We start from the raw sequence: 144179 nt of genomic DNA, 5'->3' as shown, positions 1-144179 counted from the left end.
TCGGGAGTTTTGGAATTTTGCGTTGTTTGCGTCGAGAGAAGATGGACATCTTCGCGCCACTTGGCTAGCTATGGTTGCTAATTCGACAGGAAAAGAGGACATTCTAAAACCAAACAACGATTTATTCTAGACCAAGGACTCCTTGTACAAGATTCTGATGGAAGCTCAGCAAAAGTAGGAACCATTTATGATGTTATTTCGTATTTCTGTGGAAAATGTTTAGTCCTATTTTCCACCCTTATTGCGGGCGCTGTCTCGCTATAACGTAAGCTGTTTGTTATGGTAAAGTTATTTTAAAAAATCTAACACGGCGATTGCATTAAGAACTAGTGTATCTTTCATTTGCAGTCCAACATGTATTTTTTAGTAAAGTTTATGATGAGTTCTTTGGTCAGATTAGGTGACTGTCCAAAATATCTCCGGATAATTTGGTGAATCGATGCTACATATTCACAATGTATAACCACGGTTTGCAGCTCAAAATATGCACATTTTCGAACAAAACATAAGTGTATTGTGTAACATGATGTTATAAGACTGTCATCTGATGAAGTTGGTCAAGGTTAGTGATTAATTTTATATCTTTTGCGAATGCTATCTATGCGGTGAATAAATGCGGTTGTGTGTTTGACTATTGTGGTAAGCTAATATAATGCTATATTGTGTTTTCGCTGTAAAACACTTAAAAAATCTGAAATATTGGCTGGATTCACAAGATGTTTATCTTTCATTTGCTGTACACCATGTATTTTTCATAAATGTTTTATTTTGAGTATTTAGGTATTTCACGTTGCTCTCTAATTATTCTGGCTGCTTCGGTGCTATTTGTGATTGTAGCTGCAATGTAAAACTATGATTTATACCTCAAATATGCACATTTTCGAACAAAACATAGATTTATTGTATAACATGTTATAAGACTGTCATCTGGTGAAGTTGTTTCTTGGTTAGTGACTAATTATATCTCTATTTGGTCGGTTTTGTGATAGCTACCTATGCGGTAAAAAAATTGTGAAAATATGCGGTTGAGTCTTTTGCTATTGTGGTTAGCTAATAGAAATACATAGTGTTTTCGCTGTAAAACATTTTAAAAATAGGAAATGATGGCTGGATTCACAAGATGTGTATCTTTCATTTGCTGTATTGGACTTGTGACTTCATGATATTTATATGCTAGTATTTACTTGTGGCGCTATGCTAGGCTATGCTAGTCAGCTTTTTACTGATGAGGATGCTCCCGGATCAGGGATGGTGATGAAGTAGAGGTTGACTGACTTGCCTGGTTAAATTAAGAAAATTAAAAGTTCTTATATACACAATGACCTACCTCGGCCTAACCCGGATGACGCTGGGCCAAATTGTGCACCGCCCTATGGGACTCCCAATCACAGCCGGATGTGATACAGCCTGGATTTGACTGTAGATGTCTCTGAGATGCAGTGCCTTAGACCGCTGCGTGTGTGTTCTAACTATTTAACTGTACTAGAATGCTTAAAATGACGCAACATTTTTAAATATTGGTTATCGGTAACAACACATCAGAGTACCACTCTATATATTTTCAAGCATGGTGGTGGCTGCATCATGTTATAGGTATGCTATGCATAGGCAAGGACAAGGGAGTTATTTAGGATAAAAAGAAAAGGAATAGAGCTAAGCACAGGCAAAATCCTAGACGAAAACCTGGTTCAGTCTGCTTCCCAATAGACACAGGGAGACAAATTCACACAAGACCAAATATACACTGGAGTTTTCTTACCAACACTACATTGAATGTTCCTGAGTGGCCTAGTCACAGATTTGACTTGAGGATCTATGGCAAGACTTGAAAATGCCTGTCTAGCAAAGATCAGCAACCAATTTGACAGAGTTTGAAGAATTTTAAACAGAATAATGTGCAAATATTGTACAATCCAAAAGCTCTTAAAAGACTGCCAGCTGTAAGCGCTGCCAAAAGGTGGTTATAACATGTATTGACTCAGGGATATGAAATGTTTATTTAATTTAATACATTTGCAAAAAAAAATTTAAACATGTTTTCACTTTGTCATTATGGGGTATTGTATGTAGTAGATGGGTGAGGAAAAAACAATATTTAATACATTGTTAATTCAGGCTGGAACACAACAAAACGTAGAATAAGTCAAAGGATATGAATACTTTCGGGAAGGCACTGTATTACACAGAAAAGGGTTGAGGAGAGAAAGATGTTGCCACTTACTGCAATTCAACTCTGAGTGCAAACTTTATCCCTAATTGCAGTATTCTAGAGTATTCCATTTTTGTAACACTTCGTTATTGCAGCAATTATGCCTTTGGCAAGCAGCCTTGCTTGCGGAAGCGTGATTGCATGATGATTACCCGACCACTATTTCTCTGAAGATTAGCAACTGCCAAAAAAGCTCATCAAGCTTGGGGAATGTGGAAAAATCTATTAAGTCTTTGAGGACAATATTAGGTGTTCCTTGCAGCGTTTCATCTCTCATATGGAAACTGTCCACTTACAAAAAAGAATGGGGGGAAAAGCAAGGTTTTAGATTTGATTTTGTAAAGCCTAAAGGTTCTCTGTCATACATCAAGGCCTCTGTAGACATGAACATCTTCTGACTATTCTAATTATTCCCTAAGTAAGCCAGAGTGAGTCTGGCAATTACACTTATCAGTAACCACGTTTCCATCCACAGTTTTTATGCGAGTAAAGGCATACCATGTACACTGCTCAAAAAAATAAAGGGAACACTTAAACAACACAATGTAACTCCAAGTCAATCACACTTCTGTGAAATCAAACTGTCCACTTAGGAAGCAACACTGATTGACAATAAATTTCACATGCTGTTGTGCAAATGGAATAGACAAAAGGTGGAAATTATAGGCAATTAGCAAGACACCCCCAATATAGGAGTGGTTCTGCAGGTGGTGACCACAGACCACTTCTCAGTTCCTATGCTTCCTGGCTGATGTTTTGGTCACTTTTGAATGCTGGCGGTGCTTTCACTCTAGTGGTAGCATGAGACGGAGTCTACAACCCACACAAGTAGCTCAGGTAGTGCAGCTCATCCAGGATGGCACATCAATGCGAGCTGTGGCAAGGAGGTTTGCTGTGTCTGTCAGCGTAGTGTCCAGAGCATGGAGGCGCTACCAGGAGACAGGCCAGTACATCAGGAGACGTGGAGGAGGCCGTAGGAGGGCAACAACCCAGCAGCAGGACCGCTACCTCCGCCTTTGTGCAAGAAGGAGCACTGCCAGAGCCCTGCAAATTGACCTCCAGCAGGCCACAAATGACTCCGTCTCATGCTACCACTAGAGTGAAAGCACCGCCAGCATTCAAAGTGACCAAAACATCACCCAGGAAGCATAGGAACTGAGAAGTGGTCTGTGGTCACCACCTGCAGAACCACTCCTTTATTGGGGGTGTCTTGCTAATTGCCTATAATTTCCACCTTTTGTCTATTCCATTTGCACAACAGCATGTGAAATTTATTGTCAATCAGTGTTGCTTCCAAAGTGGACAGTTTGATTTCACAGAAGTGTGATTGACTTGGAGTTACATTGTGTTGTTTAAGTGTTCCCTTTATTTTTTTGAGCAGTGTATATTTACAAAAAAAAAATCACGACAGCTGTGATGGAAACTGGAAGTTTCGATACAAGTTAATAAATGCCTACAAATCATGTGTTTGTTTGACAAGTGGGATCTTTGTGTCTGTAAAATTAACTATGCAAGAAAAGGCGGTGGCCTTTATGCGCAAATATTGATATAATAACCATCGTATCGAAGTAAACTTGGTGTCACGCGATGATATGTGGTCCTCCCACTACGACTTGTGAAACCATGCAGTTTATTAGGCTACAGATGAAATAAGTTCTGATGAACTTCACAGCGTGGTGAAACCCCAGTGATGAGTTTGATGCTCCTTTCCAATAAATATCAAGGGTCTTATTCTGGTGACATGATGATCAATGCTTGACAAAAAAAAAATTCTAGCTCTTAATCATCTCATGTGGACTAGCCTACCCTACTACCCTACTAAGCCTACCCGCATTGTAGACTATCTGCGAGACCAGAGTAGGCACATGTACTATTTAACCTGTCTGGCTCTGGCGTTCCGCTAGCGGAACTCCTCCCACATTCCACTGAAAAGGCAGAGCGCGAAATTCAAAAAATATTTTTGAGAAATATTTAACTTTCACACATTAACAAGTCCAATACAGCAAATGAAAGATACACATCTTGTGAATCCAGTCAACATGTCCGATTTTTAAAATGTTTTACAGCGAAAACACCACATATATTTATGTTAGCTCACCACCAAATACAAAAAAGGACAGACATTTTTCACAGCACAGGTAGCATGCACAAAGCCAACCTAACTAACCAAGAACCAACCAAACTAACCAAGAAACAACTTCATCAGATGACAGTCTTATAACATGTTATACAATAAATCTATGTTTTGTTCGAAAAATGTGCATATTTGAGGTATAAATCAGTTTTACATTGCAGCTACCATCACAGCTACCGTCAGAAATAGAACCGAAGCAGCCAGAGTAATTACAGACACCAACGTCAAATACCTAAATACTCATCATAAAACATTTCTGAAAAATCGATGGTGTACAGCAAATTAAAGACAAACATCTTGTGAATCCAGCCAATATTTCAGATTTTTTTAAAGTGTTTTACAGCGAAAACACAATATAGCAATATATTAGCTTACTACAATAGCCTACCGCATTCATTCATCAAGGCACGTTAGCGATAGCAATAGGCACGTTAGCGATAGCGAATAAACCAGCAAAATATATTAATTTTCACTAACCTTCATAAACCTTCATCAGATGACAGTCCTATAACATCAGGTTATACATACACTTATGTTTTGTTCGAAAATGTGCATATTTAGAGCTGAAATCAGTGGTTATACATTGTGCTAACGTAGCATCTTTTTCCCAGAATGTGCGGATATTTTTATGACACTCCAACTATTCTGACCAAATAACTATTCATAAACGTTACTAGAAAATACATGTTGTATAGGAAATGATAGATACACTAGTTCTTAATGCAATCGCCGTGTTAGAATTCTAAAAATAACTTCATTACGACATCCAGCTTAGTTATAGCGAGAGCGTGCCCAAAATCTGGGCGCAAATGACTAGTACAACATGTTCGACAGATATATGAAATAGCATCATAAAATGGGTCCTACTTTTGATGATCTTTCATCAGAATGTTGTACAAGGGGTCCTTTGTCGGGAACAATCGTTGTTTGGATTTAGAATGTCCTCTTCTCCAGTCAATTAGCACAGAAACCTAGCAAAGTAGCGCGAAGCTCTCCTTCCTGAACAAAGGCACACAACGCAACACGCCTAACGTCCCGAATAAATTTCAATAATCTAATAAAACTATATTGAAAAAACATACTTTACGATGATATTGTCACATGTATCAAATAAAATCAAAGCCGGAGATATTAGTCGTCCATAACGACAGCTTATCAGAAGGCAAATCCAGGTCCCTTCACGCGCTCTCCAGAAAACAGGAAACTGGTGACACGTCATGCCGAGAGCTTTTATTCGACCCCAGATCAAGTTATACACTCCATTTCTTCTCTCACTGCCTGTCGACATCTAGTGGAAGACGTATGAAGTGCATCTATACTAATAAATATCAAGGACATTAATAGGCAGGCCCTAGAACAGAGCATCGATTTCAGATTTTCCACTTCCTATCAGGAAGTTCGCTGCAAAATGAGTTCTGTTTTACTCACAGATATAATTCAAACGGTTTTAGAAACTAGAGAGTGTTTTCTATCCAATAGTAATAATAATATGCATATTGTACGAGCAAGAATTGAGTACGAGGCCGTTTAAATTGGGCACGATTTCCCCCCAAAGTGAAAACAGCGCCCTCTGTCCTCAACAGGTTAACGCACCAGTTTGTGACAAAACGATCGCTAGAATCTAAAATGCACTGGAAACACAATGAACTTTAGATTTTTATTTGGTACATCTGCAACGAGTATGTTTGGTGGAAACACACCACTGGTGGGAAAATACGCGTATTTTCATCGAGATTTTTGAACATTTGCATGAAATATTCCAATTGGATGGAAACCTAGCTAGCACACAGCAAATGAGTGGGGCTTTTATGACATCGCTGTAATAGGATCTTGGTAGACATGTTAATGTCTGAAAAACAGGAGAAAGGGAGGTTCTAAAAAGAAGCAGCGCGGCTTGGCAGGGTCATGTTTCGGGGGATGCATGGCTCTTGACCTTCGCCTCTCCCGAGTCCGTAGGAGAGTTGCAGCGATGGGACAAGCGATGGGACAATTGAATATCCCGAAAATTGGAGGGAAAAGGGGGTTAAAAAAAATATACAAAAAAAATATGATTTGGAGATATTAAAAGGTGACACAGAGTATGGCCTTTACAGCAGATCACAACTACAGAAGTTCAACGTTTAGATTTCTGATTCTGAAATTGTGCAAATAAATGAATACATCAGTGGGTAAATGCACAGTTATTCTGACTTATATAAATTCCAACTTTTGAACATCCACCTTAATTATTGAAAATAAAAAGCTTGCTGAATTTTTGGTCTGGACAAACCTTTCCATTGCATTACAAATGACACCACAATACAGATATGAGAAATAGGCTACAACATTGTCGTCCTTGGAACAACACAGTGCTGCTTCTCTAAAAGAAAACAGATCAAGATTTCCATTTGATAGAGATGGGAAGTGCTCCAGTGGAGTCTGATTTGAATTACAGTCTGTTCAGCAGAGGAGAAGAGAGATGACAGCATCTGGAAATGATGAGGTGGAGTGGAGATGAGCCTGCTGGGATCTGAGAGCTTCACACAAACACATGTCACATGACCGGACGGACACACCTTGGCCTTGTTTTCCCTTTTGTTACATGTGAGCTCTGCTGCAGGCATGGGGAGGGGGAGGATCCTGAGGATGTGAGACTGGAACGTGACTAACATATTCTCCACACGTATACGCACACACACACACAGACAGACAAAGAGAGGAGACTGATATCCAATAACAACGTTTAAAACCACAGCTTCATGGTGGCTGGGCTTTTACAATGAACTCCAGACTACCAATCCCACAACAACACACTGGCACACACCCACACACCACAGATGAACGCAAAAGCAAATTGGATGCGGGAAGCGTTTCGCTGGTAACTATCGTAATTGTCCCTGTGTGCACAAGAACTTTGTCGTTCAAAGACATAATTGCTGGACTTACCGAAGATTTCTCCAGTGTAAATGTGGGAGGGGTCGTAGGGCGCCTCCACTCCTGACACCTCTACCGTGAGGTCTGGAGAGAACAGGCTGGTGTCCCTCTTCATCCTCAGATTGAAATGTCTGCAAGAGAGGAACATAAAAATGCATTACTACACTACCCAGACCCCGTTTAGTACCTCAAACATTCCCGCTCATGGTTCAGTAAACATCTATGCAGCCAGAATGACAGGAGAAGGATTAGGGCAAGTAACAATGCCAAACCATTGTCTCCCAACAAAGACAGAATACTACAGACTAGGCTGTAAGACACTTAATTTCACATAGGCCTACAGCAAATGAAAATAAAGACCGACTTAGGGCCTTCATCAACTTCACTCAGGGGAGACAATAGAAAGTGGTTGTTATTTGAGAAACATCTTAAATGGATGGGCAAATGCTTTAGATCGTTCAGCAGCACATCTATTGTTCAGGAATAATATTTCCTATAAATTCCTGATGACTTAGATGCCTGGGCTGGGAGCTCAAGAGAATCACACCAGTCTTATCAGAACACAGGTCAAGTAAATCATTACTCCATATTTTTTTAACTAGGTAAGTCAGTTAAGGACAAATTCTTATTTACAATGACGGCCTACACCGGCCAAACCCGGACGACGCAGGGCCAATTGTATGCCGCCCTATGGCGCACTTTTTGCCAGTCCTGTCTGGTTCAGCGACGGTGGGTATGTGCCCATAGGCGACATTGTTGCCGGTGATGTCTGGTGAAGACCTGGCTTACAACAGGCCTACAAGCCCTCAGTCCAGCCTCTCTCAGCCTATTGCGGACAGTCTGAGCACTGATGGAGGGATTGTGCATTCCTGGTGTAACTCAGGCAGTTGTTGCCATCCTGTACCTGTCCCGCAGGTGTGATGTTCGGATGTACCGATCCTGTGCAGGTGTTGTTGCACGTGGTCTACCACTGCGAGGACGATCAGCTGTCCATCCTGTAGCGCTGTCTTAGGCGTCTCACAGTACAGACATTGCAATTTATTGCCCTGGCCACATCTGCAGTCCTCATGCCTCCTTGCAGCATGCCTAAGGCACGTTCACGCAGATGAGCAGGGACCCTGGGCATCTTTCTTTTGGTGTTTTTCAGAGTCAGTAGAAAGGCCTCTTTAGTGTCCTAAGTTTTCATAACTTCTTAAATGCCTACAATCTGTAAGCTGTTAGTGTCTTAATGACCCCTCCACAGGTGCATGTTCATTAATTATGGTTCATTGAACAAGCATGCAAAACAGTGTTTAAACCCTTTACAATGAAGATCTGTGAAGTTATTTGGATTTTTACAAATTATCTTTGAAAGACAGGGTCCTGAAAAAGGGACGTTTATGTCATATAAAATATATTCACCCCACCCAGTATTATAATCAAAACTTACCAGAAAGCATGTAATCCTTGGCTCAGTGTAGTAGTGTGGGCTCAATAGCATCTCATAAGTGTGCAAGATCTTGAGAATCAGCTGTACATGTGATGGAAGAGTGCACTGTGCATGCAGAGGGTTGCAATTCCATTGAATTGGGGATAGTTTAACTAAAATATGCCACAAGACCTAGAATTGCCTTGTGTATACCCACAAAAAAAGCTTCACTGTTATAAGCTAACTTTTCTGAGCAATTTAAGGAAAATTCCAGGGCTTAACTTCCCATGGAAAATTTACGGAAATTTAACGGAAAGTTTCAGACTCTTTGCAACCCTAATCACAACCGGCCGTGATTGAGGAGTCCCATAGGGCAGCGCACAATTGGCCCAGCGTTGTCCTTAACTGACTTGCCTAGTTAAATAAAAGGTAACACATTATATTTCCCAATAATAACATGGGGAACAACAGAGAAAATGTCACAATCACACATTTTGACAACATGTATCTTTAGTCAATAAAAGTAACCCATTGAGAGTGCAACTATTGGACATTGAAAATGTATCTTGTCATATTTCTCTTTGTAAACACTGAGAACAAGACACTTTTTTTTTTAAATACTGACCATTTCCCCTCAGTACATCCAAAACTAAGAAGGAACAGAGGGCCATCCCAGGTTAATCACAGCTACAGCACTTCACAACAACAGCCCTCCTAATTTGCTTTGTTGATAACAGCGGGAGGCCCAGGCCCTCTCACTGGGTAACAAATGACAGCTGTAATTGACACGGGCATCCCTGCCCAGAGCAGCTCTCTGATTAAGACTCCCCTCCAGGCTGCTGGGGTGTTAGTGGACACATGGTTGGTTACACAACACTAACCCAGTCAGGAGAGGACGACGTGACTCACACACACACACACACACACACACACACAACGCTCGAAACAATAGAAGTGTAAGGGAAGAAAGATTGCACATGTATATAAAACAGCTTATCTTGTGACTACTGACTAGGCCGGTCAAAGAAAATGTATAGACTAATCTGTTGACATTCACAGTCAGTGAGTCACACAATATTGCCAACAATCAAATTTCAGGAATGTTTGTTTTTGTCATAGAAACTCACTCGACTCATAACCACTTCCTCATAACCACACCCTAAGACAGTCTTAGTTACTGCTTAGTAGGGCTGTACCCACCCCCAAAAAATCTGTTGACCGAGTTTGTTCTTTCAACCAAATTTTTCTAAAAATTAAAAACGTGTATTTTTCTATATATAGACACATCCTACGTATTTTAATCAAATCAACTATACGCAGTGAGCTTGTCTCATTCTTTAAGCCCACTGTTTGATGAAATAATGAAGACACACAAATGACTAGAGGGAGTCTGACTGCAATTGATTTGATTGTGCAGACTTGCTGCACTGTCATTTTTGTTTTTACAGCAAGTGACTAGCACCCGTTGTCTCTCTCCTCGCTGCTGCAGCGACCACCACAGAACATTGTTTATCGTGCTGTCCGTGTTGAAGTTGCAACGTAATTACATCCATTTCTGACTGTAAAGTTAAGGAAATCCCTAATTTATTTAGGAAAAACATTCTGTTCTCTCAACCCTTGCTCTCTTTACGTGACACATGTATGCATCGCATGGACATGACCAATAGGGCCTGACCTGTAGCAGATCACAATCACATCAATAAATTGGTTATAACAAACTCCCAACACATGTAACAGCAAAATGGATGCAGAAGATGTGACAAACTTGAAATGGGGCCATGTTTACTGGTTGCTCAGGAGGTAAAGGAGAAGTCGGATGTGTGGAATAAATTTGACTAGTTGTGGAAAATACTGGAAATAAAGAAACAGAACGTAAGGAGCAAGCGCTGCATGCATATTATATGTTCAAAACAGCAGCTGTTAGATGACTACAGCTTTCTGACTGTTTGGAACAATATAAACACTAATTAAATGATAAGCGTACCAGAGAATATGCTAATGTTATTTTATTTTTTTGTAAAGCCTTTATTACAGCAGAGTCTAAAAACAGTCACATGCATTTGTGAATGCAATTACTAGAAATGGAGCGGTTTGTTTACGCTAACTATTGATTTGTTTAATTTTAAAACTAAAATGCTTGATTGCATTTCAAATCATGAATGACTCGTATGCTGTGTGATGACATGAATGAATGATTGATTGATACAGTCACCTATATAAAAGTATTGAAATATAGGCCTAAGTAAGTTGCGGTATTAAGATTAAAAAGGGTGCGCTTTGAGGCCTACAGCTCGATGGTGGTTCTACAAGTCTGCTATACTATGCCTACTAATGATAATGACATGACTTATTATTATAATGATCCTAATAATAATAAGAAGAAGAAGAAGAATAATAAGAAGGAGATCAAGAAGAAGGTGGTCATTATTATAAATACAATTCCTGACAATTTGGAACAGTGTTAGCACTGAATTAATAAGTAATACCAGAGGCTTTTCTAATGAGAAAATAAAAGTGTAAAGCCTTTAGAGCATAGCAAAGATTCAAAACAGTCAAATTTGTGAAAAAAATGTAACCGACATATTGTGGTTGGCGCTCATGGAGGCTTGGTGCTCACGGAATCAGTAGGCTATTAAACAAACACTCAAACAGGGATAGAAGCAGGATCTGTCTTATTTCTGTAGATATACAGTACCAGTCAAAAGTTGACACCTACTCATTCAAGGGTTCTTTATTTTTGCTATTTTCTACATTGTAGAATAGTGAAGACATCAAAACAATTTAACACATGGAATCCTAGTAACCAAAACATTTTTAGTTTCTTGAAAGTAGCCACCCTTTGCCTTGTTGACCGCTTTGCACACTTGGCATTCTCTCAACCAGCTTCACCTGGAATGCTTTCCCAACAGTCTTGAAGGAGTTCCCACTTATGCTGAGCACTTGTCGGCTGCTTTTTCTTCACTCTGCGGTCCAACTCATCCCAAACCATCTCAGGTCGGTTAATTGTGGAGGACAGGTCATCTGATGCAGCATTCAATCACTCTCTTTCTTGGTCAAATAGCCCTTACACAGCACGGAGGTGAGTTGGGTCCTTTCCCTGTAGAAAAACAAATTATAGTCCCAATAAGCGCAAACCAGATGGGATGGAGTATCGCTACAGAATGCTGTGGTAGCCATGCTGGTTAAGTGTGCCTTGAATTCTAAACAAATCACAGACAGTGTCACGAGCAAAGCACCCCCACACATCACACCTCCTCCATGCTTCGGGAACCACACATGCGGAGATCATCCGTTCACCTACTCTCACAAAGACACACCGGTTGGAACCAAAAATTTGGACTCATCAGACCAAAGGACAGTTTTCCACCGGTCTAATGTCCATTGCTCGTGTTTCTTGGCCCAAGCAAGCCACTTCTTCTTATTGGTGTCCTTTAGTAGTGGTTTCTTTGCAGAAATTCAACCATGAAGCCTGATTCACGCATTCTCCTCTGAACAGTTGATGTTGAGATGTTTGTTACTTGAACACTGTGAAGCATTTATTTGGACTGCAATTTCTGAGGCTGGTAACTAATGGACTTATCCTCTGCAGCAGAGGTAACTCTGGGTCTTCCTTTCCTGTGGCGGTCCTCATGAGTGCCAGTTTCATCAATAGCGCTTGATGGTTTTTTCCAGATTGACTGACCATTTCTTAAAGTAATAGACTGTCGTTTCTCTTTGCTTATTTGAGCTTTCTTGCCATAATATGAACTTGGTCTTTTACCAAATAGGGCTATCTTCTGTATACCACCCGTACCTTTTCACAACACAACTGATTGGCTCAAACGCATTGAGGAAAGAAATTCCAAAAATTAACTTTTAAGAAGGCACACCTGTTAATTGAAATGAATTCCAGGTGAATTCCTCATGAAGCTGGTTGAAAAAATGCCAAGAGTCTGCAAAGCTGTCATCAAGGCAAAGGGTGGCTACTTTGATGAATCTAAAATATACTTTGATTTAACACTTTTTTGGTTAGTACATGATTCCATGTGTTATTTCATAGAATAATAGTGAAGACATAAACTACAATGTAGAAAATAGTAAAAATAAAGAAAAACCCTTGAGTGAGTAGGTGTGTCCAAACCTTTGACTGGTACTGTATATGGATGATTTATAAGTCAGGCACATTTAACAGTTAGACTGTTGATTATAGACCTAATTAAAAACTGGGGTTCTCTCGCTCCTCACTTTTCTTAGTCAATTAAGGCAAGGGCTGTTGTCGCATCTCCTAACTCCGCTGCTGCCTCCGCCGCATTGTTCTCAACACCAATATAAGGTTAACTTTGCTTTTATAAACATAGCAACATGGTCTAGGAAAAGGCATCAATTCAACAGCGTACTGATACGACCGGTGTCAAATGCGGGAGAAAGCGCATGTTATAAAATAATCTTATTTTTATTAGTATTGCACTATTGTCCTTAACCATATACAATTTCAGTAGCACGTCTTAGAGTGAAGGACTGTTCCATCCCCACGGCCTCCACAATGGATTAGTAAACTCAGACAGGCGCAAATCAGACAGGCGTCTTGTACAGCATGAAAAAATAAATACGTTTTTGCAACTGTTCGACTAAAGAAATCTTGGTCGACCAACAGCCTAACGATCAAACAATTGAGCAGTCAACTAAGTGGGGTCAGCCTTACTGCTTAGTGCAAGAAGATGCAGCCTGCCTTATGATAGTGGTACTTGAGACCACCATAACAACAGAATGTATGGGGGAAGAGAGTTAAACACACGTCCATAAAGTGCTGTCAGATGGAGCAGCCTGAGGTTGCTTTCATTTCCTTTCAGTCCAGCACTTAGAACACTACTTGACTAGACCAATAACTACCACCAACAGAGTTTAGCCTAACTGACATTGTGCCAAAAACGCTCTCTCAAACACACACACGGACAGACAATACACAGTCCAAAATAAGACGGCGATGTTAGACAGGTGAAGCGGTTGGCTCTCTCTGAGACCCTTCAGAGAGCAAAGCATTATGCTAATGTCTGTTAGTGAGTGACTCAACCAGCCATTATACAGACAGCCACCTCCACCAGACCCCACTGGGAGAACACACTCAATTACCACACAACACTTAACCTTGGCACACCAACCGGAGACACACTCCACAGTGCAATCAAACAAGCAGTGGCACGGGGACAGGTGTATTTAATTCCCGTCAGGAAGATTTCACTTTACAGGCCTTCCTTATTATGCCCTTTTTCTAATCTAGTCAGGAGAGAATGCACTGGTGGGTTGACTGCAGAATGTCAACTATGTGACACTTACGCAACATGTACCACTGTAGATACGATGTCGTATATTCTATAGGATGCCTTTCTTCAGCACTGTGCACCACTGTTAGAACATGCCCTACAGTACAGCCAGGTATTGGTCTCCAGATTCCCTACTCAGCACGCACCCAAGCAGACAGCAGATGGACGGCCACCAGAGCATGGCTGCACAAAATTAGCCAGATTTATGGACTTTCATTTTCTAAAATGTGGAGCAGTATTTTTAGAGTGGTAATGGCGGCAAAGAGGACAGCTGTGTGTGTAGTGAGCCTTTACTGCCAGCCTCAGCAACCAGACAGAGCACACAGGCATACTGAATACAGGGAGAGAAGGGGTGGGGGCTGCAGAGCGGTGGGGCACCAGGAGGGGGTGAGAGATGAGTCAACCCTCTACTTCCAGGAAAGATTTTACTCCCATGGGTTAGGGCTGTTCCCCTCTCAAAACCGTGCATAGGCCTTGGATCTGCATCTATGGCCACAGCATGCTGTAGCAGGTCTATGCATGAACTGACAATGACTGTTACAACATCTCAAATAAAGGGCCAGGGAAAACAGCTAGGCTATATCTACAGCTATACTGAAGCATTCTGCTGATAAAAGAGACTATCAGTGTTACATTGTGGAGCAGGAAAATTGATCCGTTTCTTTTTGACAGACAGGCAGGGGAGATACTGATAGAGATGTGATGAAGTGCAGTAACTGTGAATGACTGAAATTTCTATATTTAAGTTGTTTGGTTTCCCGAGGACTACATTATCAACACAGTAATACACCTTCTTGAGCGCAGTCTGGCTCTCAGCAGCATCCCCAGCAGCATCCCCATTGTGTCAGTCATTCAGTGCCACTGCTCAGTAGAGCCACAGGGTATAGACTACCCTCCCTCCATCATCATCATCACACACACACTGTACAGCAGGATCCCAGTCAGTTACTGGAACCCAAAACAATATAATTATGATGTACTCAGGACATTCAACTCTAATAATCCCACTAAATGAATGCATCCTCATGCCTTCTGTCTCTATGAAATAGGAGAAATTCTTATACAATGTAATTATGCCCGTAGGAGTATTATCATGCATCTTGCCAGCCAGATTTTTTTTCCAAATCAACCCTTTTTAAATAAAACCTGAAAAGCCACAAATGTATTACAATAAGAAAAACTATTTCCAGCAACATGACTTCATAGTCATATGACTGGAGTTAATGCAGCAAATCTCTGCACTAGGAGGGGGGAGTAAGGGGGGCCGTGGTGATGGTGAGGGGGGAAGGGAGTGTGTGTTAGGGAATGAAAAGAGGAGAGAGCAAGATGATCCCAGTAACGTCCCTATAATGTCAGGCGAAGTAAACCACCACACTGGAGGAACGCTATCAGGGACTGAACAGATCCACATATTACACAACTCCTCCTCACCTGAGCAGTATCACTGGCTGGCTGGCGTACGCGTGTGCCAGGCAGGCGAGGGGGGATGGTCTACCCTGAGGCAGCCAGGGACAGGTGGTCACTCCGCCTCCACTGACACCCAGCAGGTTTGGCGCCCAAGCAAGTCACACTGCATGTAACTTTCCAGCACAGCAGCTTGTGATGAGTGTGTGTGTTGTGAGCAAGTATTTGTGTTATTATCTCTCCTGGCTTAACTTCTGGGCTGGCAGGATACACTCTGGTTAAATTCTGCTCTGATCCTCCCTGCTGTTGATAGGGAATGGCTCTAATGGAACCTGTTGCCATGGAAAAACATTGTCAAGGTCCTCTGAGTTTATCAAAGTCCCACCAACCAGCCTCCCTGTTTCTCCCACCTAACCGGTCTGTGGACGTGTAGATCAGCATGTCTCTCTGACACCTAGCAGCCTCTTTCTCATTAAACCCTCTTAAGGAGGTTAGCCAAACACAAGGCCTTTCTCTCCACAAGCATATCACCAGCAACCTGACCAAACGCAATATTATTAACATCTTTCCTTTCATGTTCGCTCTACCTACACTTCCTCTCTGCGTGTCAGTAAGTCACAGTACATCCCCTCCTTTCTCCAGTCTCAGTCAGACTTGTTAGAAGTGTGGGTGGAGATGGGTGCCGGTAAATACTATAGTCCTGGTACACCAACAAAAACAACAGCTCTATCTAGGCTGCTTCCTTTCTGAAACTCAGGTGCCGGGGGAGGCTGGTGTGAAATGATCCGTCAGACTATTTAAAAAGTGGATGCGCTCTATTTCTTTCAGCTTCAGTGAGCCACAGCAATCAGATGCTGCCTGAAACAGGGCTGGAGATTGTAACTTTCATAGCAGTTATTTCATTACAGATGAGTAGGGCTGGCACAACTGTGTAACCGACTGTTATGGATGAATATCGGCATGAAAATAAAATAACAGCCGTATCCGTAGAATTGTATTTGTTATTTTTTGGGGAATGAACAGCTGACTGAAAACGGGATGGCCGCGCATTCGTGCGGTTTAGTCTGTTTCTGCGGTAACATGGACTCCCTGTGGAACGCTTGACACCTTATAGTCCATGCACAGGCGAATTGAGGCTGTTCTAAGTGCAAAGGGGGGTTCAACTCAATATTAGGAAGGTGTTCCTAATGTTTTGTACACTCAGGCTATTCATGGATTTCATATCAGATCAGACAGACGTTGTAAAGCAGAGGTGAGAGAGAATTCTACAAAGAATTTGAGCATAAAGCAGTGTTGTGTATTCACACATCTGTGTGGCTAAATGAAACACTGTTCAACTCCAGAATCATTTGAACCACTCCAATCCTGCTGCAGGTCCAAGTAGAGAGATGTTTATCCCAGTCTCTATGTGGATGTGGCAGACAGAATATGATCTTTAAATCGCGCAGCAGGCTCTGAGCTAGAGTTCAGCAGTTAGAATAACTCCTGAAGCTCACCATATCGAGCATAGTCAGTACCAGTCCCTTTCAGCTCCACTTCCCTGAGATGACAGACAGATGGGACAAACATGGAGTCTTTGTGCTTAACCATCGCCTTTGAGAGAAACGCTAACCAAAGACATTATCGTGACATGCTACACATCAGTGGGTGAAAAAATGAATCGGGCAGAGGGAATGTGAGTGAGGGAGAGGGGGATATGGAGAGAGAAAGTGAGAGAGACCTTGCTGCAGAGACACCCTTAACCAGCAGAAATGTCATTTTGAACTTCACAAACACAACAACAGAAGAGATTGGAGGGAGGAATCAGTCCACAGCTGATACAATCTGTGTCTGGAACAGTGATGGGAACATAAATACAAATTACCGATGGATTTGTTTCAAGCCTGATGTTCATGATGTTGTGAGTTCAAGTGCGGCAAGATGATAAACCTCTATTAAAAACTCATTAACAGTGGAGTCTGCAGGGTGGCTGCGAAGGATCTGACTTCTGACAGGAAATTATCTTCTCTCATTTCAAGATGGCATTTATTCCTCTAATATACTACCAACGTCCCAAACGCACCTCAATGAAACATCAAACACCCACATGTCTGTGGGCTGATCATATTATTTAGAGCTCAGAGCTCCATAGCCACTCAGCTCACGCTTTAAACATCCTGATTAATTGCAACCCGAACACTGGAGATGGCTTACTGCTTCCCAGAGTGCAGTGTGCTCCCATAATCAAATATAGCCATTCTTCCCTCTACTTGTCACTGAATGGAATACATCTCTGTATTATTCATAGACAGAGTTTGTGTAATCCTGAGCTCTGGAGAACAATCTGTATATCTCAGTCAGAAGGGAACAGAAAGTGCTTAAAGTTTCATTATGTAGAATCTGATCAGATAAGGCATTTGAATATAAAATAAAAACAAGCGACCCGTCATCTCCTCCATAAAACTGTCTGGCGCTAGCACCACATCTCAAAGTAAATTCTAACACCTCAGCTTTTGTCAGCACTCCAGGAGTAGAGGTGATGTGACAGGCAGGTCTTTATATAATGGAAATAGTGCTCAAAATAATGCTAAAATAATGCTGACACCATCTGCCTGTCTTACAGAAAGTGAAAAGTGAAAACTAGGTGTATTAGACTTCCAAATAGTCCCTAATGAGTTTATACATTATTAAAATACATTCCTACTACTCCAGGGGAAACAAGTAGACCTAAAAACTGACGGTTCATTCACTGCTCAGGTAAACAAAAAACGATATTTATGACAATTTCCAGTACCAGACTCCAGAGATTGAGAGGGTTGATCATATAGTTGCACCATGTAAACACCTGTGCTTCTCTCAACACGACAGGCTAACAGCCCCATTCTTTCAAAACCCCAACAAAAACCTTCTCGCTCCAACTATGATACATGTCTCTACTTGCCCAGTGGAGTCTTATCAGCACATTAACTAAAATGGGACTAAGAAGGACAGTCAAGTCTGATTATGGGACTAAGAAGGACAGTCAAGCCTTAATCCATGGGACAGATCTGGGTAACTGCAGTTCATCAACATTGCATCTCTCACATGGTGTCTGATGGCTATCCAAGGCTGTGTTCAGGATATAGGCTACTGGTGATAAATCAAGCTGATAAATCAGATTAGGATCTACTTGTTCTAATATTTCAGGCTGACCTTTATTATAACGTGACACACATGCGGCCAATGGCAAAATACTAGGCCATTGGAAGGAATTAAACAATTTATTTACTTACATAATCCTCAAATCAGATTGATCAGGGAAGCGAGAATGATTAGAATTGTTTAATACAGTAAACTGAGCCTAAAGGCATGCTTGTCTTAACACAGTAGGAGGACAGCAGATCAACTCTACAGATCAAACCACTGCTGACTACTGTCACCTTGTCAGAGTGGGTGTGCTTTACTAGCCTACTGCAAGAGAGGAACATTAAACACTATGAACAACGAAGTGGGATTACATCTAAAAAACATTTCCCTCAAATATTTCTCTCTTTGCATCGATCCACTGCCAGCCAACTACATCAGGTTGATCATGGCTGATTTAAAACCAACAGGCTGGAAATAAAATATGCAGCGGTACAGGCAGTGTGTCATTTCAAACCACACATTATACAGGGCGGAGGAAGGTAAAGTACTGAGGTAGAGGGCTGCATGTCCCAACAGGTCCCGACCACTGTGACACAGTCAACATTTTTCATGCTGCAAGCGGGAGCGGGCTTTGGGATGAACATTTTGTTTGGGGTCCCGCAGATTATTTGGAAACGGTCGTCTTTCTGCTTTGTATGCGTTAGCCTACCTATTGTATTAAAAGCACCTCTGTGTCGCATTATTCACCCACAATCTCAGAATTCGCTGATTCAAGTTCAATAGCCTACCTCTTCTCTCCTAGATGGGCGTGCAAGATCAAGAGCCTACAATATATGACTCAATGAAATAGAGTAGACTGCCTATAAATGGGCGGAGAATCAAGGGGCAGTTATCTTTCCAAGGAAGTTGACTAAAATTGGATTAGGCTATAGTTGACTAGTGTCTGTAAATAAATATTGATAATGGTAATAAGTGGAGGGAGCTCAACCAATGTGAGATGAAAAGCAATAAAAAAAACATGATTTGAAAAGGAAAAGGGCGCAACGAGCGAATACCATGGGGAGTGAGCGTTGCACCTATTCATTTTCAATAAGTATTGATTACCCATTTGTCTCTGCCTGCAAATCGTCACACTCCTATAAAAAGATAGGCTATTTCCTATATGCAAAACGTAGCTCAAGAGAAAGTGCAAGTGTCAGCTGTCATCATTCTTGCTGCTTCAAGTTCAGTAGCCATATGAGTGAGAACAGGTGCGCATTTGGTCTCAATTTAATATAGTAGGCTGTAGGCTATCCATGGGCAGAGAAGCACTGGGCAGTTCTCTCTCTCTGACCCATATTGGTCTATGTCAGAAAATCCTCCCGCTCCTAAAAAGGTAGGCAATTTGAACAAATTCCACTTTTGAGTTGTCTAAAATAATAGTTAACCTCTTTCTCCATGAAATTAAATGACTTTTCCTCATTTAGGGTCATGAACCTAAATTTAAAATGTGGACACGTTGATGTGTTCTGGAATGTCTGTGTAGATTTTGTATACAAACATGATTTTGTGGGTCAATTTGACCCGGAAGCTTTCATCTGTATAGATATTTGCACAGTTCCAAAATAAACAAGTGTCTGAGTGGCGCAGCGGTCTAAGGCACTGCATCTCAGTGCTAGAAGAGTCACTACAGACCCTGGTTCGATTCCAGGCACAACCGGCCAGTATTGGGAGTCCCATAGGGCGGAGCACAATTGGCCCAGCGTCGGCCCTCATTGTAAATAAGAATGTTCCTAACTGACTTGCCTAGTTAAATAAAAAGGTTAAATAAAAAAAGTACAATATTTTTTGTTTTGACTGGTTCTGGTTGCACTTTTATAACAAGATCTCTGCTTGTTTGTGAGAAATGAATATGTTTAACAACTAGTTCTTAAATATAGTTTTTGAAATCAAGTGTTATTTTATTTCTTCATTATGAAAGGTCTGATAAGACAAAATAAAGTTGGGCTGTTTTTACTTGATTCTTTGTCTTGAGTGTGTTTAAACAGTGCGGGTCAATCTGACCCATACCACAATGGATGCCATTTTTCCCCCAGCAAAGTACAAGGGTAAACGTACCTCAGTAGAAAGTGCAAGTGTCCGCTCTCTGTCCAACTCTGCTCGCTTCAAACTACGTCTAACCTATTGGCTGATATAACCCAGTAATACTGATAGCCTAACATAAAATGGAGAATGTGAGAATCTCTGGAAATGTTACTTATTTCGTAGGTTATTTTTGTGCATTTTGATATTGCCTACAGCGCGCAAAATTGCTGGGACCATGGCGTGCAAGCGATCTGCATCAAATAGCCTACGCCTAAAATAATATTGCAGGACTGCAGCTGGGTGGGAGTCGGACAGGCTACAGGTATGAAAAGCTGCGGGTGCGGGCGGGATGAAGAAATCAGTCCCACCCAGACCTCTATACTGAGGGCCCTACCCTGTGATAAGAGTGGACTCCAAACTCACTTCACTGAACAGGCTAATCACTACACTGAAGGATTGCCATAGGGATAATAATAACGCCTGCCTCTCAAACGTAGTATAAGTAAAGGCTGTATGAGTATACAGCGGGTTTGTTGCATTCCCTCCTCATGCGCCTGCTCTCCAAGCATGCTCTCAAACCACATGAGCTGCATATGACCCAGTCACCTCCCAGAAGACTGAGTTGTTCTGTTCACTATAGGCTCCTTCCCAACAATCCTAGAGACATTCCATCCGTCAGACATGACTCTCACATGGGCCACTGCCCTCCAGCCCACAAAAAATGAGTCACTTACTGATTACATCACTGAAGTGGCTGTCTATATATCTATCTACAGAGAGGAACACACATTGCTGTATATCTTTTGATTCACTACAACCAATTTGTAATCCGCACTGTACTCAAACAGTTGATAAGCAAGGTACAGCATAATTTCCTTACAAATACAGACGTGTTTGATTTCATTGGCCATGACGTGCTTACAGACCACTGTCTCCTTTCCATAATGCCCCTGCAATGCAGCCTCACTAATCCTCCATTATCTGTTCGTCACACCCCCTCCTTGAGTCTGCCCTGAGGCCTGAGGAGCACTGACATTTGGGGACACAGCCACTGACGCAACACACACCTTGTTATTCCTGTTACGAACACTGACCAAACTGTCACCCTACTTCCCGCTGTGTGTGCCCGTCTGTCCTACACAATCTCCCTGGCTGGCAGTTCTCTTTTAAAGCTGAAGTGACGGGCCGTCCACCCCCTCAACATCTAGCCTGAGCCTCTCCTCTCACCTAATTGTGTGATGATTAGGCTACATGTGGACTGAAATGCCTCAAAACTAGCTTCTCATTGTCTGCCAATGGAATCCCTTAGCATCTACCATATACATCTTCTCCCACCTGCCCCTGGTCTTCAGTCAGTCAGCCAGCCCTGTGGTGGGCCTCTCCAACCTGCCCTGTCTGTCACAGCCGACCAGGTGAAATATGTGAGGGGAGCCTGGATAGGAGAGGTAATTCTTCCTAAGCTTCTCAGGGACTCAGCACACTATTAATATCACCCGCAGCCCGGGATGTTATGTGAGAGTGTGTGTAGAGAGAGAGTCAGGGTGGGAAGAGCTGAGAGAGGGAGAGTGAGTGAGGAATGAGAGAGAGGAATTAGAGAGAGAATCCAGAGAGGGGGGAATGAGAGAGAGGGAGAGAGAGAATCCAGAGAGAGTGAGTGAGAAAGGAGAGCACCCATGTACCCACCCAGCAGCAGCAGCCCTCCAGAGATAAACTGAGGTTAGATTTACTGCTTGTTATTCCCCCTGGCACACCCAGACACTTTCATCCAGAACAATTTACAGAAGCAATTAGGGTTACGTGCCTTGCTCAATGGCACATTGGCAGATGTTTTCATCTATTCAGCCTGGGGATTTGAAACAGCGACCTTTCGGTTACTGGCCCAACGTTCTAAGACACAAGGTCTTGATATGGGGCTGAAACATTAGGCCTAGATCCTGTACTACATAAATCTTTCTGCTGGCATATCATTGTCATCAATGCTAACAGGAATGTGCTTACTGAAATCAGTTAGGAGTGTCCATGCAGTGTCATTGCATCTAAAGGTTTTCATGGTAACACAAAAGGATTACAAAAACACACAGGGTTACCCGGTGCACTAAGATGAGAGGGGTGTGTGTGTGTGTGTGTGTGTAAGTACGCTTCCAATGGCAGTGGAGAGGGGGAAACTGTGCTAGTCATCTGGGTAATGTTCATTAGGGCACACTGTAGCAAAACGTTTTGCAATGAAAAACAAAACCCTGGGCCTCCTGAGTGGCGCAGTGGTCTAAGGCACTGCATCGCAGTGCTAGCTGTGCCACTAGAGATCCTGGTTTGAGTCCAGGCTCTGTCGCAGCCAGCCGCGACCGGTAGACCGGCGCACTACTGGCCCAGCGTCGTCCGGGTTAGGGAAGGGTTTGGCTGGCAGGGATGTTCTTGTCCCATCGCGCACTAGCTACTCCTGTGGTGGGCCGGGTGCAATGCACGCTGACACAGTCACCAGGTGTACAGTGTCTCCTCCGACACATTGGTGCGCCTGGCTTCCAGGTTAAGCAGGCACTGTGTCAAGAAGCAGTGCGGCTTGGCTGGGTTGTGTTTTGGAGGATGCACGGCTCTCGACCTTCGCCTCTCGAGTCCGTACGGGAGTTGCAGCGATGGGACAAGAGGGTTCCAGCCAGCAGAGGGGGCTGGTCTGTGGTGTGCGTGTTATTGTGTGGTCCTAAAGCCTTTGAAGAAGACGGTAGACGTGTACGGACTGCTCTGTCGTATCCTCTCCTGAAGATCTGGCTCCAAGCTGCTCACTGCCATAGAACTCATCTGTGGGAACAGGGCACAGCACAGAGGAGTGGCAAACACCAAGTACAGACCCACCAGTACTGAGGCGTTTAGGACTGGGAAGGCCTTCTTCCCCAGGTGTTTTCATTACCACAGGGGGCACAGCCATAGCTGGCACAGCCATGCCAATCGTGGACTCCACCGCCTGGATGATGCCTGACTTGGCAGCGGTGACTGACTCTCCTAACCAGTTCTCATTGGTCACTGGGATGCCGTAGTTCAGCTCTCTGCCTCATGAAGGGGATGTTGAAACAGTTGACAGTCACTACAGCAAAGAAGGGGACGAACCGGCTCATGACAGCTGGAAGGCGTTTGGCTAGAGACTTGAGTCCCAGGACTGTGACTACAGGTCCTGTGCTTGCAGTGACGTACGCAGCAGCCAGTTGATTATTAATGGGCAATATAACAAATCAATACGGCCTCATCATTTGAGCCATTTCCTCCTCATAACTAGAGACAGTGCTTTTTGCCAGGCATCAACCACGGGGTGGCCTGGTCACGGCCACGGTTCGTTCACAAGGATGAACACGGCAAGCTGGAGAAAATATCTTAAGTATTACCTTAGAGAGGGCTTCACAAGGAAGCCTTACCTGAAGAGCAGTAAGAATTAAAACTACTATGATGATAGTTGTCTGTGCAATGTTGATGACTCAGTTCACACAAAGATAAAATCTGAAATGTTATTTAAACAAAAAAATGTGAACATCTTTACATGGTGCAGGATAGTAGCATGAGCTCCACCACTACCTCTGTCTCCCTCCACACCATCGTTCCCATGACTTCCAGGTCTCATGGATCACTGGCCTTTAGACAAACTGCACTGATAAAGAGCAGACGCAATTACACTGTTCAGATTTATCTGTTTGAACTTGGTGTCGTCGATGGAGCAGAGGCAGGGGCATGTCATCCTTCAACAGCGTCAGTGGGGTGGGATCAGACACCCATACACCCTAGGACTGGGTGATCAAACCAGGGATAAGTGCTGGGCCGCTGGGTACCATAGACCTAAACCAACCCCACCACACGGCCAGCTTGCCTGCACTCAGCTGCTGCCAGCTGGGATAACCTCAGACTGCAACTCTACGAGAGGGAGGCTCTCAGACTGCTGCAACTCTAATCCAATGTAGCAGTGACAATCCTCCAGGATTTCAGGGGACTGTCAGAGGCCTCAAAGGACCCATGGCTGTCTGCACCCTCCCAGGGTTGGGTGGGAGAGAAGGAGACAGAGGGGAGAGAGAGAGAGGAGAGAGAAAGAGAGACCGGTGATAGTGTGTAGAGGGCGTTGTGTAGATATGTTGAAGAAAGGGGGGGACAAAGCGAGCAAGAGAGAGACACATTCATTTGACCCACATAATAATCTCTCCACCCCAGTGAAAGTGAGGATGAGTTGTGAAAGCTGGTCTTAACCCTCTTGATGAAAAATATAGTGGAGTTTTCTGCACCATTATGTGAAGCCATTTCCCCTCAATGTTCAGCAGAGCTAGTTTTACAGGTAGTCAAGAAGCACTATAAAGCCTGTCTTGTAGAAACATCAGTAACAACTGTCAACCAACAGATGGATGTCATCTAAGTTCAGCAAATTTTTCTTTGATAAATGTCATTATAGATGTTGCGGGTGGATTGCATGTAGATCAACACCGGATAATGAAAGCGCTTATTTACAAAGGCTTGCCAAATTGTAAATTGTACAAATTTGTACTTTTACACTGAAAAGTGTAGGCTTACAATTTTGTTGATTAAAGAATAAAAACATTAGCTTGTAATTTATCCTCTTAAAAATAATATTGCTTACATTTACAAACAGCAGGGCTTGACATGTGGCTTAAAAAGTTCGTGTCCTTCAGACAAGTATGACAGATTTTTTACTTGTCTGAAAGTTTAAGAGAAATTAAATATGGTCTGTAACACAATTTTTACATCATTATATGATGCAAGGAACCAATTTACAAAAAAATACATTATCATTACCATAGAGAATCAGACAAAAATATATAGGCTAGGCTACACTCTGCCTATTGTCTTCTTTCGCAAAATATAACACTGCCCCTTTAAGGCTCTCCTGGAGGATAGTTGACCACCCTTAAGGCTTCTGCTTGCTTCAGTTTGGCTGGCAGCTAGGCGAACCAAACACGTGTGCTGCATACAACCTTAAAGACCTTCACTTGAAAAACTAGAAAAAAAAGCACCAATAATACTGTTTGTCCAGCTTAAGGCACCATAGCCAGTATACACTTCCACAAAATAGTCAGACTTAATCGAAGATACATTTTTACAGAGGAGATCTTAGTTTTGCAATTTTACATCTAAGTTTGGTGCAGTATTTCTCAAGTGAAAAATGTGCATGAAAATGAGTTGTCTATCATTGAGTGACAAACACTTAATTGAAGAATCCCTACTGTTGACCAATCACAGACCAAGAAGGCGTAGACTTCGGCATGCCTCAAGATTTGTGTGTGTGTGCATGAACAGCCAGAAAAAAACCTTGCCGAAGGCCAAAACTAACACAAACATCATAATATATTCATGAACTGTTCCGAACAGGAAGCATGCGGATGCCTTCAGTAGCCTCTAAAACAATTAAATAATTCCCTCTTTCAATAAATCAGCCATCAAATGGCTAAGGTAGGCTACTCCAAAGCAAGGTAACTAACTAAGGCATGTTTATTCATAACCTTGAAAGGCTAAAATATTCAAGTTTCAGGGGAGATCTACTGACAGCATGCGAGTTTGTCAATTAGACTAACTATAATATTTTTTATGTTGTCAGAATTACATGGCCAATGATGAGGGAAATTCCAGCTCTCCCATGGTGTCAGATTGTATGCAGCATTGGTATATTAACACACCCCGTTCATCAATTGCGCGTCGGCCATTTGTGGGAGTGCCGGTGAAACTTATTTTTAGGACATTGAACGTGACATTAAAACATGCTAATAGCTAAATAGTTAACTAGCCAGGCTACACAATATGTTTTGAATTGGCTGCAATGTCTCTCTCACGCTCCTCGGGCCCACAAGCATGTGATTCACACATTACTTTTCATGAGCGTACAAACCATGTTTGTGACCAAAAATGGAGCTATAAATTGGGCAAATAACACAAACTAGCAAGGAATATCAACAAAATGTGCACACGAGGCTACACGGTTTGATTGTGGCCGTCAACGTAATACAATTCCACTCCAATGAGTTCTGCAGAAATTGTGAGAACAGTGCACAAAACATCGCATCCGGAGGACACTGATCCAATTCTGCTCTGAGTACTTGTTTAATATTGTGATTTGTGGGTGATTGTTTTTACTTGTCAAGTGTTAAAATGTTGAGCCCTAAACAGACTAATTTTAAGCATTTGACTTTGTGTTAATGTTTAAGAGCCACTTTGAGTCTTCCCATCAAATTGTTATCATACCAACACAGAACTTCACTGACACTGCCAAAAATGACTAAATGGTTCACAGGGGCTTTCAACCTAGAAACTAAACATCTAGAAAATAAATAAACAAAACGACTGAATACAGAATAACAGATCTTCCTTCCTGCTGCTGGTTCTCAGGAAAGGTTCTGAACAACTTCCTGATTATTCATGAAGTAAACAAGGCGCTGGGAGACGATGTGGGCTGAGAGGAGCAGTACTGAGTACCAGTAGCTGTGCACTGGAGGTCCACGTGAGAGAGAGAAATGCTTGTTCTTGATCAAGCACCAAACTCTCCTCACAACAGCCTGACCTCGCAGAGGGCTCATGGGAGCCATAGAGCATTGTGGGTAGCTGTGACTGGGGCCAGCGCAGCGCTGCGTTCCATCTCTGCCACGCTCTGTCTAGGTTGCTCTGACATCATTAGCGTTCCATGAAACATTCATCCAAGGGCAGAGAAACTGGTTCCTGTGTACCACGGAACAGCCAAGGCTATGAAAAACACAACGTACACACACTAACAGTACACACCGTACACACACAGTGGCGTCCATGACTTAACAAACAGGGCCGTGTTTCACAGTGATAGAGGAGGTTTTTATAACCAATAGAGGTGCAGTTAGACTAAGGGTAGCAGCTGACTGTTAAATGATTCAGTGCCTGACTGAGCGTCTGACAGTCATATGGCTGCCCTCTCTGTATCCAGCACAGCCTCAGGCCCACAGTCAGCGGGACTGACTTTCACACTCCCTTATCTCCTGTCCAAACCCCCGAAAACAGACCGGGGAACTGGATAAAGGAAATACTCCAACTAACCAGGCATGAGATAATGCATTATCACACAGACAGGTATAGGCCCGAAGACAAACACACAAATGAGAACCCACACCTACAAAACACTACAGGCTATATATGCAGCAGCAGAATCGTCCATCCTTCTGGCCAATCCAGTCATGGCAGGCAGTTCACTACAAGGCCAAACTCACCTTAGAGAGACTACAGTGGCAGGGTTCATGTTAGTTGAGTTGTGGCATGCAGCTTCCCTGTGGCTTAACATGTTAACCCCAGTCTGGGGTAGATAGATGAGCAGGATAATCACTCTGAACACACGCTCAATCACAAACAAATGAACGCGCACCCTGGCTGAATAGTGGCCTGGAATAATTAATGTAGGGGGTTCCCCTCTGAACCAGACCACTGGTGTGTTGACTGTTTGGGAGGTGACGTGAAGTTGTAGGCCTCTCTCTGAACCATGCTGTCCTGTCCCCTTACTAAAAGGAATGCTCTACTGTAGCAGTTGTTTGCTTCAGTTAGCTAGGAACCTTTACTGGATCCCATTTGTCCTAGTGAGGTGAAATATCTTGTAAGAGAGAAGCCGGTGCTTAGTCTCTCCCCTGGAACTGAACCCTTGGTGTATACTGTACTGTACCCTGGCATGTGATCCTACACTGTACAAAGCCTCAGGATTGCCCTGTCGGGTATCTTGATCTAGCTGCTCATAGTGTTGGAGTGGGAGGAGGGGAGTGGTAGTGATGTGAGTGTGGGCAAACAAAAGGGCTTTTCTGTGACGAGCCTCCTAATCACCAGACACCACTGCCTTGGCTGTGACGGAGGCGTGGAGTAAGACTGCATGCTCAACACAATACAAAAGGTCACACAGGGAGGAGGAAACAGTCAGCAGTTCATTCTTCACTTACAGAAGTCAATATCAGCTGGGCAGTCTGATTCTTAACCCTTCTACTTGAGTCTGCACTCGTTCACACTGGATGTAAAAAGAAAGACTGGTGTAAGTCAATTTAAGAAACTCCCTCCAGCTCATGCTAGACAGAGAGAAAATGAACACAAAAAAATGGGGGTGGGGTTCGGAGGCTGAATGCCGCCCTTGGTGTGCTAACTCAAACGTTACCCTCATCACATGTTCTCAGTCATAAGGGCGGTGCTCAGTGGCTGGAATGGAGATCTCAAAATCCCTCAGAACTATCCAAGCCAAACATTCAACCATCCCACTACCATTATTGGAATGTTGGTAATTCAGGGGAATGTTAGATGGTCTGCCCAAACAGGGTGAATGAATGAAGACATGTACTGTTGTGCAACATCCTCTCAATAATTTTTCTTCACAACAGATACATCAGGTGGTTTAAAACCTGTTGAGGACAGAGGGCGCTGTTTTCACTTTGGGGGAAAATCGTGCCCAATTTAAACGGCCTCGTACTCAATTCTTGCTCGTACAATATGCATATTATTATTACTATTGGATAGAAAACACTCTCTAGTTTCTAAAACCGTTTGAATTATATCTGTGAGTAAAACAGAACTCATTTTGCAGCAAACTTCCTGATAGGAAGTGGAAAATCTGAAATCGATGCTCTGTTCTAGGGCCTGCCTATAAATGGCCTTCATATATATCAGTATACATGCACTTCATACACCTTCCACTAGATGTCGACAGGCAGTGAGAGAAGAAATGGAGTGTATAACTTGATCTGGGGTCGAATAAAAGCTCTCGGCATGACGTGTCACCAGTTTCCTGTTTTCTGGAGCGTGCGAAAAGGGACCTGGTATTGCCTTCTGAAAAGCTGTCGTTATAGACGACTAATATCTCCGGCTTTGATTTTATTTGATACATGTGACAATATCATCGTAAAGTATGTTTTTTCAATATAGTTTTATTAGATTATTGAAATTTATTCGGGACGTTAGGCGTGTTGCGTTGTGTGCCTTTGTTCAGGAAGGAGAGCTTCGCGCTACTTTGCTAGCTTTCCGTGCTAATTGACTGGAGAAGAGGACATTCTAAAACCAAACAACGATTGTTCTGGACAAAGGACCCCTTGTACAACATTCTGATGGAAGATCATCAAAAGTAGGACCCATTTTATGATGCTATTTCATATATCTGTCGAACATGTTGTACTAGTCATTTGCGCCCAGATTTTGGGCACGCTCTCGCTATAACTAAGCTGGATGTCGTAATGAAGTTATTTTTAGAATTCTAACACGGCGATTGCATTAAGAACTAGTGTATCTATCATTTCCTATACAACATGTATTTTCTAGTAACGTTTATGAATAGTTATTTGGTCAGAATAGTTGGTGTCATAAAAATATCCGCACATTCTGGGAAAAAGATGCTACGTTAGCACAATGTATAACCACTGATTTCAGCTCTAAATATGCACATTTTCGAACAAAACATAAGTGTATGTATAACCTGATGTTATAGGACTGTCATCTGATGAAGGTTTATGAAGGTTAGTGAAAATTAATATATTTTGCTGGTTTATTCGCTATCGCTAACGTGCCTATTGCTATCGCTAACGTGCCTTGAATGAATGCGGTAGGCTATTGTAGTAAGCTAATATATTGCTATATTGTGTTTTCGCTGTAAAACACTTAAAAAATCTGAAATATTGGCTGGATTCACAAGATGTTTGTCTTTAATTTGCTGTACACCATCGATTTTTCAGAAATGTTTTATGATGAGTATTTAGGTATTTGACGTTGGTGTCTGTAATTACTCTGGCTGCTTCGGTTCTATTTCTGACGGTAGCTGTGATGGTAGCTGCAATGTAAAACTGATTTATACCTCAAATATGCACATTTTTCGAACAAAACATAGATTTATTGTATAACATGTTATAAGACTGTCATCTGATGAAGTTGTTTCTTGGTTAGTTTGGTTGGTTCTTGGTTAGTTAGGTTGGCTTTGTGCATGCTACCTGTGCTGTGAAAAATGTCTGTCCTTTTTTGTATTTGGTGGTGAGCTAACATAAATATATGTGGTGTTTTCGCTGTAAAACATGTTAAAAATCGGACATGTTGACTGGATTCACAAGATGTGTATCTTTCATTTGCTGTATTGGACTTGTTAATGTGTGAAAGTTAAATATTTCTCAAAAATATTTTTTGAATTTCGCGCTCTGCCTTTTCAGTGGAATGTGGGAGGAGTTCCGCTAGCGGAACCCCGGTGCCAGACAGGTTAACAGGCCAGATGAGTATCACACTACACTCCAGGGTGAACATCACACCAGAGAGCAAAGGGCTTGCAGAAAATACATGGCTGAGGAAAACGTTCACATGAAGTTAACGTTAGCTGTGACTGCCGCCCACGCAAGCAGCTCCTGCTGTTTCCAAGGGGCTAATAATGTCATGCCGCAGAGTGTACGCAGTACAGGAGGGGGTATTCTGATCATTCCCCCACACAAAACCTTCAGAAGACAGTGGTGAAGAAAGGAGCAAAGGAGGAGTGTTGAAAATGACAGGGCTCCTGGGATAGATTATTTTTAGGTCTCACAACACCCTTCACACACAGCAGGCCACGGCGAAGGAGAGAGAGAGAGAGAATGAGACAGAGGGGTAAACACCTTTTCTAATAGCTTGGACAGTGACGCAACCACACACAATAAGAAAGAACGTGTGTGTTTCATTGTGCACGTGTATGTATGTATGTACGTATGTACAGTTGAAGTCGGAAGTTTACATACACTTAGGTTGGAGTCAATAAAACTCGTTTTTCAACCACTCCACAAATTTCTTGTTAACAAACTATAGTTTTGGCAAGTCGGTTAGGACATCTCCTTTGTGCATGACAAGTAATTTTTCCATCAATTGTTTACAGACAGATTATTTCACTGCATCACAATTCCAGTGGGTCAGAAGTTTACATGCACTAATTGACTGTGCCTTTAAACAGCTTGGAAAATTACAGAAAATGATTTCATGGCTTTAGAAGCTTCTGATAGGCTAATTGGCATCATTTGAGTCAATTGGAGGTGTACCTGTGGATGTATTTCAAGGCCTACCTTCAAACTCAGTGCCTCTTTGCTTGACATCATGGGAAAATCAAAAGAAATCAGCCAAGACCTCAGAAAAAAAAAATTGTAGACCTCCACAAGTCTGGTTCATCCTTGGGAGCAATTTCCAAACGCCTGACAGTACCACGTTCATCTGTACAAACAATAGTACGCAAGTATAAACATCATGGGACCACGCAGCCATCATACCGATCAGGAAGGAAACGCGGTTGGTCTCCTAGAGATGAACATACTTTGATGCGAAAAGTGCAAATCAATCCCAGAACAGCAGCAAGGACGTTGTGAAGATGCTGGAGGAAACAGGTACAAAAGTATCTATATCCACAGTAAAACAAGTCCTATATCGACATAACCTGAAAAGCCGCTCAGCAAGGAAGAAGCCACAGCTCCAAAACCGCCATAAAAAAGCCAGACTACGGTTTACAACTGCACATGGGACAAAGATCGTACTTTTTGGAGAAATGTCCTCTGGTCTGATGAAACAAAAATAGAACTGTTGTTTGGCCATAATGACCATCGTTATGTTTGGATGAAAAATGGAGACGCTTGCAAGCCGAAGAACACCATCCCAACTGTGAAGCATGGGGTGGCAGCATCATGTTGTGGGGGTGCTTTGCTGCAGGAGGGACTGGTGCACTTCACAAAATTGATGGCATCATGAGGGAGGAAAATTATGTGGATATATTGAAGCAACATCTCAAGACATGAGTCAGGAAGTTAAAGCTTGGTCGCAAATGGGTCTTCCAAATGGACAATGACCCCAAGCATACTTCCAAAGTTGTTGCAAAATGGCTTAAGGACAACAAAGTCAAGGTATTGGAGTGGCCATCACAAAGCCCTGACCTCAATCCTATAGAACATTTGTGGACAGAACTGAAAAAGTGTGTGCGAGCAAGGAGGCCTACAAACCTGTCTCAGTTACACCAGCTCTGTCAAGAGGAATGGACCAAAATTCACCCAACTTATTGTGGGAAGCTTGTGGAAGGCTACCTGAAACGTTTGACCCAAGTGAAACAATTTAAAAAGGCAATGCTACCAAATACTAATTGAGTGTATGTAATCTTCTGACCCACTAGGAATGTGATGAAAGAAATAAAAGCTGAAATAAATCATTCTCTCTACTATTATTCTGACATTTCACATTCTTAAAATATAAGTGGTGATCCTAACTGACCTAAGACATGGAATTTGTACTTGGATTAAATGTCAGGAATTGTGAAAAACTGAGTTTAAATGTATTTGGCTGAGGTATGTAAACGTCCGACTTTAACTGTATGTATGTATGTATGTATGTATGTATGTATGTATGTATGTATGTATGTATGTATGTATGTATGTATGTATGTATGTATGTATGTATGTACGTATTGACGAACGAATGTACAAATGTACGAACGAATGAATATACGAACAAGTGCGTGTGTCCCAGTTTGAAAGTGTTGGTTGGTTGATGAGCTCGTTCGAGGCACAGAGAAGGGTGGGAGGTGTACAAGACGTGCCGTCTCCAGAAAAGCTGCATTTTCCCCTTCATGTCCAGAAGCACTGAATAATTATGAGCTCTGTTCTACACAGAGAAGAGGCAGTGTTTTGTGACTGCTTAACTGACACACTAGCCCATTCCACCCATCTGGTGTAGTTACTGGGAGACAATGTGAACACCTGCAGGGCTATCTCCAGAACAAGCAGTGAATGAAACGGTCCTCTGAAACAGACAACCAGGAAGTGACCGCTGCAGCCTGTTCTCACCATCCCTGGGAGACCACAACACTGCTAGCTGGAAATACAGATATACAAGTAAATGTTTCCAAAACATAAAATGGTGCCATTATGAAAGAGATAAACTAGGGTCTACTTGAACAGAATAGGACTGATGTGATTTAAGCCGGGGATGGGTTAAAACTGACATGAATATCATCATTTGACGGGAAAGTTACATGCACATGATGTTGTACAGACACAAAAACTTCCCAGTGACAAGAGTCATCTGCCCAGTAGCTTTGGGATTAGAAGGTAGGTAACACTATAGCAGAGATAGGTCTTGCTGTATTGCAGCTCCCAAAGGAACCTCTGCACTGCCAGTCTGCACTGCCAGTCTGCACTGCCAGTCTGCACTGCCAGTCTGCACTGCCAGTCTGCACTGCCAGTCTGCACTCCTGCTGTTGTCTGTTACACAAGAGGACAATACCCTCTTCCCTCCACTGGGAGTGAATCCACACGTCAAGGTCAGGACTCAGTACCGCTCCCGTGACAAAGAGGAGAGAGAGAACAGAGCTGGCGAAATAAAACACAGTCCTGTACTGACAGTTTGTGAACTGTCAGAGGAGGACAGAGAGGATTTTGCCCTGTTGGGAGGGTGAGGGTCATCTTAGTTAAGAGACAGGTGGTAACATGGACTGCTAGTCCCCAAATCAGTAAGACTTTATCCACCATCTGAAATAGAAACAGTAGATTATGTGTGGGGGAGGGGAGCGAGCGAGCGAGCTCCTGGCCATCATTCCCCAAATAAAGCATTTTGGATTAACCAAAAACCAGACAGCAGCACTTCTCTTAGATGTATGTACATCTTTTCTATCTCTTCATATTAACCTCTAGGTTTGTGTTTTGCTTGGTGACCATATCAGTCAAGGTCAGAGATAGCTGGAGACTACAATCGGCTGGATTTAATAACCATCAACTCATCCCACATACAGACAGGCACAGAGTCAGCCTAGGACAGAATACTAAACGTTTGGTAGGAATAGGTGGGTGCCTGTGAGAAGAAGTAGCTTGCTGCAGGCTGCTATAACAACACTTTAGGCCTGGTAACCAGTGAACACCCACTGTCTTCCAGTAGGCTATCCCTGTATCACGCTGGTGCACAATGCCATGCCAGACTCTACCACACCGCTCTCTCAAAGTGTTAAGATATTCCTGTAATCCAAAACCCCACACAGACTTCATTGGGAGATTCCTCCCTTGAGCAAAAGCTTTTTTTTCCATGCAGGAAAACACGTCACAGGTCAGTTATTTACTACGAGCATCGACAGGTTTGTTGAGTTGGGAGTGACGCTCGACTTGCCTGAAAAGCAGAAGCCAGATCTGTTCGTATTCTATCCAACTCCTCTGACTGACATTGTCACGTCAGTCAATAATTGGTAAATGAATGGCATGTGTGGAGGATGAATCAGAATTAGTTGGGTAACATAGATAAGATGTTTTATTTACATAATATGCTTATGTGAGATACTTGTCATTAGAATGTCTCCCTTTGGACTATACTGTTGGCAGTTGCACTTTTCCCTTCTCAGCTAGGGAAAAGTCACTTGGGGCCCAGAGAGGGTGAATTTATCTGTTAAACCATGTGAAGGGATGGCGTGATTAAGGGGGAACCAATTATCTCTTGGATCAACAATGTCTGTGCTCAAGTCACTTCCCTCAGTGAGCTTGTCCAGGAGTGGGGAGAAGAGGGGGTTTACTTGAGATGGGAGAATATAGAGTTGACAATTGAGTTATGCCTTGGATGAGGTAATGTTTTGGTACTATGAAGTACCAGGAACGAGATTAGAACCTTGTCTTAGAGACCAAACTGAACGATAATTTATAGCTAATGCTATCTGGCTATGGGATACTCCTTTCTCAAGTAAAAGGCCCTTTGTGAAGTTTTCCTAAGATCTGTGGTTCGTCATGTAAGTTGAGAGGGGTGTATCTTGGCTATAAAAGATCTTGATATTCTTTTTTAGGCACTCTCAGAATTCATTATAGACACTGAATTGATCTGAGAGTCAAAGGGCTATGGTGAAGCTCATATAATTAAAGATGAAGTTTAAGTGTCTGACTGGTGTGTGGTTTGTAACTCTCCTCATTTGGTAATACAGGAAATTGCCACGACACATGACAACAATAAATCAGATGAGTTGGCTAAAGCACTACAGATTTGGCAACCAGGCTAACGCTAGATCTCTTATAAACTTTAAAATGTACACTAGACTAAAGAGTGTGACGTACCTTCCGTGTGCGTGGAAGTCAAGCTGCAGGACCTTGTCCTCGTGGGAGACGGCCCTCTTGGCTCTCTGGTGGTTGCTGTGCAGGGCCTCGGTGTCGTAGGACAGGCCCTCATAGTGGCGGATGTACTTGTTCAGAGGGTTTCCATACTGACCTGCAGGAACAGAGGTGAAAACAGACTTTTAATGGCCAATTAAAAAGTCAAAACAACTCATTCCTCACTGGCAGGTAGGCATGGGGTGCAGTGACAAAACTTCAGAACAGCATTACTTCAAAACGCAGCTAGTCTATTAGGAATTATTTTTAACCCGAGACCATGACACATAATCCCTCATTATGAAAGCTTTAGCCTTGACTAGATTCACAAGTATCTTATGAATAATACCTCATGAATAATACAACAGCAGGCTGTGTGTATTTCTCTCATTCTCACCATTGATTTAGACTTACTGTGTGTGTGTGTTTTCCATTTCATCCTTCCTTGGATAAAGATGTTACTCCCTCAAGCACTGTTTTTGAGACTAAGAATAGCTTCACTTTTGAAGGACACCTGCGCCCACAAGATACTACAATACTATAGAGGCCCAATGGTTATTTTCAGCACAGTATTTGCTTCATTCACTTTTCCCATTCCATCTAAAACTGCTGCAGCAATAGTAAAAACAATAAATTGAAACAATCGGCTACCGCAAACACATTTTGAATGCCTTGAGGGCATGTAAGAGATTTAGTGTTGAAATGCTAAAAAAAAAAAAAAAACTTCCACAAGTTGAGTAGATGATAAGCACAAGACTGCAGTGTGCCAAATATATCCCCATTCTCCTTCCCATCATAGGGACCTAGAGTGATTCCCATCAAGAGCAGCTAGCTAGAAACCCTTTACTCTGCCTCCTGCTGACTCAGACCATTTTATTATCTGACACAAACACCGTTGTCATAATTTACAGCTCCTAGCAGGGGTTCCAGGCATCTTTACACAGATGTGATCCAATCCCCAGTCTCATCTTCCCTCCCCCTGCTCCCAGAAACACCGCCAACACAGAAAAATTGCCATTTGTCAAACTTCGGAGAGATTTTTTGTTACCCTTCCAATTTCATGGGATCTATAAAAAAAAATCTATTTAATCACCAGAGCACTTTAAATTTGATGTACTGTGAAAAAAGGTTGAAAAAACATTACATAGCCTCATTCATGTTGGCTTTGCACGACACCAACATCAAGTTTTCTGATGACACCACGGTTGTAGGCCTGATAAACAACAACGATGAGTCAGCCTATAGGGAGGAGGTAAGTGACCTAGCATTGTGGTGTCATGACAACAACCTCTCCCTCCACATCAGCAAAACAAAAGAGCTGATTGTTGACTTCAGGAAGCAGAGGAGGGAACATACCCCAATCCAAATCAACGGGACTGCAGTAGAGTCAGGTTGTTCCTTGGCTTCCACATCACTGAGGACTTATCACGGACCAACACCACCACCATTCATGTCAAGAGGGCATAACAGAGTCTCTGCTTCCTAAGGGGCTGAAGAAATTTGGCATGCCGCCCTGGGTCATCTCCAAATAGTACCGCTGCACCGTCGAGAGCATCCGGACCGTTTGCATCACGGCCTGGTACAGGAATTGCTCCATCCACAAGGCCCCTCCAGCGGGTGGTGAAGACGGACCAGTACGCCACTGGGACTATGCTCCAGGACATCTACGTAAAAAACGTGCCCGAGTAAGAAATGCAGGATCATTAAGGACCCCACACACCTCAGCCACGAGCTGCTCTTATCTGTTATTATTCCTTATTATTTTTGCATTGTCAAGAAGGAACCTGCAAGTAAACATTTCATTGGACGATGTATGCCATGCGTAGGGTTGGGCTGTATGAATATCTCTGCAGTAAGAACATAAGCTTGATATTGAAATATAGCCACTTAGCTAGAAAGTTAGCAAACCAAATGAACAGCTTAGATTTCTTAAAGTTTCCTTCCTTCTATGTACTGTAAAACGCTGCAATTTGAGCTGTGAACTGTGGGGAACACTTCTCACAAAAAGTCAGCCTGAGAACTGGTAATGAGAGTGTGTGAAAACCCTCTAAGGTGGTTAAGCAGAGATTAGTAACTTGATTTGATTTATTACGATCCCCATTACCAGACGCCAATGGTGACAGCTAGTCTTACTGGGGTCCGATGCATAACGAAAAATACATTACAGACAAAATACTTCACAATTTACATAAACATGTAGTGTGTGCGCATTATCAGTTACACATGTCAGTACAAACACACAAGTAGGTCACGTGGGAGAGGTAGGGATGCACAATATATATCGGTGAGCATATCGAAAATCGGACGATATTATCTAAAAATGCCAGCGTCGGCCCGATGTCTAGTTTAACGCCGATGTGCAAAACCGATGTCAAAGCTGACGTGCATACCAATATAACGTAGGTAGATGACGTAATGACACGAAAAATACTAAGCGCACACTTCTAACAACTAAACACATTCAAGTGGAGCAGTCATTTGAAAGAGGAAGAATCTCAGCGAGACAACTCAAAAGGGGAAATCCATTAAACACCAAGATAATGGAATTCATTGCCCTTGACAATCAACCGTTCTCTGTCGTGAATGATGTTGGCTTTCGCCGATTGGTCGAGCACCTTGAGCCCTGGTACACACTATCAAGTAGGCGGTATTCTTCAGGTGTTGCCCTACCGAAGTTACACATATTGTTGAAACGCACATCCATGAGCTACTTGCTATGGAAGTTACACATATTGTTGAAACGCACATCCATGAGCTACCATGGATGCCATTTGCTTCATGACTGACATTTGGACCAGCGATGTCAGCCCCATGAGCCTGACAGCACATGCTCAAGAATGTGCTGGTTGTCATACCGCTGATGTCATTTGAGAACATGTTTCAAACATGAACACATTAGCTAGCTCCATTCGAACAACTGACTGGAGAAATAAGCTCATCAACTGCATCTGCAGCAGACGTGATACCCTCTGTCATGGCATTGAAACTCCTGCTCAACAAAACTGCCAACACAGACCGTGGGGTTAAAACGTACAAAAGTACTCAAGGCTGTGAACAAGCGATTCGGTGGCATTCTCTGAGCCTCTTTACTGTGTTGCCACCATGCTCGATGCTAGGCATAAGGACTGCTACTTCGATGCAGACAAGAAACAGGGTTTACGTGAACATTTTACATACACAGCTGGACAAGATGGAAACGGACACAGTGACAGTGCGCACCGAGCAAGAGGCGCCACGGACAGACAGAGCTGAAACTTCACTGCTTGACAAGTATGATGAAATCCTGGTTGAGAATGAAACGACTGAACAACGAAACAGCACAGAAAGTAAGTGAAATAAATAGGTTTTGATTATGTTTTACTGGTAATGGGGACACACGTAAATGCCAACAAAATAACTTTTATACAGTGCCACAGACACGGTCGGCTACCAAGGACTGTGGGCTCTCCTTCTCCGTGGCCGACGTGAGTAAGACATTTAAAACATGTTAACCCTCGCAGGGCTGCCGGCCCAGACAGCATCCCTAGCCGCGTCCTCAGAGCATGTGCAGACCAGCTGGCTGGTGTGTTTACGGACATATTCAATATCTCCCTATCCCAGTCTGCTGTCCCCACATGCTTCAAGATGACCACCATTGTTCCTGTAGCCAAGAAGGCAAAGGTAACTGAACTAAATGACTATCTCCCCATAGCACTCACTTCTGTCATTATGAAGTGCTTTGAGAGACTAGTCAAGGATCATATCACCTCCACCTTACCTGTCACCCTAGACCCACTTCAATTTGCATACCGCCCCAATAGGTCCACAGATGATGCAATCGCCATCACACTGCCCTATCTCATCTGGACAAGAGGAATACTTATGGAAGAATGCCGTTCATTGACTACAGCTCAGCGTTCAACACCATAATAACCTCCAAACATCATTAAAGCTTGAGGCCCTGGGTCTCAACCCCACCCTGTGCAATTGGGTCCTGGACTTCCTGACGGGCCGCCCCCAGGAGGTGAAGGTAGGAAAAATCTCCACGTCACTGATCCTCAACACTGGGTCCCCACAAGGGTGCGTGCTCAGCCCCCTCCTGTACTCCCCGTTCACCCATGACTGAGTGGCCATGCACGCCTCCAACTCAATCATCAAGTTTGCAGACGACACAACAGTAGAAGCTTGATTACCAACAACAACGAGACAGCCTATAGGGAGGTGGTGAGGGCTCTCGGTGTGTGGTGTCAGGAAAAACAACCCATCACTCAACATCAACAAAACAAAGGAGATGATCGTGGACTTCAGGAAACAGCAGAGGGAGCAGTTTTCTCCCGGAAACAGCAGCGGCGCAGCCCCCGCTTCCACCTGCTCGGCTGTGATAAAACTCTCCACTTATCTAGTTCTGGCTAGGGGATAAACGCTGCTCGTTAAGAGAGGGACACTGACATGCATCGCAATTCCACACGAGGCTACCCCTCTCTCCTGGGGGTCTGTCACTGTGCGGTTACTTTTTCAGGAAAGTGAGGGGACATTAATGTAGAAACAGGAGGCTTTTAAAGAGCTTTTAGATGCAACGGTCACACTTTTAGCAATCAGCACGGGATGGAAGCAGCCATCACTTATTCATTCAGTTATTTTTCAGGTTAAAATTAAAGCTAGTCCCATAGGAACAGCACACTGGCTCCTGCTCATATGTAGCTCAGCTGTTGGCTGACTGATGCTATGCTGGCTGGTTGCGGTGTTAGAGCCTTATTGAGACTGTCTACTATACTGGCTGATGCTAGCTGAGAATATTCCTCTGCCCAGACAGCTTGGCAACACTGGGCAAACGTTCAAACTGCTCCTCTCACTAGTCAGTCCGGACAGTAGGGCTAGACTGTGCGTGTCCAGTCTGGTGTCTCCAGAGCTGCCCATTGGTGGGAGAATGATCCCACTTCATTCACACCGAGGGGCTCCTTAGGATCATGCCGAAGTGGAAAATACAGCCTCTTCCCTGACAGCTGTGTACTAGAGTTGAGAGCATTTAAACATTTGAATTTGAAAGGGCTCAAGAAATACTGAGGGAGGAAAAAAATAATATTCACATCTGCTAGACTAGAACACAAAAACACTTTAAGCGCACAACAACAGTGTGGCAAAGGAACAATGCTTTTCTATGAAGGGAGAGTGTTGACAGCAGACCTTTTCATCTTTGGAGAATAATCCTTTTTCCACATTCGATTTTCCTCTTACCTCCAGAATGCCTCTGTAGACTAGAAGTGGATCTGAGGAGATTACATAAATAAACAGTTGAAGGCAAAACAGCAAAAAGATTATTCTTAAAAAGGAGGGATGTCAAAAAACACAAAAAAGTAAGCTGTTGCCACTTGTGAAAGACAAATGCCTTTTGTGAAAGAGAAATGCCTAACGTTAAAACAAGAGGTTGGCGAGAGCAGAGTCAGGTAGAAATGTCTCCCAGACAGTCCCAAATCTGTTAAATGAGCACATCTACCCAGTCTCCAAGCTCTCCGCTGATGAAGCCCTCAGTTTGCAGGATGTCAAGAGTACGGCTAAGTGTGACGGTGGAAAGAACTGTGGAGGCAAAGCATAATCCTGAGAGCTCAGCTGCATGAAGACCGGCTCAGATTTAGACATAGGCCATCAATTTCATTAAAGCGCTGACACACAGATGCTAAAGAGCACACTCTGACAGTGTGCCTCCACACGACTCTGGGTAATAAAGACGGAGCACAGGGAGGGCGGGAGGCACTGACTCTCACAGCGACACCAGGGCAGCGGCTCAATTCTCTACCACGAAGCAGAGCAGCCACGCTAAGCAGGCTTACACACACAGCTGGAGCGCGAGACTCACCGCCGCATAGAACAGCTCATCCGCCAAGCGTTATCATTGGTCCACTCCTAGTCAACAAAGGCTTTAAAGAATGGTCAGATAACAACAGTCGAACACACCTGAGGATAAGAGCCAAATTAGTTGCCGTTTTAGCAGTCCACCTGCTAGCTGGTTGTAGACTGGTTAGCTGGCAACGTCATGAAAACAATGGGCACGCTTCAATGGGGCAGAAGGCCATGTTGTTGTGATTCTGGATGGTCAGATGGCAGCTTCTTGTCATTGTTGCTAGCTAAGTGGGAATCATAGGTGGCTCTTTCAAGCTAGTTTTATCTTGATACCATGTCTTGTTTTGAGGTGTATTTTTACTGATGTCACGTCTATGCTAATATAGCTAAAATTAGCTAGCTAACCAACAACTGTAACAATGTATTTGAGAGACAAGCTCATTGTGCAAATGTATTTATGTTTTCAATAAACATTGGAGACTAAATATAGTTTACATGCTGTTAACAATCTAAGCCAACCCTGTCTGTCTTTCCCCACAGTTGCCCAGGCGTCGGTTGTGTTGCTAAACAACCAACCCGTCTATAACGTCATGAGCAAGGAGACAACTAAATTCAAAAGAGATTGGCTGAGATGACCGTTTCCTTTCAGAGATTCTCACAGCTAGGCGTTAGCCTACTACCTGAGAAGCTAGTTTAAAAACCCCATTAAGAAATGTATGGTCATCAGCTAATGCTGTGTTTGATATGAAGGGGACACTCCGTGCTTCACAGCTCTGGGAATAATTACCTAAAGAGAGGAGCTCATACAGTGCTGCTGGGGTAATGGACCAGAGATTGTATTGTCATGGTGGCACTAGTATGTGGGAGTAAAAACTCTTCAACAAGCAGGGGCCAGACCCGACCTGCCATGACATGTTCATGAATGAGTGGGGGAAAAAAATATTCAGAGATTTGCACTAGCTTTTCTTAGCCCTCCCCCCAACAAATAGACTAATGACAGTAGCAGTCTAGTGTGACACACTGATGGACAGAAACACAGGAACTGGTGGGCTTTTTAATGTGAGAATAAGGGAAGAAGATTAATCAATCAGGAAACAGAGGGCTGGAAAACAAAACAGAGCACGCTCAGATTGCCTCCATCAACCCCCATACATGGGCATGACATCTCCTATGCGTTGTCCCACACAGCCTATTAACATGTAACACCAGTGGAATAAAGCAGAATAGACTAGAGAGAAATGCAATTATTTGACTAAAGAGACGGATCGTTGTATATGGCTCAATTTGGCAAGGGCTGGTGTTTCTGAGAAGTGACACACAAAATATTGACAACACTATCATGCAAAACAGCCTTTAGTTTAATTGAAATGTTTGGTTAAAAGAACAAGGTTAGTTCTCGTTTGAATATTTGTTCTGTAGTAATTGCTAGGGCCAGCATGATACTTGTTAGTACCGTGGCAAGTAAACAAAAACATGAGGATTAAACTTCTTTAGGATAACAGCCCTAAATGTTGGAAACAAACATCATTAGGTTATCCTCCAGTCACATTTATTTAATTTCCAAGCTGTAGCACACAACTTAAATACAGCAGATTGTTAAAAGACCAAAGAGGTTTGTCTGCTTCGTGTGTTTTCATTTTTGTCATGGGAATAATATTGCGATACTGGTATCCTCACAGCCCTAGTAATTGCAACACTGAAGGTTTCTAAGAACGGAAGTTGCAACAAAGTAGATTTATTCAGTTTAACAAAACCCAGATATCTTAAACTTCATGACAATGGGATGTCTTTTTCCCTCCATTGGTACAATGTACAGTTTTAGGGGATATGCCTTCCAGTGATACTCATCATCTGTTGTTAAACCTCTGTCCTAAAAGGGAAATATTTAGCCTGTTATGTACAAACCCACTAACACAGCCTACAGCAGCCAAAGCTGCTCTCAACGAACGGAATCAACAGGGTAAAGGTCAACTCGAAGGCTGTTGGTTGGAGATGGAGTATGGCAGGCACACCATGGTCCCTTCAGTTGTCAGACCACATACGACTCCAGTGGTTTCATGGATTTTTTCATTGAGAAAATCCATTGGAGGAATGTACGACTGTTGTTTCCATGGCACAGCCGCGCCTCTTATTTTCCTTTCCGTATCACACCAGATCTGTGTGCAGGGTCACTGTCCGGAGGAAGGGTGGGGCATGTGAGGACTGTGACCCCAGTGCTGGATATGGCAGCATAAGGAAGTGTTTTCATTACATAAAAAATAAATAAAAATAAGAAGAGGAATATCATAATTTCAATCATAATTTCCTCCCTTCCTCCCCCACAAAAAGTTCATGTAAAACCCTCTGGAATATTCAAATTTATATATTTTTTTTATTTTTTTTATTTACATGTTTTATTTTACCTTTATTTAACTAGGCAAGTCAGTTAAGAACAAATTCTTATTTACAAAGACGGCCGATGAACAGTGGGTTAACTGCCTTGTTCAGGGGCAGAACGACAGATTTTTACCTCGTCAGCTCAGGGATTCGATCTAGCAACCTTTCGGTTACTGGTCCAACGCTCTAACCACTAGGCTACCTGCTGCCCCAAACAATATAGGCCTATGCCTAGCGCATACAAGAATGTTGTTTGCCTAGTCAATCCATTTGAAGTGTTGCAAGTAGTCACTGACTTTGAATTAGTTGGCAGGGTAAAGGACTAACACTAATTTGCAAGAGAAAATGTTGGCTACTCCTTATTTGTGTCCTGCTGGAATGCACCTGCTAGCCCAAATTGCCAGAGCTGTCAATGACAAGTAGTGCCTGTGGGCTTCATACTGCAGGCTTAGTCAATAGTATTTCAGTGTCTTCATCCTCACTCACGGAGGTGCCAAGTTTGACAGGGTAGATAGAACAGGAACAGAGGAAGTGGAAACAGCTTGGGTCATGATGACTCACCCTCCCCATACATTAGCATGCTGGGTAAAGGCAGGTTGTTTGACAGGCCAGAGAGCTCAGGGCTCCACCACTTGTTCTACTGGCTGCTATTGCACCATACCACAACACTGTGAGTGATGGGTAAACCACTAGTCTACATCCCTGACATGACATCCAGCCATTGACTACTGAGGGGTGGAAACAACATGGCATTGGTGGGTACTGTTGTGGTGTGGACCAATGCCATGTCCACTGTCCAGTGGTCCCTGTGGCTAGCTGCAGCCTTTAACCGCTGAGAAGCTACTAATCCGATGGGTAGTGGTGGCAGCAGATGTTATTGGACAAATACGCTTTGTGTTGGGTCTGGGAGCCGCAGTCCTGTATGGGCAATAGTCAAGGCAGCGGTCTGAAATACAAAAGCATAATGTAGCTAGTAGGGCTGGGAATTGCCAGGGATCACACAATATGATATTAGCGCGATACTTCGGTGTAGATAAAATACGGATTGCGATTCTATACTGTGATTTTATTGTGATTTCATGTTCCAAACATATTGCTCATGTTATGTCGGCTTCAGATAGACAGAGCACGAGAAAATTAGTTTTGATCAGTCAGGGAAATAAAAGTGCTGAAAACATGTTTGCCCACCATTTTTTCTTTTTTAAAGATGGAGAACAAGCTATGGGATGAAAAATACCTGAGTTTTGGAGCAGGGACAGCCGGCTGTCTCTAGCTAACGCTGCCCGCAGTAGCAAAACAAAGCACAACTGTAACTTTGTATTTTCCCCCCATCATTAGTAGCTAGGTACAATGTTCCTCCTCATTCCATGCATGCTTAGAAGAATTTCATCTGAACTACTGTACAGGGTGTGGGGTCCATTGCTCATGTAATGCTAAAATAATTATGAAGCAGCTATTATGTATGGCTCACCCAGCACAATGTCTGCACATAGAACTAGGTTAGCCTACTGTGGAGTCACGGGCAAAGGAGATTGTGATGTGAAGGCATGTTTCTATGTGCTGAGGGCTTAGCACAAAATTATAACTAGACTAGGCCCACACACACACACCTAAAAGCATTGTGCTTTTGAGTAGATTTCTTCATTCTAGTCTTACTGCTCAACATCCACTTGAATATGATGCAGAGAGCAAAGAAACAAGAGGCAGAGCAAGTTAGTAGTCTGCTTGTTAACACAAAGAGCCTACTGATAACAAAGTCAGAACTGAATGTGATGCTGCTTACAGCTCCCACCTGAAAGAGATACTGCTGTGAAAAGAATAGTGATTTGACACTGGAACACGATTCAACACAGGAACCATTTTCAGGTCAATGTTAGTTTACTATTGTCTTTCAGGAAACTGATTGGCAAGTCAAAACACTCGCGGTAGAACCATGCACTCTGAATAAAGCCAGAAAAACAAACTGACAGGGAATGTAAGAACACAGTCATTATAGAAATACAAATGTCAGGCACCATGTCACAAGTATCAGAACGAACAAACTAGTCAACCATTTCACAGTTTCCCCACAAAAGAAAGCAACAGAGGAAACGGTGCATCAACAAACCAATGTGGTGAGTCTGATAAGCAATGACTGGTAGGTAGGTCCCTGTCAGTAAAACATCACTGGTAATCATTATTGATTGTTTATGCTTGGCTACATGTTTCAGTTTCCTGAATTGTTGCTTGATGCTGTCTTCAGAGGGCCTAGGCCTAATTTGACTAGTACAGTGGTTCCCAAACTTTTTATAGTCCTGTACACCTTCAAAACATTCAACCTCCAGCTGCGTACCCCCTTCTAGCACCAGGGTCAGCACACTCTCAAATGTTGTTTTGCCATCATTGTAAGCCTGCCACACACGCTCTATACGATACATTTATTAAACATAAGAATGGAGTGTGAGCAGAACAACTTGTGTCATCGACAGGTGCAGTACTGTACTACCAGTAGAGCTGGTATGTGTCTCTGGACGCGTGCCTTACTAAATGGACTGTTTGAAAATGTGAAGACATTTTTTAAACAAAATAAACACAAATGCCTCAACACAAAAACCATTCAGAATCCATATTGCTGAGGTCCACATGTCAACCAGGAAACATGACATCACAATAGCAGTGACATTACATCAAAATGTCTTATTTTTCTTATCTTTACTCCCTCCCTGTGTTTTTCAACCTTTCACAAACACACAGACAAGCATCCATTTCCTGTCATGACCCATGTTTTAATCTTACAGTGAATGTTTGTGGTGCACACACACACACACACTACTCTGTCTGCTCACCCTGGGATGGAACAGAACGGAAACAGCTCCGCCCATCATGTCACTGAGTTTACACTAGTGCAGCACCACACACTACGACCAGCTGAGAGCGGGAGTGTCTTTATTGAAAGTTCCAACCTTACATGCACTACAGTAGGAGTATGATAACATAGAGCTGTGGGTTAATCGTGGCTTATTCAGAAGTTTAAATTAGAGGAGAAAAAAAAAACGGACATTTCCTCCTAAGGTGAAGAAATGTCGTATTGCCTTGGGTATCAATACTATACCACCACTAGACAAACTTCCCTGCATTTCGTACATAGGGCCTATTCGTTTATAGCCTGCATATTAGGCAACACCTGAAACATGGAAATGATGCCCTTGAGCGGTGAAAATCCAATTAAGCAATCTCTGACCTTGGTTGACCATACACCAGACAAGAACACTAGCATTTTCACAACTTGGAAAATGCATTGAAAATAAGAATGTTGACAACAAAGAGGGCGAGATGGGGGAGTGCTGGGGATAGCTGCCAGCAGAGTGCACTTGATCTGATTGGATGAGTCAAGGAGAATCCTTTGTGGACACATACTGTATGAAGTGTGATACCAATGGAGAAAAAAAATATCTAAAGTTAGGGGCATATTTTGCCCCTGTTGACTTGTTTTGAAAAAATTGCGGCAGCTTTTTCCATCAAGAGCTCTCAGGGGCAAATTTGGAAAATCTAGGGGCAAAAATGCACAAAGCCACTCTGCATTTCTGACACTGACATTGCACATCTTGAATATGGTAAATAATATTTGCCTTTGAGTGTGAATATACTAGAATGCTGCTCTGTATGCTTCAAACTAACAAAACACAATATCAAGTGTTTTTATAACAATGTCAATCGTGGAGACTCATTGAAGTTCTTTGGATATGTGAGGGGAAATATAATCCAGGATTAAATATTTTTCCACAACCCCACATTCTGAAAGGCTTTGCTATGCCTCCCTGACAAGCCACTGTGTATTACCAAAGCACAGGACTCCTGATGGCAACTCCTGATGGCTCCAAAACACTGTTTTATTCTCCACATACAAACAAGGCCTTGTCAGTCTCTCTCTCTCCGAGTCTCACTGACATCTTCTAATCTTCTCTTGGCAAATGATCTCCAATACATTCAAATGAACGGGGACGTCACACACCCCATGTAATGTCTGCGTGAAACAGCAGAATGGGAGATAATGAAGCCGGTGTGTGGAGTCCCACAGCGCTAGTGAAAAGACAGCATCTCAACAGGTGAAGAGAATATGATCCGTTGGAACATAGGGATGTTACTAGTTTAATTAACATGGTTGCCTACTCTACTTCCTCTTTAGAAATTATGGCTTTTGGATCAGTACCAGCTAAAAATGTTTAGCTGGTATTGAACAGATTAGCCAGAACTCCTGCTTTCCCTCTATGAATAATTAATGTTCAACTCTGGAAACATATTTGAGTCAAAAGGGAAGAATCTGTTTCCACAAACCCTAACAAATCATTAATATCCACCCATGAATCAAATCTATGGTTTTATGACAACATCTCTCACATTGATTATTAATCTGCATGTGGCATCTAGCATTGAATTATAGATTTAGAAACCCAAATCCTGATAATATAATTTGCCTTCCCAGTAAAAATGTATAAGATTATACACAGTGTACAAAACATTAGGAACACCTGCTCTTTCCATGACATAGAACAACCAGGTGAATCTAGGTGAAAGCTTTGATCCCTTATTGATGTCACTTGTTAAATCCACTTCAATCAGTGTTGATGAAGGGGAGGACACAGGGTAAAGAAGGATTTTTAAGCCTTGAGACAAGGATTGTGTATGTGTGCCATTCAGAGGGATTTAAATGCATTTGAACGGGGTATGGTAGTAGGTGCAGGCGCACCGGTTCGAGCGTGTTAAGGGTTTTTCACCCATGTATCAAGAATGGTCCACCACCCAAAGGTCACCCAGCCACTGTGGGAAGCATCCCTGTGGAATGCTTGACACCTTATAGAGTCCATGCAACACAATATTAGGATGGTGTTCCTAATGTTTTGTACACTCAGTGTACAACGATCTGAGGTTCTAGCCTAAGCCTAGAGGACATGAATTGCTATAGTGGTGACCAATTTAATCCCAAACTCTCCATTTGAATACAAATCTGTGCTTTTAAAATTGCATTTGGAGTGGACATTGGTGGACTTATCTTCTTAGTTTATGAAAGAACATTATCATGGTTCTCTAAGAGAACTCTGTTTCCTCAGTAAACCTTGGAGTTCCAGTCTGGCTGGCTCATATCCTCTTTTCCAGACAGCAAACATTGTGGTGAACCATCAGGGAATCTAGGTGGCATCCTCTCTGCTCACACACTCTCAGTTGGCAGCAAACGCTCTCAAGGACACACCAGGGAACATGTGCCTCACACAGAGATATGCTGCTGCTCTGTTTAGTTCTGCAATTAGTCTGACAGCAAAATGACTATCTGACCCAACATCTGGCCCATGTCGGGTGAACCAATTCGATGCTGAAGGCATTGTTTAAAGCATTTATTTATTCTTTACTCCCTTCAAGTGAACCGTGATCAGACATGGTAGGTAAAACCAATATGGCTAACATTGAGTTGCTTCACGAATCAATCCACATCAGAAGAGTCATCACCCTAAGGACAGCTGAAGACAGGGAGGAAGGATGTACTTTTACAGTATTAGAATTTGAGCGTATGTCCCAGTCCCTTGAATGGATTGGAGTCATTACTGTACTAAAAGACAAATAGGCAAATGAAAGGCTCAAACTTGGCTGTCATGAATAACATAAGTCAACAAACAACCAAAAAGTATGATTAATGCCAATGAGTGGGAATATATTAGCTCATCAAGGAGAGCCATGAAACATGGTTCATTCTACTTTATTAGCTAATGAGAGTTACTCAAGTGGAATAAACAAAATAATTAAATTAAGATGATCAATTATGCACTAGTAATTTCAATGAGGTTTTGACAACAAAATAACAATTTGAGGCTCAAATTAAATCCAAGTCCTGATATTTTAATCAGACCTAGCCGTCTCTGAAACAACACTTAATCTGCAGTGGAAAGTTTCTGTTCCCAACATTGAACAAACAAACAGGACACCAGTTAGGAAATGCAGGGGAGCTCAATGCTCAGGGGGCACAGGGGAACACAAGGCCCACAGCAGCTTCAGGCATATCAATTACTCACTTTGTTCACACACACGAAAAAACAGACTGTCAGAGCAGGTAAAAAAAAAAAACAGACCCTGCATATGTATTTTAGCCCATGGCAAACAGGAGAGGGAAATGAAAAATGCATTCGATGTCAGACAGATGAGGCGTATAGTCAACTCAGCAGTAGTCAGACCCAGATGGAGTGGGACCTTAACAGGGCGAAGAATAATGATGAAGTCAAACGTTTGATGGCATGTTTATGAAATAGCCTACATGGGTCAGTGAAAGTCTATTCTAATGCACGCTATTACATCACAGGGGACATCCTGTCCATGTGTCATGTTTTCAGGTCGTCTGAGTGCTGATTGAATTCAAATCAGCTTAGAATTTTGAAAATACAGATCACTAACTAATTATAGTCTACCATAGAAATAAAGTAATATTTGCATCAGAGCCATAGAGATCTTGCTAGGCTGTATATATATATAAAATACAGAAATTAAAGTCAGTGAGTTGGGCACATCATGAGAATGACAAATCTAATTTACCAAGTCACAATGTATGATTAGCCTTTGCCTTTCTGTCGAAATTGCTAGCAAATTCTGTACATTCGCATGTAATCACTTTCCCAGCAAAAATGTACACAAATCAACTTGCTACTAGACCAGGGGTTCCCAAACATTTACTGCACAAGACCCTAAATTGACACTAGAATATACAGAGTAGAGGTCAACCGATTAATCGGAATGGACGATTAATTAGGGCGAGTTCAAGTTTTCATAACAATCGGTAATCGGCATTGTCGGACACCGATCATGGCCGATTACATTGCACTCCACGAGGAGACTGCGTGGCAGGCTGACTACCTGTTATGCAAGTGCAGCAAGGAGCCAAGGTAAGGTGCTAGCTAGCATTAAACGTATCTTATAAAAAACAATCAATCTTAACATAATTACTAGTAAACTACACATGGTTTATGATATTACTAGTTTATCTAGCTTGTCCTGCGTTGCATATAATCGATGCGGTGCCTGTTAATTTATCATTGAATCACAGCCTACTTCGCCAAACGGGTGATTTAACAAGCGCATTCGCGAAAAAAAGCACGGTCGTTGCACCAGTGTACCTAACCATAAACATCAACGCCTTTCTTAAAATCAATACACACGTATATATTTTTAAACCTGCATATTTAGTTAATATTGCCTGCTAACATGATTTTCTTTTAACTAGGGAAATTGTCACTTCTCTTGCGTTCTGTGCAACAGAGTCAAGGTATATGCAGCAGTTTGGGCCACCTGGCTCGTTGCGAACTGTGAAGACTATTTCTTCGTAACAAAGACAGCCAACTTCGCCAAACGGGGGATGATTTAACAAAAGGGCATTTGCGAAAAAAGCATAATCGTTGCACGAATGTACCGAACCATAAACATCACTGCCTTTCTTAAAATCAATACACAGAAGTATATATATATATATATATATATATATATTTTTTTTTTTACAATTTTATCCCCTTTTCTCCCCAATTTTCGTGGTATCCAATCGCTAGTAATTACTATCTTGTCTCATCGCTACAACTCCCGTACGGGCTCGGGAGAGACGAAGGTCGAAAGCCATGCGTCCTCCGAAGCACAACCCAACCAAGCCGCACTGCTTCTTAACACAGCGCGCCTCCAACCCGGAAGCCAGCCGCACCAATGTGTCGGAGGAAACACCGTGCACCCGCCCCCCTCGGTTAGCGCGCACTGCGCCCGGCCCGCCACAGGAGTCGCTGGAGCGCGATGAGACAAGGATATCCCTACCGGCCAAACCCTCCCTAACCCGGACGACGCTAAGCCAATTGTGCGTCGCCCCACGGACCTCCCGGTCGCGGCCGGCTGCGACAGAGCCTGGGCGCGAACCCCGACTCTGGTGGCGCAGCTAGCGCTGCGATGCAGTGCTCTAGACCACTGCGCCACCCGGGAGGCCCAGAAGTATATATTTTTAAACCTGCATATTTAGTTAAAAGAAATTCATGTTAGCAGGCAATATTAAACTAGGGAAATTGTGTCACTTCTCTTGCGGTCATTGCACGCAGAGTCAGAGTATATGCAACAGTTTGGGCCGCCTGGCTCGTTGTGAACTAATTTGCCAGAATTTTACATAATTATGACATAACATTGAAGGTTGTGCAATGTAACAGCAATATTTAGACTTATGGATGCCACCCATTCGATAAAATACGGAAAGGTTCCGTATTTCACTGAAAGAATAAACGTTTTGTTTTCGAAATGATAGTTTCCAGATTTGACCATATTAATGACCTAAGGCTCGTATTTCTGTGTGTTATTATACTATAATTAAGTCTATGATTTGATAGAGCAGTCTGACTGAGCAGTGGTAGGCAGCAGCATGCTCGTAAGCATTCATTCAAACAGCACTTTCGTGCATTTGCCAGCAGCTCTTCGCAATGCTTCAAGCATTGCGCTGTGTATGACTTCAAGCCTATCAACTCCCGAGATTAGGCTGGTGTAACAGATGTGAAATGGCTAGCTAGTTAGCGGGGTGTGCGCTAATAGCGTTTCAAACGTCACTCGCTCTGAGACTTGGAGTAGTTGTTCCCCTTGCTCTGCAAGGGCCGCGGTTTTTGTGGAGCGATGGTTAACGATGCTTCGAGGGTGGCTGTTGTCGATGTGTTCCTGGTTCGAGCGAGGAGAGGGACGGAAGCTATACTGTTACACTGGCAATACTAAAGTGCCTATAAGAACATCCAATAGTCAGAGGTATATGAAATACAAATTGTATAGAGAGAAATAACCCTATAATAACTACAACGTAAAACTTCTTACATGGGAATATTGAAGGCTCATGTTAAAAGGAACCACCAGCTTTCATATGTTCTCATGTTCTGAGCATGGAACTTAAACGTTAGCTTTTTTACATGGCACATATTGCACTTTTACGTTCTTCTCCAACACTTTGTTTTTGCATTATTTAAACCAAATTGAACATGTTTCATTATTTATTTGAGACTAAATTGATTTTATTGATGTATTATATTAAGTTAAAATAAAAGTGTTCATCGTTCAGTCAGTATTGTTGCAATTGTCATTATTACACATATATATAAAAATCGGTATCGGCTTTTTTTGGTCCTCCAATAACCGATATCGGCGTTGAAAAATCATAGTCGGTCGACCTCTAATACAGAGGACCCCATTTGGAAAAAGTATATCCCTAACGTTAGTTAATGCTGTGTGTTCATATTTACTCAATTTTAGGTCCTGCCGGATGTCCAGAACTATGAAAACACATTCTAATAGTGTAAGAGGTCTTAGTCAACACTAACAAGTTGTATTCTATACCCAGGTGAAGATTTAAAAATAAAGTTATTAATTTGTTTGATAACATCACATATTCTCAGGGGACCCCATTTCAAGTTTGGGAACCACTGTACTTGATTCTCAGAACTAACAGTGCGTGACTGAAACTGCAGTAATGGGGACAAGTATGTTGATACTATATAACTTTTAGTAAACATTAGTCTAGATAGTTGAGAATGTCTTAAGAAAAATATCCACAACAGTTACATTCTTATTTCACTTCGGTGGACCTTTCGTAGGCTCGAGCAGGCTCTCTCGATATAGTCCTAGCGGAACCATAAATGTAAAAAAAAAAAAATCAGGAGCTGCACCCCTCCCAGCTAGGTAACGTTAACGCTGCTAGCCTAGCTCGCTTGCTACCATTTTCTCAATCCGATTAGCGAGCTAGCTAGCGATGAAACACTTTTCTTGCTGTATGAATCAGAATGTCAAAACTTACCTTTAATATTCCATATGCAATTAAACAACAGCAGGAGTTGTATCAAGACCATATCGATTAAATTCATTGTTAGTACATTGACACCGCGAATGCTTTACTGTTTCGATTTGCACTTCTTAAAGGCGCAGTCTGCGCTCTGTTTATGGCAGTACCTTCACAACCGCCTTTCACCGCTTGTCTCCAACGGCCTGACGTCAGGCGCAGGCAGCGTACTAGTCCCTCCTACCTCACTAGCGCAACAAAACCTGTTTGCTTTTATTTGATAGGGCCGCTTATATTTGTTGAAAACAACAATTAAAGTGCAATAAATTCAACAGCGACAAACCAAGCCACTTTTCAATATCAAGTAAGCCTATAAATTAATATTTCTTATTTATTAGGATCTCCATTAGATGACCCCAATGGCGACAGCTAGTCTTACCGGGGTCCAACATATAACGAAAAAGCCTGGGCGCGAACCCCGACTCTGGTGGCGCAGCTAGCGCTGCGATGCAGTGCTCTAGACCACTGCGCCACCCGGGAGGCCCAGAAGTATATATTTTTAAACCTGCATATTTAGTTAAAAGAAATTCATGTTAGCAGGCAATATTAAACTAGGGAAATTGTGTCACTTCTCTTGCGGTCATTGCACGCAGAGTCAGAGTATATGCAACAGTTTGGGCCGCCTGGCTCGTTGTGAACTAATTTGCCAGAATTTTACATAATTATGACATAACATTGAAGGTTGTGCAATGTAACAGCAATATTTAGACTTATGGATGCCACCCATTCGATAAAATACGGAAAGGTTCCGTATTTCACTGAAAGAATAAACGTTTTGTTTTCGAAATGATAGTTTCCAGATTTGACCATATTAATGACCTAAGGCTCGTATTTCTGTGTGTTATTATACTATAATTAAGTCTATGATTTGATAGAGCAGTCTGACTGAGCAGTGGTAGGCAGCAGCATGCTCGTAAGCATTCATTCAAACAGCACTTTCGTGCATTTGCCAGCAGCTCTTCGCAATGCTTCAAGCATTGCGCTGTGTATGACTTCAAGCCTATCAACTCCCGAGATTAGGCTGGTGTAACAGATGTGAAATGGCTAGCTAGTTAGCGGGGTGTGCGCTAATAGCGTTTCAAACGTCACTCGCTCTGAGACTTGGAGTAGTTGTTCCCCTTGCTCTGCAAGGGCCGCGGTTTTTGTGGAGCGATGGTTAACGATGCTTCGAGGGTGGCTGTTGTCGATGTGTTCCTGGTTCGAGCGAGGAGAGGGACGGAAGCTATACTGTTACACTGGCAATACTAAAGTGCCTATAAGAACATCCAATAGTCAGAGGTATATGAAATACAAATTGTATAGAGAGAAATAACCCTATAATAACTACAACGTAAAACTTCTTACATGGGAATATTGAAGGCTCATGTTAAAAGGAACCACCAGCTTTCATATGTTCTCATGTTCTGAGCATGGAACTTAAACGTTAGCTTTTTTACATGGCACATATTGCACTTTTACGTTCTTCTCCAACACTTTGTTTTTGCATTATTTAAACCAAATTGAACATGTTTCATTATTTATTTGAGACTAAATTGATTTTATTGATGTATTATATTAAGTTAAAATAAAAGTGTTCATCGTTCAGTCAGTATTGTTGCAATTGTCATTATTACACATATATATAAAAATCGGTATCGGCTTTTTTTGGTCCTCCAATAACCGATATCGGCGTTGAAAAATCATAGTCGGTCGACCTCTAATACAGAGGACCCCATTTGGAAAAAGTATATCCCTAACGTTAGTTAATGCTGTGTGTTCATATTTACTCAATTTTAGGTCCTGCCGGATGTCCAGAACTATGAAAACACATTCTAATAGTGTAAGAGGTCTTAGTCAACACTAACAAGTTGTATTCTATACCCAGGTGAAGATTTAAAAATAAAGTTATTAATTTGTTTGATAACATCACATATTCTCAGGGGACCCCATTTCAAGTTTGGGAACCACTGTACTTGATTCTCAGAACTAACAGTGCGTGACTGAAACTGCAGTAATGGGGACAAGTATGTTGATACTATATAACTTTTAGTAAACATTAGTCTAGATAGTTGAGAATGTCTTAAGAAAAATATCCACAACAGTTACATTCTTATTTCACTTCGGTGGACCTTTCGTAGGCTCGAGCAGGCTCTCTCGATATAGTCCTAGCGGAACCATAAATGTAAAAAAAAAAAAATCAGGAGCTGCACCCCTCCCAGCTAGGTAACGTTAACGCTGCTAGCCTAGCTCGCTTGCTACCATTTTCTCAATCCGATTAGCGAGCTAGCTAGCGATGAAACACTTTTCTTGCTGTATGAATCAGAATGTCAAAACTTACCTTTAATATTCCATATGCAATTAAACAACAGCAGGAGTTGTATCAAGACCATATCGATTAAATTCATTGTTAGTACATTGACACCGCGAATGCTTTACTGTTTCGATTTGCACTTCTTAAAGGCGCAGTCTGCGCTCTGTTTATGGCAGTACCTTCACAACCGCCTTTCACCGCTTGTCTCCAACGGCCTGACGTCAGGCGCAGGCAGCGTACTAGTCCCTCCTACCTCACTAGCGCAACAAAACCTGTTTGCTTTTATTTGATAGGGCCGCTTATATTTGTTGAAAACAACAATTAAAGTGCAATAAATTCAACAGCGACAAACCAAGCCACTTTTCAATATCAAGTAAGCCTATAAATTAATATTTCTTATTTATTAGGATCTCCATTAGATGACCCCAATGGCGACAGCTAGTCTTACCGGGGTCCAACATATAACGAAAAATACATTACAGACTAAATACTTTACAATTTACATACATTTAAAAACATTAACATGTTGTGTGTGTGCATCTATCAGTTACACATACATGTCAGTACATACAAACAACAAGTAGGTCACATGGGGGAGAGGCGTGCCGTGAGGTATAGCTTAATTTGTTTTTTGAAACCAGGTTTGTTGTTCACTTGCGCTATATAAGATGGAAGGGAGTTCCATGCACTCATGGCTTTGTACAATACAAATAATAGATTTGTCTTGGACAGAGTTTTAGAAATATCCCTGTACCCTGATTTAATGGAATATGATTTCAGTACTGAATACAGTACATCACTACAGTAGATTCCACTGTGAAATGTCAATGACTATATGAATTGGGGGGAAACATTTTTTTTAATTCAAGGAACAATCGATATAGAGGTGTGTGGCCCCACATGCATTTGCACTGCTCAAGGACAGCTATTTGTGTTGAATTTATAGTGGATTTGTTGAATGTGCCTGCATAACATGTCCTGGCTACCTACACCTGCAATGCACTTGCTTGTTCTCTGCATTTGTCTCTGCACTGATCGTCTTTGTTGAGATTCCCTAAAAACATGCCACTTCGATACAGCCACAACCAGAGGTGACTGTTTTGTAACAGGTTAGGAGAATTTACGCAGCAGGTTAGGAGAATTAACGTAGCAGGTTATGATAATTAACGTAGCAGGTTAGAATAATTAGGAAAGGGTCAAGGTTAGCGAAAATGCTCTCTTTGTAACACCAACTATTGACTGCAAAAAATGTGTATCTCTTATTTCCCATTAGACATACTGTACATCAGACATACAGCGTTGATCTTTTTACTGTGTAGCTTCTGCCACCGTGTGGCTAAAAAAAGCTCCTACACTAACTGAACTGGAAACCTTAAAACAACTTGTCAGTCTGCTGCTGCTTCCAGATACAAGGTGATGAAGACCCACGCACCTCTTCCTTCCCTGTGCACGCGCACACACACACACACACACACACACACACACACACACACACACACACACACACACACACACACACATTTGTGGAGATATTATTACTTCAGCCATTAGGATTCTATCCATATAAAAATGAAAATAAATTAACAAGGCACCGGTAAACGTGTCGTTCCCACGAATGATGCAGCGCCCCCCCCCTTGGGCCAATTGAGATATTGTGTGTGACTAACAATTCTGTTAATTACTATAAACTCCTGCATTGGGCCAATCGGTGTAATTTTGTAAATGCCAGATCTCTATGGCAAAACGCACCATTAATCCACGTTTTGTCAAAAATCGGGCCAGTGCTGTCTGAGATATAGCGTTTGACGAACATACGAATTTACAGACGGAGACAGATCCACAGTCCCTTCCCCAATTTCATCGTGGAGAACAATAAAATACACAATAATGGAGTTATATACAGGGAGTACCAGTACCAGATTAATATGCAGAGGTATGAGGTACAGTAAACATGTAATCCCCCACGAATAATGCAGCACCCCCCCTTGGGCCAATCAATGTAATATTGTAAATTACGGATCTATATGGCAAGACGCATCATTCGCCAAAGTTTCATACAAATCGGGCCAGTGGTGTCTGAGATGTTGCGTGTGACTAACGTACGTACAGTTGATTACTATAGCGCCTCCCTTGGGCCAATCAGTGTAATTTTGTAAATGCTGGATCTCTACGGCTAGACGCATCATTAACCCAAGTTTCTCAAAATCGGGTAAGTGGTGTCTGAGATATCATGTGGGTTAGCTAGACTCACATCCCTGAGCATGTGTGCCACATTTCAGCGCTCTGAGTCAAACAGATCAAGAGATAAACATGTGCCGTTGTAGCACCACTGTGTAGTCGATATGAGTGTGTTTGCATATGTTGAGTCTTGACAGTGTCTGCAACATGTGCAACAAATTGTGTTACAATATGAATATCCTTGACTGATTGATGTATATGCATTTATGTGCCAGACCATTAACAGGTGAATGTTTATTGGTCAATAGTGACCATGTTGTTTTAGGTACTAGTCTGGAAAATATTGCATTAAGAGACCTTTGTCCATAAAAGCCACATATAAAGTTTCATGCAGATCGGCCATTCAGTGCCAGCAGAGTAGCATTTTAAGTGTCTTTCACAAAATTCGAAATTTGTTCCTTGTGAGGAGAGGGATCTATGTACCGAATTTCATGACTAGGTCAAATGGGGTGAGGAGCGTGACCTTCAAAATGTGCATTTTCAATCTCTTGTTATAACCACCATCTGGCCAATCAGAGTAATTTTGTAAATGCCGGCTCTCTATGGCAAGACTCATTATTCACCCAAATTTCGTCCAAATCGGCCCAGTGTTTTCTGAGAAATCGCATGTGATTAAGGTATGAATGAACATATAAACGAAATGATGTAGACAGATCCACAGTCCCCTCCCCGATTTAATCGTGGGGGACAATTAATATTAATGTAAAAATGACAGGAAACCATGCCGAGAAAGCATGTGTAATTTGTTGCAAACGGATTAAAAATGTACACAGCACACCCAAATTATGAAAAACAGCACTCAAATCTCCCGTTATTCTCTACTGCCTCTCTTTGGCCTGAAGAGGCATTTCTTCCAGAACTCTGTGGGCTCTTCTACCGTGACGTCACTGGCAGATATGTCATGGCGTCTGTGGGGCTGAAGCTGGAGCTGGAGCTGCAATTAAGCTAGCTAAAAGCTGTCGACAGTGTGTAAATCGAAATGGAGAAAAATGCAAACCTGCATCGAGATGTTGGAGGAAGTACTCTATGTGCTACTATTGCAGGAGAAATGTGCGATATTAAAACAGTTGGCGGAATGAAGGGAGCCACCGATACGTGCAAGATTAGTGAGCATTCTCTCAGTACTTTGGTTAGTTGTACTACTAGCTCCAGTAGTGCCCCTAGCACTGCTAGTAATGCTATCTCCAGTGTTGAGAAATTAGATATGGCAGATATGATCGAGTCTCTCCCGGTGCAAGAGAAGAACATTCAATCGAGTGGTTGGTCGGAGACATTGTCCTCTGGATCTGAAGATCATTTGAGTAACGGGATGGGATATGGCACGCAGCTGGCTACAGGAAATAGCGAGGGTGCCACCTCAAAGTTAGTAAACAACAAAACGGATAGCGAGCCCTCCTCGATGGGGTCAAGGATTACAGATGGTCAAGCTGAGGTGTTGGGTTGTGAGTCAGTTGAACTAGTGATGCTGGCAAAACCGACACACCTATGTCCGGACAAAAGAAATACGGGAAACGTTAAATGTGGAGTTGCGATTGACAAAACCATATGCGAGGGTTTGCGGAGTGGGAGTGACCCGTGCATCGCGGCAGAATCTAGGAGCGTCGACTCACTTGAGTCTTTCTCGAACCTTAACTCCTGTCCCAGTTTCGATCTCAACAGTGAAGGGGTGGAGGACAAGGGGTTGGCAATAACACTACAGAGCGAGTATGGGGCTGATGGAACTAAGATCCCGTGTACCAAGGACCGGGGCGCTGGCCAGTCCATATACCACATCAAGTGGATCAAGTGGAAGGAGGAAAACACACCTATCATTACACAGAACGAGAACGGTCCATGCCCATTGCTGGCAATTATGAATGTCCTATTGCTGGCATGGAAGGTAAATGACTGACATCATAACCAGACCTCTGAGACAAGTTTACATGTGGTGTGCATGATGCCATTTGGAACATTTCCACATCTATTATTTGTCAATGCTAAATTACTAATAGAGAAGTACATTTGAAACTGGTCATCATAACTACGCTATCTAATGTATTATCAGTATAAAATAAAATTGAATGATCAGTTGTAAAATAAACTATTGTCACCTGCCAGAATATAGAATACCATGAAAAGTTGAAGATTCATAAATAACATTCCTTCATTTGGGGAGAATTTAAGTTAAAGTTCAAATTATACCACTCATATGCACTCATCTTTATTTTCTCTTAATACGTAATTATTGTAATTTTGGGATGGAGGTTGTTGACAGGTCACATTGACCAATTATACCATAGACCCAACCCAGTTGTTTATATTTTCCCCATGCTGCGGCCTTGGCAGCTCAGTCCCTCTCTTATAAGTAGTCTCTGAGAGCTTCCAATTGAGTCATTTTTATATCTTCTGGTTTCATTTACATCATAAAGATAACGTTTAATTACTGTCAGTGACGGTTGGTTGGCAGGCAGTGGAGATTCTGATTCAGTATGTGGCTTCACAACTTAAACTGCAGCTCTGTGTCTCAGGTGTCTGAAATCTTCCCTAAAACCTCACTACCTACTGTGAAAATGTGTGACATAAAAGTGACTGTAAACAGAATTCTTTGCTTCAAACGCCTGTGTGTGTGCTGACAGTCGTGCAACGGCTGACAGTGCACTTCTGGTGACTTTAAACACAGCTTTCCACTTCCCAGGTGTGGGTGGATTTACTGTGAACCATAATCATGGGGGAGGGAGATGCCTGTCAGCCAGGTTCTATTGGCCTGGCTAACTTTAGTCATGTTGCTTGGTTTGTTAAATAATGTATGTGGTTCCATTACAGGTGAAGATGCCACCAATGATGGAGATCATAACTGCTGAACAGTTGATGGAATATCTTGGTGAGTATAAGTGAGAATCTGTTTACCAAACCAAAGACCCGAATGTCATTTAAATCAGTGACCTGTTCTTTAGTTGCCCTCCTGGAGGGTGAAGTGTACCGTTTATTCCCGGTCTCTAGTATTTCTCTAAGTTTACGGACGGTTGTGACCTGTATTTTAAACCTGATAAAAATACAAGCCACCTTGACAGTGCTCAAAGGCAATGGACAATACTGTATTTTTCTTTCGTTTTGTACCTGCCTAGAAGGGCCATGTCACAAAATGCTAGTCTGGCTGTAAATTTAGTACACCAGTGCAGTGGAGTATTGAGCTGTAGTAGAAACTAGCCTGGGAAGTGCAATGTGACCTTACTGACAGAGTACTGGAGGGCTGTAATTATGTCCTACTGCCTGAGAAGGCATTACTGTATGAATAATCACAGGACCTGCCTCACTGCCTGCCTGGCCCCTCAGTCTTATTTTACTAATTTCCTCGCCTCCCTTCAGTAGACTGGATTTGCTGCCTCCTAGCTTTAAGATAAATTGCTATATAATATGGATTTCATATGATTTAAGCAATGGCACACAGTAATTGCATAGCTGCTGTGAAATCACCCATATGCCAATATTACCTGAGTTTTCCTTCTAAATAAAATAAATCTCCACTTAATTTTTAGCCAGTGAATACAATGGGTGCGTTCGTAAATTCACTCTAGAGTGTCAGTGTTCTCTGGGCCGTTTGTAAATTCAGAGCGTTGTCAGATTGCACACTTTGGCCGACGAGTAGGGTTGATCCAAGCGTTCAGAACCGCAGCGAAGCACCCAAGCTAAATTACTAAAGTTGGCTAGCTTGCTAGCTTCTTCCAGACACAAATAAGAGGGCACCTCCCTCTGAACATTTTACTCTCCCTAGCAGAGCTGGTTAGTGTTTTCATGTTATCAGGAGGGTTAGGGACTTCATCTGTGTCACTGTTAACAATTTAATAAAAAGTTTTAGCCAATGTTTATTTACAACTGTCCTAACAACCGAGTTTAGTGCGTTCGTAAATTCATCAATTATTCTTGACACTTTCAAACTAGAGTGCTTTGAAATCGGAGTAGATTGCCAGGTTGAATTTACGAACGCACCCAATAAATGAATTGGATTTACAGTATTTTGGAAGGTTCTGTAATAAATTCAATACTCTACCTGGGTCATTATACGCATTCTGGTTGTCACCTAGCTGCTAGACCTGCCCTCAGAAGAGTGCATATGGACTTGTATACCCATTAGTGATATGCCTGGAGTCCCCACAGATGGGGTGGGTGGGTTTAGGGTCATAAAATATTGTATGGAGGAAAGGCAGGTTGAATAAAGAGAAACAATGCATAAAAAAATCCATAAATGTATAATTCTTGTGCAATTCATATCTATAGACTACATTGAGGTTTTCCTGTCATTATTTATAACTGGCGTTAGTGTGTAGCCTAACTGTAGCGCCCTAAATACACGCCAATTGCCAAATACATTTGGGTACTTGGGCAGAAAAAGTTTTTAAAAATTGTTCCACTGAGGCAAAAAGGACAATGTCGGAGTTTAATTCAATAGTAGAAAAGCTGCGAAATGGAGAGTTGATGTTTGGGGGAAATGTAGAGAAGTGGTAAAAGAGGATGATATCAGTTCTGGCTATGTCATGTGTGATGATTCCACAGTCTCAAGACGTGGAATTCAAAATGGCACATCAAAGGAACTGTACTGTTCAGATGGGTTAAATGAAATAGTAGCCTACCTGAAATCTGGACTGACTGTAGGTCTATAACCTCTCACATCGCCTAATATAATATTAACTCTAGCAGAATTAAGCATTTCTTGCAGTAAAATTATACACCAAATATACATTTTGAAAGTTGAACAGACGTGGAGAAATATTATTTCTTTCTTTCAGCATCTTGAGAGAATGAATGCGTGGTTATGGACCATCTATAAAGATAGCGGTGCTATCTTTATCAGCATCATAAAAGTGTAAAATAGGACAAATGTAAGCCATCACCTTATCTTTATTATTATTATTATTATTATTATCTTATTATTTAAACCACATAAAATATGCATCCAAGCCCAGACTGAGATCTTATCAAAAACATGTTGTGTCGTTTTAACAGCTTTTAATTTCCTTAACCAGTGAAACTGATGTCATTTGGACATTTTGCATGTCAAATCTTTCATGTTATTTTAAAAGTTATTCAATTTTCTCCTTGGTCCCTAAACGTATTTGCTGTGTCAGAGAAGCAGAGATGAAATAGGAAAGAAAACACACTTTAACAATTTCAACTATACTGAACAAAAATATAAACTCAACATGCAACAATTTCAATGATTTTACTGAGTTACAGTTCATATAAGGAAATCAGTCAATGGAAATAAATTCATTAGGCCCTAATCTATGGATTTCACATGACTGGGCAGGGGGCGCAGCCATGGGTGGGCCTGGGAGGGCAGGCCCACAGGGGAGCCAGGCCCAGCCAATCAGAATGAGTTTTTCCCCATAAAACAGCTTTATTACAGAAAGAAATACTCCTCAGTTTCATCAGCCGTCTGGGTGGCTGGTCTCAGACGATCCCGCAGGTGAAGAAGCCGGATGTGGATGTCCTGGGCTGGCGCGTTTACACGTGGTCTGCGGTTGTGAGGCCGGTTGGACGTACTGCCAAATTCTCTAAAACAAGCGGCAGAGAATGGTAGAGAAAATTAACATTACATTCTATGGCAACAGCTCTGGTGGATATCGCTGTAGTCAGCATGCCAATTGCACGTTGTGGCGTTGTGTGACAAAACTGTACATTTTAGAGTGGCCTTTTATTGTCCCCAGCACAAGGTTCACCTGCGTAATGATCATGCTGTTTATTCAGCTTCTTGATATGCCACACCTGTCTAGTGGATGGATTATCTCGGCAAGGGAGAAATTCTCACTAACAGGGATATAAACAAATTTTAGGGAAATAAGCTTTTTGTGCGTATGGAACATTTCTGGGATCTTTTATTTCAGCTCATGAAACATGGGACCAACACATTACATATTTTTGTTCAGTATAGATTGAAACATTAATACTATTGATTTCTAACATTATTCTGGTGAACAAAGGTTTATTTAGTCTTCTAGGATAAGAAGTAATAACAGAAGAGAAGCCTCCTGTATCTAATTATAGACAAGTTGAATAACATAGGCCTGCTTATAATTTCCAACATTTTGGTAGGCTATCTAAAAATGCCTGTCAAAAATGTTTTCCATCTCCGACTGTACAATGCATTTTCTATGTTTGTGGGTCGGGTGAGGGCTTCAGATTTTCATCAGCGGTTGCGGATGAGTTATTAGCAATTGCGGGCGGGTGCAGATGAACAAACAGCTCACCCGCGCATCGCTAATACCCATGTGAGGTCAGGTGGTAAGGTCCAGTATAGATTGACCAGGAGGACTGAAGAATCCCTGTGGACCAAGCCCTGCTAACGTCAGGGAAACAGGAGCTGTGTTCTTTCTCCATGTGTGGCACGCTGACCCCACTGCCTCCCTCCATAGCTGGGTGCTGTTATGATGTAGAACCAGGGGTGTCCTGTTACTAAAGGCATTCTCATCTAAGCTATAGAGAAAAAAATCACTGTCACTATAGCCAAGCCCTCTTTTCATGGCAGTGGTCAGTTTGGCTTCAATTTTACAAGCTCTATAATTCTTTGACTGGTGCTATGACTAGTGTCCCGTTTTGAGTGTGTTCTAGCTAAATGCATCATATAATGACTGTTAGGCGTCAATAACATCTCTAACTATAAGAGAAATGGAGCCACCAGCTGTCATGTTCTGAGAGACGCCAGAAGTCCTGAAATGTATCCACATTAGTCATGCCATGGGAGTTGTTTACTTTCATATGATCATTTGGGGGTTCGGTATAGAGGTCAGTTTGTACCAAAAGACTCCTGACTGTTTGTGCTACATTGTCCTACATTCTGCATGTGATTAGCAGATTCAACTGGTTTTGATTTAATCTGTATTAGTCATTATGGGCCAAGACACAGACTGTCGTTAATTTATGGGTAAGGATATTTATCACCATGGTTTAATTACAGTTTACACTGTAGTGCTTCTTTGGGGGACAGATTAGTTAGTTAGCTACCAAGTTAGAATATAACAGCAAAATGTGATTGGGAAACAGAGGAATGATTCTTCATTGTCAGGAAATATATTTTTGATGTCAGTCATGGGGAATGTTCATTAGATTTCTCAGTTTGCTGCTTCTCTTCAAGTATTTTTCATTAGGCCTAACTCAAATGTTGACTTGACTTCTCATTAGTGTGTTTTGTACCAGGGGTAATAATGATTGTAAGCAATAACGTTGTTACCTTTTGGTTAATGTTACTTTTTTTGGATGCATTGGCTAGGAAAATGTCATTTAGAATTAGTAATTGTCTGTTGTTGAACTCTGTTAATGGGATAGCCTTATGTTTCCTCCCCACAGAATCTGCCTCTGTGAGTCCATAGCGCTTGGTGTCCGTGACTGATTAATGCATGCAATTCAATTCCAATTGGAGTTTGGTTCATTTTGCTGGAAGAAAAAGTATCATCTACAGTGTGTGCATTTCATTATCAGACTACGTTATGACCAGGCAAATCTAATTTGACCTTCTCCAAATACTTTTTTTATAAGAGAGGAGGAAAGCAAGAAACTGTAAACTACCCTGCTGGTCAACTGACATGAAACCCTGAGAGAGGAGACCATTCAGACTGACCCAAAGCATTAGCACATTGAGCGACATAGTTGCCCATCTTTAGATATTTTAGAGGTAGCCTAGTGTGTGGGTCTGATGGAACACAGAACTCACTCCAACCCCATAGCTCTATGTTCAATACCAGTAAGAAGCCACAGAGAGGCCTTTACCCCCTCTCCCACCCACTCAGGGCCCTCTCCCTCACTGTGCCGCAGATGGAATCCCCTGATTGCTCCCTCTGTCTGCCTCTCTGCACCTTGCTCATCTGCTCCTACAGATACCCATGGTTGATTCCAAGTTCTCAGTGTAAAAACATTCCCTGTCTCTTTCGAGTACCCTGACTCAGTGAGCACTTCAACCATTCTGCAAATCACAGGTGACAAACGGTAATGAAGCACAGCGTTTTCATTTCATGCAACTCCTGTTTTTCTGACTGTGTCGTTAGATTTCCTCGGAGGAATGCTCATGGTTGTAGCCATCCCTCTTCTGTACATTGCCGACCTTTAACTGCGTTATGCAGGCTGTGTGTGCGCGTATCATCCCAGATATGCCTCTGAGTCATCTCTGCTCTTCTTTCACAAGTGCCCATAAATTGCGGCTCTGTGTTTGTGGAGACGGCTTTGTCTTTACTCCAGCTAGTGGCTGAGAGCTCATAATGAATGGTTTGGTCCCTGGTCAAACCGTTCATCTTGTGTAATGTCCAGGAACAGGCAGATAGGCCTGTCTCCTAGCCTCACCATTGCACTTCATTACGCACAGTTATTGTTTTATGCCCAGACAAAAAAATAATGGCTTGTGAAAAAGAGCTGCTCACAAAGAGCCCCATTTAACGTGGGCTGATTCAGATGCTGTATTAATAACTACTGTGAGGCCCATAAGGGCAGAAGTGGAGGAGATGTATGTTGTATTAAAGAGGCTGCTGGTTGATGTTGGGATTTAGTACTCTGTGGAGCATGCCAGTGAATCATCAACAGCAGCAGTTGAGGCCCAGGCAGGGAGAGCACAGTCTAGAGTCAGCTGGCAGGGAACGGGGCAGGCGGAGGGAGGTAGGGGGGGTATGGCCGGGGGTTCCCTGGGCATAGAAATGTCAGAGTCAGTTGACTGGCCTCAGCTGGGTGCATTCATGGCCAGGGCTGAGGAAGCCTGTGTCTGAGGAGAGGAAATGGAGATTGAATCAGAGTAGCTCCCTGGCTCTCAAATACACTGACTACTGGCTCACTTTGTTAAAGTAAGAAAGCAATCGTTGGGTTATCAGGAAAAAGAAGGCCTATTTATTTATTTTTTTCAGATATAAAAGTCTCACAGAATCATTATCTTGTAACATCAAATATCTTGCGAGTGGGTATGTTTTCGACAGCTGGACACTGCCGCTGTGTGTTGCTCAGAGAGGGGAGGGTGGAGTTGGGTGCAATGTTAATGGGTGGATGACAGGTGCACTGTGATTAGCACCACAGGGCTCTTCACAAGGCTCTCCCTGCCTGCCCCAGTGGCTGCTCTTCCTAGGTCCTACACAAAGCCCTTAACACCTCTCTAGCGGCTCCCCACTGGCCAGGGCTCGACTGACCCTGCATGCCTGGCCGAGCCCTTCCTGGAAAAACAGCTGGACAGCGCTTAACACTCAACGTCCCGCTTCTCACTGAAGATTAGACACTTCTTATGGAATCAGAACGTAGTCGATAATATCACCTCTTCACATGGGATTGACGTAAGCATGCGGTCCGTAAGCCTTGTGATGTCACTGGTGAGCGGGCAGGGCTCTACCCTGATGATATTTTCTCTCTCAGCTCCCCTGTGTCTATGGTTGCTTTAATTAGCCTGTATCCCCAGGTCCTCTGATGTTGCTTCCTCTCTCCCTCGCTCTCGCTCCCCTGCAGGAGACTACATCCTCGATGCCAAGCCGAAAGAGATCTCTGAAGCCCAGCGGCTAAACTATGAGCAGGTAAGGACTGTTGTTGCTTAAACACAATCAATAAGGGCAGTTATTCACTGATCATACGCATGTCTGCCGATCCATCTCTCTTTGTGTCTGTCTGTGGCTCATGTTGGCGAATCAGACAGGCATGCAGGATGAGTGAGGAGGCTGAGAGGGAGAGGCAGGCAGGCTCTAGGCTGTTGGGTACCTCCCTCTTCCGCTTAGATCTCTGATGGCAGAGCAGCAGCCAAAAAGCAAAGCCGCAGCATCACACTATTAACTCGCACCACGCCAGGGGGGCTCACTTGTTCTCACTTCCCAGCCTAAAATATCCCTGCCTGCCGTTTAGTGACTGCAGTTCTTCTATCCAAAAATATATCATATTCTAATGGGCAACGATGTAATGCTAAGATGAGTATTTATACAGTCATGTGCATCTGCGTCAGTGCATTTGCACAACATTTGCATTGGGAATGAATCTCCAGAAAAATAGCAATGAATGTATATTTATGTAAGATGAAAATAAGCGGCGTGATGATTATGGTTATATGGAAAACTGCCCCAGAGCTGCTTTTAGCCCCTATATAGGTTACATAAGCCGTGTCTTGCCAGGCCTATGGCACAGCACGGGTCATGAGGGGCAGATCATGTCTCTTCACATCGCTGTGGGAGGGTGCTCAGGCATGCATGGCTGAGTTCAGATCGAGGCCAGTGCTGGGGCTCTGAGTGGTTCACATGGCCTGGCAGGGATGGCTTTCCCATCCACGCTCCCATCCACGCTCCCATCCACGCTCCCATCCACGCTCTCATCCCTGCTGCCTGCCTGGAATGTGGGAAGGGCACGACCTCTCTCCTCTTCCTCTCCTCCTCTCCACTCTGCTGTGGCAAAGAACCAGCACATTTGTGAATGTTATTCTCTTCACGGACGTCATCGCTCGGGAAGGAGAGAAGTAATGTGTGCGTGTGTACATACCAGAGTCTGGATTACTGTCCGAGGAGAATGTTCTGACTGCTGTACAGTTGTAGCTCTCCAAGCTCCTGGTACGTTGTGTGAATTTAAGCTGAAAAAACTAGCAACGCTCAAATGAAATGGTGTTGGACTCATTGTAATTATGGTGGTCTAATCTTGGACTATGGTCCAGAACACCAGGCTCTGTAGCGTGTGTACTGTGTGTGTCCGTGTGTGGATAGGCCATGTGGTGGAGTTTAGGGCAGGCTCTGTGCAGTTAGCTGGGGCAGAAACAGTTGTTGGTTCCTGTTAGATTTGGCTGTGTAAGCCCTGCCTCAACACGGCAGGAGAGCACTCGACCAGGAACGGAAGGAGCCTCACACCATGAATAGAGATAGGGTAGAGAGAGAGTTAGGGAGGCTGTCTTTCACTAGGGAGTCTTTAGCATGCCAATGTGCATGCCAAACCAAAATATAATACATTTGTAAAAGATTCAAAAATAAATATATATATCTATATATAATCTTGTTCTTGCCTTTGTTTGATATTGTCTGCTGCATATTTGAATAGTCAAGCTCCTTTTATGATTTTGAAGAGCGTTGAACAAGTTCATAACAGAGTTCTATTTATAAACTCTGGCTTCAAACCATCATCTGTCGGAGGAGGATATGAGGATTAAAATAGCGATAGCTTGGCTGTTGTTAAACAGTAACTCAGCGACTGGAGAGCTTAGTGAAGGTTTATTCTGTAAAGACTGGTCATGGTAATGTTCCCATGATAAAGGACACTCCTGAGAGTTTGCACGCTGTAGCACTATTCACTTGACAGCGTTTTTGTGGTTATATGATATAGAATATTCTATTTTATTGAGATAGAGATGCTCCTAAAAATAATGTAGCAGGATGGGAGTGTGTTGCTGTATATATACATGATTGTGGATTTTAAGAGTGCACAGTTGTAGACTAAAATGCAGACTTAAAAACTGACGTAGGCTACCTAATAAAGTTTTGTGCCAGATCTCCATAAAACTCGGGGAGCTGTCCAGTGTGCCTTTGACATGAAAACTGAAGCAAAGCTCTTGCCTGTGTCTTTCAATCAGTCTATCAGTCAGCCTCGTGGTCCTATCACCCTGATTTGCCAGCGGATGGAGGTCTGGAGTCACTCCCCAGTCCCCAGTGGAAGCAGAGTGTGTGTGTGTGAGACCAGCTGGTTTGAGCTGGTGGATGAGCGTGGTCGTGTGTGTGTGTGTGTGGCTCTGCCACAGGGTTGTGGGAATTAAATATTGATCTGGCTCCCAGCCTGCTAGTGGAACATGTGACAGGAAGGCCGGCCTGTTTATCCAATCAGTCTCCCTCTTCCGTAAAAGCTGGAGTGGAACCATTGAATACTGGCCTGCATTGTCCAGTGACCACGGAATAGTCTATTGTACATCATCACATGCAAATACCACAGGCTCTGTGTGGATCCCATATTCAGCACAGAATTTATGATTAGTGTGGTTAGGGTGGCATTACTTAATGTAGTCTGGTCATCATCTGTAGTCTGTGAGCGGCTAGAGCCGAGTGGAGCGGGGCTTGGTCACACAGCAGGAGGGTGTGGGTGTGCAGAGCAGGCAGCATGTTGGGCAGAGCGGGAGCAGTGGGCGAGCACGTTCCTGATCTCTTACTGTGCTGCCAGCTTCGCCACCCACCAGACAGACGCAGTGCCCACACAGTTGTGTGTGCACTTGTCAGTGTGTGTGTTTTTGCTTGTAGGCACATTTTGTATACACAGCGCTGACTCACGTTTGACTTGTGCTTTAGCACCTGTCCTCAAGAATACAAGTAGGAAAACAAGGAGGATAAAGCAGAGAGAATCCTTGCTGTGTGTCTCAATGATAGACTACATGACCCCAAAAAATGTTGAGACCATTATTCCTCCTCCACCAAACTTTACAGTTGGCACTATGCATTGGGGCAGGCAGAGTTCTCATGGCATCCGCCAAACCCAGATTTGACTGTCGGACTGGTGAAGATGGTGAAGCATTATTCATCACTCCAGAGAATGCGTTTCCACTGCTCCAGAATCCAATTGCAGCGAGCTTTACACCACTACAGCCGACGCTTGGCATTGCGCATGGTGATCTTAGGCTTGTGTGCGGCTGCTCGGCCATGGAAACCCATTTCATGAAGCTCCCTGCGAACAGTTCTTGTGCTGATGTTGCTTCCAGAGGCAGTTTGGAACTCGGTAGTGAGTGTTGCAACAGAGGACAGACAATTCTGTGAGCTTGTTTGGCCTACCACTTCGCGGCTGAGGTGTTGTTGCTCCTAAACGTTTCCAGGGCAGAAATTTGACGAACTGACTTGTTGGAAAGGTGGCATCCTATGACGTTGAAAGTCACTGAGCTCTTCAGTAAGGCCTTTCTACTGCCAATGTTTGTCTATGGAGATTGCATGGCTGTGCTCGATTTTATACACCTGTCAGCAATAGGTGTGGCTGAAATAGCCTAATCCACTCATTTGAAGCGGTGTCCACATAATTTTGTGTATATATAGTGTAAACAGCAAAGCACTGTGGAAGTGGATGAAGCCCCCCCTGCTTAGTGAAGCGCTAATCAGTAGCTCTCAGGGGGTTCATCTGATGTCATGTGACTGAAGCCCTCTGCCCTTGGAGTGGAGCAGCTGCATGGTCTGTTACATGGACCATACTAATCCTCCCCACAACTGTCCACAGGAGTCCTAATCCACACACACACACACACACACACACACACACACACACACACACACACACAGATCGTCCAGCGAAAGGCTTTTCAACGAGCCACACCGCTAAGTACGAAAGCTGGAGAATCTCCCTGCTTTTGGCGATTTATTTTCCCTCTTATTGACAGGTTATCCTCTTAGAAAATTAAGAAAACACACACAAAGCCACCCATTCTCACCTCTCTGTGCGTGTGTGGGGTGGGGGGACAGCTGCAGAAGGCTCCCTGTGACAGACGGTCATCAAAATTGTTAAACGGTTTTAAAAGCAATTCTAATAAATGCAACAGTTGGACAATGGATGAAGGATTGAGGATTGACTGAATTATAGCACATTAAACATTTTACTGGCATGGAAAAATAATGAATGGAGTTCAGGGATTTTGTTGGGAATTCAGGTGTTTGTTTTTGGGGGGGGGAGTGCACTCATATACACATTTTATAGTGGTATCAGGTATTTCTTTTATATTTTGTGTTAAAATAAAGAAAATGTGTATGTGCAACATTTTACAGAAATACAATGGGTGTATTTGCATAAATGAAAACATTAACATAAAGGGGTGGAACCGGGCTGCAACAACAAACACTTCCTCTGTCTAGGACTCTAGGTCTACCTGCACTGTCTAGGACTCTAGGTCCAACTGCAATCACCTGCTCTGTCTAGGTCTACCTGCACTCACCTGTGCTGTCTAGACTGCCTTATTAATGACTGTTGTTGTCACGTTCTGTTGCATAATTCAACAATTGTGCCAATAGCAGGATACCCTCAACACGTTTGGCTCTAGATTACACCTATCTATACATACTTTGAATTGTTTGCGAGTTCAGACATAATATCACTGTAATCCGACTGTTCATTTTCGGAAGTTGCTTTCATTTCAATAATTTAATTTGTCAACATTTCAACTGTAGCAATTTATTACTTTTTTCAATTCCACAAAAAATGTGCACCAATCTTTCTTCTCTTTCTTGTGTTGAAATGATGTGTTACATCCCCGAAGAAGCATTAGTGTTCTTATAGATGCAACTGAAAGACTATGTATTCCATTCAGCTTATTTCAGACGTTACTGGGGTGTGTTTGACAGGTCATTACAAACATTTCCGCGGACATAACATTAACGGGAAAAAACGACAGGCACAAGGAAATGTATGATGAAGTCACAGAAGTAAAGTGAAAGCAATAAATCCAGCGAGATTCAAGTTACAAGTGGATTTCGCGTCCCTCAAACACAGGAAATAGATGGCTGAAAAAGACAGATCCTCAGGTGGGCGGGGCATGCGCGTTGCTACAGACGGGTCTTGTTAGTCTTTTGTGTGTCTGAGTGGCGAACGACAGGAGGGCGTGATGAGTACGGTAGACAGGAAGTTCCTTGGTCGGAACACTTTCTGATTTGTACAGTTTGTATACTTAACTGATAGTTCAAACTAGCAGGTTTCTGTGGGTGAGTCTGCTGTTTTTCTAGCTGTAACTGCTGTAGTATGTGACAGTAGTTGGTTCACTGTCCTCAACATTTCTTCCAATGTCAAATCTTATTTCAATGCCGTAGTCAAAAATAATTCTACAAAGACTAACAGCCCTGGCTAAAAACCTTGAAAAGGAACATGACTTTCTATTTGTTGTCCCCCAGAATATGAGTGATGCCATGGCGGTGCTGCACAAGCTGCAGACAGGGCTGGATGTCAACGTGAAGTTCACAGGGGTGCGGGTCTTTGAGTACACCCCAGAGTGCATTGTCTTTGACCTGCTGGACATCCCTCTCTACCACGGCTGGCTGGTGGACCTGCAGGTGAGAACCCTTCCCTCTCTGAGCCCCCTTTAAAAGTAGACTGAGCGAGTTGACGTAAATGCAATATCCGCAATAACAGAACGTTGAAGCCTGAGGCTGAACTTCTCTGCTGTTTTGGGCCTGTAGCTACGACGTTGTAGCAGCGTGAAGCAAACCCGTGCACATGCCCAGATACTCTGTGTGACTGTGAGAGCAAAGTATTGCATCGCGCTCAATGCAGTAACTACGGTGCTGCTCACGGCAACGTCATAAGTCTACCTTTAAACCCATGTAGCTATTACTATGATATACAGGCAAATATATTGTTAAAAGTCACCTTGTCCTAGAGAGATTTACATGGTTATCAAAGCATCACGCCAGTGTAAGCCTACACGAAACAAGTGAAGTGTTTCTAAAATCCCCTATGGGAAAAATTAATGGTGGAACAATGATTGGAACCATTTCCCTGTTTGACCACTAGGTTTTATGGGTATTATGACTCATACTGTGGTACTCCTATAGGCGTTTGTCAAATAGACAATAAACCAACTCCACACATTATTTATGAAAAAAATGACTTCAGATTGACTGGTTAGCGTACAGCTCCTCTTGAGTATTTTTCTTTTGAAAACATGACAATACGCTCTTGTCGCTTGTTCTTCACTGCAAAGGAAAACACAACAATGGTTGATGAATGCCCTCTCCTCTTTTATGTTCCCTCCAGATGGGCGACACAGTGAAGGCAGTGGGTAACTGCAGCTACAACCAGCTGGTGGAGAAGATAATCTCCTGCAAACAGTCGGCCAGCAGTGAGCTGGCTGGGGAAGGTGGGTGGACCGACCGACTGGGGGGATGTGTTGCTTGCTTTCTTTCTCGCTGCTGCTTCCTCCCTTCACCCTCCCTTCACCCCCCCTCGACTACACATCCCAGGCTGCTTGATAAGGCCGACATTTCCTCCTATTGCACTGAGCAGATAAACGGAGGCCTGGCCTAAACATTCCTGTGGACGACTGACTTTAGTTGAGCTCTATTCCTTTCCCTCTCTCACGCTGCTCGTATTGCTCACCCAGGGCAGTTCTCCTGTCATAGGCACGTTTTCTTCTGGGCTGAATGTTTTATGCTTTTAGCATCAAGTTTAAGTTTTATTAGTCGTATATATGGGATACGCATGGTATACATCGTCCAACGAAATGCTTACTTGCAGGTTCCTTGACAATGCAACAACAATGAGAAAGAATAAAAGATAACAATACGAACATAAAGTAAATGGCTCAGTAGAATAGAGTAAACATTTTAACATCACACAAATAAATAAATAATGACAGAGTGAGTCAGTTAGCGGGGTGAAGAGCTGCGTCGTCTGTTTCTCCCAACCTCTCCAGTGCTTCTCCACTGTCTTTCTAGTTTCTCCTTGTCTTAGATCATCACCCTGTCTCTCCCTAACTATCACTCAATACAACTCTATCTCTTGCGCTCTCTCGCTCTCTGTGTCTCATTCTATAGGTCAGTGTGTCTATATCCTTGTCTGTTTGTACATCACTTTATATCTCTATCAGTCCATAAGTCTTTGTCTCTATGTCAGCCTATCGGTCATTGTCGGTCTTGTGTGTCTGTCTCTCACTGACTCGCCTTCTCTCTCCTCTCTCTTTCTCCCTCTCTCTTTCTCCCTCTCTCTCTCTGCCTGCAGGCTTTGTAGCTGAGCAGTTTCTGCACAGCACGGCCACCCAGCTGACGTACCACGGCCTGTGTGAGCTCACGTCCACCGTGCAGGAAGGAGAGCTCTGTGTGTTCTTCAGGAACAACCACTTCAGCACCATGATCAAGTTCAAGGTGACTGACCACTCAAGTCATTGACGAGACAATATCCACTGTTTCATGGTTATGACAAATGGGGCCTTGCAGTACTGTTTACTGTGAATGGGTCTTCCTTACTTTCCTCTGCTACAGCGTCCCCAAACCACCGTCCATTATGAACAAAAACAAGTCAAGTCTGCCTTGTCCTCTTAGTAGTGGGAAAGGGTGTTATATAAATTAATTGCATAACGTTACCGAATTCATATCACTCAGTCCCAGATAAACCTTTATTTGAAACGTATTGCTAACTTCCGGATCAGATCACCCCTTTGTATGTATGGTGGGATGTTGACACATGGGGACTTTCTTTCATCCAAGACTTTTCAACCATCTGTTAACAGCTGAGCACTGTTAGTGCATTCCCCTTCTCCCTGTCCTCCCTCTGCCAATAGCTCTCCCCACACCCCAGTCCCAGGTGATGTAATGTTCAGTACACAGGGTTCTGAGGCTGGTGCGAGGGCATAAATACAAATGCCCCTTGGAGCATAGTAGACACGTGATGGGGACCTATTCAGCACCTAGAGAGTCCGAATGCTATCTACAATGGTTTCACCTGCCTTGTGCTCCCTCCCCTTATCACTGCAGCTGGGACAGGCTCTTCCTGTTATCTATAGCGGGGGAAGTGGAGCAGGCCTGTCTGTGAGAGGGAGAGAGTGTGTGTGTAGCACGCATGACCCCAAGATAAATGCTTACCAGTACCAGAGCCCCCCTCATTTAAACAAACACACACACACAGACCCGTTATCCAGGTTGTTATCCACTACAGGAATAAGAGGGTGTGAAAGTGTGTAGATGTGTTTTCTGGCAGTGATAAGAGGTGTGTGAGTGTATAACGTGTGTCTCTGTGTGATCAGGGCCAGCTGTACCTCCTGGTGACAGACCAGGGCTTCCTGACGGAGGAGAAGGTGGTGTGGGAGAGCCTGCACAATGTGGACGGGGATGGCAACTTCTGTGACTCTGAGTTCTGCCTGCGACCCCCGTCAGACCCAGAGACGGTGTACCGCGGACAGCAGGACCAGATAGACCAGGTCAGACCACTAGACCACTACGCCAATTGGGCCCTCTGATCCAGTTCCACTTCATTAATGGGAGCAACGATAAACAATGCTGAACACCCATCTAGCTGACTCATGGCAGCCATTTCGCACTGTTGGGTGCACCACATATCTCTTGCAGAGGATGTATACCATGGAGAACAAGGTGCACAGTCACAGTGCAGTATTACAAACATACTAGGTCAGGGGGAGTCACAATCAGAGTTTACCTGAAGATAAACAGAGTGGATTGTATAAAGGGTACAGCCAGTATTACACATCCCCTCTATCTGGGCTCTGTTTTCCCCGTGGCTTCCTTGCCTGCTCCATCTGCACTCAGCTCTGCTCTAGAGAAGTAGCGGGGAAGAGTTCCTTAATAATAGATGTTCAAAGCTCCTCTGCTCTCCCGTTAACCCGCCCCCCCCCCCCCCCCCCCCCCCAACTCAGGGTTTTAATGTCTGAATGCCTGATCAGGAGATGACCGTGACATGTGGCGCCTCCCTCTGTACTGCTCTGCATCGATTGGCTGTTTAATAATGCATGATGTGGTTTGTGTCCGTTTGTGACGACTGCTGATTGGCTGGCCCGTTAGGCCTGGTGGCAGGGCTGCCCAGCAGCAGGGTCCATATTCACCACCCTCACCCAGTACAAAGAGAGAGGGAGGGATCATCTCTACTCACGCTCTCATCCACCCAGACACTGATGCTTGAGAGGTCATATTATAGCTGACAATTAAGACAGTCTGATGCTGCACTCAGGAAAATATTTGGTTTCACTCTACATGAGGGTTATGAATGAATAAAGAGGTGTGTAGCCCTGACTTTAAAATGGCTGGTGTTTTGTAGCTTACAACTAGGCTTACTTTTTTTTTAAAGTTTTTAAATACTTCAGCTCTTGGCAGTGGCACATCACTCTGGTAACAGTGTAAACACCATGATGTGAAACGCATTGACCTGGTCCTATTCTCTTTCTCTCTTCTTTCTTTCTTTCCTTTCTTTCTTTTTCATTCTTTCTATCTCTCTCTCTTTACCCCCTCTCCTCTCTGTATGCAGGACTACCTGATGGCGTTGTCGCTGCAGCAGGAGCAGCAGTGTCAGGACCTGCAGTGGGAGCAGCTCCCCGAGGGCATCAGTGACCTGGAGCTGGCCAAGAAGCTGCAGGAGGAGGAGGACCGACGAGCCTCCCAGTACTACCAGGAGCAGGCTGCCGCAGCACAAGCACAGGTCAGGGAAGGAGCCTGGGAGGGAGGGAAAGGGGGAAACCTAGTCAGTTGTACAACTGAATGCCTTCACCTGAAATGTGTCTTCCGCATTTAACCCAACCCCTCTGAGCAGCAGGGGAGCTTGTGAGAAGGGGGGAGGGAAGATGCGAGGAGTGGAATTGAATGAGGAATATGATGAGAAAGGTGCGTAGGAAAAATGAGGAATGAGGATGAGAAAAAGGGTAAGGGTTGTCAGTTTATATAGATATAGCAGAGTCAGGGGCTTAGTCAGATAGAAATTAAATATATAGCTGACATTAATCTGTTGTACACAATACATGTTCTGTCTGAATGTATCTGTATGTTCAATGTAATTGTGATGTAATTAAGCTATAATGCACGGCTTAGGTCTGTTCTTTTGGATACAGCCCTTAGCCGTGGCATATTGGCCATGTACCACAAACCCCCGAGGTGCCTTATTGCTATTATAAACTGGTTACCAACGTAATTAGAGCAGTAAAAATAAATGTTTTGTTATACCCGTGGTATACGGTCTGATATAGCACGTCTGTCAGCCAATCAGCATTTAGGGCTCAAACCACCCAGTTTATAATGTTGCTTATTCACCCGCTTGAATGAGCCACAGGTAGGTATTATGGTTGACTCTCCTGTTCCATCCTGTCTGTGTTGTGCAGCAGCCAGCAGAGGGCAGTGACGAAGCAGACAGAGCAGCAGCAGAAGCATCATCAGCAGCAGCAGCAGCATCATCAACAGCAGCTGGAGCCACGCCCAGCCCAGGGAAGCAGCCCTCTGCCGGGGAGCGCAAACCCAAAAAAGAGCCCAAGGATAAAGACAAATGTGTTCTATTGTAACAGAGGATGGTTGTGTGTTTGTGTGAGAGAGAAACAGGGGGGCAGAATTTTTTTTCACATTGACCTGACACCCTACGCACAGCCCCATTTTGAAGAGCGATGAGACGGTGAGGAGTTGCCGTTCCTAAGCCACTGGTGCCTGCCATCCTCTACCCTCAGTGGGCCCGGACAACTGAGGAAGGGACGCTATGACAACTACCACTAATCTTTCGTACAGTTGGCCAAACTTTGTTACAAGTCGCACAGTGCACTATATTTGTGATCTGGGGTTCAGGTTAATGGGGGTGATTTTTATAGCAAAATTTGAAAAATCCCCAAACAGGACGCTGGGAGGGAAAGAATTCAGAATCTGAAATATCTCCTCTCATGACACCAATGTTTTTCAAGGAAATCGTTTTCATTCATTTTCATTATTGCAGTTGATAAGCTTTTTTTTTTTTTTTTTTTTTTTTTTACAGCACGTGTAGATATGCCTGCTTTGATTCAGTTCTGTTTTTGAGCGTTAGACTTTTTACTGAAAACACAACCTTTGTTTGCTGGCTATTGGTTGGTGGGGGTCATTTAGCTCCTTCCAATTGGAGATAATCAAGATTTTGTTCAGAGTCTTATTGGGATAGAGATGAGGTGATAGTGACATCAGTGAGTGTAATATCTAAGCACTCCTGTCTCTTCGCCACGTTAATGGATGCCAAATTACTACTTTAAGTGTGTGTTTGCATGTGTGTTTGTATGCATGTGTGAGAGAGTATTTTAGAGAACTATTTTATTTTGGTATATACTTAAATTGAAAGGGATTCATTTGTTTTTGCCGGTTAGAAATTAATGTAAGACACTGTTGTGACAAGCCTTTTGTATATCTCTCGAACACTACCCACATCCCTGTTCTTCCTGAGAGACCTGGAAGTCGGTGCCATACTCTGGTAAGTGCTGTCTCTACCAACCCTCATCTGCCATTTAAGACTCGCCCTATCCAGATTGGCCTTACCAGAGTATGGCAGTGTTGAATTCATGTGTGTGTGTGTATGGTATTGGTGTCTACAGTGTGTATGTGTGGCTGATATGCTTGGCTGCATTGATTTATGCTCTTAATTTCAATTTGGAAATGACCTAACATCAACAACAAAAAAATGTTACGATGTATATGAGCAGTTGGATTGAAAGATATGCCATGTATTTAATTTCTCATAATTGCTTTATATGATTCACATCCAGTACAGTCTGGACAATCACACAGACAGAACCATGGAGAAACAGGACGGTGCACCTAATTTGACTACTGTCGCTCACTCTTATGCTGTCCCTGAGAGACTTGGCTGGTTATTGGCTGCAGAGGCAGAGCGATAGTAGTATCCTACACTAATAATCTGAAGTGCCCAATGTCACACAGATTTGCCGGCAGTTAAACTGCTGGTCACGCCGTAAAAAGCTGACAGAGATGCTGTCGATATGGGAAGCCTCATGACCTCCTAGTGGAGTTATGTAAGTAGGATTTTCTACTGTAGCCATGTTTGAATCCATGTGCTCCTCCTACAACATCTGACTTTCAGACAAATCGATATACATTGTGTACATACCCAATGCACATTTATGACAGAGCTAGCTAGTAGTTTGCGCCATTGTCCTACTATGGTACTGCCTCCTCCTGAGAGATTTACTGTTTTCTATCTACACATTCCAGCTGGATGCCTTGACTCAAGCCTTGTGTTGTACGTCAGACCTAGAAACACAATATTGGGGAGACTCCTCGCAGTGCTGCTAGTTAAGGGGTCTCCTATTTTTGGCTGTTACATTTTGTTCTCATTGTTCAGAAATGGACAACCCCAGCCTTCAAGGACAAGTCCAGTACTTAGTATTTATTTTTGCCTGGCTACTGGCTGCATCTTGTAGGAGTAGACTACCCTGACTAGTAAGGCTTATCTGCAGGCTAGACTTGAGGACTGGGGTTAGCTCAGCCTGTCTATACGGTCCTCACGAGGCCACACTTACTCTGTATAGAAAATGCCTTACAACATTTACAATATCTTTTATAAGAATAAACGGAAACAGGTGTATTACCAGAATGAGACAATCTGTAGATGTAAAACTAGACATCAGAAATACTCTCAGGCCTTCTCTGAAGGGACATATCCTTGAGTGTCTTTTGTAAATTGTTTGTGTATTAGCTGCCTTGGCAACAGCAATGATTGATAAATACCATTGTAAAGTATTTAATATACCCTGCAGTAACTCCCTCGAATGTGTTGTAATGTAAATGTGTAACATATAGGTATCGGTAACAAATTATTTCAACTTCATATTATCAGGCTGTTCATAATAATTGCTAGTTATGTTCATGGATATAATTCTCTCTCAGAAATGGCATAACACGATGGGTTTCTGAGCTTCTCTCAGGCCTACCTAGTCAAAGGAATTCACTGACTTTACACTAGAATAGGTTTGCCATTTGTAATGAAATTCAAGGCTGCTTTTAGAAAGTGAATTAAACTGCTGCCTCGTTTATGGTCACAATGACTACCCAAAAAGTAATCTGACTGAATAGACAGGACTTAAAGAGAAACACCTATGTTGAAGCGAGCGTGTACATCCTGTTTATGGTATGCTACAGTATATCCTTTACATTGACTACATTGATTTTGTGAAAGGTTGGGGGGGATGGGCGAAGGACCACAAACCAAATTCTTGTTTCTTTCGTAAAATAACATCCATTTTAAAGTTACCGTCACACTGCAGCTTGAATTATACTTGTTAATGTGGTCAACCTTCCCAATGGCCTAAACCCATTTGTAAAGATGTTCAAAAGGCAACTAGTACTGAGTATTGTGATGAGAACCTCAAAGGGCCACTTTATCTAATTACTTTGAGGTTTTTGGGGGAGCAACAAGATGTTTCACGGATGCCTCACACACTTTTTAAAAAACATTTATTGTGCGTAAGCTTGCTTTTGGAGTCATTTACATTGCATTATTTACCAGTATCTAGATATTGTTTTGTGTTTCAGCTTTGATGTTGTTCAAAATAATTGATAAGGATTTTGCTTGTGGAATGTCTCAAGTGAAGATGTTTAAGCCTTGTGATAGTGCTTGGGGGGTAAATACTGTACAGTCTTAACAAGGTAGTCCTCGAACATAGTCATTGTAATTGGTTTTGCACTGTTACATTGATATACACTACTAGGCTGCGTTTGGACAGGCATATTCTTTTGACCAATTAGTGAGAAAAAAGATTAGAATTGGTCTGCCTGTGTAAACGCAACCTAAGAGAAGAGAAAATACCTCATTTTATACAGAATTATAAATTGTGCTATTGTTCTTTGGGTACCTTGTAAAAATGGAATACTGTCTGGAATTGCTAGTCGAATATGAAATGCTCATTTGTTTCTTTGACAAAAGGTATGAAAGGGCTGGTTAAATATTTTGGCTAAAAGTACTGTGTAGCCCCTTTCAATAAAAGTTGATGCAACTTGAACATCAGGTAGCTGTAAACCTGTTAAGGCCATAATTGTTTTGTAGCTTTTCACACTAATAAAGATGCCACGGGCTGGTCATCTAGAGGGAACGGATTTTAAAAGTTAATTTGGCTATTTTGACATTTTATAGAGTGGAGAATATGGTTGTTTCATGAGTAAAATCAGATTCTGGAGCACAGAACATGAATGCAATCCCCCATGTTGATTGAACTTGTTCTGTATAGGTTTCCCTTTGTTCTGTTGATTTAAATGCAATTGGGTTATTCTGATGCATGTAATGCAACAATTGCTTACTAATGACATTCAGTGGAATATAATGTCAATGAGGTATTATGTTATGTTTAACACCTTGTGAATATGAAAAGGTCAATCCTCGTGACGGAAGGTTCAAATGTTGATATACATATGTCCGAATAATGTATAGCCTATCACAGTACCGTTGCAAAATGTAGATGGTGTTTCTTCTGTAACAGAATGCCTTAGACGAGGGACATTCAGCCTGATTATTAAAGTACATGGACAATAAAACGTACGTTCTCTTTTCACAACCATTCAATGTGTGATGTCTTGTATGTGCACTTCATGAGTCAAATGTAGGAGCGAAGACAAAATGAGCAAGATGTATAATTTAATAACCTTCAGAAGCACCAGGGGCATAACTAAAAATGATGGTTAAAGAATACATTGATCTGCTTACATTTTACATACAGTTTCAGTTAGGGGAAGAGCAGTTAACATCAAACTTGTTAAAAATAACTAAAGCTGTACAATTCTATTCTAAAGGTAAGTTGAACATTATGTGCACAGGGTTGTTTAAGTCACAGCACAACTGTTAAGAAACCATACATTGAGGTAATCTATACAGAACAAAACATTTCTATAATCAACCTTATGGCTAGAAACCAGCCTCTTAAAAAAAACTTTTTTCCCCAAAAATAAGTTGAAGCTGATCTGGGGAGAGTTAGAACCGTCGGGGTGCTCCTTTGAAGGGCTTGAATCCGCCAACACTGGACATGGAACTGTTGGTGATCTGCACGATTCTGTTCATTGCAGACGAAGAGTGGCTGGAGAAACAAAAATACATTTCTGCCTAAAACAGTGTTGCATAAATACATTGGTACTTTCATACTTATCACATTTGGATTCATTGGAATTTTGTACATTAGTTTTAGTTTACTGGGGTATTTGGAAATGGCGGTATAGAAAAACCGTGGTGGCTAATACCGTTGAATCTACTTTAAGTAAATACCTGCAATCAGTTAGGAGAAAGAAGCACGTGGTCATTTCACCTGTCACAATTTTTCATTATGAAAGCTTACTGGTAGTCCCCAGTCACGTGGTGTTTGTTTACAAGCACACAACGAGAGACCAGAGCCTTGTGATCTAGTTAGTTATACCTATTAACTGTCTAAAATGTGCTAAATGCTCTGTAGTTGTGCATTTGGTTTGCAAGTTAGCCATCTAGTTAAGTGGTTAGCTTCTTTCAAAATCAAGCTTTGCTTGGTAACAGCAGAGAATCCCCCTCCTGGATCAAGAGCCTTGCTGTCTAATATTTGCTTTGTGGATGCAGCAAACTGTGAAGCATTTTTAGTTACTTGTATAGCTGGGATGTCTGTCCTGCAAATACTTTAGGTCAGAGACTATATAAAATGTTCACAATGTCGTATTTAGTTTGTAATCCTCCATATTTGCAGTAATGCACCAATCAGTTGGTTGTAATTTTAGATAGAGCTAACAATTCCACATGTGTTAACTCCACCTTTCCTTTTCATAATATCATTAACAAATATTTTTTTCCCATAAATGTTTTTTTTAATCAATTAGTATATTTGAGTTCAACCATATGTATTGTAATATTTGTTCCGTCTTTTCTGGTGGATGAAACTGGAATTGCAACCAGCTTTGTAAAGCTTGTTTCAGAAAGGGTGATATTTAGAAAAAAGGTTCCAATTTCAATTAACTGAAAGTGAGAGGTTGTAATCTGGATAAAGGAAAAAGTACAGTCTTAATGCAACGGCAGTGAACACCTTGAGTGTGGGGCCATCATGCTGCCACGGCTGTCTCCCATCCTGCGGCTGTCTGGGAAGCCCCCTCCCTGGGATCCAGCCCCACCATGCCACTCCTTCCTGGGGGCTGGCAGGTCCCGGCCATGCCGCTCCACCACCACCTGGCGGCCAGAGCTGAAATGCTGGGTAGAGAACAGGGGAGATTGTATTTATGAATTCCCTATCTGAAATGTAACTAAAATAGAGGAAATGGAGGGTATTGAATGTGTAGATTTAGCTATGGGGGAATTGTGAGGTGCTGACCTGGTCTGCCATGACCATGGGTCTTCCTCCATCCCGGCCACTGAAGTTGGATCTTCCTCGGCTGGCTGAGGAGCCTCCTCTGAGAGCAGGCCCCTGGCCATCTCTGCCCGAACGCTCTGGCCGCATACCTCCGGTACGCACAGCTCCACTACATAACCACAGAGACAGGATTATTACAACAAAAGGCCATTGTCTACAAACTTAAACAAGCACACTAGGCATCCATCCATTCTGACCGTATGTCCCCCTTAGGTGCACTCATGCCGCCGTCATTCTTCCATCCTGTATGCCCAGTATGAGTAGCATGACCAGCGTGCCCGGTGCCTCTGGGTGAGCGGCCGGTATGAGACATGCCAGGTATGGGTGCTCTGCCCCCTGCTGGCCGTTCCGGCATGGGCGCGGCCCGGCGCTCCGGCATGGGCGCGGCCCGGCGCTCCGGCATGGGCGCGGCCCGGCGCTCCGGCATGGGCGCGGCCCGGCGCTCCGGCATGGGCGCGGCCCGGCGCTCGTCCCTGTCTCGGATCTCTCTGCGGTCTGTGTCTCGGATCTCTCTGCGGTCTGTGTCTCGGATGTCTGCGCGTGGAGTTGGAGGAGGCTCGGCCCTGCGGACAGTCTCAAAGTTCTTGGGGTAGCGCTCAAACCCAGAGGTGTCCCTGCGAGCAGCGGGGCGGGACTTCTTGGCCTCAGGCTCACTGTTGAAGCGGTTACGTCTGAAAACACCCCACACCCAAAATGGATTGTCAGATTCTGTCAAGAGCTGACTGTTACTGGAGGGGGATAGACATGCTAAACTGCTATGTGGGCTGTGTGTAGCTTGCTCTTTGCCAGTTTAGGTTCAGGTTGCTTTATTTGCAAAAAGCACTATATAAATAAGAGGGCTTATCAAAGAGGGCCTACCTCTCAATGGTGTTGGGCTCCACGGCTGCAGCCTCGGGGAAGCCTCTGCCTCTCTCTCGGGGGCTGAACTCAGTAAAGCGGTTCTGCTGGCGGTTGTAGTCCGAGCCCTGGTTGAGACGGCCCTCAGACTCTGGCTGGATCTTCTTGTTGCCATTCCAATAGGGATCATCCCTCCTGCTGAAACATTCAATGGAGAATGTTTTAACTGGGCAACAAGTAAACTGGTGTGGAATACCACTTTTTGAGCTTGGTCAGATATGATACAAATGTATCTTTCACTTGATGGTCAAATTGACATCTGCTGGTCATGTCTGAGACCAAGCATCCCTGTCTGCCGTGGGATGCAGACAGACCAGGATAGTATGCGAGACAAGTCTGTGTGCAGGGGACGACGACAAAGCAGTACTGCACAATCTGCTCTGTAACCTATCCTGCAACTTCTTGGACATAATGGTGGAAGCTGGTTGTCCACAATCATAGCCTCAACTACACAGAACAAACCCCAGACAAACATCCCATCCCCAACTACAGTGTGGCCTTGTGTACCTGTGGTCCACATCGCGGCCTCTCTTCAGGTTGTTTCTCTTCTCCTGCTCGTAGCGGAGCTGCTCCTGCTGCCTCCTCAGCTCCTCCCGCTCACGAGCCATACGCTCCGCCTCTTTACGCCGCTCCTGCATTACAGAGATATAACGTCAGCATTACATCATCAATCCACTAAATGGTTTGCTCACAATTAGCTGCTCAAAAATGCTCCTAGGAGCCTTTGAAAGAGCACCAGAATGAACAATGAGTAAACAACTCACCTTCCTCCTGTCATTTTTACAACAATCAACTAAGGTACAGCCTAGTCGACTAAATATCCTTAATGATTTGAGTCCAAGCACCTGCTCTATGCGGATCCTTTCCCTCTCCAGCCTTTCCCTCTCCATGCGCTCCCTCTCCAGTTTCTGCCTCTCCACCTCAAGCCTCTGGCGTTCCCGGAGCAGGTTCTCTCTCTCCTCCCGCTCCCTAATCAGACTGATACGCTCACGCTCTCGGCGTTCCCGCTCCGCTATCTCACGCCGCCTGACGGGACAGGAAGTCACAGAAACATTAGTACCCAGGATCCTTACGGTACTACAGAGTAAAACAATTACAGTAGGAGTTTGTGTTTCAGGCTGACCTGCGCAGCTCCACAGCCCTGCGGACGCGCTCCAGCCGGACCATACGCTCGCGCAACCTCTGCTCTTTCATCTTCTCAAAGGGGAGGATGTCTTTGCTTCCTCCCTTGTTGGAGAAAACTCTAACTCTATTCATCTCCATCTAGGAAAGACAAGCATGTAGAGGTGAATTATGAAAAAGAAAGTTCCATGATCAAACTGTCAAATAGAAAAAAACTGCGACAAACCTCATCGGGAGGCATGAAATATCTGGGTCTCCGCTGCATCATGTTGTTGTTGGTGGTGAAACCCGGCTTGTCAAATCTCCCCCTCCTGAACGGTGGTCTCACTTTGTTGAGGTCTCCTTTGGCATGATCAATCACCACCATCTTGCCAGGGCTCTTGGTCCCTACACAATACAGGGATACATTTTTACTACTCTACTCATCAACACAATACATAAAAAGGAACCTGAGATAGGGAGCATACATACTTCCACCATGCTTTTTATCATCTTTCTTGGAGGCATCTGGGCCTGAGCTGGATGTTGTGCTTTTAGACTCCTGCTTCTTGGATGAATCCTTGCCGTCTTTGTCTGATGGCTTGTCGGACTTCTTCTCCTCTTTTTTGGAGGATGGCTGGGTTCTTTAGGAGGGAAAAAGAGCAGACACAGAAATGAATATTTATTTCAAATTTCCCCATTCTGAAAAAGACAGATTGTGTTTCTTCCTCACTTACTTGCTAGTGCTAGTCTTGCTTGTTGACGCACTACGTTTGTCACTCGATTTGATTGAGCTGGTTTTGTCATCTGATTCCTTCTTCGAAGGTTCTTTCTTGAAGGGATCACTTTTAACCTGAAAAGACAACAAATACTCCGTCACAGTATTTAAAGGCTCCGTCACAATTCTGAAGCAATGTAATTTCAATTAATTGAAGAACAAAGGACCATGAACCTTTTTTCTCCCTACAACGAAAATGACAGAGCGCATGTTGGCTCAATGGCTCAGAAGAGAATGTCAGCCAATGTTGTTCTGCAGAAAACTCTCAAAATGGCATCTTAAAACCTTCAGAACTCTTGACGTTTCTATGACGTCACAAAAGATAGAAGTCAGAGAAAAGATTCTGAACTCTAAAATTGTAATCGTTCTCTGAACATTCTAGCTGAACAATGTGCAAAACAACTGTTTGTCAGCTTACCCTTTCAACAGATATCTGCTGGCCGTGGAGTTCTGTGCGGTCCAGGTGGGAGATGCACCTTCCCACCTCTGCACTGGAAGACATTGTCACCAAGCCATAACATTTGGCTCCAGGACTGCGAGCATTAGTAACCACTTTGGCACTAAAAACCTGCGGAGACAGGAATTTGTTTAGTGGCGGAGCAACTACATGCTGCTTGTAGAGGGTTGGATTAAATGCGTTAGGACACATTTCAGTTGAATGCATTCAGTTGTTCAACTGACTTGGTATCCCCCTTTCCCTTAGTAAACCAGTAAATTGTTTCCATTAAGTCAAAACAAAACCATGACAACCATACAGTAAGAAACAACAAACCCCAGTACTCCACCACAAGAAACCGTTTATGGATGTTTTAAGCTCTAGGCTTACCTTCCCATATTTGCCAAAGAGGTTTTTCAAATCAGCTGCTTTGGTGTTGGAGGACAGGCCGCTCACCCATATGTTTCGAGTGGAGCTGCTTGCACTACTACTGCTGATACTTCCTGAAATAGGGTTGTTTAAAAACATACATGCACTGTAGAGGCTTTTACATGTAAAATGTCTACACATTGTACAAACTAATCTATAAGAGCCTAATGTTACTTACCGGTAAGAATTAAATGTTAAAATGCAGGTGCTTTTGACAAAATGAAATAAATTTGACACCTTTAAAATGCCAAAGAAATGTACTTTTTAGATATGTGAAGAAAACTGGGTAATACGGTACATTACACCAGTGGTACTAAAATTCACAGATCAATTGTTTGTTCTGACGCTAGAGAAAATAATGCCATTTTGGCTGTCCAGTCAATACTGCACATTGATTACATGCACTACATAAAGGCCTATGCTTGACCATCGTCTGATCATTAGTAGTGACATCTTGAGAAATGCATCTGTAAAATGCTTACCTTTGTCATCTTTTGTGGCCTTTCCATCTCTGTCCTTTGAAGAACTACAAAGCAGATTTCACAACAAATAAAAAGAAGCAAGAGATGAGTGCCAATATATGAAAGCCCCTGCGGAATATGACGTACACCAGGGCAAACAACTTTTTTTGTCAAAAAAAGAAAAACACTTTATTTTTCTGTATGTATTTTTTAAAATCCCCACGGGCAAGGCTTGCATTTGGACAAAACTCCCATAATGGCCTTTTTCATTGCTTTTCCACGGGTGATATGGGTCGTTCTCAGCCAATTTACTCCCTGGACCAAAATCTTCAGTATTGCGTTCGACTTCACAGCGAATCATTTCATATGTTTCTGACAAACTGACATCACAGGGACTACTGCCCCTTTAAAAAAGCCCTACGTGGGAACTGGAAAAGGCAAACGTGCTGGAAAGGTGAAAGTAACATCTGTTTTCAGCTCCTGGTTAATGACACAAATTACCCAACTTCAGAAAAACAACCAAATGAAAGTAACAAATGGGAGGCTCATTAGGTACATCAATGAACATTTCTCATTAGGAAAAAAAGTTACAAAAATCTTGAGGCTACCCACAATGCTGCGTTCACAGTGAGCTGGAACTTGGTAGTAGTATCTTAAAGAACTGACATAGCTAGAAAGACAAACCTCTTTCCTTGACCTGATGCCCCAGTAGACGAGGGGCCTTTCTTCCCAGAATCCTTGTCTTTGTCACCCATTTCAGTTTTCTTCGAGGCCTCTCTGCTTTCCTTCTTAGAGGAGTCAACCTTCGTCCCGTCATCCTTCTTACCATCTTTATGGCCTTCCACTTCCATCTTCATGGCATCCTTGGGGCTCGTCTCAGCAGAGGCCTCTGGCTCATCACAGCCCTTGTCTGCCTCGGAATCTGGAAGTTTCACATGTTTACCTGTTTCCAGGAGGTCATCACCATCAACATCCAGCGTGATTGCATCTTCATTCTGGAGTGTGACGGATATGTTATCGTCCTCGTCTTCTTTAGCGGAGACGGCAACTTCAGTTTCGATCTCCTCCACTTGTTCAGCCTCCGCCTCGGCTTCTGCCTCAACGTCCTCACTGGGTGGAGGTTTAGAATTTTCGCGAGTACCATCATCTGTATCAGTTACATCTGAGGGATTTAATAAGGATAAAACATGGCAAAAAAACAATGTTTAACATTGACATGTCTGTTACTTGACCTAGAAAGTAGAATAGAAAGCAAGTTTAGTATTAGTGGTCATCGAAGGGTAGAAGACCACAGGAACACACAAAACATACATTCCTCATTGAAAAATGGTGGTGCGGTTCAATAATCTTCATGTCATTTTCACCACCAATACTTCTTTTGCGATCCTTACAGTTATGAGTACTGTACAGTGAAGTTACTCTTCAATGCTCCTGTCATTAGGAGCTCCATTCCAGTTCTTCAGTTTGAAGAGAGAGCATTTGTTCAAATGAAAAGAAAATAGCATCTGTCCAACTTCTTCCGTAACCCCCAAAAAATCTGTGCCCAAAGCCATGGAGGTCAAATTCAGTCTCATTTGATGACCGTTCTACTGCCGAGGGCTCTCCCATCAGTCTTTATGGTCATCTCCCATCAGTCTTTATGGTCATCTCCCATCAGTCTTTATGGTCATCTCCCATCAGTCTTTATGGTCATCTCCCATCAGTCTTTATGGTCATCTCCCATGTCTTCTTTCCCTCATAAAAGTCTGTCTTATTAAGTGACTTGGGATGGTTGACAAAAAAATAGATATCATCTTTAATTGTCCTTGTGACTGTAGTGACAGGCTCAAGTCCTTAGCAAATGTGTCCTCAAGACTGTACATCATGTCCTGGTTGGTCTTGAGCATTCTTAACGATGATTTCTTCTCTCCGTCTGAGACATCTGTACTGCAGTTGGGTGCTACAGGAGGATGGGCCCCGATGGGCAGGAGTCCCCCATGGTATCGTCAGCGCACACTGGATCTCCCTCTAACTCAGCTTGACTTCTTCCGGCATACCTTTCCCTCACCTTGAAGAAGCCTGTTGATTCCTGAGCTTTTTATTTTGAGGGAATGTGCCATGCAGTCTGTATGGTTGTTGGAGCCCCATTGCATCTCAGGCCTGGAAGAGTAGGTAACATCCCACCCTCAAAAAAAGTAATATGACAAAAATAAGCAAGTCCTCCACAAACAGGATGTCCCTTCTATGTTGTATTCATGAACAGTGAGTCCTGAATAGCTGGCTTGCTGAGTATCCAGCCAGCAGACAAAAGAAATGGGAGGCATAAAGGAGAAAGGGGGCATAGCAGATTCTTACCTTCACGCAAAGGGGGCTACCTACAACCCCCCCCCCCCCAAAAAAAGTAATCAATTCAATAGGGTGTGAGCACAAACATACCTTCTTCAATGTCATCCTCATCTCCCTCCTGAAAAAGAGACCAATGTGAAAGGTAAATAAACATATAAAGACAGTTTCAGTCTACTGCCTTACTAAAACCGGGTTAACCAATCTGAATACCAGCATTTACATTTTTTTTATTAACTGATCTGGGTATGGTAACCCAATGATCTCTAGTCTACTGTGAGAGTGGGGTAAACAAACATACCACAAACGTAAACATATTCATGTGACACTAACCTTGGAAAAATATTTGTTTTCCTTGGTAGGAGATTCATCTTCCTTGGAGAAGGAGAAGTATTCATCTTCCTTGGAGAAGGGTTCCTCTTCCTTGGAGAAGGGTTCCTCTTCCTTGGAGAAGGGTTCCTCTTCCATTGGATTGTCAGTGTCAGAGTCCACTTTCTTTCCTAAAGAAGTAATGGAGTAATATCATCCAAAATGAAAACAGAAATATTGAACAGTAATTGAAATATTAGGAATGTCAAATTACCTTTAGCTTTTGCACTTTTTTTATTAGGCGTGTCTGCTGGGAGTGGAATTTCAATTGTCTCTGCATCTCCACCTTCCTCCCCAATGGCCTGAGAAAGTTTTTTTTTTTTTATAAATAAAACACTATTGTAATTACTAGTCATTTATCTGATATTAATTTAGCTGCATGTCCCACCCTTATATTTAGCCTCACAATGAAGTGTTTTACCATTTTCTTTTCAGGACAACAAGTAGAACACAAAACAATTGCATTCATGAGTTTTATTGACAGATCTCTAAAAAATTTGGTCCGCTAAAGCATAAACCTGATAAAAATGTATTTATATGAATGCTGCAAGTACAGAAATTGTTTGCTCGCTGTGATATTAATATCCAACTAGTCAGTGACAACTGGAGTTTGTGACAACAACTATGTGAGCTTATTACAGTATTATAGACACCATGGAACAAGCTGCAAACTGGACAGTTTTATCTCAATCTCTTCATTCAAAGACTCAATCATGGACACTCTTACTGACAGTTGTGGCTGCTTTGTGTGATGTATTGTTGTCCCTACCTTCTTGACCTTTGTGCTGTTGACTGCGCCCAAGAATGTTTGTACCATGTTTTGTGCTGCTACCACGTTGTGTTGCTACCATGTTGTTACCATGCTGTGTTCAGGTGTTGCTGCCTTGCTATGTTGTTGTCTTAGGTCTCTCTTTATGTAGTGTTGTCTCTCTTGTTGTGTTTTGTCCTATATTTATATTGTATTTATGTATTTTTTAATCCCAGGCTCCGTCACCGCAGGAGGCCTTTTGGTAGGCAGTTATTGTAAATAGGAATTCGTTCTTAACTGACTTGCCTAGTTAAATAAAGGTTAAATAAAAAATGTCACTATGCTGTTCTTGGTAGAAGTAACCCTTAGCCTTCCAACAACTCTTATGTAGCTTGTGAGCGTAATAGAGCAAAACATGAGTCTCTCACCTTTTTATAGATAATAGTTTGTAGCGCAAACCATTCGGACTACAGACATTTTAGTAAAAAGACCCAGCCCTGGGCCCCTTCGGGATCCGCCCTTGTCTCAAACACCACTCTAGCTCTGCCACTCTTAAATCACACAGAAGTATGTAGTTCAAACACACTAACGTTACATTTAAAACGCACACCGGCGATCCTCATTGGGTTAAAAAAACGTTTGTTAGTCACCAAATATGAGTTTTAATTTACAACTATCGTCATTTACTGCAGTCACGGCCAGGATGTACGTCCAAAAACGGTCTAAATAAAAATGTACAAGCAACTGAAGAAAAAAATGCCTATTCCGCGCCGCCAATGTAAATCACTCACATCCCAAGGATCCCTGATAGCACTACCTTACTGCCATGGACAAGTCTGAAGTCTACAACAGCTCAATACATTGCAGTTGCCGAAGAGGCATTGTTTATTCCTACATACCGGGTTGTCACTAGTTACCACAAAGTCATAAGCCCAGCCTATTTCTACAATTTAACTTAAAATCTCAATTTTAAACCTAGCAGCTAACCCTAACCACACTGCTAACCTTACGCCTAACCCCACATTAGTGGTGAACGGTGCAGTTTAAGGTGATGGAGGGCAATTATTTATTTTTTTATGATTTTTTTTATGAGCATGGCTTTATTTCTATTACAGCATATTTGATGACTGTCATTCATATTCCATTCACCCAGCTCAATGTAACATTGATAGGTTTAGGCTACTACATACTACTTGAATATCCCCTAAACTTTAATATCCCCTATAGTAAATATTATCTTAACTCTTATTTTTATTAAATAAGGTATTGTAAGTAAGCATTTCACGGTAAGGTCTACATTGGTTTTATTCTGCGCCTGTGAAATTCTGCGCCTTTTATTTGAATTATAGACGTTAGTTAACTCTGATCAAGGTATTTCGCTAAATTAGTTAGTTAGTTATCGTGTGGATGTACTGTAGGCCTAAAGCAACCTAGTTTTCTAAAGGAGACAAGTAACTTGCTAGGTAGCTGTGCACATGCTGAATGCGATAGATGTCATGGCCAGTTAACATCAGTTAGCAGCGCCCCCACACCGACTGCATTGATGCAGGACATCAATGGGCTACCTTGTCAACCTGACGCTGCAAAGCCAGGCCGCGAGCACGCAGTACTGCAGTTGAAAAACAAGTCAGCATTCAACGGTAACGTTTGCTAACAGGCTAAACATCTTAGTTGGGAACTACGAAAAAAGCAAGCTGTACATAGATACATATTCATCCCATAACAAGTTGGATAGCAAACCAGTAGCTAAACTATCTAGCTGGCAGCAGTTGAGGACGGACTCAATCAAATTCGTACAACTGTTTGGTAGCTAACATTAGCTAGCGGCATTTAGCTTTGCCATGTACAAATAAATTGAGCTCGTTACCTGTTTCAGCCTGGCAATTAGAACATTCTTCACACCTGTGATATCTAAATTCCTTCGCTTGAGTTCAGATTTGAGATCTATAACTCGTAAATCTGTTATTTTCTTTGACTCCGTTGAAATGGCACCCGACGCCATTTTACCTCGCTGGATGTGTTGTAAAATTGCGTGTGCAGAAGAGAAGCACGCAATGCCCCCAATGTTATTCTTCTTAAAGTGTGTATTGGCGGATCGCAACCAACTCAAATATGCATACACTGCCAACTACTGTACTGGAGTGGGACGCTGGTCACGGCGTCCTTATTCGTCTATCTTCTTCTATGATATCATGGCGGTCCGCAAACAAACGTATAAAGCGCATGCCGCCACCTTATTAACACAGATAGTAGAACATCTTTGTTATTAATCTATTTCTCTTATCAAGCCCTTTGTTTCCACCTACTGTTCTGGAGTGTAAATTCATAACACTGTGTGACACAAAAGGGAAGAAAAATCACTATACCAACTAACCCTACATCCATTAAAACCTCACCCTTATTCCACAATGTGGCCTTATCTGATCCTACACCAGGCTGGCAGCCTGGGAGGACTGGACACTATCGTTCAATACACCTTGTAACTCCTCTGCAACAAAATCTTGTACACCCAAGTACTTCAATGCAGCTGCCACCCCAACATCTATTTTCTGTGATTTACATTCCATTTCTGCGGTACAGTTGACAACCATGGCTATGAATGCTAAGAACCCAACCTTACTGAAACCTATGTTATTCCTATCAATTCAATTCAAAAAGGCTTTATTGGCATGGATAACATGTATTTCCATTGCCAAAGCAAGTAAAATAAACAAAAGTGAGAAGACACATAACAACAAAAACGATTTGAATTTTACAGTAAATATTGCATTCAAAAAGATAAAGACATTTCGCAGTGGAGGCTGCTGAGGGGAGGACAGCTCATAATAATGGCTGGAACAGAGCAAATAGAATGGCATCAAACCATGTGTTTGATGTATTTAATGGCATTCCACTGATTCCGCTCCAGTCATTACCACGAGCCCATCCTCCCTAATTAAGGTGCCACCAACCTCCTGTGATTTCAAGTGTTAGTATATATTATCAGCCATGCACAGTGTTTTAGTAATGTGCAAATAGTTATAGTACGAATAGTAGGTAAAGATAAACATAAATATTGATTGTATTTAAAACAATTGTATGTGCAATTGTATGTGCTCCACATGGTTACTCTTTTCTCATGGCAACAGGCCACAAATCTTGCTGCTATGATTGCACACTGCAGTATTTCGCCCAACAGATATGGGAGTTTATCAATGTTTGGTTTGTTTTCAAATTCTTTGTGGATCTGTGTGATCTGTGGGAAATATGTATATCTATACATTTGGCAGGAGGTTAGGATGTGCCACTCAGTTTCCACCTCATTTTGTGAGTTGTGGGTTCATTGTCTGTCTTCTCTCTCCCCTCTGCAATAGAGGCTGCTGAGGGGACAACGGCTCATAATAATGGCCGGAACAGAGCAAATGGAATGGCATTAAAAAAATTGGAAACCATATGTTTGATGTATTTGATACCATTTCACTGATTCCACTCCAGTCATTACCATGAGCCCGTTCTCCCCAATTAAGGTGCCACCAACCTCCTGCACTCGAGAGCCAGGTCTGCCTATGGCTGCCTCTCTCAATAGCAAGTCTATGATCACTGAGTCTTTACATAGTCAAGGATTTTCTTAATTTTGGGTCAGTCACAGTTGTCAGGTATTTTCTGTTTAGGACATTCCAATTTGCTCAGTTTTTTAGTAATTATTTCCAGTGGGTCAAATAGTTATCTTTTTGCTTTCTCATAATTTGATTGGGTCTAATTGTGTTGCTGTCCTGGGGCTCTGTGTGGTCTGTTTGTGTTGGAACAGAACCCCAGAAACAGCTGGCTGAGGGGACTCTTCTTTAGGTTAATCTCTCTGTAGGCGAGGGCTTTGTGGTGGAATGTGTGGGCATTGCTTCCTTTTAGGTGGTTGTAGATTTTAACAGCTCTTTTCTGAATTTTGACAACTAGCGGGTATAGTCCTAATTCTGATGTGGTTTTCTGGGTCTCTGTGCTTTTGGTTGAATATGTTTCTCAATTTCTTTCTCAGGGTTTTGCATTCTTCATCAAACCATTTGTCATTGTTGTTCATTTTGTTAGGTTGTCTGCTTGACACTTTTAGACTTGATAGAGAAGCTGAAAGGTCAAATATACAGTTTAGGCTTTTTACTACCAAGTTTATAGCTTCACTATTGCAGTGAAATGTTTTGTCCAGGAAGTTGTCTAAATGGGATTAGATGTGTTGTTGCCCAACAGTTTTTTGGTAGGTTTCACTACTTTCCTTCCATCTATAGGGTTTCTTAATAGTATGCAGTTTGGTTGGCTTTGATGCCTCATGATAGTATTACTTTGTTAAAGTAGGCTGTGATGTTGATGTGATCTGATAGGGGTGTCATTGGTGTGACTGTGAACGCTCTGAGAGACTCTAGGTTGAGGTTTGTGATAAATCAATCTAATGTACTACAGCCAAGGGATGAGCTGTAGGTGTACCTACCATAGGAGTCCTCTCGAAGCCTACCATTGACAATGTACAGACCCAGCGTGGAACAGAGCTGCAAGACTTGTGACCCATTTTTGTTGGTTGTTTTGTCATAGTTGTGTCTAGGGGGGGCATATTTGGGAGGGAATGCTGTCACCTCCAGGTAGGTGTGGATTACAGGCAACATTCGCACTGAGCTAAAGGGTAGAGCTGCCGCTTTCAAGGTGCGGGACTCTAACTCGGAAGCTTACAAGAAATCCTGCTATGCCCTGCGACGAACCATCACACAGGCAAAGCGTCAATACAGGGCTAAGATTGAATCATACTACACCGACTCCGACGCTCGTCTTATGTGGCAGGGCTTACAAACTATTACAGACTACAAAGGGAAGCACAGCCGCGAGCTGCCCAGTGACACGAGCCTACCAGACGAGCTAAATCACTTCTATGCTCGCTTCGATGCAAGCAACACTGAGGCATGCATGAGAGCATCAGCTGTTCCGGACGACTGTGTGATCACGCTCTCCATAGCCGACGTGAGTAAGACCTTTAAACAGGTCAACATACAGGCTGCGGAGCCAGACGAATTACCAGGACGTGTGCTCCGGGCATGTGCTGACCAACTGGCAGGTGTCTTCACTGACATTTTCAACATGTCCCTGATTGAGTCTGTAATACCAACATGTTTCAAGCAGACCACCATAGTCCCTGTGCCCAAGAACACAAAGGCAACCTGCCTAAATGACTACAGACCTGTAGCACTCATGTCCGTAGCCATGAAGTGCCTTGAAAGGTTGTTAATGGCTCACATCAACACCATTATCCCAGAAACCCTAGACCCACTCCAATTTGCATACTGCCCAAACAGATCCACAGATGATGCAATCTCTATTGCACTCCACACTGCCCTTTCCCCCCTGGACAAAAGGAACACTTATGTGAGAATGCTATTCATTAACTACAGCTCAGCGTTCAACACCATAGTACCCTCAAAGCTCACCACTAAGCTAAGGATCCTGGGAATAAACACCTCCCTCTGCAACTGGATCCTGGACTTCCTGACGGGCTGCCCCCAGGTGGTGAGGGTAGGTAGCAACACATCTGCCACGCTGATCCTCAACACTGGAGCTCCCCAGGGGTGCGTGCTCAGTCCCCTCCTGTACTCCCTGTTCACCCACGACTGCATGGCCAGGCATGACTCCAACACCATCATTTAGTTTGCAGAAGGCACAACAGTGGTAGGCCTGATCACCGACAACGACGAGACAACCTATAGGTCAGAGACCTGGCCGGGTGGTGCCAGAATAACAACCTATCCCTCAACGTAACCAAGACTAAGGAGATGATTGTGGACTGCAGGAAAAGGAGGACCGAGCACGCCCCCATTCTCATCGACGGGGCTGCAGTGGAGCAGGTTGAGAGCTTCAAGTTCCTTGGTGTCCACATCATCAACAACAAACTAGAATGGTCCAAACACACCAAGACAGTCGTGAAGAGGGCACGACAAAGCCTATTCCCCCTCAGGAAACAAAAAAGATTTGGTATGGGTCCTGAGATCCCCAAAAGGTTCTACAGCTGCAACATCGAGAACATCCTGACTGGTTGCATCACTGCCTGGTACGGCAATTGCTCGGCCTCTGACCGCAAGGCACTACAGAGGGTAGTGCGTACGGCCCAGCACATCACTGGGGCTAAGCTGCCTGCCATCCAGGACCTCTACACCAGACGGTGTCAGAGGAAGGCCCTAAAAATTGTCAAAGACCCCAGCCACCCCAGTCATAGACTGTTCTCTCTACTACCGCATGGCAAGCGGTACCCGGAGTGCCAAGTCTAGGACAAAAAGGCTTCTCAACAGTTTTTACCCCCAAGCCATAAGACTCCTGAACAGGTAATCAAATGGCTACCCGGACTATTTGCATTGTGCATCTTCACTGCACCTGCCACTGCAGGTAATTCATCCTCACTCTCGTCAGGTAAAATTTTAGCGCTACCGGTTGCGTTTTTTTATTTTTGTACTTCACGCCAATCTTCCTCAACACACAACTTCCCTCTACACTCAACTGCTTTCTCTCTTCCTCGCTGTCTATTTCGACAACTGTTTAAATGGTTCTTCTGTCTTGAATTTGCCGCCATGTTGCGTCGACTCAAAAAGCTTTACCAGCCACCATTACTCCTCATGGCTCGCAATATTGACGTAGCTATTGTGCATTATCACCAATATCTGTATATACCGGGACTTTGATCACCAGTCAACCTACTGTGTATTGACATTCATATTGCTATGTATAGCCTTACCTATGGATCATCATCATCTTGGGTCCATGAAATGGGGTATCAGCCCAGTGACACCCACAGAACACAATTGTGAAGAGTTTACACAAATATTAAAGTCGTAGCTCTTATTGCAGGACTTTGACTGTGGGAAATCACCCCCCCAGTCAGTCTATTGTGCATATTGGTCATTCATATTGCAATGTAGCCTACAGCCTTACCCCATTTCATGGACCCAAGATCCATAGGTATCAGCCTACTCGGTGACACCAACATAACACCACTGTAAAGAGTGTACACAAATATTAGCATCATAGCACTTATTGCGGGACTTTGACACCAGTATGAACTGAGTCACATTAGCTCACTAGTCAACCTACTAAACTCAACAAAAAAATAAACATCCCTGTTTCAGGACTCTGTCTTTCAAAGATAATTTGAAAAATACCCCCCAAAAATTGGATTGTAAAGATCTTCATTGTAAAGGGTTTAAACACTGTTTCTGATGCTTGTTCAATGAACCATAAATAATTAATGAACATGCACCTGTGGAACGGTTGTTAAAACACTAACAGCTTACAGACGGTAGGCAATTAAGGTCACCATTATGAAAACTTAGGACACTAAAGAGGCCTTTCTACTGACTCTGAAAAACACCAAAAGAAAGATGCCCAGGGTCCCTGCTCATCTGCGTTAACGTGCCTTAGGCATGGTGCAAGGAGGCATGAGGACTGCAGATGTGGCTAGGAAAATAAATTGCAATGTCCGGTACTGTGAGACGCCTAAGACAGCGCTACAGGGAGACAGGATAGACAGCTGATCGTCCTCGCAGTGGCAGACCACGTGTAACAACACCTGCACAGGATCGGTACATCCAAACATCACACCTGCAGGACAGGTACAGGATGGCAACAACAACTGCCCGAGTTACACCAGGAACGCACAATCCCTCCATCAGTGCTCAGACTGTCTGCAATAGGCTGAGAGAGGCTGGACTGAGGGCCTGTAGGCCTTTTGTAAGGCAGGTCCTCACCAGACATCACCGGCAACAACGTCGCCTATGGGCACAAACCCACCGTCGCTGGACCAGACAGGACTGTCAAAAAGTGCTCTTCACTGACGAGTTGCGGTTTTGTCTCACCAGGGATGATGGTCGGATTCGCGTTTATCGCCAAAGGAATGAGCGTTACACCGAGGACTGATCTCAATCCCGTTGAGCACGTCTGGGACCTGTTGGATAGGAGGGCTAGGGCCATTCCCCCCCAGAAATGTCCGGGAACTTGTAGGTGACTTGGTGGAAGAGTGTGGTAACATCTCACAGCAAGAACTGGCAAATCTGATGCAGGCCATGAGGATGAGATGCACTGCAGTACTTATTGCAGCTGGTGGCCACACCAGATACTGATTGTAACTTTTGATTTTGACCCCCCCTTTGTTCAGGGACACATTATTAAATTTATGTTGGTCACATGTCTGTGGAACTTGTTCAGTTTATGCTTCAGTTGTTGAATCTTATGTTCATACAAATATTTACACATGTTAAGTTTGCTGAAAATAAACGCAGTTGACAGTGAGAGTATGTTTCTTTTTTTGCTGAGCATATGTGTATTGGCATTCATATTGCACTGTACACCCTTACCCCATTTCATGGACCCAAGATCCATAGGTATCAGTCTACAAAAGACAATAAGTAGTTCATTTGACCAACAGAAAAAAAGTTGAATTCGCACTGTGGATGTATTAGATTTCAGAACTGTCTTGGGGACATACTTATATGCCCTGTACAGCCTTACCTATTGATGTTGGGTCCATGAACTGGGGTATCAGCCTACTTGTGACACCCACAACTCTGAAGAGTTTACACAAATATTGCCGTTGTTGCTCTTCTTGTGGGACTAACTGGGAAATCACCTCACTATCCAGTCTATTGTGCATATTGACATTCATATTGCAATGTACAGTGTGAGCAAGACAAAGGAGCTGATCGTGGACTACAGGAAAAGGCGGGACAAACAGGTCCCCATTAACATTAACGGGGCTGTAGTGGAGCGGGTCGAGAGTTTCAAGTTCCTTGGTGTCCACATCACCAACGATCTATCATGGTCCAAACATACCAAGACAGTCGTGAAGAGGGCACGACAAAACCTTTTCCCCCTCAGGACACTGAAAAGATTTGGCATGGGTCCCCAGATCCTCAAAGTTTACAGCTGCACCATCGAGAGCATCCTGACCGGTTGCATCCCTGCCTGGTATGGCAACTGCTCGGCCTCCGACTGCAAGGCACGACAGAGGGTAGTGCGTACGGCCCAGTACATCACTGGGGCCAAGCTTCTTGCAATCCAAGACCTATATAATAGGCGGTGTCAGAGGAAAGCCCAAAAAAGTGTCAGAGACTCCAGTCACCCAAGTCATAGACAGTTTTCTCTGCTACCACATGGCAAGCAGTACCGGAGCGCCAAGTCTAGGACCAAAATGCTCCTTAACAGCTTCTACCCCCAAGCCATAAGACTGCTGGACAACTACTCAAATGGCCACCGGACTATTACATTGATCCCCCCCATTTGTTTTGTACACTGCTTCTACTCGCTGTTTATTATCTATGCATCCCCCACACACTGACTCGGTACCGGTACCCCCTGTATATAGCCTCATTATTTATTGTGCTACTTTTTATAATTTTTGACTTTTGTTTATTTGGTAAATATTTTCTTAACCAACAATGCAGTTCAAGAAGAGTTAAGGGCTTGTAAGTAAGCGTTTCACGGTAAGGTCTACTACACTTGTTGTTTTCGGCGCATGTGACAAAAAGTTAGATTTGATTTACAGCCTTACCTATGGCTCTTGGCTCCATGAAATGGGGTATCAGACTAAAAATTAGCGACGTAGAATTTCATGGACCCAAAAGCAATGGGTAAGGCTGTACATTGCAATATGAATGTCAATACACAGTAGTTTGACTGGTGAGCTAATGTGTGTCAGTTCACACAGGTGTCAAAGTCCTGCAATACGTGCTAAAATGCTAACATTTGTGTAGACTCTTCACAGTTGTGTTCTGTGGGTGTCACAAGTAGGCTGATACCCCAGTTCATGGACCCAACATCAATAGATAAGGCTGTACAGGGCATATAAGTATGTCCCCAACACAGTTCTGAAATCTAATACCTCCACAGTGCGACTTCAATAATTTTTTTGTCAAATTAACTACTTATTGTATTTTGTTGAATTTAATTATCAACATTCCAAACTTGTTTAGCAGGATCTATTCCAAATATTGCATTATTCCACTATTTGTATCCGTTTGCATGTTTCAATGGGAGCCTTTTATTTTGAAGGCGAATTGCAAATTCCAGACACTTTTGTGGCTAATCCTTATTGTGGCTAGTTTCACACAAGTCCAGCAACCCAACCTAGGTGCCATCAAGAGTAAACGGACGAGTCGAGCTGGGTAAACAACAGTGGACGCCTCGAAGAGGCAGGAATGGGGACTTCATCAAGGGCCCTGAAGGCAAATGGAATGGAAGTTCTGTTTTTTCGTAGATGTATGTATTGCGTACTGTGTTAATATGCCACATAAAGCCAGGAAAAATATTAAGTATTTTTCTCTCGGGTCTTCATCCAAGCGCTGATTTGTAACGACGTTGGTATTGCCACGGGCCCACTTCGATTTTGTTCCTGTTGTCAGTTTCACAACCCGGTGACTGTCGTTCGATCGCGATTTACTTGTGTCGCTTATTTAAGTACATTCAGGGCATATGCAATTCAAAGGGAGACACGAAATAACACAGAAGCCCATTTCAAGAGAGTACAGGTATGTGTTGAGTTAATATACGTTAGCTAACTCGATAACTGCCTTTGTTTTTCTCTCAACGTTAGCTGGCTAACACTGCCAGGCAGTAGCCAGCAAGCTATTGTTTGCTCTGAAGATTCAGTAGTTAACGTTAGCTAGCTTGGTACGGTAGTGTGGTAGTAGCTAATATGTCTTGTTGTGAGCCATTTTGAGGTTGCCTAGCGAACAAGCTAGGTAGTTAGGTACATTGGTTATTAGCAAATAGGATCTTATCAGCGAGTTCATGAGAAACCCAACCGTTGAATGTGAAGATTTGCAGCCCTGCCATCTTGCTAACTAAGTAAACTAGTTAGCCAAGGCCATGTAGCTATAGCCATTTATTACATTTTACGACGAACTCGGACGTAACCCAAGTAGCTAACGTTAAGTTAACAAAATAAGACCACTCCGTGTAGAACTAACTTAATTAAACGTTAGCTTACTAGTGCTGGTTAAAGTTGGGCAACATCAAAATATTTTGTATCTGACTGACAGAGGATGATGTCGAAATGTTCATCACATTATTTACAAGTAGTGAAACTGCGCTGTCAAATCAGCCTGGTAGCGTGTTATGTTTGTTGACTTACGTTAATATTGCTAGAGAAGAAAACAAAATGCTGGAGACGCTTGCAGCAGTCTATTTCAAATTTGGTATGGCTTTGGTTGTAATATTTATGTGGCAGGTAGCCTAGTGGTTAGAGCGTTGGACTAGTAACCGAAAGGTTGCAAGATCGAATCCCCGAGCTGACAAGGTCAGTTCTACCCCTGAATAAGGCAGTTAGCCCACTGTTCCTAGACCGTCATTGAAAATAAGAATTTGTTCTTAACTGACTTGCCTAGTTTAATAAAGGTCCAAATTAAATAAATATGCATTTTTTTTTATAAAGATTAAATAAATCGATAGGCTTGGACAATTAATAGGGTTATGTAACTAAAGAGCCAGAGACCAAATGAGGAAATATCTCTGACTGAGGCCTAGTACACGCCAGAAAACATTAGGCAAATACTGTCACAATGGTTTAAATGGGTTTTTTTTGCATAAAGGAGAACATTTGTCAACCGAATGACTCATTATTAGAAAACTTGATGTGTACACTTGGGACCAGTCAATCGTTAATTATCCTGCCCTACATTCTCTGCACTGTAGTATAAGAAGCACCAACACTTCTTCCCTCATGACATGTTTTGGTTTATGTTCACGATGTTGATGCCATTCTTTTTGCGTTGATGCTACTCTTTATCTATGATAGAAGACACCTAATCTCATAGTCACAATTTGGAAAACAATAACACATCACTGGATTGATTTAAAGCTGCAATATGTAACTTTTTGGGTGACCGAACAAATTCACATAGAAATGTAAGTTATAGATCTGCCATTCTCATTGAAAGCAACACCAAAGCCGCGTTTCCATTGGCACTTTGAATTCAACCCAGGCTGGGGTGGCCTTGGTGGGATAGCTCAAATTGCATTTCCACTCCCCCCAGAAATTAGAAATGATGTCATGTTGCTAGGTAGCCAGTATGTGACTGCAGCTGGCTTCGCTAATGTTGCTAGCTAGCAAGATGTTGAAGTGCCAGTCAACCATGTATTTAGCTTGCTGACGTTCGCTAACTAAACGTTAGCGTTGTTGTTAGCATAACTAATAATTCATACCTTGCTTGCCATGGTGTTGGCTATTAACTAGCTAGCAAACCAGTCGACCGGTTTGATATGATGTAGCTAGCTTTAAATACGACCTGGCCAGCTAAAATTCCTGCTAGATTACGTTAGCTAGCTTGTTTCAACTCTAATTTGGTAGCTAGCATTTGAGGGGTGATAGTTCTCATAAAAGTGTATTGTGTAGTGTACAAATTAATAAAGGATCCAGCTTTGGTGGTAAATTGTGTTATGTCTAGCTACTGCAGTACCGCTTGTCCATGTGCTAGCTAACAGCAACAAGCCCAGACAAGCTAGCTAAACGTATCAGCATCCAGTAGTGATCCACTTGGTGGTTGCATAGTAATGGCGTCACCAACCCGAATTCGAATCGAGCCAGTTGTAAAACTAGGCTGCGCTGGCCCGGGTTTCCCTCGACCCAGGTCGAATTTGGCCAACATTTTAAGTGCCAGTGGAAACGGGGCTTTGGAAGCGGTAGCTCTGTTAAGTGTTCTATTTCTATGCTTACGTAGTTAAATGTAATTATTGCGTCTTTTACTTTCGGGTTTGTACACCAGCTTCGAGCAGCTGAAAGTACTATATTTTTGGTTATGGAAAATATATTTCACAGCGGTTTAGATGGTACAATAACAGCAACAAGCCCAGACAAGCTAGCTAAATGTATCAGCATCCAGCAGTGATCCGCTTGGTGGTTCCATAGTAATGGCGTCACCAACCCGAATTCGAATCGAGACAGTTGTGAAACTAGGCTGCGCTGGACCGGGTTTTTTACACTATTTTGGTTGTTTTGTCACATAAACTGAAATTAGGCAAACTGTTATACTTTTAGGAAATGGCAGAGCACCTTAAATTATATGAGCTAGAAATAAACTTAATTGTAGCTACACACATTCCCTTGTTACTATGGCAGCTTCTAAAACCCACTAGATGCCATATTGCAGAGCAGTGGCACAGTTATAGAATGATAATAGTGGGGCCTATTTCAGCATTTCCCCTCAGCACATCAGCATGGTTATTTTTTTGTCAGTTTTAGTTTGACTTGAACAGTCATATCACTGTTTTTATCATCAGAAGTAATCACATCTGTTCTGCCCACAGAATTGTAGTAGTATTGAAATACGCCTACATCATGGCACTTCTCTCAAGCCTGTATTTGAGATGTCAAAACCTTGTAGGATATATAGTACCATGCTCTAATAGGAAACCCATGCTTAATCACTCAAAGGTTGTCTAGGTGTTCATTCTTTGAATGATTATTTATTTGTTTATACAAATGGCCATTCTTGTCAGCACATTAGGGGATTTTCATCCCATTTGCAGTATGTAATGCTGTCAATGTTAGCAGTGCTGGTTGGTTCATATGGCATTAGAAGAATCCCTGTGATTGGGATGAGGATGACATCTTAGCTTCTCAGAAGGGCCTATCATAGCAGCAATGTATGAAACACTGTGCCTGCTTACTCAAAGCTGTTCGCTTTTGGTTTCTTGGCTAACATGTTGGCTACCTTTTTTTGAAGAGACAAGAATGTGTAACTTCCTGTTCTGCAGTTCATTGCACTGTTTTCTTCAATTATTGACTGGTAGAAGTACTGCATAATGAGTTCTGATTCACCCCACAATTTGAGTCACACCTTGCACAGAACACATTGACAAACCTGCACTCAAAATAGAAAAAGATAAATTAGGTAAAGGTTTGGGATAGGTTTAATAATTTGTGTCCTTGCGTAGGTGGTAGATTTGGTTTTTCAGAAGCCATTGCTGAAACTGTGTGCCGAGAAGCTCAAGATAGGTCTGCATTGTGCTCCTCAAGGAATGAATTAAAGCAGTTTCCCATAAACGCCCTCTCCTCTGAAATGTCTCCACCTTGGTGCCAGGGGGGATTGATTGCCAAGGTGGCTGTCCTCTGAAGCTGCTGTGTGTCATGGCGCTGCTCGCTCTGTGGCACAGGGACTCATCAGTGGCTCACAGGGGGAGCCTCAGAGGATCATGGGTCGGGGCTTTGGTTCCCTGGCAGCAGTTATACATTGGAACCCAGGGAGGGGGCATCTCAGAACGCCCCCACCCCCACCTTCCCCCCCGAGCCCCAGTTCTCAGAAGTCTCCACCTGCGGCATCCTCTTCCTTCTCTTTGCTCATGAGATGGAAACACAGTCATGATACACAAGTGTTTTCATGAATACTGTATCAGGTATTTGTTCAGTGCTACTCTCAATGTTTGTTTTCTTTAGTAGGCTAGGCTACACATTGAGGGCTCCTGGCCAGATACCCTCTCCTGTTGTCTGGTTTGTGAGGTGGATATCATGTTTTAATGGTAGTCAACTCAGGGCTACACAAATCCTCGAGTTGTGGAGGATTCGTGAGGATTCGATGATCGAGGATTCGATGAACCCTGAGGGTTTCGTTGCAGTTTGAAGACAAGCACCCACACAATCCTTATGTTTCCTGCATGCCTCAATCTACTTATGGGTCACTGGGATTTAATATGCATATGGAGAATTCCAGCAGAAGGTCAACCTGAGAAAGTATTTTTTTTTTTCATTTTAAAGTGAAACCAACATGCCAATATTGTATACACTCCTCCCAAGGGGTACTATAGACAAACACATCAAACTTTTAATTTATATATTGTTTGTCCATTCTGTGAGACATTTAAAGTTGTGGTTTTGCATGCAAATGTAACATCCATAACTATGGAATTACTCTTGTCCAAATAATGGGTGGGGGAAGTGGCATCCACCCCAGGCACTCACTGACTGACTGGGTTTTGCAGTAAGTTTGCATTCTGGTGTATGCTCATGAATACACCAAATTACACTCTGCACTACTTTCCAGGTGCAGGTTTTCACACGCTTTATGATCATTAAATAAGCTAATAGTGCTGCATGCTCATGTGTGGTGTTGTGTAACATCAAGATCTCAGGGTCAGCGAATGGAATGCAACAGACTGGATAGTATTGCAGTATTTGCTATAGCTACGGCGAAAACACTGTGACCTGACCACAGTTGCTGGGTGCTTTTCTTTTTCTTTGCCTGAGATGTGCTAACATAGGGCCCTATAAAATCTGTTATAATTTTTTGCCAATTCCTTTTCTCTCTCAAATTATTTCTCTTAGTTTTCCCAGGTTTCTGAAATGTTCCAGTTTTTGTCAGGTTTTCGCTCTCAACCAGATGTTTTAATAGAAAAACAACAAAATGTCATGTTTTAAGAACACAAAAATGCTTAAACCACAACAGGAGACTATTTATTTGGGTCTGGGAAAAATCTAAGATATTTATATTTTGGAATGTAGTTACCCTTTTAATTCAAGTGAGCACCTAGCAAGAGAATGCTGTTTTTGTAGCAGACATAATGGTAGAGTTTGCTAAACAAATACTCATGATATCATCCTGCCAGGTAAGCATAGGCTACTTAGTAGTTAACATTAATTGAGAAAGTTTGGGAGAGCTTTTCCATCTATCAGAGTTTGAGTTAGCATCATCGCTAACAGCTACACAAAGTGGTAGACGCTCGCACCTCACAGACGGGCATTCTCATTGCCTCTTCAGAAAGTTGCAGGAAATACAAATGACTGATGCGTTCTGTTCTTGTCTTATGATAAACTTAGGCAAATGTATTACTTTTCAATACATTTACTAGTTTCCCTACTAAGTTCAATATGTTTTTGAATATGGTTGAATTCCGTTTTAATGTCTGGATTCGGTGATTCCGCCATCATTCTCCACATCGTGGATTTTATAGGGTCCAACTAACAGTAAATACATGTGTTTTGACGCTTAGACAGAACAGAACCTTCACTTACTATAATGTGTGCTTGTGTCTTGTGGTGCATTGTTATAGCCTATGCCACTAAAGCCGTGTTCACATTGGCAGTTTGAAGTGACTCAAATCCTCTTTTTTTCCCCCATATCTGATGCATATGTCCTTTTCCTGCAGTCTGAACAGCCAAAAAGGACATGGAATCTGATATTACAAGCTACATTTGAAACCACCCTATGTGGTTTGAAAGCAGATACAAATCTAATTCTTGGCCTTGCAGCTTGTCTAAATGGTCAAATCTGGTTTATTTGCCCTCAACTGGTTTTTAGACTGCTATTTGGCATATCTTGTTGCTTGCTAGCTACTCTGACAGTTTGACCAGATAGAATGTTAGTTTCACAACACACACAAATGAGTGAATGTGCTAGAAAGCTGAACGGCTAGCTAGTTGACTGCTGTGGCTAGCCAAAAAGGACTCGATTTGAAAGTTGACTCATTTTATCGTTTGAAGCTTAGTCTTATTACATAATGATTTTGAACATTCAAAGCGACTGGGAAATGTCCATGGCAGCCATTGTTGTCACCTCAGCTTGCTACATCACTTCTGAGTGATAGGAAGCAGGAGCACCACCACCAATGAGCCTCCACTACAGAGCACACACCTGTTGTTACTATGACAACTAGCGTAGCCATGTCAGCAAAATCATTTTGACTGAACTCCCACACATCCGATATGGTCACTTGTAACTTGCTGTTTGGACAGTCAGTATTCCAAAGCAGTTTTGAACAACTAAACTGATTTGAGCATTAAAGCCTGTAGTGTGAACAACGCTTTATACCATAGACTTCATTGTTTTCAAACTGAGCCTTGTCAATACACAGGATATTGCAGGCTGGAGAATGGCAATTAGTATGTCTTTTACACATTACTGTTTAATCAGTGCGGCTTCATTAGGCCAACCATTATAAGGCTTGCAAAGGATAATTTACAATGTCCAGTTCACTTGTGTCATTAAATAAATACACCTCATAAAGTGGGATTTTATTCTGAATCTTAGTTTGAGGTGTTTTACTGGTGGATCAAGTATAGGAAAACACCACCCTGCCAGCTGTGTGTGCACGTTATACCACACCAAGAAGTAGGCCAATGAATGGAGCCAACGTGCCTTTTTAAACAGATGGCTGCTTTCATAATTCAAAGGAAAGGACTTGAGGTGACTGCACTGAAGCAGAAGACATTTTACTCTGTCCTCCCCTTGGTGAAAGGCTTCTTTTTTTAAATAGAAACTGTGTGATTAGACTACACAATTTTAGGAAAGGAGGAAGCGTGATAAATGGTGAGGGATAGAGAGGGGAAGCGTGATGGATGGAGAGGGGAAGCGTGATGGATGGAGAGGGGAAGCGTGATAAATGGTGAGGGATGAGGAGGGGAAGTGTGATAAATGGTGAGGGATGGAGAGGGGAAGTGTGATAAATGGTGAGGGATGGAGAAGGGAAGCGTGATAAATGGTGAGGGTGGATGGATAGGAGGAAAGTGGTGAGATTAGGCCTATATGAAGGCCTAGAAGCTTCCATTTAGGTAAGAGTTTCTGCTAGGCTAGTGTTTTGATGCCAGCATGCTTGTTTTTATTTACAAGATCTATATCAAAGGGATGCATGCTTAGCATTGGTTGCTTGTAGCCTGGAACCTTCTGAAGATATTGATAAGCGAGTTCTCCAGTCCGTTCTATTCCGGTAATGCCATTATGAAAATGTCTCCTAATCTCCCCACGCAGCCTTTCCATGGTTTTATCACATTACAATAGAGAATTGAGCTGGAAACATTAAACTGGTAAAAGAGATGCTCCAGTGTTTGTTTCCACTTTTTCCATATTGCCGGGCTGCATGACCTTACTTTGCTCATCAGTTTCCTTCATTACAGCATCAAGCCTAGCCAGCATACTGAGATTAGTCCCAGATTACCACCCAGTCTGAGTCATGCACTGCCAGGAATGGATAATAAAACAAATGCTACACAACTGACTCAGCCCAAGGCCTCAATTCATTTACTCTCAAAAAACAAACCATGGTGCACTGTTTTTGCCTACACAACGAGATAGCGAGTGCCCCTATATTACCACCACATGTAATTATTATCATAATACATTTAGCCCATATTTCTGTTCATAAACTCCATTGAAAAATAATGATCGCACTTTGCTAGTGTCTAACGTTTATCTTCTCTTGTTTCACAGAACTAGGTTAGTTGCGGTGCCGCCAATGGACCTATAGGAGCTGGTGGAAGTGTAGTTGGCGTTGCTTCTGCGTGGACCAGGCAGCATGAAGAGCGAGGTGCCCTCTGAGGCCCAGGGTAGACAGGAGCACCTGAAGGGTCCGCTGGCCAACCCAGAGCCCATGGAGACAGCCAAGAGCTTCCCTGCCAACATGGAGGTGATTGGCAAGGCAGGCAGCGAGTTTGCACAGCTGTGTGCCGAGACTAGGCACCGGCCTCTAAGCCACACAGGGGCCCGCAGAGACCCAGACAGGGGCCTGCCCGGACGCAAAAAGCGCAAGAGCCAACAGCCAGGGCCTTCGGACTGCTCCCTGAAGGAGGGTCGTGTCAGTGAGGGCTCTCTTCCCCTTCAGCGCCACCAGCCAGATCTCTTGGAGCGTCGCAGCGAGGACGAACGCAACCCAGAGTCCTCGTTCAGTGACTGTGCCTCCTCTCCCTCCTCCAGCCTGCGCTTCGGGGACTCGGACACTCTGAGCTCAGAGGTGGAGGCTGGAGGGACGGGAGCAACAGGGGGACCGCAGCCCCCACAGCAGGTGCCGGTCTCCACCACAGGGGGCGGGACCGGGGTGGGTCTGCGCACCATTCTGGGTCGGACTCGGGGAAGCCGCTCTCATAAGTGGGCACGGTTGGAGGTGGAGCCGGTGCTGCTGAAGCGGCCGTGTCTGAGCGGGCGGCGGTCACTGCATAGGAAGCGGTTTGTGAAGCCTGGGCCCGGCGCCATCCAGCGGACTCAGAAGCAGAAAGAGCGCCTACTTCTCCAGAGGAAGAAGCGGGAGGTAATTGCTCGCAGGAAGTACGCGCTGCTCCACAGCACCAGCAGCTCCAGTGAGGAGCTGACCAGCGAGTCATCCTCACCCTCGTCCACAGAGGCAGAGGACGAGCTGTATGTAGACGTCAGCAGCAGTAGCAGCCAGCCAAGCAGCGCAGCTGTGGCCACAGGTAAACTCACCCTCCTTATGCACTCTGGTGCGTGCTTCAGACCTTTTCTCTTGTGCGCGCACACATTACAGTTGAAGGATTCAAACATTTCATAGGTCATGGATATATGGACACTTATGGATACAGAAAACACATCCTTCTCCATACAGCTAAGCTGCCCATGTCTGCTGACACAGAGGAGTACCTCGCTAGCTGCTTTGCCTTTGTCCTACGCAGGTCTGCAATCTGAAGGCTATGTACTGTCAGCCTATGTACATGGCCGAAACTCCCAAATATCAGCACTACAAAGTTTGCACTGATAGCCAAGGCTGTTCAGACGTGACACAAGGGGCTGGTATTTCAGAAACTTGTCAGTAAAGGTCTGCTCCATCTAGGAGTCAAAAGAGTAACCCACTTCCTAAATGTGCACCCCCACAACAACAGTAGCTGGCATTTTGTGAGAAAAAACACATACACAATCCCCATAGAGAGGAACATCTTCCTCACTCCTCTGACACTGAGCTTGCAATGACATGAAGCTGCTCTGACCAGGGTAAATTCTACTGGTCCTTGCATTTTAGTAATTTAGCAGACTCTCTTATTCAGAGCAACTTAGTTCCTTGCTCAAGGACACTGACAGATTTTTCACTAGTCAGCTCGGGGATTCGAACCAGCAATTTTTCGGTTACTAGCACAGTGCTCTTAACCACTAGTCTACCTGCCACCCCACAAGTCAGACCAGAGGCAAAGGATTCGCTCACTGTTAAATAGCCAGCCAGAGTTAAATCACAGATAGACTCCATCCGTAGCACCGTTCACTCGTGTCCAACTGCTCTGTTTCCCAGCTGTCTGCTTTGCAGGCCTTATTAGTATGGAGTGGGGGTGGGGGGTCATGGACTTCATGATGTTGCAGAGCCAAACATGTCATACTTTTGTCCACATTAGCCAAAGTCTGTGTTGCTTCACACCCCAGAAATATGTTGTCAAATGAATGTAATGCAAGCTAATTTCTGTGAATCCGCTTTGCTCAGAATTGAGATCAATTGATATTTTTAGCCTCCGAGAAAAGACTGAGCGAAGGAATGCATGAATGGCTTTCAGAATGTACATTTAGTGTGTACACAGCCTATTCCTACAGTTTTATCCAGTCTCACTGTAACTGTATTGGGGGGAATATATTTGGCCTCTGTGGTGTTAATCTCTTGAAATGAAATGTGTAGCCTAGAGGCCAAGCAACCATTACACTGTTTTTGTTCCATCTTGCTGAAAGATGTCCTACCAGGGCTATTTGAAGACACTCAGAATTGCGATTTCTTTCACCAGGCCAGCAGCACTTTCGCTCTTTCTCTCTCACTCTAGCCAGAACTGTGTGTTGTTTACCGTCTCCCTCTCCCCCTTTATTTGGAAAGGCACTTGATTTGAAAGTGAACATCAACGAACACGAATGCTCGTTACACTATCAAACACATGACTCCAGTAAAATGTTATTTTATTCAGAGAAAATTATCCAAATAAAGCTCCAGTAAAAGATACATTACTCCTCTGATCGTGGAAGAGACCATTTTAATCCCTGAGCCAAGTTTGGTTTGTGTCAGACCTTGCCTGCTCTGTGTGCTCAATAGCAATGAGAAAAGCTGCCTATATATTGATTGATGAATTCGCTCACAGTCAGAGCTAGGCTATTTTATGAACAAAGCACAATATCACAGGACTAGTGTGGGTGTGTCTGTGGGTGTATCAAATTTGATTGGTCACATACACATGGTTAGCAGATGTTAATGCGAGTGTAGCAAAATGCTTGTGCTTCTATTTCCGACAGTGCAGTAAAAGTAATATCTAGTGAAATTGTTAGATTACTGACAACTACCTAATACACACGTAAAGGGATGGAATAAGAATATGTACATAAATATATGGGGCGGCAGGTAACCTAGTGGTTAGAGCGTTGGACTAGTAACCGAAAGGTTGCAAGATCGAATCCCCGAGCTGACAAGGTCAGTTCTACCCCTGAACAAGGCAGTTAGCCCACTGTTCCTAGACCGTCATTGAAAATAAGAATTTGTTCTTAACTGACTTGCCTAGTTAAATAAAGGTTACAAAAATATGGATGAGCGATGGTCAGGTGGCATAGGCAAGATGCAAGACATGGTAGAAAATACAGTTGAAGTCGGAAGTTTACCTTCACCTTAGCCAAATACATTTAAACTCAGTTTTTCACTATTCCTGACATTTAATCCAAGTAAAAATTCTCTGTTTTAGGTCAGTTAGGATCACCACTTTATTTTAAGAACATACACTCAATTAGTATTTGGTAGCGTTGCCTTTAAATTGTTTAACTTGGGTCAAACATTTCGCGTAGCCTTCCTCAAGCTTCCCACAATAAGTTGGGTGAATTTTGCCCCATTCCTCCTGACAGAGCTGGTGTAACTGAGTCAGGATTGTAGGCCTCCTTGCTCACACATGCTTTTTCAGTTCTGCCGACAAATTTTCTATAGGATTGAGGTTAGGGCTTTGTGATGGCCGCTCCAATACCTTGACTTTGTTGTCCTTAAGCCATTTTGCCACAACTTTGGAAGTATGCTTGGGGTCATTGTCCATTTGGAAGACCCATTTGCGACCAAGCGTTAACTTCCTGACTCATGTCTTGAGATGTTGCTTCAATATATCCACATCATTTTCCTCCCTCATGAGGCCATCTATTTTGTGAAGTTTGTGAAGTGCACCAGTCCCTCCTGCAGCAAAGCACCCCCACAACATGATGCTGCCACCCCCGTGCTTCACAGTTGGGATGGTGTTCTTCGGCTTGCAAGCCTCCCCCTTTTTCCTCCAAACATAACGATGGTCATTATGACCAAACAGTTCTATTTTTGTTTCATTAGACCAGAGGACATTTCTCCAAAAAGTACAACCTTTGTCCCCATGTGCAGTTGCAAACCGTAGTCTGGCTTTTTTATGGCGGTTTTGAAGCAGTGGTTTCTTCCTTGCTGAGCGGCCTTTCAGGTTATGTCGATTTTATATGACTCGTTTTACTGTGGTTATAGATACTTTTGTACCTGTTTCCTCCAGCATCTTCACAACGTCCTTGCTGCTGTTCTGGGATTGATTTGCCCTTTTGGCACCAAAGTACGTTCATCTCTAGGAGACAGAACGCGTCTCCTTCATGAGCGATATGACGGCTGCATGGTCCCATGGTGTTTATATTTGCGTACTATTGTTTGTACAGATGAACGTGGTACCTTCAGGCGTTTGGAAATTGCTCCCAAGGATGAACCAGACTTGTGGAGGTCTCCAATTTTTTTTCTGAGGTCTTGGCTGATTTCTTTTGATTTTCCCATGATGTCAAGCAAAGAGGCACTTGAAATACATTCACAGGTACACCTCCAATTGACTCATGATGTCAATTAGCCTATCAGAAGCTTCTAAAGCCATGATATCATATTCTGGAATTTTCCAAGCTGTTTAAATGCACAGTCAACTTAGTGTATGTGAACTTCTGACCCACTGGAATAGTGATGCAGTGAAATAATCTGTCTGTAAACAATTGTTGGGAAAATGACCTGTGTCATGCACAAAGTAGATGTCCTAACCGACTTGCCAAAACTATAGTTTGTTAACAAGAAATTTGTGGAGTGGTTGAAAAACGTGTTTTAATGACTCCAACCTAAGTGTATGTAAACTTCCGACTTCACCTGTACATATGAGATGAGTAATGCAAGATATGTAAACATTATTAAAGTGGCATTATTTAGAGTGGCATTGTATAAAGTGACTAGTGATCCATTTATTAAAGTGGCTACTGATTTGAGTCTCTGTGTAGGCAGCAGCCTCTCTGTGTTAGTGATGGCTGTTTAACAGTCTGATGACCTTGAGATAGAAGCTGTTTTTCAGTCTCTCGGTCCCAGCTTTGATGCACCTGTACTGACCTCGTCTTGTGGATGGTAGTGGGGTGAACAAGCAGTGGCTCGGGTGGTTGTTGTCCTTGACAATCTTTTTGGCTTTCCTGTGACATCGGGTGCTGTATGTGTCCTGGAGGGCAGGTAGTTTGCCCCCGGTGATGTGTTGTGTAGACCGCACCACTCTCTGGAGAGCCTAGCAGTTGTGGGTGGTGCAGTTGCTGTACCAGGCTGTGATATAGCCTGACAGGATTCTCTCGATTGTGCATCTGTAAAAGTTTGTCAGGGTTTTGGGTGACAAGCCAAATTTCTTCAGCCTCCAGAAGTTGAAGAGGCCCCTGTTGCGCCTTCTTCACCACACTGTCTGTGTGGGTGGACCATTTCAGTTTGTCTGTGAGATGTGTACGCCGAGGAACTTAACTTTCTAGCTTCTCCACTACTGTCCCTTCGATGTGGATAGGGGGGTGCTCCCTCTGCTGTTTCCTGAAGTCCACGATCATCTCCTTTGTTTTGTTGATGTTGAGTGAGAGGTAGTTATCCTGACACCACACACCGAGTGCCCTCACCTCCTCCCTGTAGGCTGTCTCGTCAATCAATCAATCAAATGTATTTATAAAGCCCTTCTTACATCAGCTGATGTCACAAAGTGTTGTACAGAAACCCAGCCTAAAACCCCAAACAGCAAGCAATGCAGGTGTAGAAGCATGGTGGCTAGGAAAAACTCCCTGGAAAGGACAGAACCTAGGAAGAAACCTAGAGAGGAACCAGGCTATGAGGGGTGGCCAGTCCTCTTCTGGCTGTGCCGGGTGGAGATTATAACAGAACATAGATGACCAGCAGGGTCAAATAATAATAATCACAATGGTTGTCGAGGGTGCAACAGGTCAGCACCTCAGGAGTAAATGTCAGTTGGCTTTTCATAGCCGATCATTAAGAGTATCTCTACCACTCCTGCTGTTTCTCTAGAGTTGAATACAGCAGGTCTGGGACAGGTAGCACGCCCGGTGAACAGATCAGGATTCCATAGCCGCAGGCAGAACAGTTGAAACTGGAGCAACAGCAAGACCAGGTGGACTGGGGACAGCAAGGAGTCATCAGGCCAGGTAGTCCTGAGGCATGGTTCTAGGGCTCAGGTCCTCCTCCTCCGAGAGAATTAGAGAGAGCATACTTAAATTCACACAGGACACCGGATAAGACAGCAGAAATACTTCAGATATAACAGACTGACCCTAGCCCCCCGACGCAAACTACTGCAGCATAAATACTGGAGGCTGAGACAGGAGGGGTCGGGAGACACGTTTGCCACGTCCGACGATACCCCCGGACAGGGCCAAACAGGCAGGATTTAACCCCACCCACTCTGCCAAAGCACAGCCCCCACACCACTAGAGGGATATCTTCAACCACCAACTTAACATCCTGAGACAAGGCCGAGTATAGCCCACAATGAATTCCGCCACGGCACAACCCAAGGGGGGGCGCCAACAAGCCCACTACTGTTGTGTCGTCTGCAAACTTTATGATTTAGTTGGAGGCGTGCTTGGCCGCGCAGTCAATTGTTGAACAGGGAGTACAGGAGGGGGCTGACCATGCACCCTTGTGGGGCCCCAGTATTGAGGGTCAGCGAAGTGGAGATGTTGTTTCCTACCTTCACCACCTGGGGGCGGCCCGTCAGGAAGTCCTGGACCCAATTGTACAGGGCGGGGTTGAGACCCAGGGCCTCAAGCTTAATGATGAGTTTGGAGGGTATTATGGTGTTGAATGCTGAGCTGTAGTCAATGAACAGCTTTCTTACGTAGGTATTCCTCTTGTCCAGATGGGATAGGGCAGTGTGATGACGATTGCATCATCTGTGGACCTATTGGGGCTGTATGCAAACTGAAGGGTGGCAGGTAAGGTGGAGGTGATATGATCCTTGACTAGTCTCGCAAAGCACTTCATGATGACAAGTGAGTGCTACAGGTGGCGATAGTCATTTAAAAACAATGCTGCATAGTTTCCTAAGGACTCGAAACGAGGCGACCATCTCTTTGGATGTATCTGTGGGTATTGAAGAATCATTAAAAAAAGAAAAATTCTGTCCAGTGTTTGAGCTCTATGCATCTTTGTAGGTGCCAGGGGTAGATGCAGTGAGAAGTCCAGCATTTTCCATTCTTTTGACATAGCTCTTGTGCAGTGGAATACACACAGCGAAGTTAAGCCCAAGGTTTTGTTGGATTATGACCCCTGGGCCATGGCCAAGCCTGTTAGGATTTTTATACATTTACATAGGCTGAAAATGCCTGAAACAAAGAGGGCTATGTTCAAGAGACATTACATTTTTTTTCCCTCTCATATTCATATGCCTCTTTAGGAACCTCTGAGGCCAGCTCTTCAGCAGTTACCATGAATATACATGCTTTGATGGAGCTCTAATGTATGTGTTTCACTTTGAGATATACAAATGAGGGCGTGCGTCGCTCGCTATAAAAGGTGCTATAGAATGGCCCGGTGCTGTACACACACATTTCAATTTCACATTGCACATTTGAATTTCCTGTTGATTAGCAATAGCACCTTCCCTCCCACATATCTCAGTCTTGCGCACGGTCATTATTATGTAGCACATTCTCTTTGTTCTACCGAGGTCACTCACTGGCTCCTCTCTATCACACCCCTGAGTCACCCCGACCTGTGAATATGTGTGAAAAATAGACTTTGCACGCAAGGTGGGTAGGTACTGCTGATGGGAGGGCTAACCGACCTCGCACCAAAAGGGCATGTGTCTCCGCTCTTCTACCCAGAGCGCCAAACCTGGCAGCCCAGAAACCAGGCCTCTTCCTCGGTCTGAGCTGGAGGTGTCTGGGTTTATGCACCCTGTTTGTCCTCCCACAACACACCACATACAGCAGGGTAGAGCAGCACAGCACGCCTCTGACAACCACCTGCTGTTTCCCGAGCTGCACCGCTACAACACAAGCCAAAGAACGCCCTTTTTTCAAGGAACTCTTAATTTTCCATTCCTGCCTGACCCTTTTTCACCTCTCTCAGTTTAATGTCTTCATGTAGCTAATCTGTAATAGTGTTTCCACCCAGTGGCCCTGGGGAAGGATCGAGGGGGTCATGGGGCAAGGCTGCCTCTCACTGTGTCTTTTGCTATGGGAAGTAGGTGGGTGGAGAGGACTGACTCAAGCACTGAGCTCTAATCCCCACTGTAGCCTGCTAACAACAAGGGCTCTGAAGAGAAACTATGCCATTGTTCAGCAGATGAGAGGAGGGAGGGAGGCAGTCAGTAGAGATGGATCTCTATTGGCCAGAGGAGGGGATGAATATAATGGACATAAAAAGGCCCAATCACCAAGCTGCCTATTCACAAGATTTTAAATACATGGACATGACAGGAGTGTTTTAGTACTGTAATTCCTGTATTCATCTCACAATATAGACATATGCCATGCAGTAGGGTACGAAAATCATGACAGTTCTATATATTACATTTCTATCTGCAACTGATCATACTGTGTTAGGCCAAGCTGCATACACCCCTGAGGTCACACTCTGCCTTCTCTCAACTGCAAAATGGAGAATGCAGACACTACACACTGAAATAGATCTCTATTCAACGCTAGCAGCCAGGACATTACTCTTATTTGTCCATGTCAATAGTCACATCGGCCATTGTTCACAGTTTAGATGTGAGGTCATATAGTCTTATTTACATTCCCTAAACCAGGAAGTGTTTGTGTAGAGCAGTATGTTTCATGAGGGAGAGAGGTAGCTAGGTTAGGAGAGGGTGCTAAGCAGCAGCACCCAGTGGACCACTGCAATAGAACTCACTCGGGAGGGCTGATGTTCACTAGAGCAACAAGCCACTGCTCACTACACAGAAACACACAAACACAGCATCTATGAGGCAACACATGGCACAGTTGAACCTAATGTTAGAAAATCATTTCAGTATAGTAATAATACACTGGACTAGAATTAATTTAGTTTTTGAACTGTACGTTTTAATCTTGTAAGATATGTCTGTAGATTAAACAGACAGTGAGTTTAAGTGCCACATTTAGAACTAGCTGTTTGGGGTGGTGTGACAAAAACAACAAGCCTCTTGCCTTCCTGGTTGCGATGTTATGAAATGTTAAGTGTATTGAACACACTCCAGGCCTCTTCCTGACAGTGAGGCCAGGTCAGGCATGGCTGAAATGAGAACTGGACAGGGGACCAATCAGAGTGCAGATGCAGAGATTGCACTGCAAATCCTGCAGACAGTGGAGAGCAGAGCAGCATTTACTGACCTACATTTCACACAGGCCCAGTACACAGACTGTTAGCCTGCACACCCACACCACAATCACTATTCATTTATACTGATACTCCTATTTAGCTTTGGGTGTGTTTCTCCCCTGGTGAGGAAGAACCACCAGAAGATGCTGGTGGAGGTTGTTTGTTGCTGCGTAACACATGAGCTGATGTGTTGTCAACCGGCCATCTTAGCAACAGAGCCTGCTATATACAGCAACAGACATGTACAGTATAACCTCTCTGGAATTAACTGCTTACTAAAATGGCTGCAATTTTAATTACGTAAAGAGAATTTCTGGCCACTTTATATGACTACAGTCCAAGGTTCTCACGTAGCAAAGAGTCTCATTTGATCATTATCAGTTCAACAATGTTTACATCAGGACTTACAAATTGCTGGATGTCTCTCTCCCCAGTATACTCTTATCTGTTCGGATGCCTAGTCACTTTACCCTGCCTTCATGGACATATCCTACATTACCAAAAGTATGTGGACACCTGCTCGTCGAACATCTCATTTCAAAATCATTGGTTATTAATATGGAGTTGTTCCCTTCTTTGCTGCTAGAACAGCCTCCATTCTTCTGGGAAGGCTTTCCACTAGGCTTTCCACTGTTAGAACATTGTTGTGGGGACTTGCTTCCAGTCAGCCACATAAGCATTAGTGAGGTCGGGCACTGATGTTGGGCGAATATGCCTGGCTCGTAGTCGGCGTTCCAATTCATCCCAAACGTGGACGATGGGGTTGAGGTCAGGGCTCTGTTCAGGCCAGTCAAGTTCCTCCACACCGATCTCGACAAACCATTTCTGTTTGTACCTCGCTTTGTGAGGGCCTGCCCCAAACTGCTGCCACAAAATTGGAAACACAGAATCGTCTAGAATATCATTGTATGCTGTAGCGTTAATATTTCCCTTCACTGGAACTAAGGGGCCTAGACTGAACCGTGAAACAGCTCCAGATCATTATTCCTCCTCCACCAAACTTTACAGTTGGCATTATGCTTTCAGGCAGGTAGCGTTCTCCTGGCATTCGCCAAACCCATATTCGTCTGTCGGACTGCCAGATGGTGATTTCAGGCTTCCAGGCTGTATCACAATCGGCCGTGATTGGGAGTCCCACAGGGCGGTGCACAATTGGCCCAGCGTCGTTAAGGTTTGGCCGGGGTAGGCCGTCATTGTAAATAAGAATTTGTTGACTTGCCTAGTTAAATAAATAAAAATATTGCATGTATGTGTGCTCTATTTTATACAACTGTTAGCAACCAGTGTGACTGAAATAGCAGAATCCACTAATTTGAAGGGGTGTCCACATACTTTTGTGTATATATAGCTCCACATTGATCTGGTACTGGTACTCCCTGTATATAGCTCCATTCTTGTGTATTTTATTTTATTCCTCTTGTGTTAAAAACAATTACATATTTTTTTACTCTGCATCAATTGGAAAGGTTTGTAAGCAAGCATTTCACTATATAGTCTATACCAGTTGTATTCATTTAACAACCCTACCTGCATGTACATAATTATAACAATTACCTCGACACCGGTGCCCTCGCGCATTGACACATTGACTCTGTACTGGTACCCCCTGTATATAGCCCCGCTATTGTTATTCACTGCTGCTCTTTAATTATTTGTTTTTCTTATCTCTTACTTTTTTCCAAATTTTAATTTTTTAGTTAATTTCTTAACTGCATCGTTGGTTAAGGGCTCGTAAGTAAGCATTTCACTGTAAGGTCTACACCTGTTGTATCCGGCGTATGTGACAAATACATCTAATTTGATTTGATTCTCCGCATATGATGAATAACTTTGATTTGACTGTGTTGTGTTCCAGGTTCTCTGGATGAAGACGTGGTGGTGATCGAGGCGACCCCAGCACCCCCTGTCCCAGCCAGCGAGGAGATCAACGTCACCTCCACCGACAGCGAGGTGGAGATAGTCAACGTGGGAGATGGCTTCAGGTGAGCACCTTCCCCCGTCTCCTCTCTGAGGAGATCAACGCTGTACAGAGCTAATGAACCACAGTGGAAAATCGAATGAAGTGACATGGTAAAGTACTTTGGCTGTGAAATTCTCTCTCTCGGGAGTAAAAACATCCATCTCAATATTTCTCCCCATCTTTAAGCTGTGAAAGCAATCTAAATGACACCAGCCTTCATTTGTGTCCTGAGACAGCCTGGCCCTGCAGTACTGACAGTACTTTATCCTCGTGGCTCTGTCGATATAATCACAGTCAACTGTGGTGTGTCTAATAGAGGCTCGCTGAGCACTGGCTTCTCATCAAGTGTCATAACATTTACAGAGACTGCCACATTGGGCTGGGGTAGTGTTTTTCCAGGATACCTCAGAAATGCAGCGTCGGCTCTTGGAGTGCTATTTGGCCCCTATGGAGAAGTTGCTGGTATCGCTGTGGCAGGGGAGATAATTCTCATCTGGGATTGGCCGTGAAGCTGGCAGGCTGCAGCATTGCACTGGCATTCCACAGCTCTCCCAGCTGTTGCTATCGCTGTCTTCTTCAAGGGCAAGGCTTCCATACAGTAATACACAAGCTCTCTCCCCATCCTCCATCAACAATCTAACGAGAGACCCTCTCTCCCCCCAGGGCATTCTCATCTGACCCTCAGTTCACTCTGATCCAGGTCCAGTTACCTCTGATGCCCCTGTCAGGGAACTGCAGGTTCAGTTCGTCTCTCTGGTACAGTCTCTGATCTAGAGAACCAGGACATTAGATCCAGGTGGATTTGCTTTTCTTCTCGCGGCACGCTCTCCTGAACCGATATGATTACTAAAACATGGGAAATAAATGCCAGCTGGTTACAGGTTACCGGGGCTTTTGGCAGGCTTTGTGAAGTGGGTACCCAGAGTGTACTCTTTCTACATAGACCTAGGCCTACATGATTTCTCTATCTGACTCATGTGGGATGTCTTCTGAAAATGCTCTCTGCCATGACCTGAGGAGAGTTGATCTCATTCATTGGGATTTTACAGCAGTGCCAGCCAGTGTGAGAGCCCTATGCTACAGTATATCGGTACTGTTATAGTGGTGTTCCTCTCGGATTTGTTTCTAGTTGTCTCCCCTTGTCTTCCTCTCCTTGAACCCCTCTCCTCTCTTTAATTGTTATTGAGGTGTCTTGGTGCATAGCGCTGAGAATCATTTCCACCAGCTTGATTCCATTATCTCACCCTCTGCTGCCAGAAATAGCAAGGCCTGTGAATTTCACTCCTGCCAGCAAAGTCACTCTGTCAACCCAAATGAATTGCGCTCTCTTTGTGATATGCGTTGCTTCTTGTGAGACAAATGAGCAGAATTCCAGCAGAAATTCTGTTCCAGCATTCAAATGGTCAGTTTCAGTTACTGTAGCGTTTATCTTGTAGAAAACTTTTATACATGCCACAACACTAAACAATACATTTATTGCACTATAACGGTGACAAACGGTGCCCACAAACTGTTAGGGCCTACAGTGCTTTCGGAAAGTATTCAGACCCCTTGACTTTTTCCAAATGTTATATTAGAGCCTTATTTTAAAATCGCTAAAACATTTTTTATTTTATTAATCTACATACAATGCCCCATAATGACAAAGCGAAAACAGGTTTTTCGAATTTTTTGAAATGTATTAAAAATTAAAAACAAATGCCTTATTTAAATAAGTATTCAGACCTATTACTATGAGAGCTGAAATTGAGCTCAGGTGCATCCTATTTCCATTGATCATCATTGAGATGTTTCTACAACTTGATTGGATTCCACCTGTGGTAAATTCAATTGATTGGAGAAGGGCCTTGGTCAGGGAGGTGGCCAAAAACCTGATGGTCACTCTGACATAGCTCCTGAGTTCCTCTGTGGAGATGGGAGAACCTTCCAGAAGGACAACCATCTCTGCAGCACTCCACCAACCAGGCATTTATGGTAGAGTGGCCAGACAGAAGCCACACCTCAGTAAAAGGCACATGACAGCCCACTTGGACTTTGCTAAAAGGCACCTAAAGGACTCAGAACATGAGAAATAAGATTCTCTGGTCTGATGAAACCAAGATTGAACTCTTTGGCCTGAATGCCAAGCGGCACGTCTGGAGGAAACCTGGCACCATCCCTACGGTGAAGCATGGTGGTGTCAGCATCATGCTGTGGGGATGTTGATGAAAACCTGATCCAGAGCATTCAGGACCCTAGACTGGGCCGACGGTGTACCTTCCAACAGGACAACAACCCTAAGCTCACAGCCAAGACAATGCAGCAGTGGCTTCGGCACAAGTCTCTGAATGTCCATGAGTGGCCCAGCCAGAGCCCGGACTTGAACCTAATCGAACTTCTCTGGAGAGACCTGAAATTAGCTGCGCAGCGACGCTCCCCATCCAATCTGACAGAGCTTGAGAGGATCTGCAGAGAAGAATGGGAGAAACTCCCCAAATACAGGTGTGCCACGCTTATAGCTTCATACTCTAGAAGACTCGAGGCTGTAATCTTTGCCAAAGGTGCTTCAACAAAGTACGGAGTAAATGGTCTGAATACTATTGTAAATGTGATATTTGTTTTTTTATTTTGAATACATTTGCAAGAATTTCTAAACAGTTTTTGCTTTGTCATTATGGGGAATTGTGTGATGAGTATTTTTTTAAATCCATTTTAGAATAAACGTAACAAAATGTGGAAAAAGTTGAGGGGTCTGAAAACTTTACAAATGCACTGTACATAAAGCTGTCCCAATAGCAAAGTCCCAACAGCAGTCCCAACACCTTACCACTGCTACTCCTGGCTATCAGCGGAGCCTTGTCTGGCAGCGAAACAGTTCATTCAGCCTAATTTACTGACTTTAAAAAACATAGCTGATATGGCTGACTGCTTAAAGAAATGTGGTTTCTACTGACAATTGAGATGTTCAAACTATGGCGTAAGGGGACGACGTGAGGATGAGGCAATCTGTTATTTTGATTAAGACATTAATGAGCGAGTTAGGACAGATGTTTTTCAATATAACTAGTTGTTTAGCACTTTTGAAATGGGCTGTTTTTACAGTGTTCTCCCTGTACACCAATTCAGAACCGTAGGATAAATAAAGGCGGCATATAGGCAGACAATGAAAGCTCTTACAATATTCAATGATTGAATTTCTCTAAAACAGGTTATAGGCACCACCAAGTCAGATCAGTAGGTGACAATAGATTAAATTATTAGTGAGGCACATGGGCTACTAACAGCTTACTACACAACATACATTTAGTATTACTTTCTTAGCTACAGTATACATATCTACCTGGCATATTACATTTATGCAGCAGCATACAAGATATTTTTGGACTCAGTGTTATGCTGTGCTCACTTGAACAGGAAAATGGCGCGGTGGTCCTTCGTGGGCAAATTTTGGCATCAAACTCTATCATCAGTCTGGCATTCTCTGGATTTATGGTGCTTTCAAGACAACTGGGAACTCTAAAAAAAAACAACAACAAAAAACAATGGAGACTCATGATGACGTCCGTGATCTTGAGGTCGGAGCTCTAGAAATAGGCCCGAGTTCCCAACTTGGAATTGTGCGTTGGATTACCATTCAAAATGTATTTTCCCATTTGGAGCTTGTTTTCTTCCGAGTTCCCAGTTGTCCTGAACTCACTGAAGTCTGAGATTTCCCAGTTAAGAGTTTCCAGTTTTGAGCACGACAGAAGTCATGCTGGATTGACAGCATGGCCAATGTTGAATGTTTATCCTTTTTAATCTTGGAAAAGAGACCCTTAAACCCAGAGTTGGACCACACACCCACTCCACCAGAATAGCAGGCTAGTGATTGACTAGTGATTTTATCTGTGGCCAATGACCTTAAGCCTTCTTGGATGGACACTGCTAATGTAATTTTATGGCAGCACCCAAGGGGCTTGAATTTGAGGTCTACCCGTAGATTTTGCGGTGATGTAGTTCACCGCTGACACTGTTCTGACACTGTCATTGTAATTAAGAATTTGTTCTTAACTAACTTGCCTAGGTAAATAAAGGTTACATTTCAAATAATCTAAAAAATGTAATGTCCCCATGCGTGACAGAACACTGAGCCAATCACGGCGCAACTCGAGAACACTACCAACCGCTACGCTCCGTATTTTCTGCTGTCTGCCCCACCCCCACGAAAGCACTGAGCTAGGCTGAAACCCCTGCATTTTGGAGCTGCCCTTCTCAAGAAAGCAAAAAAGAGACCAACTTGGTATGCGGCTTTATTAACTCAGTGATGTAAAAAAAAAAAAAAAATACATTGTTTTGGAACAAATATGTGACATGTATTAATGCCAAAATAACGTGCAAAACAGGAAACAAAAAAAGATAAACAGCTGGGGCTCAAAACAGCCCTGAATGACTGGTTCCTCCTGCTTGTATGTAATGGCTAGGTATCTGGGGAGTAAAGTAATCAAAATTAACCTACATAGGGGATTTTATGTATCCTTTTTATCCCATTGCAGGTCAAAACACTGTTCTGACACTTAAAAATACTTCAAGGTTTACTGCAGGTTTTCTGAATAGGCAAATTCTCTCAACCCTGTGCCTGTCACCAATCTCTAGATGTGCACAAAGCATACCATAGGTCTAAAGATATCAGGAGTGGCCAGCCCAATGAGCCCTCTGCATTTTCATGTTTTTTCCCATTTCATCTGAATGACATGCATATGTTCAGGGTGGCAGTAAGTAAGGCCTATTGATCAGGGGAATGGATGGCTGACTGGAGAGGAGATAGTTTGCTAGTAATCCCAGGTCAGCCTCCCAGCTGCTGTGTCCTTGAATGAGCCACTAATTTGCTTCAGTAAATACTCAGCTAGCTACATAAATGCAAACTTAATGAGGCCGTGTCATTCACTTGCATGTTAGTGGATTGGTTGGTTTCTGTCACTGTATAGTGTGTTAACTAGCTAGCTAATCCACCTTGTGTAATTATGCTCCTTACTAATGTAATCCTTGGCATAGCATGCTAGCATTGTTATCAATAAGTTTAAGTTTGTTAAACCCAGTCATTATGCTTTCAGGAAGATAATCAGCCAAATATGGCCTACTCAATGATGGCTAGAGAGGAGGTACACAGCACAGCCATGTCGTGGAGTGTTCTGTCTAAACAGGCCCGTTGGGGCCAGAGAAGGTTCTGGAAGCCTCTTGTCTCTCTGGTATGACCAGTCATGTGGCATCACTTCCCATTATTTTCAGGATGAGAGGAGCCCCCTCCACATTCTACAAACAACAAACACTAAAATAGGCAACTCCATATCTTGCCCAGTTAGAGTCCTATGATATTGACCTACAGTATCTATCGTATAATACATTTAGTGCCTGCAAGGAATGTGATCATGTTGTTTTCAAGGGTAGGTTTTTAGATGTAGGATATTTGTTCTGTATGTAGGGCAGTGCAATGAAGTGTTGAGTAGTGTCTGGCTGTTCCCAGAATGGGACCCTCTGTGTGAAACCTAAGGTCAGTTGGTGGAGCTCCCTCTCTCAGGCTCTGACCGTTGACGTGACTCATCTCCAGGCTCCCAGTTCTCAGTGTGTATGTGCTGTGAGTGGAATGCGGGGAGTGGGGGAAAACCGGGGGGGTTTCTAGGCGGGGGGGGGGGGGGGTTAATAGTAGCAAGTCTTCACATCTCAGGAAAGTGTGTACGTGCATGCGTACGAAGAGGAACCAGAGCAGGAACAAGAAGAGTAATAACATACTGTTGATTTGTGTGGATGAGCAGTTTAAAGAACAGGTTTAGAGACCAGTTCAGGCTGCTGTGGAGTGTAATAGCAGGGTGGCAGGCAGGGTCTCTCTATAGCTCTGCATAGTGCATAGCATACCCAGAGAAGAGCTACACTGGGGATCAGGCCACATGCCTCCGGTTGTTTTTAGCAGTGAAGCCAAGCCCCTCTTCCAGAGGCCAGCTCATCTGACCACTCTCTCTGGGCTCACCATCTCAGTGAGCCCATTCTGCAGGTCTGGAACCCCAATGGAGAATTTCACCCACTTGGCTTGACTGACTGGAGCTTTAGTGGCCCTGTTAATTTCTCCCATGTTCCCTCTGTCCCACAGACACACGATTAGCTTGCCCGTGATTGATTGTTCCCTGACAGTGCTCCTCTGTAGATTTATTCAGGTTGTGCAGTGTGACTTATTTTAAACGGTGTTATCCAAGAGTTGATAAGGCTAAACGTGCCTGGCCTTTTCAGAAATATTCAGGGGGGAAGAGATCGGGGGGGAGATCAGTAAGGGGGGGAAGAGATCACTAAGGGCCCTCTAAGAAATAGAAAAGGGCTGTCTTTTTCAGAGAGTGTGTAAATATTTGGAGTGTGATACAGATGGGTTTACATAAGCATTGCTCTCTCTCTCTCCCTCACCCCAGCCCTTGCTCTCCATCTCCCTCCTCCCTCTCTGGTTCTCCCTCACTTGCTCTATCACTCTTCCTCCCTCCCCCTCGCTCTCTTCCTTAATCTCCCTCCCTCCGCTCTCTCACTGTATCGCTCCCTCTCTCTCCCTGTAGATATCCCTCACTCCCTTCGCTCTCTCTCCCCTTATCTCTCTCCCTCTATCTTCCTTCTCTCCCTCTCTCTTCATGCTAGGTTGACCATATTCTCCCTAGGTATTTCCGAGAAGTGAATGAGCAGAGTGTAGTTAGTTAACGAGAGGGTGTGTGTGTGTGTGTTTTATTTCCCCATCTTTGCCTGCACCTCCCAGAGATGCCCTGGCTTGCAGGAGAATGCAGAGAAGGGCTGTTTCTGAAGGGGGAGGTGTAGCGAGGAGTACTGGATGTGTAGGTCAAAGGGCAGCAGGATGAGCAATACCGGTTTTCCGCTAAAAGATCCTTTGTTTACTGTTCAGAGAGGATAATGGTTGGGATAGAGGGTATGAGTATGCATAAGTGCCATATTCAGTATCAGGGAATGCTTTGGATTTTGGTGCAGAACATGCAGCTTGCGCTTCTGTCTTGCTGTGATGTAGTACCAGATGCTTCATAATGTTTGTTTCCACACACAGTCCATTTAGTCCCTTAATTGTGTCGCCCCCTCCCTCCTCCCCCCAGTACCATAGCCTTTATACACAGTCCATAGATCCCGTCCCTGCAGTTAGCCCCACATTACCCCACTGCCGAGCCCTCTCTAAGCCCTCGGGCATTTGGCAGAGTGCGCGTGGAGATGGCAAAACCCTGGTCCTGCCAAGCCCCCAGTTCCCACAGTGTTCATGTTTACTGTGTTCTGTTTTCCCCTCGCCTCCACCCCTCAGAGGCCACGGTGGTAAACAGGTATTTACAAAATAATCCCAGGTCTACGTTGTGGGTAATTAGGTGCTTGTCCCTGGTGGGCTAGCCTGCTCCCTGGGCCCCGAGGTGGGCTAGCCTGCTCCCTGGGCCCCGAGGTGGGACAGAGGAGGAGCAGGTGCCAATTACAGTGCAATCAAGCCACACAACCTGTACTGGCTCTCTGTGTGTACCACCTTCACTGCTCCACATGGGTGAGAACTGCCCCATGGGACATGCCATGGCTTTTCTTCCTCTTTTCTGCATTGCCAACATTAGAAGTTGCACTAATAGGTTTTTGTTGCCTTCCGTTCTTTTGTGTTTGTTGTGAAGTGTGTCTGTCTGACAGGAAATGGAATGGACTGCAGTATGAGCTAATGGGATCCCCCCACATCACAGCACCGATGCAGCCCACAGCAGTTAGAATGGCATTTCCTCTGCTGAATTGTGTGAGAAGACGGAGTGTGAGTGGACACACTCTCTCACACACCTGCTTATTAGAAGGACTTCTTAGGCCTACATGGCTGTGTGTGTGTGGCGCTGCTATTGTTGTGCACACACACACTGGTCTCACTGGAATAGCAGCAGCCCACCATGCTTGTCTGTAATCTTATTGTTTTAATGATGCAACCTGTGGTTTAGTGGTTCCAGCAGCAGCCCTGTGTTGAGAGGAGCAAGAGTCTCTGCTCCTGGCTCTCCCCTTCCCTCAGCCTGGTCTTGGCCATCAGGCCTGGTTCACTGCTCTCTCTCTTCCCCAGCCTCATCTCTCCATGTCTCCATGACAGGCTGCTTTACGGCAGGCACTTTATCCCCTAGGCTCCCCCCTCTCATCCTGCTTTACGGCACACTGATACTCTCTGGACTCCCACATCACACAAGATAGCGGAAGGCAGGAGGAAAGAGTGAGGCAGTGAGATTCGGAGAGAGGAAGACTGCAAAAGGGAGAGGAAAGAGAGCACAGTCAATAATGCACAATGGTTGTGACTTGAGCAAATGTGTGTGGTAGCTGAGGCTAAATGAGGTAGAGGTGTTTCTGTGTGTTGGATGTTGAATTGTGTTTTCCACAAGGTTGTTTTGGAGTTTGTTAGTGGGTGTGGTGGAAGAAACCATGTGTGTAAAACAAACATGATCTTTCTATGTGGTTCTCAAAAGTTTGCACAGCTGTGTGTCTCTCTCATACGCACGGCTGTGTGTAGACTGTCTTTTTGATTCAGCTGCAGCGCTAGCACTCATGTCAGCTAGCTCTTATTTACATTCCAGCCAGGTGTTCCAGCAGCTCCCAAAGTGAGCCCGATTTGTGCTCATCACACAGAAAAAGCCGCGTGGACCATCCCCTGCCTCCAAATGACAACGTTTCAACTTTCCCTTTTACTACATAAATGACATCATAAAATGAACTGTTGTTCATATATTTATTTAAAGGACAATCAGGCTGGGAAAGCAAGAGATTTGCTTTGGGAGGAAAAATAGGCTGAATTGTCTGGATTTTCTCACTTCTCCATGAAGTCTTATGGACTGGTTCTCATCCACTGACCACCGGTCTCCAGTGAGAGGGCTGTGTGGTCAGCATTCTCATAGAATTGTTACAATACCGTAGCCCAGGCCCGGGGTCCAGATAACCTGGCATTATCTGGTTGTTTACCCCCCTCTCCCCTCCTTCCTCTCTAACTGGCTGTGTGTTTGTGTCTACAGGCCTCGCTCGGTGGGGGGCCACGGCAGGATGTACTGGGGCCCCAGCTGCTCCCAGAACCGACCCCAGGAGCCGCGCAGCCGCCACCGCCTCTCTACCGTCATTCAGCCGCTGCGCCAGAGCGCCGGGGAGGTGGTGGACCTCACAGTGGACGAGGATGGTGAGCATGAGGACGTGCCGACCCCCAATACCACTCTGAGATTAACTATATGATGTAACAGTCACATAGACGTCCTAGACTTGGCCTCTGTTTTTCCACTGTTTTTTCTTTCAAAGCTAGGCTCATTCGTCTTTCAACACAAAGGCGAGTTTACAGTAGTCCTCTGAGGCATTTGTCCTCTTAAGGACAGTCATTTTTATATGAGCAACATACAAATAGTTGCATGTTCTCTCTCTCTGTGTGTCAGTGTCACACACACACACGGATACAGAGAAGCAAGTTTACTCTTGAGGCAGAAAGACAATAGATCTAGTGATTATATGTGTAAAAATCAATTACATTTGGGAACAGTTTTTTATAGATGCTGCTTACGATAGCCGGACTGTCGCACAGCATGTGAATGTGGGCGTCCAATACTAGGATTTAGATGAGTTTTAATGCTTTCTTACATGATCCAGCTCAACACTGCGTAGGAGGTTGGGAAATATTACATGTCAAATTAAATACTCTCATTTACACTCTATTGTTTAATAGGATTAGCTAGCTTCTTCCACACATCTCTCCAAACCTGGGAGCGAGTGGGTGTCGCTAACTTGAAATAAGAATTGTCCTGTCATCACAATTCAATTTGAAATGTTCCCGTAAGCGAGCACTGTTTAATAATGATTCATCTGTATCTTTTCATCAAATGGAGGGATATTAATAGCGACCGTGCCCCTGAGAGCGACTGCTCTTTCATTGGTTGGCTTTTACACATTTTATAGCATTTCTGATGCATGTCATTTCATACTGTCAATCCTATCATGTTTGTAACATGATAAGATGTCACAGTAATGCCTGCCACTGGAGCAGTAGCCAGAAGCATGCTCTTCATTGTAAATGTGGAGGCATTAGGCACAATGAATGAAATACACCTGGCAGTATTAAAGCTTATGTGGGTAAAGGGTTTCACTCTGGATTTAGGGGACATATAGCCGACTCCTGATGAGTATAGCCTACATTGAATTACAAAGTCCATTGAAGAGCTGTGTATTTAATCATCCCCAATTCATACTACATCTACTTTTGTGCATGACACAAGTAATTTTTCCAACAATTGTTTACAGACAGATTATTTCACTGTATCACTATTCCAGTGGGTCAGAAGTTTACATACACTAAATTGACTGTGCATTTAAACAGCTTGGAAAATTCCAGAATAGGATGTCATGGCTTTAGAAGCTTCTGATAGGCTAATTGACATCATGAGTCAATTGGAGGTGTACCTGTGGATGTATTTCAAGGCCTACCTTCAAACTCAGTGCCTCTTTGTTTGACATCATGGGAAAATCAAAAGAAATCCGCAAAGAATTGGAGACCTCCACAAGTCTGGTTCATCCATGGGAGCAATTTCCAAACGCCTGAAGGTACAACGTTCATCTGTACAAACAATAGTACACAAGTATAAACACCATGGGACCACGCAGCCGTCATACCGCTCAGGAAGGAGACGCGTTCTGTCTCCTAGAGATGAACGTACTTTGGTGCGAAAAGTGCAAATCAATCCCAGAACAGCAGCAAAGGAGCTTGTGAAGATGCAGGAGGAAACGGATAGAAAAGTATCTATATCCACAGTAAAACAAGTCCTATATCGACATAACCTGAAAGGCCGCTCAGCAAGGAAGAAGCCACTGCTCCAAAACCGCCATTAAAAAAAAGCCAGACTACGGTTTGCAACTGCACATGGGGACATAGACCGTACTTTTTGGAGAAATGTCCTCTGGTCTGATGAAACAAAAATAGAACTGTTTGGCCATAATAACCATCGTTATGTTTGGAGGAAAAAGGGGGAGGCTTGCAAGCCGAAGAACACCATCCCAACCGTGAAGCACGGGGGTGGCAGCATCATGTTGTGGGGGTGCTTTGCTGCAGGAGGGACTGGTGCACTTCACAAAAAAGATGGCCTCACGAGGAAGGAAAATTATGTGGATATAGTGAATGCAACATCTCCAGACATCAGTCAGGAAGTTAAAGCTTGGTCGCAAATGGGTCTTCCAAATGGACAATGACTCCAAGCATACTCCCAAAGTTGTGGCAAAATGGCTTAAGGACAACAAAGTCAAGGTATTGGAGTGGCCATCACAAAGCCCTGACCTCAATCCCATAGATAATTTGTGGGCAGAACTGAAAAAGTGTGTGAGCAAGGAGGCCTACAAACCTGACTCAGTTACACCAGCTTTGTCAGGAGGAATGGGCCAAAATTCACCCAACTTATTGTGGGAAGCTTGTGGAAGGCTACCTGAAACGTTTGACCCAAGTTAAACAATTTAAAGGCAATACTACCAAATACTAATTGAGTGTATGTAACTTCTGACCCACTGGGAATGTGATGAAATAAATAAAAGCTGAAATAAATCATTCTCTCTACTATTATTCTGACATTTCACATTCTTAAAATAAAGTGGTGATCCTAACTGACCTAAGACAGGGAATTTTTACTAGGATTAAATGTCAGGAATTGTGAAAAACTGAGTTTAAATGTATTTGACTAAGGTGTATGTAAACTTCCGACTTCAACTGTACATACATTATTCTTACCAGATGTATAGGCTTACTCCAGTTCAGTTCATACATTCATGACAGCCCCAAGCCATTGCATATACACCTTTTAAAAATTACCTGAAATCCCTCCTCTTTAGGAAGGTCCTCCATTAGATATATCTGTGTTCCTTGTCCCTTGTAGTGTCATCTGGGTACTTTGTTTCAGTTTCTCTGTCTAGTTGTTTATTGTTTTTATTTATTTCAATGAAAAGCAAATTATACATTCAATTTATTATTATTATTGTATATCAGGTGTCGACTGACTTTTTGCTTAACCATTCCAACATCCTACATATCTCTGGCTAATGGTTATGTTTTCCCAGACCAGTTTGCCCTCTAACCTGAGGCATTAGCAAACCAGACCAAATCATTAATGTGACTAAGTCCAATTTGGTGCATTTTCTTTTTGGTCTCGCACCGTGTGACTGATAACAGAATAACAGAGCAGTGTGAGATATGAGCCTATTTGCATTTCTTTGGAGGAGGAGGAGAAATTAATTTGTGAGTATGAAAAGCAGATGGAGCGCACACTGTGGAATGCTAATGAGGTCTCTTCTCCCTGGCTGCCAAGCCACTGCAGCCAGTCTACACACCAGGGTTTCCGTTAACCGGTAATAGCCTACTTTTGGCCGATTTTAAAAATAAATAAATAGAAAGCAGATAAAATTGCTGTGTGTATAGTAGGCTTACACTGAGTGTCCAAAACGTTAGCACACCTTCTTAATATTCAGTTGCAACCGCTTTTGCCATCAGAACAGCCTCAATTCGTCGGGGCATGGACTCTACAAGGTGTCGAAAGCGTTTCACAGTGATGCTGGCCCAAGTTCACTCCAATGCTTCCCACAGTTGTCAAGTTGGCCGGATGTCTTTTGGATGGTGGACCATTCTTGATACACACAGGAAACTGTTCATTGTGAAAAACCCATCAGCGTTGCGGTTCTTGACACAAACCGGTGCGCCTGGCTCCTACTACTATACCCCATTCAAAGCCTCTTAAATATTTTGTCTTGCCCATTCACCCTCTGAATGGCACACATACACAATCCTTGTCTCAGGGCTTAAAAATCCTTCTTTAACCTGTCTCCTCCCCTTCATCTACACTGATCTGAAGTGGATTTAACAAGTGACATCATAGTTTTCACCTGGATTCACCTGGCCAGTCTTTCATGGAAGGAGCATGTTTTGTTCACTCTGTGTATATTCGTTATGTAGGCATATTTTATTTATCACACGCATACAGCATACAGATACAGAGCCTTTGATCGGAAAATCTCTCAGAGCGCGAGAGCTGTTGCTACAGCATCTCAAACAGCAAACGCATAGGTAACGGAAGACACGCTTCATCAGCGCGTCACACACCACTTTGCAATTAGCTAGAGGTAGTATGCATTTTGAAAATAGATACTTAATTGTTTTTCCCATTTTGTTGCATTACAACCTGTAATTTAAATTGATTTTTATTTGGATTTCATGTAATGGACATATACAAAATAGTCCAAATTGGTGAAGTGAAATGAAAAAAATTACTTGTTTCAAAAAATGTATAAAAGGAAAAGTGGTGGTGTATTCACCCCCTTTGCTATGAAGCCCCTAAATAAGATCTGGTGCAACCAATTACCTTCAAAAGTCACATAATTAAATTGCACACATGTGGACTTTATTTAACTAAGTGTCACATGATCGGTCACGTGATCTCAGTATATTTACACCTGTTCTGAAAGGCCCCAGAGTCTGCAACACCACTAAGCAAGGGGCACCACCAAACAAGCGGCACCATGAAGACCAAGGAGCTCTCGAAACAGGTCAGGGACAAAGTTGTGGAGAAGTACAGATCAAGGTTGGGTTATAAAAAAATATCTGAAACTTTGAACATCGGAGTATCTGTCCATAGGACCACTTTAAGCTGTATGCTCCACAGAGCTGGGCTTTACGGAAGAGTGGCAAGTAAAAAGCCATTGCTTAAAGAAAATGAATAAGCAAACACATTTCGTGTTCGCCAAAAAGCATGTGGGAGACTCCCCAAACATATGGAAGAAGGTACTCTGGTCAGATGAGACTAAAATTTAGCTTTTTGGCCATCAAGGAAACGCTATGTCTGGTGCAAACCCAACACCTCTCATCACCCCGAGAATACTATTCCCACAGTGAAGCATGGTGGTGGCAGCATCATGCAGGGGGGATGTTTTTAATCGGCAGTGACTGGGAAACTGGTCAGAATTGAAGTAATGATGAATTGTGCTAAATACTGGAAATTCTTGAGGGAAACCTGTTTCAGGCTTCCAGAGATTTGAGACTGGGACAGAGGTTCACCTTCCAGCAGGACAATGACCCTAAGCATACTGCTAAAGCAACACTCGAGTGGTTTAAGGGGAAACATTTAAATGTCTTGGAATGGCCTAGTCAAAGCCCAGACCTTAATCCAATTGAGAATCTGTGGTATGACTTAAAGATTGCTGTATACCAGCGGAACCCATCCAACTTGAAGGAGCTGGAGCAGTTTTTCCTTGAAGAATGGGCAAAAATTACAGTGGCTAGATGTGCCAAGCTTATAGAGACATGCCCCAAGAGTCTTGGAGCTGCAAAAGGTGTTTCACAATAAAAAATATTTTGCATCTTCAAAGTGGTAGGCATGTTGTGTAAATCAAATGATACAAACCCCCCAAAATCTATTTTAATTCCAGGTTGTAAAGGCAACAAAATAGCAAAAATGCCATGGGGGGTGAATACTTTTGCAAGCCATTGTATGAGGCATGTCTTAATTTGCTTCAAAGTAGCCTATCCAAAATCAGACCATATCCGTGAAGGCAATCATTTGATATAAACCTTCTTTCATTGTCCGGTAGCCAAAGGCACAATCCTAGTCATATTAGCAAACCATGCAGGTTGTTGCATATTAGATCTCCCCTCTTTCTAAATTTCCGCAATCACGTGCCCTTTTGACAAGTGTTTTCCCGCTAATTGGGTTATGGAACAAACATTCGCACGTTGCTTACTGCCTTGGGCGCATTGCTGCGCAAATAATAGTTTATCAACATTTTAAGCTAAATGTTCTAATCTGTTGCATCAGATTCATTGCTTTGTAACGTTTGTTTTATGTAGCCTAGGCATACTGGTTGTATGAATTTGGGATCTATCGTTCCGCAATTGTCCCAGAGTTTTTGGAATAGGCTATTTCTTTCTCGACAAGCTGACCAATAGAATAGGTCAATGTTCTACTATGGGGGATAGTAGATTGACATAGGCTAGTGATTTTGCTGTTCTTTACTTGTCTTGTTAGCTGAGGAAAAGTAAATGTGGACAGTTATTCTAACCTCTTTAAAGTGCACATCAGAATTTGGTAAGAAGGACTGCACGTTATTGCGTCCTTGACTTGCATGTTCTGTTTTTTTGAATTACCATAAGTGATTTCTGTCACTGAGCACTTTGGGTGGACGCCCTAATAGGTTATGCACCCAATGCGTATGGGTCCGGTAAATTAAAATGCTGCCGGTCAAATGTCCGGCGCCACATTTTCCTGACGGAAACCCTGCTACACACACACATACACAGATGGATATGTGTGCTACATAATAAATTCCCACCTATTTACTCTGTTTACTTGTCTGTCTTCCCTACCTCAGATCTCTCTGTCGTGCCATCCACCTCTGACAGCATTCACCCTCAGACTGTCAGCTCCTCCTCTTCATCCTCCTCTCATCATACCTCTACCTCAGAGCCCCACGATGCTCCGGGCCCCTCCACCAGCTGCCCTGGTCAAGGCCCAGCCCCAGACAGCACGCTGGCACAGGGGCCAAGGGGTACCGCAGGCACGGAGGGTAAGACAGACCATAGACTCTCCAGAAAGCCATGATGTCAACCTTGTGTGCCTTTTATAAGTTTAGTAATCTTCCCTGTGGGTCATCTATGAATAATGATTGAAGCTTAAAGGTGTTTTCCATCTCTCTATCAGATGAGAGCAGACGAGGCTCATCCGGCGTGGCAGGAGAGAGTGGGGGTGCGGCCATGCCCAGGTTACCCTCCTGCTGCCCGCAGCACTCCCCCTGCGGAGGGCCCTCCCCTGGTCACATGACCCTGGGCCATTCCAGCTGTCTGCAGGCCCAGCCCTCCCAGCAGCCGGGCTCCCAGCAGCACAGCCATGCCCACCACTTCCACCACCACCATCACCACATGCCTCAGCACCCACCTCCACCCACTCTGCCCTTTCCTGAGCCCAGCTGCCCCCTAGAGAGGCCCACTGCCCTGCCTGCACCATGCAGAGGGGGAGGGATCAGCAGCAGCAGCTCCACCCAATACCACGACCAGGTAGGCCTGAGCATCAACACCCTGTTATGTTTTTTACATTGTAGCATTGTTGGAGGTTTGGCTGTTATTTCTGCTTCCTGTTTTGGCTTCCCCAACTTTAATATATCGACCAGAGAATTTATGCATTTCTTATAGCAGTAACATTTTATAAATATAGTCCATATTAAAAATTTGATTTCTTAAATCTTGAAAGTATTTGATCATTTTCTTTTTTGCCCCAAATCTATAAAAGTAGGCAAAATGAATAGAATTTGAGGAGATAAAAGGCTGCCTTTTCCTCCCACAATAGCTGGAGATAAATTAGAAATAATTTATAGTTTTAGTAAACTATGTAAGCCATGTTCTCCCTGGCAGATGGCACCATCGCATTCAAATGTATCTTTGACCAAGTCTTTGTGTATCTAAACAAAAGGCTCCGTCAATATCTGCACTAGCCAATGAATCAGATTCAATGTGATTTAAAAAGGATTAAGAAGGAAAAAATGGAATAGGAACTGAAACAGACATAACTGGTATCTTAACAAAAATGTTACAAAGGATCTAGCTGGCAGCCTCCCTTGAAGCCAGATTCACTGCTGAATAGTTAAAATTCTGCTAATTGTTAGGAGCTGCTGAATTGTATTATTTACCATCAAAGTGGAGCAGTGTGTGGTTAAAGTGTAATGAGTTGGGTTGGGGTTGAGAGGGCTGTGTCTGCAGGTCAGGTTAGGGGCTCCCTCCATAGACCTCCGTCTCTGTCTTGATACTCTCTGATTCCTACATAATTCATGCAGGGCTGGGGCAAGTATTCAAAACTGGGCCGTCAGGTCTCTACCATGAAAAGGAGGAAGTAGTTGCATGGGTAAAGCAAAATGCTGTGCCCTTTGATGGGCTTGGCCTACATGTAGGTACCGCCCTCAGCTACAGCTCAGAGAAAGGAGACATACTGCCTGAATAAGGTGAATAAGTCATGTTTTATGCATCAGTCTAAATATGATTATTTATTTGAATAATTCAACGAGGGATGGCTGCTACTATGATTTGAAACTCCATCACTTAGATTTCATTTTCTCAGACGGTTTACTGCAGTCTAGTCTGTAAAGCCTGTTGTCTTGTACTTGTATCTTGTGCTTTGTGCTGGCTGGACCATGAAGCCCTGTGGTTTTAGTTTTGTGTTTTGCTGGTTAGTTATATATTTTGTCACTACAGAGATCAAAGTCAGACAGTAGCACCATAACATCATATTCTGGTTCTACTCTCTCCATACCTCCCTTCCCTGTATCTCTCTCCCCTATTCTTTCCTTTTCATTCCCTTCCCCTCCTCTCCTCTCCAACCCTCCTATCTCTGTCTCTCCCCTCCCAAGCAGACTCTGCCGGTCGACCTGAGCAACAGTGGCTTGCGGAGCGGCGGGGGCAGCGGGGCCGGTAGTTTCCATGGCACCTCAGCCTTTGACCCGTGCTGCCCAGGCTCCACGTCGCGGCCCACTGCCTACAACTCCCAGAATGCAACGGGGCCAGGGCCCAGCCAGCCCAGCGCAGTGGTGGACTCCTTCAGCTCAGCCATGGTGGCCCAGCCTCAGCCACAGCCACAGCTATCCACCTGCAGGCACTTCATGCACCCCTCCTGTGAGTAGAACTACATCTGCACCAAAACGGAAATGGCCTTTTATTTTGGGAGGTGATATAATTTTGTGGTTTCTTTTGTTTAAATGTTGATTTGATAGGAAAATGAAATGCTGCAGTAGTAACTATAGTGTATTATTCCCATGCAGAACCTGCATACTACTGTACTAAACACGTGAGCCTTTAGGATATATACAGTAACTATTACCACCAGACATTGAAAGATTATGCCGACAACAGCACTCTTGAAACCCAGTGCTAATAGTAATTAAGAGAAACACCTGATGTTTAATGTGCTAAGTGCTGCGGGTGTGCTACCAAACAGGCCCTGTTAATTGCTGTTTCTCCTCAGAATAGCTCTGTGTGGAATGAGAAGGAGTGTGGTGGGGCTCCCTGGTGCAGCCATATTTAGAGGGATAATAGGAACTGTTTGGCGCACCTGTCTAGTGCCTACACTCTGTCATGTCAGACAGTCATTCCTGCTCCATCCCCCTTCTCTCTGCAGTAGGGAGGGAGACAGACAGACAGAGGCTGGGTCTGTCCGGGGTCTCAGGTGGGAGACCTGCTCAGCACAGGGAACTGCCAGGCAGCATGTTTCAGTGAGGAGAGTCATAACTGATGATGATCAGGTGTCATCATTAGGAATGGGACTTAAAGGCGATCTGGTAACGTGTTACTAACTACTTCTCAACTTTCTCCCACCATTCTCACTCTGTCTCTCTGACACCCAGACGCCCCCCTGGCACGCTCCCTGCACCACCAGCCCTCTAACACATGCCCCCATTCCCATGGTAACCCTCCTCCCCCTCCTCAGCCCACTCCACAGGGTGACTACGTCATCCCCCACCCCATCCATCCCTTCCACACGCCCCTGCCTTCCCACCCCCCTGGCCACGCCGTGCCCCCACCCCCCCCTGCCCCTCTGCCTGCCCACCACCTCACAGGCTCCAGTGCCCCCCAACACCTGCCCACAGAGCACCAGGCCCTGCAGCACCACATGCCCGCGCTGGGGACCTCTGTGCAGAGGCTGCACCAGCACGAGATGCTGCAGAGGATGGAGGTGCAGAGACGCAGGATGATGCAACACCCCACGTGAGTGTAGCCTCTGTCCAACCCGTCTGATGGCAGCAACACAACTGCTAGCACAGACAGTAGCTTCCAATTGTCTGATTACAGGGACAATATTATGGTGTTTTCCATCTCATGTTTCTGATACACCTCTCTTTCTTCTCCTTTCTCCAGACGAGCACATGAGCGCCCCCCTCCACACCCCCACAGAATGCACCCCAACTACGGCCATGGCCACCACATCCACGTGCCCCAGACCATGTCGTCCCACCCACGACAATCTGAGCAGAGAACTGCATGGTTAGTACCATTTAGAGCAGTGGAGGGCCAGTGCCTTGCGTGTAGGGCCAAGAGTATTTTTTTTTTTTTTTACCGACGTATATGTGGCCTGCTGTGCGCAAAGGATATAGTCAGTCATGTATGCCCTCATCTTCACTGTTAAAATGGCACCTGTGATGTCAATGTCTATGAGTTGATAAGGACTGTTGTTGGTCTGGTTCTCTTCTGTAGGGAGCTGGGTATCGAGGCTGGAGTGACCGTGGCGCCATATCCTTCAGGACACCTACACCCTCACCTGCCCCACTACCACCCTCCCCCAAGACTGCACCACTTCCCCATCCCCTTCATGGTGGGTGCACGACTGGCACCCTCACTCTAAGCACACGTGCCTACATTATAATAATTTCGAAGTATGGCTTAGATTAATGATGCTAGCCCTCTATTTATAACATCTGTTTTTTCAAGGATGGTTTGTTGGGCCACATGAATAATGCATTGGCAATTAATGGTGGCCCGTAAGGCATTTCAAGTGCATATTCAACATAACCAGCAGCCTGAAATCAATGGATGCCCCTTTGAAAAGATGTTAAAAGTTAATGTACAATGTCAGAAGATATGAAATTGTGAGACTTCTGTGGTTATCAAAAATGCCGTTTTCGGCAATGCTAACCGGACTTTATTCCCAAGTCAAGCAGTGTCAGCAGACTTAGTTGATAATGCTATATATCCCTATATGTGCTTCATGAACTGTAGCCTACAGAAACAAATGACTGTACTCCACTGAAGTGAACATATTTCCATGGAATTGTTTTGCCTCCCTCACAGCACACTGGCATGTCTGAAGTAACCTACCCGCACATTCGCTACATCTCATCCAGAATGACTGGATTTGGACGAACTTATGAGGTAACACTCGATTAGTAAAGATATAGTAACTAGGGCCTGGAGTTTTTCCTGCACACGTCAGGTGGTGAGGAAACTCTCCTGGCCCTGGTAATTAGTTATGAAGGAGCTGAGAGCGTGTTATGGCTGTGGCTTATGAGCTGTGTGGAACTGAGTTGGCTCAGTCTCACGTTGGGTTGTTTTCCTGCCCTTTTCCTCAGGATCTGCTGCATTTAGAGGAGAGATTGGGGACTGTGAACCGAGGGGCCTCTCAGGGAACCATAGAGAGGTGCACTTACCCACACAAGTACAAAAAGGTGAGAGCACTCCTATAAAAAAGTGTGTGTGTGTGTTTCAGAACATCCTATTTAATGTAGTTTGATGTGATGTATTTTGTGCATGTCTGCACAAGATTTTATTCTGGGACAGAGTGCACACTCGGTGGTTATTTTGTGCTCCTTTCAAAATATGAATGTATTGCTATCATTAAGTCAGATGCTGTAGAAACTAGAAAGTGTCCCTTTCAACCAAAGTTGCAGCCTTTAGAAAACATTGTAGGGAAAGATTCCATCTAGGTTTCCAAATGTATTTAAATAAGTAACCTAATAACCTGCTGCCCAATACAGAAGGTGTTGGAGACTGAGCGAGACATTGACGAACAGTTAACCCCTGAAGCATGGGCAACTATTGGGAAAAATATGCACGCAACCTCCGACTCGGTGAGAAAAAAATGAACAAATTCAATTTGGAAACATGTCTCTGCTCATTTATAGTTGTTAATGGTAGTAGGTTTGGGGGCAAGGGGATTCGGCAGTAGAAACATTTGATAGATTTTTTTTGTTTTATATTTATTTATTAAAAAAAAAAAAAAAAAAATCCATATTACCTTGATCCATAGGGATGACATGACATGTTTTGTAGCCAGGACAAAATGACCATTCTCTGTGTCCTCATAGGGATATGTGTTCACCCTCATAATGCTTGTACTGTATACAGTAAGCCCTCTATCAGTCATAAAGGATAGTTTATTCACAAGTTGGTTTGTAGCTGTAATGTTTACACCCTGTGAACCCTGAATACATTTATTGTGTTTGACAGTAACCCTCATAGAATGGTCTCAGCCTTCCCTGTTTGTAATACGTCTTTATAATTTGAATAAAAGTTGTCTTTGTGGAAACTGTGGTGCTGTGTATCTATAATGGTGTTTTCATTAACAGAGAAAGCTGCATGGTAAGCAAGAAGAAGATGAGGGGGCGGACGAAGACACAGAGGAGAAATGCACCATCTGTCTGTCAATACTGGAGGAAGGGGAGGATGTCAGGTACAGTTATACTGTAGCGTGTTTTTTAATGCGGGGCTGTTTTTGTGTGAGAACGACCACTCCTTTCCCACATTTTCTCTTGATATGCCGTGGAGATTTTCTCAACACCCAAAAGTATAGTAATCAGCAGAAAAGCCAATCCTTTGAGTGCCTGAAAATGACTGGTCTCAGAGGACATTTCTGGAGCTCAACATATGTGCTCAAGTGAGTTTAAGAGTTTCTGCCCTCTGTTGGTGTAATAATGTAGGAACTGTAATGTATGAATGATAATTTTCCATCTTTCAGCAAACCAAATTAAACATTTTATTCATTGTCATTTCATTCCAACTTCACAGGATTTTTTCATTATGAAGATGGAATTCAAAGTCTATGTCTAACAATATATTCTCTCTTCCACAGACGCCTACCTTGTATGCATCTCTTCCATCAACTGTGTGTGGACCAATGGCTCCTCACCAATAAGAAGTGCCCCATCTGCAGAGTGGACATCGAGGCGCAGTTGTCTGCCGTTGAGAGTTGATGCTGTTTTTCTAACAACTCTTTGTTGGAATTTTCTTTATTTGTTGTTTTGTTTGAATTTTTCTTCAGAACTGCAGTCAACCAAAGAGGGCATGAATTACCTGCGCAGATCCACTATGAGAAAATAAAAACATCAGGCTAAAAAAGCGTTGAGCCTAGAGTGCCAGCTATCACACAGTACAATACTGCTAGAATTGACATCTCCATTAAGGATTTAAAATGTTATTGTATTTATAAAGCTTTTATGTAGCTTTTGATTGTTTCCTCGTGTCATATTTTATTTTTATTTGTTTTATTTTTTGCATGGCTCCTCGCAATGCATTTCTTTGCACATATATTGTGGGCTTCTCATAGCCTAACAACTTGCAGGTGAGGATAGCTGCTCTAGTAAAGAAGCATTTCTATATACCTAATGCCTTGCTTTACTAAAGTAGAACGTTAACCTCCATTTAAAAACATTGCAGGACTCATTTTACCGATCATTGTATTGATTAGTTCATGTTTAGACAATGTGGTTTGCTAGTGGAAGACGTTTTATTTCTAAGAAGGTAAATCAAGACATTCCTTAATTAGGAAAATATCATGTTAAACTGATCAGCTGCTGTATTCATGTTCACCCAGTATTTCTAGAGTGGGAATAAACTCAAACTTCACCTCACCTCCCAGAAAATGCACATGCGTGTCTTACACCTCTCCTGCACCACCTTGATTTGACTAAACACCATTCACACGTCATCTAATGTATTTTAAGGAAAAAGAAAATGAATGTCACATCTGTTCTTGACTGTTCTTTTTCAATGGAATGATTGTTGAGGTCTGCTGAGGATACAGTCTGTGTTCTGTTTGGATTTCTCCCTCAGACAGGCCCCAGATGGAAAACTGGGTTCTATAAGGGGATCTCAGGCCCACAGATGCAACCAGTTTCATGAGCCTACAACCTGGGGATATCTGTTGTTTGGAAACTGGGAATGGCGTTGGTTTTTCCTTGCTTTTCGTTTATCCTCCGTTTCTTTTTTCAGAGGGAAATACACAGCGCTCAGCTCAGAATAATAAATAAGTAGCTGATTATTCTTACGTCCCAGATCATTGTTCTTACCCACACTTTCTCTCTCTGTCTCTGTCTCTGTAGCTGTGCAGCAGCAATTTCTCTTTGCTGCCATTGAAAAGATAACACTAATATTATTCTCGACTTGCTAACTTGCATATACTTGCACAGGAGAGAACAGACAGGAGTGTTGTAAAGAGAGTGCGCTGAGGCCATGTATTTCCACTCTGATTGCTGAGTTTTGGAAAAAATAACTAATTTTGAATGGAGTGTTGGAATGCAGTACTTATGGCAGGTATCCATGCATTCATAGACTTAATGGCACCGGGATGATATTCCATGGGATTTATATTAGTTTTAAAATAATATTAATAAAGTTAGAACTCTTTCCTGTGTCTGTTTATTTGTGCCTTACCGTTCACCTATGCATGTTAGTCCATATTTCACAACTGCACATTCAGAGGGATCTACTGACAAAAATATTGTTAACACTTGGTATTCACACCCCTAGACTTTTTCCAAATGTGTTAAAGCTTGAATTTAAAATGTATTACATTTAGATTTGCTTGTCATTGGTCTCCACACAATACCCCATAATGTTAAAGTGGAATGAATTAAGTTTTACATTTTTTTTTTACTAATGAATTAAAAATGAAAAGCTAAAGTGTCTTGAGTCAATAAGTATTCAACTCTTTTGTTATGGAAAGCCTAAATTCCATGAGTAAAAATGTGCTTAAGTCACATAAGTTGC

At 43.4% G+C, this 144179-nt stretch overlaps 4 protein-coding genes and 1 pseudogene across 14 annotated transcripts in view; 2 read left to right on the top strand and 3 right to left on the bottom strand.

The window, feature by feature from the left end:
* LOC120025369 (disintegrin and metalloproteinase domain-containing protein 10-like) overlaps positions 1-56118 on the bottom strand; it is an 81445-nt gene extending 25327 nt beyond the window's left edge. Inside the window, exons 1-3 of one of the 2 annotated variants that reach the window (XM_038969913.1) lie at positions 55954-56118; positions 35558-35708; positions 7269-7387 (exon numbers count right to left, since the gene is read on the bottom strand). In XM_038969913.1, the coding sequence (XP_038825841.1) occupies positions 7269-7387; positions 35558-35708; positions 55954-56020 (337 nt within the window). In that variant the 5' untranslated portion in view covers positions 56021-56118. Of the gene's footprint in view, positions 1-7268; positions 7388-35557; positions 35709-53594; positions 53759-55953 lie in introns of those variants that run through there. The other variant, XM_038969912.1, reaches the window with a different exon arrangement.
* On the bottom strand, positions 23220-23740 carry LOC120025239 (annotated as a pseudogene).
* A 2922-nt stretch (positions 56119-59040) lies between the features above and the next one.
* On the top strand, positions 59041-82081 carry LOC120024858 (ubiquitin carboxyl-terminal hydrolase MINDY-2-like). Of its 2 annotated transcripts, none has more exons than XM_038969185.1 (9): positions 59041-60043; positions 60967-61024; positions 67609-67673; positions 72966-73124; positions 73828-73930; positions 74791-74933; positions 75812-75985; positions 77044-77214; positions 77888-82081. In XM_038969185.1, exons 1-9 carry the CDS (start codon positions 59144-59146, stop codon positions 78062-78064), a joined length of 1950 nt encoding a protein of 649 aa, XP_038825113.1. In that variant the 5' UTR covers positions 59041-59143; the 3' UTR covers positions 78065-82081. The 2 variants fall into 2 exon arrangements, with proteins under 2 accessions (XP_038825113.1, XP_038825114.1); XM_038969186.1 differs by having other exon boundaries at positions 59144-60043; positions 77891-82081.
* Positions 82082-82141: 60 nt separating this feature from the next.
* Positions 82142-93454, bottom strand: LOC120024880 (SAFB-like transcription modulator). 3 transcript variants are annotated; one of them, XM_038969221.1, is made up of 19 exons: positions 93287-93454; positions 90886-90973; positions 90636-90802; positions 90396-90423; positions 88665-89142; positions 88002-88045; positions 87481-87593; positions 87073-87222; positions 86614-86729; positions 86369-86520; positions 86124-86284; positions 85899-86038; positions 85621-85801; positions 85283-85407; positions 84737-84910; positions 84076-84549; positions 83840-83987; positions 83558-83718; positions 82142-82594 (listed from the first exon to the last, which is right to left on the bottom strand). In XM_038969221.1, exons 1-19 carry the CDS (start codon positions 93419-93421, stop codon positions 82492-82494), a joined length of 3138 nt encoding a protein of 1045 aa, XP_038825149.1. In that variant the 5' UTR covers positions 93422-93454; the 3' UTR covers positions 82142-82491. The 3 variants fall into 3 exon arrangements, with proteins under 3 accessions (XP_038825149.1, XP_038825148.1, XP_038825150.1); XM_038969220.1 differs by having other exon boundaries at positions 84737-84913; positions 93287-93453; XM_038969222.1 differs by lacking the exon at positions 90886-90973 and having other exon boundaries at positions 84737-84913; positions 93287-93399.
* An 8077-nt stretch (positions 93455-101531) lies between these two features.
* Positions 101532-143816, top strand: LOC120024751 (E3 ubiquitin-protein ligase Arkadia-like). 7 transcript variants are annotated; one of them, XM_038969032.1, is made up of 15 exons: positions 101532-101667; positions 109605-110581; positions 120575-120701; positions 129673-129830; positions 136031-136225; positions 136360-136712; positions 138056-138317; positions 139046-139406; positions 139557-139682; positions 139893-140010; positions 140487-140567; positions 140765-140860; positions 141170-141262; positions 141761-141864; positions 142264-143816. In XM_038969032.1, exons 2-15 carry the CDS (start codon positions 109690-109692, stop codon positions 142382-142384), a joined length of 3087 nt encoding a protein of 1028 aa, XP_038824960.1. In that variant the 5' UTR covers positions 101532-101667; positions 109605-109689; the 3' UTR covers positions 142385-143816. The 7 variants fall into 7 exon arrangements, with proteins under 7 accessions (XP_038824960.1, XP_038824961.1, XP_038824959.1 ...); XM_038969033.1 differs by having other exon boundaries at positions 101532-101936; positions 138059-138317; XM_038969031.1 differs by having other exon boundaries at positions 101532-101936.
* The last annotated feature ends 363 nt before the right edge of the window (positions 143817-144179 follow it).

Source organism: Salvelinus namaycush, chromosome 30, assembly GCF_016432855.1.
Source record: "Salvelinus namaycush isolate Seneca chromosome 30, SaNama_1.0, whole genome shotgun sequence".
In the NCBI taxonomy this organism is placed as follows: domain Eukaryota; kingdom Metazoa; phylum Chordata; class Actinopteri; order Salmoniformes; family Salmonidae; genus Salvelinus; species Salvelinus namaycush.
The sequence above is the reverse complement of the archived record's forward strand: the minus strand, read 5'-3'. Positions and strand labels throughout refer to the sequence as shown.

Bases quoted from the DNA above. Each gene is read 5' to 3' on its own strand.
- LOC120024858 (XM_038969185.1), top strand. From the start codon at position 59,144: ATGGAGAAAAATGCAAACCTGCATCGAGATGTTGGAGGAAGTACTCTA. The intron at 73,125-73,827 runs GTGAGAACCCTT...TGTTCCCTCCAG, and splicing joins GCTGGCTGGTGGACCTGCAG to ATGGGCGACACAGTGAAGGC. The intron at 74,934-75,811 runs GTGACTGACCAC...CTGTGTGATCAG, and splicing joins GCACCATGATCAAGTTCAAG to GGCCAGCTGTACCTCCTGGT.
- LOC120024880 (XM_038969220.1), bottom strand. From the start codon at position 93,421: ATGGCGTCGGGTGCCATTTCAACGGAGTCAAAGAAAATAACAGATTTA. The intron at 85,802-85,898 runs GTCAGCCTGAAA...CTGTCCCGTCAG, and splicing joins AGGGCTGTGGAGCTGCGCAG to GCGGCGTGAGATAGCGGAGC. The intron at 84,550-84,736 runs GTAGGCCCTCTT...GGGTGTTTTCAG, and splicing joins GAGCCCAACACCATTGAGAG to ACGTAACCGCTTCAACAGTG.
- LOC120024751 (XM_038969032.1), top strand. From the start codon at position 109,690: ATGAAGAGCGAGGTGCCCTCTGAGGCCCAGGGTAGACAGGAGCACCTG. The intron at 136,713-138,055 runs GTAGGCCTGAGC...TCCCCTCCCAAG, and splicing joins CCACCCAATACCACGACCAG to CAGACTCTGCCGGTCGACCT. The intron at 140,011-140,486 runs GTGGGTGCACGA...CCTCCCTCACAG, and splicing joins ACTTCCCCATCCCCTTCATG to CACACTGGCATGTCTGAAGT.